Raw genomic sequence first — 140,964 nt, 5'->3', positions numbered from 1 at the left:
TCTCCGCCCCTCTCTCTCTCTCTCTCTGTCCCTTCTCTGTCCCTCCGTCCCTTTATTTCCATGTCTTGGCCTCTCTTGTCACTTTCTCTGCCTCCATCCCTCTGTCTCTGCATCCTCCTCCTCTCTCTCCCTGTCTCTGCCTCCTGCCCGTGTCTCCGACTCTCTGTCTCTCTTTCTCTCTCTGTTTCCAGGAACACCGAACAGTCTCTGTCTCTTGCAGACGGGCAACACACATCAGCATAGTTCAGACGCTGAGAATTTACAAACTTGTGGTATCTTTGCTCAGTCCAGCGTTTTCGCTTTAAGACTCCTCCTCCGAGGAAAAGAGCTGGGGATACTCCTCCTCCTTCTCCTCCCAGGGTCATGCAGGGCTGTCACTGGTGGGCTCCCCGTGCCTGTTCCTCCTTCTATAAGCCAGGTCTAGTAAGCAGTCTGGGCATACTTTACCTGGAGATGAAGATCCCTGTGAAGAGGTAATGAAATACAGCCCTGGCAGCTGGCAGCTGGGCTGTGATGTTCTTAGCAGAACATAAACAACAGGTCTCAGAATATAAACAGTCATCACACAAGGCCGCTCTGTGACCGCGTCTGAGCTGAGATAGACACAAGGACACTGCAACCTCAAAAATGAATACATACCCTGTGCCTCCTACTAACAGAGATGACTGCCGCTTCCTCCCAATGACCACCCCACATCCATCCTCCTACATGTAAGAATCACCAAAAGACACAGTCACCAATCTGCTCCCTCACAGTGCCAGGCTAGAATTGCTCTACTCTCCTCAACTCTACTTAAAACTCTCCAGCACAAGCCTGAATCCTATAAGAAGCCTTTCTGTCCTCCACCTCTCTCCTCTGGAGATACCCTGCTAAGGGGTCTTCCTTGCTGCACAAGCTAAAAAAAACCAAACTTTTTTTGACTACCGGTGTGCTTCTGATGGGGCTTTTCTGGGGGCTCAGGGGTAAAAAACCCACCTGCCAGTGCACGAGACGTGGGTTCGATTCCTGGGTCATGAAGACCCCCTGGAAAAGAGAATGGCAACCCACTCCAGTATTCTTGTCTGGAGAATCCCATGGACAGAGGAGCCTGGAGGGCTACAGTCCATGCGGTCGCAAAGAGTCGGACACGACTGAGCGACTAAACAATGACAACAAAAACAAGTGCTTCTGAGGATCCTTGGCTGGTGAATTTTGACACCACCTACCCTTGCATGTAGGTCAGGCCTCCAGGAGACTTTGCTCTTCCTTCTGGAATCTTCTAGATCTGGGCTGGACTTTTGGCCTGAGACCTGCTTTCTATCCCTTTGTGGAGAAGCCCACAGCAGATCTGAGACACTTGAGTCTGCAATTGGATTATGTTCCTGGATCCTTATCCTGCTGGATGATCCCATTACAGTAATACTTGTAAAGACAGCTGTTGTTTCTGTCTGCCTAGTCTCAACCTCTCTCTTGTTTTCCCTTTTTGTGTAGCCCCTACCACTACTCCAGACAGACCTGTGTCTAACACAGCCCCCAGGATCTTGTAATTGAAACTTATCAACCCGAGAACCTCCCCACTTGGCCACAAGGATGAGGTCTGGGATGAAGCCACGTAGCTGGAGGATCTCTTTCTTCCTCTGGAATCATGAACTGTTCACGGGACCTCATTCTACCTGCACCCACCTTCCTCAGTTGTGTGGAAGAACAGTCTGCAGACTGAAGTCAGTCTGTACCAGGATGTAGAGGTGAGAGTCAGAGAGACAGCCGTAGTTATATTGGTTGAGCTCCTCAGTTCAGTTCAGTTCAGTCACTCAGGCGTGTCCGACTCTTTGCAACCCCATGGACTGCAGCACGCCAGGCGTCCCTATCCATCACCAACTCCCGGAGCTTGCTCAAACTCATGTCCATTGAGTTGGTGATGCCATCCAACCTTCTCATCCTTTGTTGTCCCCTTCTCCTCTCACCTTCAGTCTTTCCCAGCATCAGAGTCCTTTCCAATAAGTCAGTTCTTCGCGTCAGGTGGCCAAAGTATTAGAGTTTCAGCTTCAGCATCAGTCCTTCCAATGAATATTCAGGACTGATTTCCTTTAGGATGGACAAGTTTGATCTCCTAGCAGTCCAAGGGACTCTCAAGAGTCTTTTCCAACACCACAGTTCAAAAGCATCATTTTTTTGGCACTCAGGTTTCTTTACAGCCCAACTCTCACATCCTTACATGGCTACTGGAAAAACCATAGCTTTGACTAGACAGACCTTTGGTGGCAAAGTAATGTCTCTGCTTTTTAATATGCTGTCTAGGTTGGTCATGGATATAGCCAGGTTGAGCTCCTGGATATAGCCATACCTGAAGCCCTCAGTCTTGTCAGTGTCACAAGCCAACCAATTTCTTGGGTATTTAAGCTAGTTTAGTGGGTTTCTGTTCCTTGCAGTCATGACAGTCTTGACTAATTTATAAATTAGTTTCGGGAAAGGGAAGGGTATTGAAGGAAATAACTTAAACTGTGAAATTGGCTGAACAAAGGTAAAATAGAGGGCCAGGGCCACCACAGACACACACACACACACACACACACACACATATATATATATATACACATTATGAATAGGACTTCAGGCATTGTGCTCTGCACAACCTCTCCAGATGTATGTCACACCCCGTAGAAGAGCCTTTTTCTGGAGACCAGACATCTATTATGTAGAAAAATAGCTAATTAAATTGTTGCCTGTTTTATCTTGGCACTCTAACAGTGTGTCACCTGAGACTGTGGCTAAGTGCCTTTGGAGGAAAACATCAGGATGTTGGAATACCTGGGAGCTTCCATGAAGTCTTCAGCAAGGTCTTATAAGATAGATATAAACTCCCTCTATCTGCTCTTTCTTAAAGCAAAGTTAGCACTTCTTTGATTTTGTGAGATTGCCAGAGCTCAATTCTCTGCCCCAGGTTAAAAAAACTAGGAATGAGATAGGGAGATAAGGCTGGGATTATCAGAAATCTGGTGGGTACTTTCAAACACTGAACACTGCCTGTCTCTAAAGGCACAATTACCCTCATTGGGACAAGCCTATTCGCTGAGTCTGTCTGCTCTCTAGATTGTAACCTGGGGCAAGATAGATGCTATGGGGATGGGCAGGCACAGGTCTGTTACTAGGAGACAGGATCTACCAAGGTTGGCCTCCAGACTCCAAGATCCTGGTGAGGTTTGGAGAACCAAATCATCTGGGCATCCAACCACAGCATCCCATCCCTCTGGACACAGTGATTGGTTCGTGGCTGGACATGTGACATAAATGGGTCAATCAGAGTGTTCCTTACTTTCTAATGTGAGACAGCTCTTCCTTTAGGGCCTAACTATTAGGATTTGGATTTTGTTTTGGTTTTGTTTTTTGCTACTGCTTGGACTGAGAGGCAGCAAGGCAGAAAGCATGCCTGATAAGGAATTGGCAGTCTTGCTAATTACAGACTTTCTTAAGTCAATAAAATCCCTGTCTGCTTGAGCACATAGAGCTAGGTTTCTGATACTTGAAATAGAAATACCCTAAGACCTTCCTTAACAAAATTTAGGCACTGTTCATTGGGCTGCAGCCAAGTGTGAGGCCCTGTTTTAAGATGGTACATGCACATTGTATTGATTCTTTGTAACCCTCCATGAAGGAGGAACTGTTGCTTTCCCCAATTTTTCACATAATGAAAGTGAGGGTGAAAGTATGAAATCATTTGCTGAAGGACAGAAAGAGATAAGTCTGATGCTTAGTGATGAGTACCATTGACAAGAATGTTTTCCTTTAAAAATTCATCTGTTTTGGGACTTCCCTGGTGATCCAGTGGTTAAGAATCTGCCTTGCAATGCAGGAGATGAGGGTTCAATCCCTGGCCGAGGAACTAAGATCCCCACATGCAGGGGCAGCTAGGCCCGAGAGCAGCAGCTACTGAGGATGTGCACTCTAGAGCCTGTGCTCCACAACAAGAGAAACCCCTGCACACTGCAACTAGATAAAAGCCCGAGTCACAACAAAGACCAAGCATAGCCTAAATACAAAAAGAGTCATCTGTTTTCCCATATTCAAGACTATTTCATCTGGGCTTCCCTGGTAGCTCAGTAGTTAAAAAGAAAGCTGCCTGCCTATGCAGGAGACAAGGGTTTGATCCCTCGTCTAGGAAGATCCCACAGGCCATGGAGCAACTAAGCCCGTGCATCACATCTATTGAGCCTTTGCTCTAGAGCCTGGGAACTGCAACTATTGAGCCCTCATGACACAACTACTGAAGCCCAGGAGCTCTAGAGCCTGTGCTCACAAGAGAAGTCACCGAAATGAGAAGCTCATGCGCTGCAACTAGAGAGTAGCCTCCACTCACTACAACTAGAGAAAAGCCCAAGTAGCAGTAAGGACTGAGCATAGTAAAAAAAAGTAAATACATAAATTTAAAAAAAAGATTATTTTATTCATCTAGCTTTATAAGCCCGTTTGGTTTTTATAGTTCATATGACATGCGTTTTTTGGAAAGTAAGTGGAATATAGGAGGGATAGACATAAATCCATAACATAAAATCAGAATCATCATAATGTAATTTCTTCTTATACTGAAGACATTTCGAGTAAAGTTTCTCTTCTTTCCTGGCAACCCATACTGGGACTTGTCAGTTCCTTGGTTAGAAAATGCAAAAATCTGCCTCCTTGTAACTCTTACCTCTTATTTCTCATCTGGTGTCTCAGCAGTTTAAACCATTCTTAGAACCAGGCAGGAGCACGCATAATCCTGCAACTGGAGCTACACAGAACCAAAGCAAAATTTCTGAGCTTCCTGGTAGGCAAGGCAAAGAGGATGAGTCCCTTTGTACATACAGTCTGGCCAAGCAGCAGACTGGCTTTACCAGGAGCACCTGATTTTGTCGTGGGAATCACTGGAGAATGGGTTTATTGCAGTGGTCCTCAACCAGGGGCAACTTTCCCCCTCAAGGGACACTTGGCAATGCATGGAGACATCTTTGGTTGTCACAACTGGGTGGGGGAGGAGGAATGTACTACTGGCGTGTGGTGGGTAGAGGTCAAGGATGATGCTGGCCAGCCTGCAATGCATGAGACGGCCTCCAACCACCAGGAATGATCCTATCCAGAATGCTAATAATGCTGACATTGAGAAAGCCTGTTATTATCATGGAGTAATTCACAAGAGTGTCATCTGCATCATTAGTGGAAGCAAACAGAAGAACTGTCTGGCCTCTAGCAGACATTCTCATGGTCAGTGCGGATACCATGATTGCAGCCAAAAGGGCCATCTTGTCCCAGTAGGACCTCAAACTGGACTCCTCTCCTTCCTGTGGAAATGACAGGCTGGTCTCACAGGATTATTGCCCATGGGGAAAGGACTGCTGGCGAGGCTTGAGGCTGACCTTTAGTGGCCCATTGGATTGGGGGTCTTGTGAAGGTCTGTCTACAGGGTCAGGAAACTACATTCATTCACTGAAACCAGATTCTCAACAGCCTGTCGAGGCAGGGCCCAAGCACAGCCACCAAGACCCATCTGATCATTCCAGACAGAGCCAACTTCTTGGTGTTGATTGCACCAGACTGCCAAGATTGTCATGGTGGGTTGCTGTCCAAGGTACTGGTCCTTGACATGTTTGCTAAGCCCTATCACCCACTGGCTCCAAGGGCCCACCCCAACCTCCTCCTTTCTACCCCTTTCATTCTGTCTCTGGCCTAACACCTGCCCCCCTTGGACCTGATTATATCCTGATGACTTTTGTTGTTTTTCCCTTTTCACCTGGGGGCCAGTTTCCCAGCCAGCTAGTGCACCAACCATTCAGCTTCCAGCCTCTGCCCACAACAGGGTAAATTGCTGGGCCATTCTCATGTCCACCCCTTCATGCCCCCTCTGAGCCCCAGCCAGCATCTCAAGGATTGAAAGCTCCTTCCTCCCCCTCCTCTCCTTCATCCTTGTAAGGAAAGCTCTCCTTTCTTAACTCCCAGCCACAACCTGACTAGTGTGTACATTTCTCAGTTATAACAATCTAATGAGAGAGATTGTGTCCAAGTGGTGCTAGTGGTAAAGAACCCATCTGGCAATACAGGAGACATAAGAGACGCAGGTTCAATCCCTGGGTTGGGAAGATCCCCTGGAGGAGGGCATGGCAACCCACTCCAGTATTTTTGCTTGGTGAATCCCATGGACAGAGGAGCCTGGCAGGCTATAGTCTATGGGGTCTCAAAAGGTCATACATGACTGAAGCAACTTACCTCGTGGCACACACGCAATGAGAGAGAGCTATTATTTATCTCCATTTTATAGATAAGCAACTAGAGGCTCAAGGGGTCAAATGACCTGCCCAAGAATACTTTTCAGACATGGTGGAGTCAGGATTTGGACTCTCCATTCAGTTCCAGGAGTCTGTGATCTCAGTCTCATGACACTGCCTCATTCACTCACATCATTCAGAGCTTGTGACAGCAAACTCCTTACATGAGTCCAACCACCAAGCCTTTGCACAAACTGGGATGGCCTCCCTGCCCAGAATGGGACAACACCCAGGGTCTGCAAAAGGGCTTCTCCCTGGAGTCATTCTCTCCTGTACATTCTCCCCGACCTCCACCCTTCATCCCGCAAGCCCCCTATCTCCTGGAGGAGGGCAGAGCAACCCACTCCAGTATTCTTGCCTGGAAAATTCCACGGACAGAGGAGCCTGATGGGCTACGTCCATGGGGTTGCACAGAGTCAGACTGAGCACACACGCATGGGTTGCCAGAGCACTGTTTATTGCTGGCTAGGGCATGGGTAGATAGGGGTCTGGGGGGCCCGAGGGTCCACTTTCTGAGCCCCACAGCCCCACTGATGAAGAGAGCCCAGGGGCAAGTGACTCTCCTGGAAGTCATCCCATCTTAGCACTGCTGGGCCCTGGTACTTGAAGGTAAATTCATCCTTGTTTAGGGTTGAGAAGAAGCGCTGTTGACCCAGCGGGGGCTCCAAGTGGCTATACTTGCACTGTGGAGTCAGGGTGGGGGAGCCTGGCAGGGCAGCCTGGAGGGCGGCTGACCCACCCAGGCCACCCTGGGAACATAAAAGTGTGGGGAGAGACTCAGCCGCTTTGGCCCATGACTGGGTCCTGGAGAGGTGAGCCAAAGGTTGGAGTGACACAGGAGCTGGATGAGAAGCTGAAGTGCAGGCCCCAGGAGAGACCCCGTGGCCTTGTTGACTTTAGGTGATTCTGAGCTCACCCTCAGCTTGGAATGTAACTGTGGCTCACCACCGTTGCCCCTGAACTGACCGTGATGGGCCCCTGAGCCTTGGGTGACCCTAGAGTGACCCTGAGCTGTGAAGTGAAAGTGTTAGTCACTCATGCGTGTCAAAGTGAAAGTGTTAGTCACTCATTCGTTTCTGACTCTTTGTGACCCCATGGACTGTAACCCACCAGGCTCCTCTGTCCATGGAATTCTCCAGGCAAGAATACTGGAGTGGGTTGCCATGCCCTCCTTCAGGGGATCTTCCTGGCCCAGGAATCCGACCCATGTCTCCTGCCTTGCAGGCAGATTCTTTACCGTCTGAGTCACCAGGGAATCCCAACCCTGAGCAGATGTGAGACTAATTCTGATCTGAGAGGTTACCTGGTTAAGGAGATACCCTCTCCTCCTCCCTCACCCGCTGTAGCAGCTCCTCCGTCACAGAGGCTGGAGCTATTCCGTGTGGCTTCAGCATCTTCCGGTTCGTGGTTAAAAAATCTACGTCTGGAGATTTGGGTGGGGTGGCTGAGCTGAGGGGTTGAGTGAGGAAAAGCAGAGCCCAGGGGGAAAGGACGTGGGAGACTAAGGATGCAACAAGGGTTCAAGGGCGACGCCTGGGTTTCCGCTGAAGTTGTCAGGGGAGGAGGATGCGTTAGGAGGCAGGGAGGGTAAGGGAGTCAGGGGGGCACTGAGGTGGCCAGGGGCGGGGCAAGGGCAGAAGATCCGGGGTGAGGGGCTGGTGGGGGGCCAGGAAGAGTGGACTAGCTGGTCAAAGGGCGGAGCCAGAGGAGGAAGAGAGCTGAGAGTCTTGAGAGGGTGGATATGGAGAGGAGAGGAGCCATACCAGAGGGGCGGAGTCATGCAGGGATGGAGGGGGTTGTTGAGAGTCACGATGACGAGGGCATGGGGTTGTTCAGGGTCAGAGCTAGCAATCTTGGCCCAGGGCGTGAGATCTAACCCTTCAGGAGGCGGAGCCAGAGGCAGGCAGTGGGCGAGGTGGGATTGGCTGGGGGCGGGACCGGCTGGGGGCGGGACCACAGAGGTAGCAGGGGTAGGGCGGGGCTTCCTAAGGTGGGCGGGGCCTCGCTCACCACCGGTGCCCTCTGGCAGGTTGCTGCGCTGCAGGTGGAGGTTGGGCGCTTTCGGCGGCTTTGGCATCCCAGGGGGTAAATAGTCCGTGCCCATGGAGGTCTGGAAGAACTGTCCGAGCAGCGACGGCTCCCCTAGGGTTATGTGACTCTGCAGTGTCTCATGAGGCACGTGGCGGCTGGCTAGCTCGCTCGTTTGCAGGGGCTGTAAGGACCACAGGGCATCTGGGAAGCTCCTCTCGTCACGGAAGTCCCAAGGCCGGGGATGAAGTTCAGAAGCGGGAGCTGTGTGACCTTGAACGGCTCACACTCTCTCCGGGTCCCACGTGATGGCGCTGGGAATTGGTACTGTTATTTCAGTTTACAACCACTGAGGTATGAAATGGTTAAGTGGCTCGCCCTACATCCCGCAAATAGATCCAGGAGATCCCTGTACACATGTCCAGCTCCCTCCCACATCAGGGCCTTTGCACTTGCTATTATTCACTCTGGGAAACAGAGAAAAGCCCGTTTCCCTGACTCGCCCTGCAGCCTTTCGCCTTCCTGCTGACCTGACGGTAGAAGAAGTGTGTGGAGGTGGTGAGGCTCCTGGGACCGGGACACCCGTTTCCTTCCAGGATGTGTGACTCCGGAGTCTGGTCATGGTGAAGAAAGAAAGGTTCTGCCAGTGGCAGAGTAGGTCCTGAGCAACGCTGGGTGGCTGTTGTGGGAGTGAGGGGGCAGGGCAGGCAGCCGGATCTCACCTGGCTCCCGGGCATAGAAGTGTTCCCTCTTGGTGGTCCTGTCGTGGAAGAGGCCATCCCCAGGACGGATGCTCACACAGTGGACGTGGGCTGAGGCCTGGGCCTTGTCATACCTGCAGGTAAGGGGATGGGAAGCAGGAAGTGGATCCATCTGATCTGGGCCCTTACAACTCCCAGGAAAAGGGAGGGAGGGACAGGCTCCCCAATGGCCAAGCTGTGTGGTGCTAATTGTGAGTGATCCGGCACAATAGTGGGCCTTGCCTGTGGGTGATGGAGACTTCAAGGGCACAGTGCTGGCCCAAGAGACTTAGGTGACCCACCCCACGTATCACTGAAAGCCCTTTCACCCTGTCTTGGTAGAAAAGGCCATGGTTCCTTTGTACCTGTCCGGGGGCAGATCTGGAGGCCCATAGGCTTGTTTCTGCTCTGTGCACATGGGCCTGTAGCCAATCTTGAAGTCTCCCAGTCCTATGCTGGAGGAGGCCTGTGGGTGGACAGGAGTGGGGAGGGCAAGACCACCCAGTCCCCATTGCTGCTCCTCCCCCTGACCCCGCACCCTCAGCACCAGCCTGGTCTCAATTTACCCTCTTACACGGCAAGACAGGTGGGCCTGGCAGGGCCTGGAACTGTCGCTGGTAGGAGGTGCTGTCATCCTGTCTTTTGTGCTCCCACTGGAGGGGATTGGGCCCACCTGAGGATGAGCAAGAGGAGAGAGAACGGGATCAATTCTTGGCAGCTTCAGGACCACTGGGATTCTATTCCTCGCCTGGGAAGGGCAGGTGGGCAGTCCAAACTAGCTTAGTCAAAGGCCTATCTAGAAAACATCAAAAATAATAAGAAGTAGGGACTTCCACGGGGTTCCCTGGTAGTTCAGTGGTAGAGAGTCCACCTGCAATGTAGGAGCCGCAGGCAAAGCAGGTTGGATCTCTGGGTTGATCCCCTGAAGACCCACTCCAGTCTTCTTGCTTGGAGAATCCCATGGGCAGAGGAGCCTGGCGGGCTACAGTGCATGGGGTGACTCCCAGTACAGGGGGCCTGGGCTCATTTGATTTCTGGTCAGGGAACTAGACCCCACATGCCACAACGAAGATGAAAGATCCCATGAGCCAAAACTAAGACCCGGTACAGCTAATATATATATATATATATATATATATATATATATATATATATATATATATATGTATGTATTTTTAATGACAATAAGGGAGTTCCCTGATGGCCTAGTGGTTAGGATTCCAGGTTGTCACTCCTGTGACCCAGGGTCAGTCTCTGGTTGGGAGCTGAGTTCGCACAAGCTATATGTTCCTCTGAGTCACAGAATTGGAAAAATCATACAAATGACAGCGACCCTTTGTTGCTATCTGGCAGACACCTCCTGCACTCGGGGTTCTTTTGGCTTCACCAGTAACTATAAAACTGGTTGTTGCACCCACTTTGCAGATGGGTAAACTGAGGCTGGAAGAGGTTGTCTTCCTCAGAGTCACACAACTACTGAGGTGGCAGGGCTGGGTGGTAGAGGTGGAGGACACTTAGCAGATTTGTTTAACCCCAAACCAGCTTCATGACTCTGCCCACAGCAAAGCACCCTGGAGAGCTTTGGGAGATGTGCCCATTCTATGGATGCAGAAACTGAGGCTCAAGGAGGTTCCAGGGTTTCTCAGCCTCTGTGCTGTTGACATTTAACATGAAAGTGAAACTGTTAATCGCTTGGTTGTGTCCCACTCTTTGCGACTCCATGGACAGTAGCCCGCCAGGCTCCTCTGTCCATAGGGTTTTCCAGGCAAGAATGCTAGAGTGGGTTGCAATTCCCTTCTCTAGGGTATCTTTCTGACCCAGGGATTGAACCCGGGTCTCCTGGATTGGCAGGCAGATTCTTAACCAACTGAGCCACCAGGGAAGCCAACATCTGGATAATTCTTTACTGTGGGGAGCTCCCCTATGCGAGGTAAGATGTTTAGTAGCATCCTTGGCTTCCATCAACTCCCTGACAGTAGTATTCTCTCCTTCCTGTCGTAAAGACAAAAAGACGATCATCAGGCACTGCCATGAGTCCACTGGGGGCGAGGAGCAGAATCCCTGTTTGCCGCGAGAATAAGTGTGTCGGTGAAATTGCCTAGGGTGCCTGGGCGCGCACTCACAGAGGCGGCAGGCAGGCTCTCGGGGCTTCAGGCAAAGGTCGTGGAGCGGGAAGAACTCCCGGTACGTGGTGGGCGGGATGCGCAGCTTGGCTCGGTCGCCGGACGGCAGCGAGTCGCGGTCGAAGATGAGGCGCGCTCCGCGGGTGTGCTCGCGAGCGCGCTCCGACGGCTCTGGCCAGCTGTAGTCGCCGCGCGCGGTGGAGAGGCCGGTGCGGGCGCGCGCTTCCGCCTGCAAGTGCAGGTGACTGGCTTGCGTGGCAAGCGTGCGCTCCCGCGCCAGTTCCCGCTCCTGCTCCCTCCACAGCACGGGCGGCGGGGGCTCATAGGCGCAGCGCGTCTCCGACAGGCGCTCCTGGCCCGCCCAGCGCGCATCCTTTTGGAAGAGGGATGAGCAGGGCGGCGGCGGGCACAGTGGCCCACGGATAGAGCCCGAGTAGGCGGGAAAGTCCCGGTGCGATGTGGGCTGCTTGGCATCCGCGTGCAGCCGCGCGTCCGGCCCCAGCGCGAAGTGCGAGGCCTTGAGGAAGTCCAGCCGGGACACTGGGCACGGCAGGAGGGCGCCCGCGGCCATAGCGGGGGGAGATGCCACCTGCGAGGAGGCGGAGACAGGAATGAGCGGGTCGCACGGTGGGCTCGGGGTTGGAGACATCGTAACAGGTTTAAGGATTCTGCTGGCGGTCCAGTGGTCAGGACTCCTAGCTTTCACTTCCAGGGACCAGGGTTCAACCCTGATCCGGGAACTGAGATCCCGCAAGCCCTGTGGTGTGGCCCTCACCCCCGCCCAAAAGAAACAGGTGTAGCCCCTTTGCCTGCCCGCAGGGAAAGTAGAGTTAGAAATAACCACTTGTTTGGCATTTAGAGTGTGCCAGGCACGGTTCTCGGAGAAGGCAATGGCAAGCCACTCCAGTACTCTTCCCTAGAAAGTCTCACGAACGGAAGAGCTTGGTAGGCTGCAGTCCATGGGGTCGCTACTAGTTAGACACGACTGAGCGACTTCACTTTCACTTTTCACTTTCACGCATTGGAGAAGGAAATGGCATCCCACTCCAGTGTTCTTGCCTGGAGAATCCCAGGGACCGCGGAGCCTGGTGGGCTGCCGTCTATGGGATCGCACAGAGTCAAACACGACTGAAGCCACTTAGCAGCAGCAGCAGCAGCAGCAGCAGCAGCAGGCACGGTTCTAGGCGCCCGGAGAGGGTTCATCAACATACCTAGAGCCCTATCTTTGTGGAGATGGTAACGGGAACATACAATAATGAATAAATGTAATCACATCAACTGCAGAGTAAGTTACAAGGTGGTAAGTGCCTTGGGGGGAAAGTCACATGGCATCAAGGATAGGGTTTGGCTAGAAGCCTTGTTTTAAGTAGTCAGGAAAGGCATTCCTTGGTGGTGCAGTGGGTAAGAATCCACCTGCCATTGCAGGAAACATGGGTTCGATCCCTGGTCTGGGAAGATTCCATACGCTGCAAATCAGTTAAGCCTGTGGGAGCCACAGCTACCAAAGCCCACGCTCTAGGAGCCCATGTATCACAAGAGAGGCCACGGCATCGAGAAACACACACAGTGAAGAGTACCTCCCCGGCGGCCACAATTAGAGAAAGCCCACATGCAGCAATGAGGAACCAGTGCAGTCATAAATAAATGAATACATGCATTTTAAAATTAGTCAGGGAAGGCATCACTAAGATGATAGTTCAGCAAAGACCTGGAAAGAGGGGCAGTGGGGCATTTGGGTATTGGGGAGGGTAATAACATTCTGGGCAGAAGAAACAGCAGGTACAAAGGCCCTGTGGCTGCTGCAGAGACATAGGAATAGCTGCAGAATTAACCACTGCATTTGACAGTTTGCTACTGGGACCCATTCTCTTCACTATCAGTCCGTTGTGAAGACCATGGCCCTCCCCTCCTTCATGCCTGGGAAACCGCTTCTGTCTCTTCCAAGCTCTGGCCGCTGTCCCATCTCTGCCATACCCCTCTCCTCACTGGTCTTCCTGCCCTCAACAATTTTCCTAGGCTCTGACTGTTCTTTCTGTCTTCTAGCTGTCTGCATTTTACACACCTCTTACTCATTTCTCTGACCTTTAGCTTTGGCCTCTCAGCACCCCACTTAGACTTTTTGGCTTTTGCTCAGAGCTGAGATGTCTCCCTCACCCGTCTCTGCTCCTCAGAGACCAGATCCTTGGATACCACCAACACCTCTGGCTCATTCAGCATCACCTCCTTCAGGAAGCCCTCCCAGACTGCTTCAGCCCACAACTATTGGTTCACATCAATCTCTTCAGAAAACACACATCAAGGGATTTTTTTTTTTTAACGAAACCACAGTGGGTTTTTTTTTTTTTTTCCTGATCATTTTACCACCTAAAATAGTTGAAGATCGAGAAGCTTTCAAATAGTTTGTGGGAAAGTCTGATGACTGAAATGACTAGCTGGGTCACCTTGGAATAATTAACTGGGCTCCTGTGAGCTTCATTTTGCTTCCTGATCAGGGTTGAAGAGAGTGCACCTACCTTGAGGGGGGGCATGGGAGCTAGTGAGTCTTAGAAGATGCACTAGGCGTGGGCATGACCCTCGAGACTCCCTCAGTCCATGGTCTCCCAGAGGATGCTCAGATGTTCCATCTGGGGATTCATCCAAGTGTGGTTTGGCCCTGCCCATTGTGACCCAATAAGCTGCCTGGGATGATGCTGTCACAAGGGTCCCCCAGCAACTCTGGGGGCAACCAGGAGGAAAATCAGGAGCAAGGACAGAGGATCCTGCCCCCTGAGAGCTCGAGGGAGCCTGGCCTGTGACTTGACTTCTCAAAGACTCAGTTTTGTCATCTGGAAAATGGGGCTGGAGATGGCAGCCACTTCAGTGGGGGAGGATTTGATGCCAGAGGCCACCTGAATGCATTATCACCATTTCCCCAGGTTTTATTTCTCATCAGCTTTCTAATGCTTGTCTGCACAGGATGGGCCAAACTCTCTGAGTCACCATACCTCTTAATGCCACTCCAGGGCTCACAGATCTCCAGGGTAGCCTTAAAGACATCTGTGCTTCCCACCTTCAGCCCCAAGACCACCAGGAACCCACGTGTATTTGAACACGCAGGGCTTGTTATTTGCAGCAGTGGGTACAATGCATGTCATGGATCTGGGCTTTGTCTTCAGTGCTTCCAGGGAAGTTTCAATATGTGGGACTTTGCTGTGTATTGGATGCTCTGTAAAGAGCAATACTGCGTAGGAACCTGGGATGTTAGGTCTATGAATCAAGTCAAATTGGAAGTAGTCAAATAGGAGATGGCAAGAGTGAATGTCAACATTCTAGGAATCAGAGAACTAAAATGGACTGGAGTGGGTGAATTTAACTCAGATGACCATTATATCTACTACTGCGGGCAGGAATTCCTTAGAAGAAATGGAGTAGCTATCATGGTCAACAAAAGAGTCCAAATGCAGTACTTGGATGCAGTTTGAAAAAGACAGAATGATCTCTGTTCATCTCCAAGGCAAATCATTCAATATCGCAGTAATCCAAGTCTATGCCCCAACCAGTAACACTGAAGAAGCTGAAGTTGAATGGTTCTATGACGACCTCCAAGACCTTTTAGGACTAACACCCCCCAAAAGATGTCCTTTTCATTATAGGGGACTGGAATGCAAAAGTAGCAAGTCAAGAAACACCTGGGGTAACAGGCAAATTTGGCCTTGGAATATGGAATGAAGCAGGGCAAAGGCTAATAGAGTTTTGCCAAGAGAATGCACTGGTTATAGCAAACACCCTCTTCCAACAAGACAAGAGAAGACTCTACACGTGGACATCACCAGATGGTCAACACTGAAATCAGATTGATTATATTCTTTGCAGCCAAAGATGGAGAAGCTCTATACAGTCAGCAAAAACAAGACTGGGAGCCGACTGTGGCTCAGATCATGAACTCCTTATTGCCAAATTCAGACTTAAATTGAAGAAGGTAGGGAAAACCAGACCATTCGGGTATGACCTAAATCAAATTCCTTATGATTATACAGTGGAAGTGAGAAATAGATTTAAGGGACTAGATCTGATAGATAGAGTGCCTGATGAACTATGGACGGAGGTTCGTGGCATTGTACAGGAGACAGGCATCAAGACCATACCCATGGAAAAGACATGCAAGAAAGCAAAATGACTGTTTGGGGAGGGCTTACAAATACCTGTGAAAAGAAGAGAAGCGAAAAGCAAAGGAGAAAAGGAAAGATATTCCCATTTCAATGCAGAGTTCCAAAGAATAGCAAAGAGAGATAAGAAAGCCTTCCTCAGTGATCAATGCAAAGAAATAGAGGCAAACAACAGAATGGGAAAGACTAGAGATCTCTTCAAGAAAATTAGAGACACCAAGGGAACATTTCATGCAAAGATGAGCTCGATAAAGGACAGAAATGGTATGGACCTAACAGAAGCAGAAGATATTAAGAAGAGATGGCAAGAATACATGGAAGAATTGCACAAAAAAGATCTTCACGACCCAGAGAATCACGATGGTGTGATCACTCATCTAGAGCCAAACATCCTGGAATGTGAAGTCAAGTGGGCCTTAGAAAGCATCACTATGAACAAAGCTAGTGGAGGTGATGGAATTCCAGTGGAGTTATTTCGAATCCTGAAAGACGATGCTGTGAAATTGCTGCACTCAATATGCTAGAAAATTTGGAAAACTCAGCAGTGGCCACAGGACTGGAAAAGGTCGGTTTTCATTCCAATCCCAAAGAAAGGCAATGCCAAAGACTGCTCAAACTACCACACAATTGCACTCATCTCAGACGCTAGCAAAGTAATGCTCAAAATTCTCCAAGCCAGGCTTCAGCAATACGTGAACCGTGAACTCCCTGATGTTCAAGCTGGTTTTAGAAAAGGCAGAGGAACCAGAGATCAAATTGCCAACATCTGCTGGATCATGGAAAAAGCAAGAGAGTTCCAGAAAAACATCTGTTTCTGCTTTCTTGACTATGCCAAAGCCTTTGACTGTGTGGATCACAATAAACTGGAAAATTCTGAAAGAGATGGGAATACCAGACCACCTGATCTGCTTCTTGAGAAACCTATATGCAGGTCAGGAAGCAACAGTTAGAACTGGACATGGAACAACAGACTGATTCCAAATAGGAAAAGGAGTACATCAAGGCTATATATTGTCACCTTGCTTATTTAACTTCTATGCAGAGTACATCATGAGAAACACTGGGCTGGATGAAGCACAAGCTGCAATCAAGATTGTGGGGAGAAATATCAATAACCTTAGATATGCAGATGACACCACCATTATGGCAGAAAGTGAAGAGAAACTAAAGAGCCTCTTGATGAAAGTGAAGGAGGAGAATGAAAAAGTTGGCTTAAAGCTCAACATTCAGAAAATGAAGATCATGGCATCTGATCCCATCACTTCATGGCAAATAGATGGGGAAACTGGAAACAGTGTCAGACTTAATTTTTTTGGGCTCCAAAATCACTGCAGATGGTGACTGCAGCCATGAAATCAAAAGACGCTTACTCCTTGGAAGGAAAGTTATGACCAACCTAGATAGCATATTCAAAAGCAGAGACATTTCTTTGCCAATAAAGGTCCGTCTAGTCAAGGCTATGGTTTTTCCAATGGTCATGTATGGATGTGAGAGTTGGACTGTGAAGAAAGCTGAGCAGTGAAGAATTGATGCTTTTGAACTGTGGTGTTGGAGAAGACTCTTGAGAGTCCCTTGGACTGCAAGGACATCCAACCAGTCCATTCTAAAGGAGATCAGTCCTGGGTGTTCTTTGGAAGGACTGATGTTGAAGCTGAAACTCCAGTACTTTGGCCACCTCATGCAAAGAGTGGACTCATTGGAAAAGACTCTGATGCTGGGAGGGATTGGGGCCAGGAGGAGAAGGGGACGACCGAGGATGAGATGGCTGAACGGCATCACGGACTTGATGGACATGAGTTTGGGTGAACTCCGGGAGATGGTGATGGACAGGGAGGCCTGGCATGCTGCGATTCATGGGGTCGCAAAGAGTCGAACACGACTGAGCGACTGAGCTGAACTGGATGCTTGTACTGGTTGGAAATTGGACTTTCTTTTTGTTTATGTGTTAACTGGCTGCGCAGCATGGCATATGGAATCTTAGTTCCGTTTGTTGTTCAGTCACTCAGTCATGTCTGACTCTTTGCGACCCCATGGACTGCAGCACACCAAGCTTCCCTGTCCTTTACCATCTCCCAGAATTTGTTCAAACTCATGTCCATTTAGTCGATGGTGCCATCCAACCATCTCATCCTCTGTCACCCCCTTTTTCCTCCTGCCCTCAATCTTTTCCAGCATCAGACCAGCAAGTGAACCCACGCTCCCTACCTTGGGAGCACAAAGTCTTAACCACTGGATTGCCAGGGAAGTCCTATTGACTTCTTTTTCTTTTTTTTTTTTTAATGTCCTGACAAATATAAATAATACTTTCAAAAAACCCCTTGGAATGGGGTGGGGAATGGGAAATTGATGTTTCATGTGGACAGAGTTTCAGTTTGGGGAGAAGAAAAAGTTCTGGAGGCGGACGGTGAGGATGGTTGTACAACAGTCTGAGTGCACTTAATACCACTGAACACGTGAAGATGATTAAAATGGTGAGTTTTAAGTATATTTTACCACAATACAAGAAAAAATTAAAGGGAAAAGCAATTTCTTAAAAGAAAAACACAGATGAAATAAAAATGTAAGGGTGGTGACTCTTTCACGCTGCCCCAGATCACCTACTGAATGACAGCTTCCTTCCTTTCTCTTTTTCTCTTTCTTCCTCCCTCCCTCTCTCTTTCTCTCTTCCAGTATAGTTGACATATAGCATTGTGTGAGTTGAAGGTGTAAAACATAGCAGTTTTTGATGCATTTCTTTTGCAATATGGTTTTCCCTGTAGCCTTAGCCCACACCTGTTTGGCATCACCTCACTGTCATTTCTTCTAGGGTCTGCAACAACTAACATCTGGTGTAGTGTTGGGTTTTATGTTTATAATACAGTTTTGTGTGCGTGTGTGTGTGTGTGGTCTGTCATCCCTATACTTTGAATTCAAGCTCCAGGACTTATAGGACTTATATACTGAATGAATTCCTTTTCACTAAATTTAAGCAAAGTGTTGTTTTGCCCACCGGGTTGAGGTTCCATCACTTGGTCCCCATCCCAGGGTCCTGCTGAGGGCTTTGCTCCAGCCGTGTGTGCATGCTCAGTCGCTCAGTTGTGTCTGACTCTTTGCGACCCCATGGACTGTAGCCCACCTAGCTCCTCTGTCCATGGAATTTCCCAGGCAAGAACACTGGAGTGGGTTGCCATTTTCCTCCTTCAGTTTATCTTCCTGACTCAGGATCCAACCTGCATCTCTTGCATTGGCAGACGGATTCTTTACAGCTGAGCCACTGGGGAATCCCATGTTGCTGCAAAAATACATTTTCTCTGCCTGCCTGGAAAAGGAGGATGAAGGAGTGGGTAGGTGCTGCATGCTGTCTTAAAGCAAGGGGGTGATGTAACGCTGTTATGGAGGAACTGAATAATCTTGATCACAAAGTCTAAGGAATGAAGCAGCTTGGAAGCGGTGATTGGGGACTTCCCCGGTAGTCCAGTGGTTAAGAGTCTGCCTTCCAAAGCAGGGGACACAGTTTCGATCCCTGGTCAGGGAACTAAGATCCCACATTCTGCAAGGCACCTAAGCCTGCGTTCCACAATGAAAGATCCTGAATGCAGGATCTAAAACCCAAGGCAACCAAATAAATAATAAAATAGTTTTTTAAGGAAAGAAAAGTGGCAGTTGGCAAAGACTCAGAGTCATTCCGATTAGCCAGGACACAGCTGGTTGCTGTAATGACTTAGACAGTGTTCGTGTTTCGTCTGTGTTCGGACAGCATGATGGAGCGGGCTTGTTTTGTCTCATTTCACCATGGTCACAGAGTGGCCTTGTCTGATGTAGGCATCCTGTGAAATTATCTGTGGCGAGCAGGAGGACACCAGCGCCCGGCTGCGAGTGAGCTCCAGGCCAGCTCCTAGCAACCACAAGGCCAGCCGTGAATGCCAGGCCAGCTCCTGTCGCTTTCCCAAAGGTCAAGCTGAGCCCTAACCAGATAGTGATGGACGCTGGGAGGGCTGGGCTGCCTGCCAGGCTCACTGCTGTCTCTTTGGTGCCTAGAACAGGGCTCGGCACACAGTAGGCATCAAAGAACTGTGGTGTGCTGTTACAAGGACCATGGGGAGAGTAGAGGCTCAGGAGAAGGGATCCAGCCACTCTGCAGCCCAAGGTCTCTTTCCCTTTGTAGGCCTTGGGCTTCGCTTTGATTTTTCCTGCAGTGTGTATGTATGTGTGTGTGTTTAAATGTTTATATATTTGGCTGCTCTGGGTTTTAGTTGTAGGATCTTTGATCTTCGCTGAGGCATGTGGGATTTTTTTTTTTAAGTTGCAGCATGTCAGGGGCTTCCCAGGTGGTGCTAGTGGTAAAGAACCCTCCTGCCAATGCAGGAGAAATAAGAGATGAGGGTTCGATCCCTGAGTCAGGAAGATCCCCCGGAGGAGGGCATGGCAAGCCACTCCAGTATGCTTGCCTGGAGAATCCCATGGACAGAGGAGCCTGGTGGGCTCCAGTCCATGGAATCTCAAAGAACTGTGCATGACTGAGTGACTGAGCGCGCACACACAGGTTAAGAAGCAACATAGGGACTTCTCTGTTGGTCCAGTAGCTAAAACTCCATGCTGTCAATGAAGGGGGCCCGGGTTCAATTCCTGGTCAGAGAACTAGGTCCCACCTGCTACAGCTAAAAATCCCACATCCCGCAGTGAAGATTGAAGATCCCACGTGTTGCAACTGACACCTGGCGCAGCCATATTACAGAAAGAAAAATAAGAAGTAACATACACAGTCATGTTTAGTGTTACAAGCTAAAAAGAAAGATAAGGTAGCAAGAAAAGTGGGCAGGAAGTGCCTAGGGGTATGTGTGTGTGGTCCCAGAGGAGAATGACATTTGAGTATATCTGAAAAGGAAGTGTGAGAGGGAGCCAGATGAGTATCTGGAAGGGGAGCCTTCCGGGCAGAGCCAACAGCAAGTGCAAAAGTCCTTGAGGCAGGTGTGGGCTGCAACTTCAAGGAACAGGAGAAAGGCAACATGGTTGGATATGAGTGAATCAGGCTGGATGAGTACTATGTGTCTAAATCAAGAGGAAATGTATTTGTTTCTTAAAAAAAGGAAACCAGTCAGCATCATTAGTGATGCAAAACAAAACCACAATGAGATACCACTCCAGAGTCAGCAGGAGATATGCTCTTGGGTGTCTCCTTACTGGTAAGCCAGCTTATCTTTCCTTGACCCTTATTTATTATTTTAGCCTTGGGAAAAATAGGAGAGCAGATGCAATCTTGCAAAGGAGGAATGTATGTAGAGGAATTTCCTGAGTTGACTAAGAAGAGGACAAAGAAAGCTGATGAACTATGAGAAGAGAATGGAGGTGAGAGGATTAGGTGGTATAATGTGTGTACATTAGTCTGGACGGATCCCAAGCTGGCATGACAATATTTTTGCACATTGGGTTAAATAAAATGTATTATTAAAATGAATAGTCCAAGTGTTGGCAAGAATGTGGAGAAATCGGAACCCTTGTGCATTGTGGGTGGGAATGTAAAATGGTGCAGCCATTGTGAAAAATGGATTCGTGGTTCCTCATCAAGTCAGGGCTCCCCTGGTGGCTCAGATGGTAAAGCGTCTGCCTGCAATGCGGGAGACCTGGGTTCGATTCCCGGGTCAGGAAGATCCCCTGGAGAAGGAAATGGCAACCCACTCCAGCACTCTTGCCTGGAAAATCCCATGGACGGAGGAGCCTGATAGGCTACAGTCCATGGGGTTGCAAAGAGTCGGACACGACTGAGCGACTTCACTTTCACTTTCATTTTCATCAAGTCAAACATGGGGACTTCCCTGGTGGTCCAGTGGCTAAGACTGCGTTCCCAATGCAGGGGCCCAAGTTCGATCCTTGGTCAGGGAACTATATCTCACATGCTGCAACTAAGAGTTTGCGTGCGCAACCAAGACCCGGCACAGCCAAATAAACATATAAAAAATTTTTAAAAAGTCAAACATAGTAGAATGGCCTGGCAATTCTACTTGTAGGTAGGAACTGAAAGCAGGGACTAGAAAAAGTACATGTACGCCATGTTCACAGCAGCACTGTTCACAAGAGTCAAAAGGCAGAAACGAGGCTTCCCTGGAGGTCCAGTGTTTAGGAAACCACCTGCCAATGCAAAGGACACAAGTTCAATCCCTGGTCCAGGAAGGTTCTGAAGGGCAACACGCTCAGGGGCAACAAAGCCCGTGAGCCACAACTACTGAGCGGCGTGCTGCAGTTACTAAAGCTCGCCCGCGCTAGAACCGGTGCTCTGAAATGAGAAGCCACTCCAGTGAGGAGCCCTCGCACTGCAGCTAGAGAGTAGCCCCTGCCTGTTGCATCTAGAGAAAGGCCTCCAGCAGCAACAAAGACCCAGTGTAGCAAAAAAGCAAACAAAAAAAGAGGTAGAAACAATCCAAGTGTCCATCAACCAATGAGCAGCTAAAAATATGATAGAGCCAGAGCATGGGATATTATTCACCCATGAAAGGAATTAAGTACTATTGAGACGTGCACAATGCGGAGAACTTAAAAAACAGGGTCAGTGAAAGAAGCCAGACACAAATGTTCACATATTACATGATTCTATTTATAGGAAATGTCCAGAATAGGAAAATCAGTAGACACAGACAGCGAAGGGTGGTTGCTAGAGACTGGCGGAGGAGGAATAGTGTGACTGCAGGAGAGAGTGACAGGGTTTCTTTTGAGGGTGGTGAAAACTATCAAGGTGGGATGTCTGTATGACACGTGAATGTACTAAAGGCCACAGAATTGTACATCTTAAAAGGGTGGACTTTTTGCTATGTGAGTGAGGGTGAAAGTCGCTTAGTCGTGTCTGACTCTTTGTGACCCCACAGACTATACAGTCCATGGAATTCTCCAGGCAAGAATACTGGAGAGGGTAGCTGTTCCCTTCCCCAGGGGATCTTTCCAACCCAGGGATCGAACCCAGGTCTCCCGCATTGCAGGTGGATTCTTCACCGGTTGAGCCACAAGGGAAGCCCAAGAATACTGGAGTGGGTAGCTTATCCCTTCTCCAGCTGATCCTCCCAACCCAGAAATTAAACCTGGGTCTCCTGAATTGCAGGCAGATTCTTTACCAGCTGAGCTCTCAGTTATGTGAATTTCACCTCAATTAAAAAAGAAACAAAGGGGGCTTCAGTGGTGGTCCAGCGGTTAAGAATCTACCTTGCAAAGCAAGGGATGCAGGTTTGATCCCAGGTTCAGGAAGATCCACATGACAACGGAGCAACCAAGCCCACATGACACGACTACTGAGCTTGTGCCCTAGAGCCCGCTCTGAGAATTCACAGCAATAAGAAGCCCTCCCACAGCAACTCTCCACAACCCCAGACAGCCTGTGCAAAGCAACAAAGACCTAGCCAAAAAATAAAATAAATAAACCTTAAACAATGAAAGGAAACAGGCTATGTTACCTCTTTGAAAGAATGTCTTTTTTTTTCTCTTTCTTTTTTTATATTTTAGATTATGAAAGTATGGTAATACATTTATGGGAGATTTGGAAAATATAGAACATGGTTATTAATACATATAGTTTCACTATATCTTACAATTATTTTTTAAAGTAGATAAATTAAGATTTTTAGTTGGAGTTCCAATATCAAACTCTCAAAATCAATAGAATGAATATATACAGAAGTAGAAGGGTATAGTGGGCTTCCCTTTGGCTCAGCTGGTAAAGAATCTGCCTGCAATGCAGGAGACTTGGGTTCGATCCCTGGGTTGGGAAGATCCCCTGGAGAGGGAACGGCTATCCACTCCAGTACTCTGGCCTGGAGAATTCCAGGGACTGTATAGTCCATGGGGTTGCAGAGAGAAGGATATAGTAGATCTAAAAAGGACTATGAGCCAATTCAACATAATTAAGATTTATGCAATCTTCAAACAATAGTAGGATACAAATTCTGTTCAAGTTCCCCTAGAGTATAACCTAGGAGACCCTGGAACATATCGAGGGACATAAAACAAGGTGCAAAAATTTCACGATCTAAAGGTATTGAAATTATACAGAATCTGTTTGTTCTCTTATCGCTGTGGAATTATGTGAGAAAATCAATATCAAAAGATATTTGAAAATAAATCACATATTTTTAACTGCAATGTGACATTGACCGAGAGAGATCTTTGACTTAGCCATTGAAAGCCTCAGTAAAGTTACAAGACTGAAAAAACACAGGGTGATTGCAGAGAAGAAAGCATTTAACTGAGAAATTAATATCAAAGTGAGAAATTAATATCAAAGATACTTTAGAAACTCCATGTATTTGGAAATTAAATGTCCAATTTTAAATGATGGGTGAATCTAAGAAGCCATAACAAGGAAAATTAGAAAATATTTGTGATAGAATAAAAATGAAAAGAGAATTTACCAGAATTTGTTGCATGCAGCTGAAGCTGCTCAATGTAACTAAATACAATGTGGAATCTTGAATAAGGTATGAAACCAAATGCACACTAACACAAAATTTTGTGAAATTTGAACAAAATCTGTGTATTAGTCAATAATAGTGTATCACAGGTTAATTCTCTGTGCTTTGATTTTTTACAACATAGTATTTCTTTATATTCTCAGAATTGGATTAGAAGTTTCAAGCCTCTTTCAAAAAATTTTTTTAAATCGCTAAGATAAACTTTCTAGACTTTTAGCAGTAATGGTAGATGCCAAAATACATGGAACTCTATCAAAGTTTTGAGTGAATATAAAATAGAAATCTGGCATTCTATTCATACTAAGTCAAACAAAAATTAGTGTCTTTGATTTTTTTTCCAGCTAGTGCATGCAGATGGCACAAAATTCAAAGACTACAGAACAGTACAAAGGTGAACATTTAATCTCTTCCCAGTGATGACTAATGGCTGGCCATCTGGCTCCACAAGGATTGAGTCATTGGCCACTGCAGTCACTGACCTTTAACACCCCCTGAAAAGAGTTCCAGGTGGAGGATCAGAAACAGCTGCTCTCTGCTCTGGGAAAATTGACAGGACAGGTCTTTAGATAGTGAAGATGTTTTCAGAAAAAAAATTTGAGTGGATTCTTGTCGATCTTCCCACACTTAGAAAAGCACTAAAATCATTAACTGCAGTATTTGCTCTTTGTAACCAGAAACAACTTTCCACTGGGATGCGTGATTACACATAATCTCCAAAATCACACACGTGCAGACCTTCCGCTCAACTCTTCCCGAGACCTCTTGGGTTATAGTCCTCAGTAAACCCCCCAATAAAACTGAAAAACACAGCTCTCATGGTGTGCGTTTTTATTTCAGTCAACATCAGCCACCCAGTTATCCTCCGGGGATATTCCAGTTATCAGATTTCTGTCTATTCTAGACCGGTTCCATGCATTTCTCTTTTTGTTTTTTTAAAGGGACTAGTTTACTTATGCACGAACGCAGGAACTTGGGCTTCCCAGGTAGCTCAGTGGTAAAGAATCCGCCTCCCAATGCAAGAGATGCAGGAGATGCGGGTTTGACCCCTGGGTTGGCAAGATCCCCTGGAAGAGGCCATGGCAACCCACTCCAGTATTCTTGCCCGGAAAATCCCACGGAGAGAGGAGCCTGGCGGGCTGGAGTCCATATGGGGTCCGCAGAGTCGGACGACTGAGCACTCAGGCACGCGGAAACACAGATGGAACCTGCGCCCCCTGTAGTCCAAGCAGAGCGTCCCAACCCACTAGGCTACCAGAGAATTCCCCAAAGTTCCCTTTTTAAAACTGCCTTACAGGACATAACAGCAAACCATGCTCTCTAAAGACAAGCCGACAACGCAGAAAGGGTGAAGCAGAAAAATTAGAAAACTTTCTTCTTGGACCACAGCAAACAGGTTGGTGCTTTTGCTTGGAATCTTTATGTGTGCGTGTGTGTAACTGGTTAATTTTGAAAACATGGTTAGCGACCTCAGACCGTCCACCTAGGTGCACAGGGCCAGGAGAAACCACAAGTAGAGGTCCCAAAGCCGCAAACCTCACCGCTCCCAGAAGCAGACAAAGGGCAGAGTCCCGGACAAAGGGTCGCGCCAGCGCCTGCGCAGAAAGCTCCCAGGAACGCACCCCGCCTGGACTGCGCCGGGCCCGCCCCCTGCCGCGGCGAACCGGCGTCACGGTGTCGTCACGGCGGAGTCGCTATGGTGGCCCTGAGCGATCTGGCGTCGGCGCTGGAGTCCTATAGGGGTCGCGATCGCCTGGTGAGGCTGGGAAGGAGCGAGGCCAGAGGTCCTGGAGTCCGGCCAAAACCCAGAGACCGGGACGTTGAGGCCAGAGAGGGAGCGGGGTCACTCAGGATCCCTCCAGGGCAGATGCTCTGTCCCCTAGCGGTGGACATGTAGGTTCTTCCCGCCACCCCAAACGACTGGACATTCACAGTACCAGCCAGATCCTCACGTTTGTGCATTGGAATCCAGCCGGACCACTGGAGCTGGTCCCAAACAATGTCCTATGAGAACTGGGGATGTGGCAGGGCTCCCTTTAGGGCTGGACATTTGGGTTCTGACTAAATCCCCTGAAGTTGGGCACTTAGGTTGCTCTGGCAAGTTCGGCCTGGCCAGACATTCCCATGCCAAACAAACCCATGTTTGGACATTTAGGATCAGACTAAGCCACTATAGTTAGTTCCTCGGTTGTCGAAAACTAATATGGGAACATAAGATTTTGCACTGCTTTCCCCGTGGCTGGATGTTTAGGTTCTGACCTTCCGCTCAACTCAGATTGGGCATGTAGATTGTTCCTTCCAGGCCGCTGAGGTCAGACTCTGAGCTTGTCCCAATCAATCTCTTACAGGTAGGCATTCCAGTTGTACCAGGGAATGTACCAGTGGCTGGGCATTTAGGTTCTAGGCAAATCCTCTCTGATTGAGTATTCAGGTTCTAAATTCCCTGGAGAAGGAAATGGTACCCCACCCCAGGATTGTTGCCTGGGAAATCCCATGGACAGAGGAGTCTGGTGGGCTACAGTCCATGGGTTTGCAAGAGTCAGAGGCGACTTGGTGACTAAACAACAAGAAAGCTGGACTTAAAATGCAGTGTTTTTGCCCTTACAAAGGTGCAGAAAGGAATTCCAAGTAAAAATAATATATAAAACAACAGGAAAAAGCAACTTCTGAAAAGCAGATGAAATAAAGATGTAAGGGTGGGGAAGCAGACCCTGTTCACCATGCTCCAGATCACCCACTGATTCCGGAATCACCACTGGGTTCCTTCTCACTAAAGTAAGGCAAACAAATTAGCCTTTTGTTCACTGGGTTGAGGCCTGCTCACCTTCCTAAGTCACAACCCAGCCACGGACTTTGGTCCAGCCAGGTAGATGCAAATAGCCTTCCTGCCTGCTGGGGAAAAGGATCTAGGAGGTAAGATATGGGTTTTTTTTTCTGATCCCCATCACGTGTCTCCAAAGACTGTGCCACTCAGTGACATGAGCCAGCACGCCCTGAGTCTCCACAGTGCCTTTTCTTTTAAAACTTGATTTTTATTGGAGTATATAGTTGCTTTACAATGTTGTATTAGTTTCTACCATACAGCAGAATGAATCAGCCATCCATATACATATATCTCCTCCATCCGGGACTTCCTTCTCATTCAGGTCACCACAGAGAACTGACTCGAGTTCCCTGAGCTATGCAGTAGGTTCTCATTAGTTATCTGTTTTGGGCTTCCCTAGTGGCTCAGATGGTAAAGAATCCGTCTGTAATGTGGGAGATCAAGATTCAGTCCCTAGGTTGGGAAGATCCTGTGCAGAAGGGAATGGCATCTCACTCCAGTATTCTTGCCTGGAGAATCCTCATGGACAGAGGAGCCTGGCAGGCTGCAGTCCATGGGGTCTCGAAGAGTTGGACATGACTGAGCGACTAACACAACCAGTTATCTGTTCTACACATAGTATCAATAGTGTATACCTGTAAATCCAATCTCACAGAGCCTTTTGCACAATGATGTCATGTGTCTCCATGTATCCCACCTACAAATATCTTTCAACTTTCTGTTGGGAGTTTGATTGAGAGTTCCTCCTGTTTGATCCCCCGAGGCCCGAGGCCAGGTCAAGGGTGATCGGCTCAATCCTACTGACTGCTTCTGGTTTCCCACAGATCCGAACGCTGGGTTACTGCTGCCAGCTGGTGGGCGGGGTCCTGGTGGAACAATGTCCTGCCAGGTCAGAAGTGGGGACGCGCCTGTTGGCACTGTCCTCCCAGCTCAGCCACTGCAGGATGGTCCTGCGACTCTTTGATGATGCGGCCATGTTTGTCTACACTAAGCAGTACGGCCTGGGGGCAGAGGTAACGGGGTTGCGTGGGGCTCCAGGGAGGGGATGCGGACCCTGGGAAGTTGGCATCTTATGGATTGGCCTTTACAAAGGCAACAATATGGGCAGTTTATTATTTTTTCAATTTTACTTTTTTCTTTTGAGACAATCAGACATTCTCGTTTCAATTTCAGTTAAACAAATTAGCTCATTCCCAAAGACTGTGTAATTAAGAAGTCTTCTTCCTGGCCCTTCGGTCACCAGCTTTCCTCCTCGGAGGCAGCCACTGCTATCAGCCTCTTGTGTTTCCTTCATGAGATTTCCTGCACCTGTGTTTTGCTTATGTTAATAGTTACATGACATTTACATTCTTCTGCCACTTGTTTTTTCATGGAATGGTGCAACTTGGAGGTCATTCCCTATCAGTCCAAAATAAGCTCCTTCTGGGAATTCCCTGGTGGTCCAGCAGTTAGGACTCAGCACTTTCACTGCCGCAGGAGAGTGCATCCTCAGGCTTCTCTGTAGCCCGCCAGGCTTCTCTGTCCATGGGATTCTCCAGGCAAGAATACTGGAGTGGGTTGCCATTTCCTCCTGCAGGGAATCTTCCCAGCCCAGGGATCTACTCCGAATCTTTTGCATCTCTTGCACTGGCAGGCAGATTCTTTACCACTGCGCTGCCTGAGAGGCCCCTTCACTGCAGAGGGCCTGAGTATAATCCCCATTTGGGGAACTAACATCCCCTCAAGCCATGTGCCTTGGCAAAAAAACAAAAACCAAAAGAAGCTCCTTCCTTCTTTAGGGCCTCAGGGTACACATGTATAGCCGGATGGTGACTTACTGAACGAGCCCCCTTGGACACGTAGATTATTTATAAGATCTTGCAGATACAACAGAACCTCATCATGTCACCAGTGGGTCTAGAGTGACCCTCCTCACCTGGGGAGGGGACAGCAGGGAATGTGATCTTGCTCTCCCAGGGGATGGGCTGAGTTATGCCCCCTTCCTGGGCTGCCCTGCCCTTCCCCCAACCCTCCGGGGGCTCTCCTTCCAGACTCACCTGCTCAGATGCACCCCCATCCTGCCCCAGTGCCCACAGCCTGATTATCCCCAATCTCAAGGGTTTGCCTGGGCCTTCCTCCTGTGTTGACACCCATCTCTCCAGCTTCTTTGATGAGGGCATGGTTCCCTGCACTGTCCCCCTAACCATCTCCTCTGTGAAGACTCCCCTGAGTCCCTACGTGGCGGGGGGGCTCTCTGCATCTCGTATATCCCTTAGCCAGAACAAGAACCCTCTTTGGTTGAGTGCTCTCTGCTCCTGCCTCTTCCCCAGCATAGGGCCCCAGGTCTTGAAACTTCTCAGAAAACACCGGTGCAATGAGCCCCATCCTCACAGAGGGATGAAGTGTGCCGGGACACCCCAGAAGGTCCCAGATGGGATGAGGGAGCTGGAGTGGGGTTCAGCACCCAGAGGGAGGCAGGACCACAGCCGGCTAACAGGAAGGAGAGGGCTAGACAGGGAAGACAGAGAGGAGGGGAAGGGTACGGCAGGCAGCGAGGATGACACGGTTACAGGCAGGGAAGTGAAGGACTTGGCTAGGGACCGGGCCAACTTGGAGGCCTGGAGGGGGCCTCTGGGGCCCAGGGAAAGGCTCTTACAGCCTCAACCGGCCTTGCCTTGCTAGGTGCTCGCCCCTGTCTGATCTGGGGGGGAGGTGACCCAAGCCTTGCAGTGAGCGTTGTGGCTGCTTCAAGCTGGCACTGGGTGTGTGGCAACCCAGCAGGCCAGCCAGCTGCTCTGCCTGGTCAGGGTTCTCTGCAGGGCTCCCTCCCCTGCCCCACTCAGGGTCCTGAGCCTGAGACCCATACACAGGAACTAGGAATGCCCTGATGCAGGGCATCCCAGGTTGTCCTCCACAGGAATCATCCGGGAACTTAAAAAAAAAAAAAATCCTGGTGCCAGGGCCCACCTCAGCCTTGGTGAGGCAGAACCCCTGGGACTGGGGGCTGAGTGGGGGTTTGTGAAGCTCCCCAGGCATCCCTTGAGGTGTCCCAGGTGGTGCAGTGGTAAAGAATCTTCCTGCCAATGCAGGAGACGCAGGAGACATCTGTTTGATCCCTGGGTCAGGAGGGGCCCCTTGAGAAGGAAAGGGCAGCCCACTTGCAGTATTCTTGCCCGGGAAATCCCATAGACTGAGGAGCCTGGTGGGCTACAGTCCATGGGGTCGCAAAGAGGACACGACTGAAGCAGCTTAGCACACACATGCAGGGATCCCACAGCGCGGTGGAGTTGAGACCAGCTGCTCTACTGGGCAGAGGTGACCACACTGAGAAATCAGGCTTTTCTTCTCCCACAGTGCCAGCCACAACCTGCCTGGCTGGACCTTGCCCTGTGACTGCCTCCTGGTACGGCCCAAGCCCCCACTCTCTTCCATTCCTGCAGGAGGAGGATGTGTTTGTCCGCTGCGTGTCCATCCTGAGCAACCTGGCCGACCAGCTCTACTACCCCTGTGAGCATGTCGCCTGGGCCGCCGACGCCAAGATCCTCCACGTGGACTCTGCCCGGTGGTGGACACTGAGCACCACCCTCTGGGGCCTCTCCCTGCTCCTGGGGGTTGCTAGGTAAGCAGCGTTGTTGCCCATCAGGAGACTGGAAGGGAGCCCCTGACATCGCCTGGGCGGGTGGGCAGGTGGGCTAGGGGGCGGGGGTGGGGCTGTCTTGGCATCTCCTGCCTTTCTGCCTCTTGTCATCCCTCATTGTGTCCATCCCCTGCAGCTGCTGAAATAGATTCCCACAGACTTGGCAGCTCTCAGTTCAGTCGCTCAGTCGTGTCTGACTCTGGCAACACAAATCGATCATCTTAACAGTTTCGGAGGTTAGAAGTCCAAAATGGCTCTCAGTGGGCTAACATCCAGGCGTGGGCAGGCCTGTGTTCCTCCTAGGGGCTCTGAGGGAGTCTGTTCTCGGCCTTCCCAGCTTCTAGTGTGCGTGTGTGTGTGCTAAGTCGCTTCAGTTGTGTCCAACTCTGTGCGACTCTAAGGACTGTAGCCCGCCGGGCTCCTCTGTCCATGGCACTCTCCAGGCAAGAATCCTGGAGTGGGTTGCTGTGCCCTGCTTCCTCCAGAGGATCTTCCCGACCCAGGGATCAAACCTGCCTCTCTTACATCTGCACTGGCAGGCAGGTTCTTTACCACTGGCACCGCCTGGGAAGCCCCCCAGCTGCCAGAGGCGCCCGCCTTCCTCGGCTCGCAGCCCCTCCCTCCATCTTTGAAACGCGTCCGTCACTGCAGCCTCTGCGTCTCTTGTCACAACTCCTTTTCTGACTCTGAGCCGCCTCCTCCCTCCTTCGAGGACCCCTGTGACGACACCGCCCACCCCAGATCATCTCTGGTGTCCACACCCTTAACTCAATTCCATCTGCAAATTCCTTTTTGAAAAAATTTATGCGCTGATTTTTGGCTGTGCTGGGTCTTTGTTGTTGTGCTCGGGCTTCCTCTAGTTGTGGAGAGCGGAGGCCCCTCTTTGTTGTGGTGTGCAGGCTTCTCTTCTGAGGTGTGGTGGCTTCTCTTGTTGCAGAGCCGGGGTTCTAGGTATGAGAGCTTGTGTAGCTGTGGTGCACGGGCTTAGTTGCTCTGAGGCATGTGGGATCGTCCCAGACCAGGGATCGAACCTGTGTCTCATGCATTGCCAGGTGGACTTTTATCCACTGCACCACCAGGGAAGGCCTGCAGAGTCGTTTTTGCTGTGGAAGGGAAGACACTCACATCATAAGCCTGGGGATTAGGATGTGGGAATCTCTGGGGGCGGGGGCCCGTGACTGTGCCTACCAGACCCAGGAAGAAGAAAATAACTTGGGGGCATGGACAGAAGTGGCTGGTGTGGCTGCCTTTCCCCGGGTCCCCAGATCCTGCTGGCATTGCCATCAGCAAACCTCAGGCGAAGTAGCCGGGAGTTTCCGGACTGGCTCCGTGCTTCCACAAACCACAAGGTCTCTAAAACTTTAATGGTTTCTTCCCCTCTGCCAATTTGCTGAGTGGGTTTGTTCAGAGACCCCTGGCCCAGACAGCATGGGCGAAGCAGGACCTCCAGTGCCCCTGTTTCCTGGGGGCAAAGGCCTCTTAGATCCCTGAAGAGATGTGGGGCAGCCCCTGACCTCGAGGTTGGGGGGCCAGTGCCCTCATCTGCTGTCCCTTGTCCCTGGGCGTACACTGATGTCCAGTAGCCCTTGTCTCTCCCTCACCCTAGTGATATGTTTACTGTAGATGGTCTGGAAAATGAGCAGACCCCAAAGTAGAGGATTCCAGGTACCCTCTATCCAACCCAGAGCCCCTCTCTCTTTATACTTTGGCAATTTTCCCCAGTGTTTGATTTAAAAAACAAAACTTTTTTTTTTTCTTGAGTTTAGTTGCTTTAAAATGTTGTATTAGTGTCTGCTGTATCACAGAGTGAGTCAGCCGTGTCTATACATGGACCCCCTGTTCTGGATTTCCTTCCCATTTACCACAGAGCACTGCGTTCCTTAGCTGTACAGCACGTTCTCAATGGACGTGAGTCGGAGTGAACTCCGGGAGATGGTGATGGACAGGCAGGCCTGGCGTGCTGCGATTCATGGGGTCACAAAGAGTCGGACACGACTGAGTGACTGAACTGAACTGAACTGAGGTTCTCATTAGTTATCTACTTCATATATAGTAGTGGGCTTCCCAGGTGGCTCAGTGGTAAAGAATCCACCTGCCAAGAAGGAGATGCGGGTTTGATCCCTGGGTCGGGAAGATCCCCTGGAGGAGAGCATGGCAGCCCACTCCAGTATTCTTGCCTGGAGAATCCCGTGGACAGAGGAGCCTGGCGGGCTGCCGTCCATGGGTCGCAGAGTCGGACACGACTGAGCGGCAGCGGCAGCGCGCACGTGTCAGTCCCGGCGGCCTTTGTTTTGGACACCGTGCTGACATGTTTTCACTTGTTTCTGCTCTCCTGGTCCAGGGACACGGCTCCGTTTCGACGTCGGCTCCCCTCACAGCCTCGGCGGCTGTTATGGAGCTGGCCCTGTCTTTCCATCAGCACTGCCCCCACCCCGTGGGCTCCGGGTGCTCTGAGGCCACAGCCTCTTCTGAGGCCGCCCTGTGACCTGCGGCCCCAAGAGACTTCCCGTTTCTGCTTTCAGGGCTGCTTTGGTTCCCTTAATTTTTTTTTTCTTTTAAATAGACTATTTTTTAGAGCAGTTTTAGGTTCACAGCAAAACTGAACCGGAAGCAGAGTTTTTGCAGGTACCCACCACACACACACAGACTTCCCCACCATCCACATGGCACCACGGCCCGATGTGTCAGTCGATGAACCAACGCTAACATGGCATACACACCCCATGTCCGTGGTTTACATCAGGGGTCACGCTCTGTGTTGCACTTTGAGTTTGCACAAACATATGATAACGTGTATCCACCACTGAAGTATTTCCGCTGCCCTAAAAATCCTATTTTTAGGGTGAATATACTCTGCCTGTTCCATTCATGTTATTTTGTATTAAATACCTTTTTGGGTGCTGTTTATCTATGTAAAATTTCCCTTATTTATGGCTGCACTGGGTCTTCGTTGCTGTGTGGGGGCTACTCTAGCTGCAGTGGTCGGCCTCTCACTGCAGCGGCTTCTCTTGTGGAGAAAGGGCTTTAGGTGCTATAAAGGCTTCAGTAGTTGCAGCGCGTGGGCTCAGTAGTTGGCTTACGGGCTGGGCTGCCCCTCAGCATGTGGAATCTTCCCGGAACAGGGATTGAACCCGAGTCCCAAGCACTGGCAGGCAGGGAAGTCCTCCATTCATTTTAGAGCAGCTAGTTTTCCCATGTGTCTCTGTATTTGGTGTGAGCAAGGGTATGGGGGCTGGGGAGCTTTTGGGGTGTGCTCATCATGACTCAATGGACACAGGTTTGAGCAAACTCCAGGAGCTGTTGAAGGACAGAAAAGCCTGGTGTGCTGCAGTCCATGGGGTCACAGAGTTGGACACAACTGAGCAACTGAACAACATCATGACCAGGGGCTCCTAAGGCCCCAGGGTGCTGGAGAGTCACCTGCCCAGGCTGCAGGGAGCAAAGGCTGGAGGGAGCACTGGAGGATGCCCATCGGGTGGCTGCTTCCCCAGCCTGCAGATCCAGCCCTGGGGAGCCAGAAGGTTGTCTAGACTGCCTTCAGACAGGCCCAGCCAGTGTCCAGGGTGTATCTGTGTAGGGAGGGAGTGGACAGGCTTTGCACCCATCCGGACCCCATTTACCTGGTGACCCCCTACCCAGCTGCTCCCACCCCATCCTGTGTGGTGTTGCAGGTCTCTGTGGATGGTCCTGAAGCTGAGACACAGGCTGAGGAAACCCCCGGAAGCCTTCACCAGGTACGTCGTCCACGGTTCCTCTAGAAGACTTCTTCCGGCAAGCCAGGGTCCCCGGCGGGTCTGCCCAGTCAAGGAAGTGCTGTCACTGCCCTGCTCCATGCGTGCAGGCTCTGCTGGGTGGGGGTGGGGGGCTGATGTGTGCTAGGTACTGGGGCATTGCTGCGGCCCCCCGGGGGATGGGAGCTCTTTTACAGATGGGGAAACTGAGGCTAGCTGGGGGACCCTAGGCAGGAAGTGGCAGAGCTGGGGACTCCAGGGCTGAGCCTTCACGGCTGGGCCTGGGTCTGGGAGGATGATCCGAGGTAGAGTCAGTGTCCTGAGGACAAAGGTCAGTCACTGTCTCATCCTGGGAAAGAATGCAGGGTAAAGCAGGTGCCCAGCACAGGCCCGGAAGCTGCTCACCCCTCCTTTCCCCCTCCCCCCGCCCGTGGACCTGAGACTCTGGTTCCCACTGTGGGCTCCCTCTGGTGGATGTGATGGTCGCAGCCTGCCGGTCCTCCGCCCTCCCCAGCACTCCTTGCCCTTTGTTCCCACAGCCGGCTGACCCGGGGCAAGCGGAGGACCGTGGAGACCCAGATCTGCTCGGAGGTACTGACCCTCCTGAGCAACCTGGCGGACCTGGCCAACGCAGTGCACTGGCTGCCCCCGGGTGTCCTGTGGGCCGGCCGCTTCCCCCAGTGGCTGGTGGGCCTCCTGGGCACCCTCTCGTCGCTCCTCAGCGTGTACCAGGCAGTCCAGGCGGGTGGCCAGGCCAATGCCACCCCCTGACGGATAGGGGCGCCAGAACCCCAACAGGGGCCCTTCCCGTGGAGCGTGATTGCCCGGGAGGGGCGGGTCTCTAATCCAGCAGATCACGGCCAGGTGCCGGGAGGAAGGTGTGGCTAGAGGACACACCAGAGCAGTCTGGGGTACCAGCCCCCAGAGGGGTGGGCTTGGGGGGCTGAGGTCCCCCAGGTGCCGCCTCAGTAGGGGTGGAACAGGAAGACCCCGAAGACTCACTTGCAGAGGAACTGGCCCCTGGCAGGCCAGAGTCCTGTGTGCAATAAAGGCGAGCAGGGCAGCCAGGTTGGGCCTGAGGAATGTGAAGTGAGGACCAATTAAATGAGGTGGTGATGGTAGCAGGTCAGATGTGAGCTGATTCCTAAGCCCTGTGTCTCTGTCTGCTTATTCTCACGCCCTCTCTCTCCAGCGGTCGGGGGCACCCCCGGGTCTTATTTAGGGTTCAGCCTGTGGGCTGGAGCTGCAGCGGGAAGCACCACCTCCCATCACCTTCCCCTCCGATGCTGCAAACGCAGCCTGTTGACCCCGAGGCTTAGCCACAGAGAGCGGTCCCTCCTTCCCAACCCGCGGGCTTGGGCACCCTTGGCTGGCTGTGGATGCTGCCTCCTCTGCCAGGCCCTGCCTGGGTCTCAAGCTCCCAGGCGTCACGGGGTGCCTGTTGTGGCCGAAGCATCTCACAGCCACGGCGTGGACTCAGGGCTGCCGTGGTCCATTCAGGGCATTTCGAGGGCTCTGAGCATCATCACTGGAGATGCCTGAGGCTCCCAGCTTGTGAAAGCGCAGCGGGCAAGAAGGGACCAGTTTGTTTCCAGTCTGGGGTTTGAGAGGCCATGTGCATGTGTGGCCTCAGGTGATACTGGCAGGTGGTGGGCGGCCCGGGCCTGCCCCTCACTCACTGGCCCCTGGAAGAGCCAATGAAGGGTCCTGTTTATAGGCCCTGAAGCCTGTGGTTTCAACCATGTTTTGTTCTTTTACAAAGAAGGTACGTGGTGGGCAACAGCTGGGGTGTGGGGCTGCTCAGGATCTCACAGGACACAAGGACCCCACCTGGCCTCCAGCTGAGCCCCTGCCCCGTCCATCTGGGGGGCTCCCTCTGGGTTAGGAGGCTGGGCCAGGTCACCCTCCCCCTTCCCTCTGCCTTCCAGGCACCCAGGGGACCTGTGAGATTAGGGTGGGGGTCAGAGTGGCACCTGCCTGTCTGAAGACTCTGAGTTAACACCTGCAAGGCAGCGTGCTTGCCAGGGAACCACGTGAACACCTGCATGTGTGATACGGCAGGTCACAGGTACCCCAGGGGCTGGCATCCCCGAGGGCCTGGGTGGCAGGGCTGGGATACAGCTGCTGGCACTGCCAGTCATGTGGCTGTGTCCCCTGCCTGGTGCCCTTCCCTGGGCTGGCAGCTCAGTTATAGGTTGGGGTGAAGCAAGATGATGATTCCAGGGGACCAAGCCCAGGGGCATCAACAGCTTTTTCGTGGGATGTGGGGGAGCACGTGTATGGCAAATTAGGCTCGTTTGAGGAAGGAGACTGACAGGTCTGGAAGCCAGTACAGTCCCCCTTGTCGAGGAGGCTGACATCCCGGGACCATGGTGGGGGGGGCAGCCTAAATGGGTGGGGACCCAGCCAGCGCAGGAGACAGGGGGCCCCCACAGCCACCTCAGCACTGCTACTGCCTCCAGCCTTGACTGTCCAGGTGGAATCACGGTCTGGGGCTTCCTCACTGGGACCAGAGCAGGCTGCCTGGCCTGGGTTGTCTGTGGTTTCCATCCTGTCACTAGTCTGAGCTGATGCCAAGTAGGGGTGGGGGTGAGGGCTGTTACTGGCCTGGGACATGTCCCTGCCTCCCTACACTCTCCCCCCCAGGAGAGGTGGAGAATCACAGCCTGGTCATCAAGCAGGCCTTGGGCCTGGTGTCCAGGGCTCCCCAAGGTCCTAGCAAAACAGAGGGTCTGAATGCCCCTGCCCCCCGCCATGCAGACTGCAGCACTGAAGTTCGGGCAGGTTATCCTAAAACAAAACCCCAAAGAAAGTGACTCTGGTCAGCTCCCCTTAGACACGTTTATTGCTAGAGTCAGGTCTTAAGTTCTAGAGCGGTTCAGACATCACCCCCAGTGAGGAAATGCTGCTATCACTGTAAAAAAGGATCGTCGGGTTGACTAAGGTCATGGTCACAATAACGAAGATGTGCACAGACCCCACGGAAGGAGGAATGTTTGCTCAACTCCTAACTTTACAAACGAGACTGGGCTGTACCTGGGGGTGGCCTCGGGGTCCTGGTGGGACGGGCCCATGGTGCTGCCCCACTGCAGGCACCACCTGGAAGCCTCCTTGGCCGAGTCCCACCATGTGGCGTCGAACTTAGCCCTGCAGGAATCCCCTGGGTGGGTGAGAGAGGATCCCATGGGTGGGGGCACGGGGCCCAGGAATGTCCTCTCCACGACAGGACAGGAATGTGAAGTCAGCTTTTCTAAAGTGCTCCGATGCGTCTCAGGACCAAACACAGTGGTGGCAGGTGCGGCATGGGTGGCCGGAGTGTCCCGGGGCGGGCGGGGCGCTGCTCCTCTGGAGCACTCCAGGACTGCTGTCAGCTCCCTGTCACTGCTGGCCGTGGTGCCCAGGCTCCTGCTCCACCCCAGACTCTGTCTTCCCACCAATGCTTGGTGGGACACGGGGTTCTGCAGGGGAGTCTGGGCTGCAGGAAAAGCCTGGAATGCTCCCTGGCCCCAAGCCTGCACTTGGCCAGAGCTGGAATGTGGTGTGCCCACTGTCACTCGCGGCACCACCCCAACACCTGCGGCTGCACCATGAGGCTGGACTGGTGGTCCTCACCCTCCTCTGGGGGACTGATGACAACCTGCGACAGCTCACTGGACGTGAGGTGCCTGTGAGGCAGCTGTCTGTGCACTTGCTGCCAACAGTGACTGCCCAGGCCACACTGGTCCCTTCCAAGCTCTGCTCCCACCGCTCTGTCACCCCAGTATCTGCCCATCCACTGGGGATGCCAGCTGGGGGCCACCTCACGGGGAAGGAGGACTCTCCATCCGGGGCTGGGACCCTCAGGCATGCACCAGCCCTGGTGGAAGGCCTGGGCTTGGCTTCCCAGGCGTTGAGTCTGAGAGGCGCTTTGGGAAAGCACCAACTTCAACAAGAGTAGGCTTTAAAAACCTCCACCAGATTAAAATGAGCGGTGGTCTGTCCCCTCCCGGTCAGCCCCTTTCAGGACGAACTTCCGAACCTGCAGGACATACCAGGCATGCCATTGGCCAACCCCTTCAGCCACCCTGCCTGCCCTGTGGCCCTCTGTCCTGGGTGAACTGTGTGCCAGCCCTGGGTGGGCTCACATCCTGGCCTAGAAGTTCACCACGAACCCACTCGGATCTCTGCTTTAGAAGTCAATTCGGCCGGATTCTGTGGACAGAGCCAACCCCACTGGGCCCCTTCTGGTGCCATCGTGGCTCGCTCCAGGGTCTCCTGGTGGCCCTGGTCACTACCTTGGAAAGACAGCCCGGAGTGGAACTCTCCTCTACTGGAATGGGGCGCTATGATGGCAGATGGCAGCTCCGTGGGTTAGCTTTGCTTCAACCTTCCATTACAAACTTTCCTTTTCATGTTAAAGAAAAAAGGTTTACAAAGTTGCCCAGGCACCACTGCTAATCCTTCAGAGTGAGCAGCCTCAAGACAGCAGGCTAGCCCTGCCTGCCCCGTCCTGGCAGATGTCAGAGGAGGCCTGCTTGGGAAGCGGAGAGGGTGGGCTGGGGGTGGGGAGGGGCCACAGAGCATGAAGAGGGGGCGGTGCAGGGAGGGGTCTGCACCCCGAGCCATGCCCCCTAGAAGAAGATGACGTCTTCCTTGCCGGTTTCTTCCTTGTTGACTGGTGTGGAGGATGGGGCCCCGGGTGGGAAGGATGACCCCCAGGCCTTGAGGTGGAGGGACTCGGTGGGGACGTCGGCTGGGCCTGGGGTCGGGGCCGGGAGGTTTGGGTCTGGAAGAGAGATGGAGTGGTGGGTGTCAGCATCAGCCAGGCACCGTGGGTGCCAGGGGGTAGGAGGCTGGGCGGGCTGGCTCACCTTGGGGGGGCGTGGAGCTGGGCAGGACGGGACTCAGTGAGCGGCGGTTCCGAGAGGTGTTCTCTTCTTTGCCCATGAGCTTGTTGAGAAGCAGCGGCTGCCTCAGGTCAAACGAGGCTGAAAGAGGGTGGAAAATACTGAGGTCTGCAGTCTCACTGCCAGTGCCGGAGCACTCGGACCTCGGCCCAGGGCCTCACCCCACTCCTCGTCCACACGTCCTCCAGTGCCGGTTCCCAGGGAGGGACGCTGCTCAGACAACAGGCCCCGAATTCACTGACAAAACCCAGAGCAGACACCCGTGGCGAACCAGAGGGGCCCCTGGACTCATTCAATCTTCGGACAAGAGGCTCTGTGATGCTGCAGCCCAGGGGTCCTGGGACCCGGGCCCTGTTCCCCAGGAGGGCCCCAGAGCCTTCCTACTGGGGAACACTGACTCTGGGGCAAGGACTCAGTGGGCAGTAAGCAGCGTCAGTCACTGGCACACTTCCCGCCTCTGCACCAGGGTTTCCGAGGCCCGTTTCTGAATCACCAAGGTGCTCCCTTGTGTCTGATCCCAGTTCTGGGAGCCAAGGTGGGAACAGGAACTGAGTTGTGAAGTCTCCGGGGGCAGGTAGGTGGTTGTATGTGTGGCTGTGTGTGTGGCGCAGGCCTCAGCTCCATCACCAGCTGGGGTTTCCTGCCGGTGTCTGGTCCGGAGGTAAGGGGCCAGAAGGGCACCAGGTGAGGGGAGGGAAGGGGGGTGCCAGGAAGCCCAAACTCACCCGAGCTGTCCCAGCGCTGGGAGCCCCGGTTCTTGCCTCCCTTGTCCTTTCCGCCCTTGGTGGAGGCTGCCAACTTGGTGGGAATCTGCTGCTGCACAGCTGCCTGCCTCTGGATCTGGTTGGTGGCACTCAGCAGCTGGATGGGCACGTCGCTCTTGGCCGGGGCGCTGTCCCTGCGGGCTACCTCGGGGCGCTCGGCGTACTCGGACCCCGCACTGGACACCAGCGAGTTGGGTCGGGGCCCTGGTGCTTTGGTCAGGGTCATGGATCCATCCAGCCCGTTCCCATTGAAGCTGGGAGTGTGGCTTAGAGGCTGGGTCTGAAAAAGCCACAGAGGACAGGTCCCAGCACTGTTGTTTCCTGCTGGAAGCCCTTCTTGGGGTGCCGAGGAGGGCCTGCGCCCTGCGGATCAGCAGGGTGCCATGCACCAGCCCCGCCCACACTTTGCAGGCTCCAGCGTAGGGGTGGGGTTTTGGAGGCTGGATGGACCTGGCATACTTGCCCACCTCCCAGGCCAGGTGCAACTTAACTGAAGCCTCTTAGCTCGGAGGGTCCCATCTGGGCATAGAGCCTGGTGTAGGCCTGATGCAGTCAACATTCCTCCCTTGTCCGGAAAACGCAGGCACGCACCCACCTACGCACGTGCACACTCAGGCTCTCAGGCACAGGCACCCTGAGGCCGGCACTCACCTCCGCCAGTGCCTCCGGCGGCAGCGCCCCGGGCGCTGTGTTCTGCTTCTTGAGCCGGCGCAGCACCTCCAGGCGCTCGCGCTCCCGCTCCACGGCGCGCTGGGCCTCGCGCAGCCGCTCCAGGTCGTGCTGGTAGGCCTGGCGCTGGCGCTCCAGCTCCTCGCGCTCCTGGTTCAGCCGCTCCTGCAGCCGCAGCAACTCACTCTCACGCTGCTGTAGCCGCGCGGAGGCCTGGTCCAGCTCCCGGCGCTGCTGCTCCCGCTCGCGCTCCCAGCGTTGCTGCTCCAGCCGCAGCTGGCCCTGCAGCTTCTGCACGCCCGCCAGCTCCTCCCGCTGCTTCTCAAAGTTGCGCTGCCGCTCCTGCTCCAGCAGCAGGTTCCCGCGTGTCGACTGCAGCCGGAACTGCTTCTCGCGCTCCTGGATGGCTGCTTTCTGAATCTCCACGTAGCTGTCCTGTTGGGCGATGACCACCTGGGGGAGGGGAGGGGAAGGCCAGCTTTAGGAAGACCCTGGCTGTCCCCTAGCCCCCAGGCTCAACCTGAAGGAGGAGGGCACATGTGGCCCGCGGCTCCCCAAAGGCCCGGTACCTGGAGGCTGAGGAGCAGCTGGGACAGCGTCTGGATCCGCTGGACGAGCTGTGGAGAGAGGGACAGGGCCACTGGGCGCTGCAGGAAGCCCCGCCAGGTCCCAGGGAGTGGGTGTGGGGACGCGGACACACAAGCCTTCACTTACCTCCAACTCCAGGACCGCGGGTGGGTGGGGGCCAGGGTCTGCACCTGGTGACTCTGCCTGGGGAGACAGCATCAACAGAGAGAGCTTTTAAAGACCAATCCGACCTGAGTGGGACCCACTTATTATTGATGAGACATCCCCTTAGCATGCGACCGGCTCCCCCCACTGCTCATCTGACTTGTGCCAGCCTTGGTGTCTGGAGAATTGAGGCCGAAGGGTGGTTCCTGGGAGGTAGAAGGGTGTGGGGATGTGGGCCCATCATGTCTGAGGGTCTGAGGAGCCCAGAGCTGGTACTCTGAGACCAGTGCTTGGCAAGGGTGGGCCTCGGGAGCCAAAGAGAGGAACAGCCAGTGACGTCACATCCATGGAAGGTGGATACCTGTGTAGACTGACAGCTGGTGGTCCCCACCTAGTACCTCTCACCTACTGATGAGGCCACTGCCCTGAGCGGGTCCCCTCCCCTGCCTCCCTCCTGTGCGGCCTCCCACCTCACCCTTCCTGGGGAGTGCAGGAGGAACCCACACGTCCATTTGCACATTAACTATTCGTCACTGCCGAGCAGGGTAGCACTGGCTGCTATTTGCCCCAAGAGGGAAAAACCAGACAAACCAAGCACAGGCTGTTTGGCCTCAGAGGATAATTATAAGGACAGGGGCTGACTCTGTACTGAGCTTAGGCACATCCCAAGGAGGCAACGTACCACCTTGGAGGCTTCCTCGGGGGCCCCCTGGGTGTCTCCAGGCCTCAGGTCCAGGCTGCTCACCAGGCCCTGCCGGTCTCGGGGGCTGAGGTCACTGCTGCACACGTTCTTCTGAAGACTGCCGTCTGAAACACCAAGCCAGGCGTGCGAGCTGCCTCGGGTCCCACCTGCCCTGCTCCCGGCCCCACCTCATCCCCTGGCTGGGTAGGGAACCTGGGCCTGGGTACTGCTGTCAGAACATGACTGACAAGCCCTGGGAAGTTCCAGAAATCTGACCCTGCTGTTTACAGAAGGTCGAGGGAGGCAGCAGAGAGATGTTGAAGAGCAAACACCGAGAGGCCGGGGAAAGGCACGCCCTCCCGTGGTCGCCGAGCTCCGGGGTCCCCAGAAGGCGGCAGCATCATTTACCCTTGCCTGGGCTCCCTGCACTGCCCCCGTCTTCTCCCTGGCCGTAGGCGTTGCCCAGCCGCCTGCAGATGAAACTCTGGATGTCTTCGACTGCGGAAGGAAGGGGACGGAGGGGAGCCGAGTCACCCTATGGCTCCGCCCTGGGCATTCAGAGCCACATTCAGGGACCCAGGCAGAGGCCTCACGGGGTGTCGGTTACCCCCTACCCTGGGCACCCCCCGCACAGGTGCTGTGCCTAGGACGTGCCAATCTATAGGAGATGTGGGATCTCAGGGGACCGTGGGGTGGGAGGTGGGGGGTCTGGGAGGGAACTCAGCATGGCCACTACCTGTGGGCTGACGGTCACAGAGACAGGCAGGAGACACAGGAGGTGGCCTTGGTGGGGGCAGGGGTGGTCACACAAGGTGCTTGAGGACACACAAACTTTGGCCAGGTGAGGAGGTGGGGAGGGTATTCTAGGCTGAGGCACCAGACACGAGGGCTTTCAGGGCCCAGAACAGTGGTGACTAGAGACATGGGAGATGGCAGCTTGGCTGGAGGGAGCAAGACTGAGAGTCCACGTGGGACCCTTCCCGCCTGTTCTCTTCACTCTGATGGAAAGTTCTGGAGGGCAGAGCCGTGTCTATCTTGCCGACCGATGGAAGAGCAGCCCTGGCTGTGCTGTCAGACTGGACAAGCGCCATCATGCCCGGCAAAGCCCCTGGCCTGGCACAGGACTCAGCAGCCGCGTGGAAGATGCTAGGGGCTCCATAAGGACTCTGATGGCTCTGGGAAGCAGGCCGCTTATCGGCCAGCACCCCTCAGCTCCGGGGACCAGGAGCCCCTAAAATGACCCACCAAACTTGTATGTGTGTCTTTTTCTGGGGAGAGCATCAGTGATCCACTTATCAGAAAGAAGAGGAACCATCTCAGTCAATTTGAGATCCCCCCTGCCCAGCATGGGGCCTGGAGCTCGGCAGGCACTGGGAGTGTTTATTGAGTGAATGTGAGATAGTGCTTTGAGTCTGCAGCGAGGGGCTGGCACCCGACTGGTCCAGGGACCTTCCAGCTCTAACAGAACGGAAGCGGGCAGAAGCACGTGGGGATGGGGTGGCTTGTAGGCCACACAGGGCTGTGCGCCAGCCTGGGGTCCCCTGGGAGGCCCCAGGAAGGATGAGGGTGGGCTGCAGGGGTGGGCTGATGGCTACTCACTCTCACTCATGGCTGACTTGAGAATCAGCTCGCCCTGCAGGTTCTCGGGGGGGTCCCCTCCCCGGAAGAGGAGCCGAGACAGGGCGAGGTCCTCGAGCCCGCTCATCTCGGCCATCTCCAGGTAGATCTGCTGCTTCTCGCTCAGGCTCTGGGCGATCTGCTGGTCTTTCCTGTTCAGTCGCTCTGCAAAGCGGCCGTGAGGTGGTGGTCAGCCTCCTCTGGGGTGGTTTCCCCCAGGAACGGGCTGTCATGATGCCTTGCTGGGCCAGGAGGGCCTCCAGTGTTCCCGTTGTCCCTCATCCTGTCCTGGACCACTCCCTTCATCCAGAATTCCCGAGAGACAGGCAAGGGTGTGGCCCTGCCTCCTGCTTGCTTCCCTCAATTATAAAAAGATCAAACATGGTGGGAGTGTGTGGGGGGGGGCATAGCAGACTAAATTGATTAGTTTGGGACAAACCGAGAGCCTTTAAAGACTTAGTTTTCTAATCTTGAAAGCCTTCTTACAAGTCTCTGGGTTTCATACTTTTTAAATTTTTATTTCTGGCCACATTTCACAGCATGGGGGATCTTAGTTCCCTGACCAGGGATATCAACCCGAGTCCCCTGCAAACGAAGTGTGGAGTCTTAACCACTGAACCACCAGGGAAGTCCCTATAGCTTTTTTTGCTGCTGTGACTACGATTTATTCCACTAGACTTTCTCACGTGACTGCTAGTATAAATATATATATATATACACATCCCATTTAGCTAAATTATTTAGTTATCTTACCATTTCCAATAGTTTTCCAGTTGATTCTATCGGATTTCCTAGGCAGATAATCCTGTCACCTGCAAAAAATAATTCTGCCCCCTCCCTTCCAATTGTGATTTTTTCTTTTCTATTTTCTTTTTTGGCTGTGCAGAATGGCTTGTGGAAGCTTAGTTCCCCGACCAGGGATTGAACCTGTGCTTTTGGCAGTGAAAGTGTGCAGTCCTAACCACTGGACCACAAGGGAATTTCCGCAACTGTGATCTCTTACTTCTGTGTCTTCCCATTATTACCCTGGTCGGAAAGTCCAGGGTGGAGATACTAACGGTGGTGATGGTGGTGGGGGGGGCCCTGTCTCGATCCTAGCTTTGATGGGAGGGTCCCTGACCTTCCAGTGTGAAAGATGAGATTGGCTTTCGGTCCAAGATGGGAAAGAAGAGTTCAGTGAAGAAGATACCGATTTCTAATTCACCACGACTCGTCAGGAATGGGTGACGAGACATTCCTGGATGTCTGTGGAGATGTGTCTGGGCAAGGCCTGTACTTTATTACCCTTCGGCAGGAATACAAGAGTGAGGAGGCGGTGAAATAAACACTATGTTAGCATGATACTTAGCAAGGGGTCATGGGGATTTCCCCTTTCTTTTGAATAATTTTATTCCTGAATACCCTCAAACGTGCACCTCTCCCCACACAGAGAAATAAAATACGCACTACCTAATTTTAGGTGCTTGCTGCTTCCCTGTTATCTAAGTTGAATATAAAGATCATGATAAGAAAGGGAGAAGAGGGGAGTTGACTGAGATCACAAAGTACTTGGACTTATTCTTGGCAATGACCTCGCTGAAACTGCACAGGAAGCTGTGAAAACTGGGGAGGAGAATAAGCACGATGTGGCCCAGCTCTAAGATGGAATGTTATTCAGCTTTAAAAAAGGAAAGAGTCTGTTGCACGGATGAACCTTGAAAACATCATGCAGTGAGATAAACCCGTCACAAAGGGACAAATGTCCCCGTTGATAAGAGATGTCTGGAATAGCTAAATTCACAGACAGTAGGACAGAGGTTCCCAGGGTCTAGGGGTGGAGAAAGAATGGGAATGATGGCTAATGGGGATGGGGTTTCTTTTTGGGGTGATGAAAACAGCCTGAAACTGTCCGGACAGTTGCACCACCTTTTGTTATAGACTAAAAGCCACTGCATGGCACATTAGGAATGGGTGACCTGTGTGGTATGTGAAATAGAGTTTGGTAACATAGTTAACAAAATATCCAGATGGAAGAGGAAGCCGGTGTGGCTGGTTGCAAAACCAGGATGGCCTGAATCCACCTGACTTCAGGAGGAGGCCACGGGGGTCCCAGCTCTTACAGGGACCCGGAGGGTACGACACACTTGACGTGGGATACACGTCGAGTCCCTTCCTGAGCAAGGACCCCAGGAGGAACCCCAGAGCCCCCCATCCCTTTCCCACACGCTCCCTGGAAGATCACTGCCCCAGGGCACGGGCCACCCCACAGTTCAAGCCCTGGATGTGTGGGCAGTGACCCGCTCCATGGCCAGCCCTCATGGGACAGGAGGGAAGGGCCACCACTGGGCCCCGGAGGGCTCCCAGGGCCGTGTCACCAGGTGAGGGCTGGGCCATGGGTGTGGAGGCCGGACTGACTCCCTCCCCCCTCACCTTGGAAGTCCCTCAGCCTCACAGCACGCGTCTCGACCACCTTCTTTTCCTCTTCGGCCTCGCTGAAGGGCCCTTCCTCCTCGTCTGGGCAGCTGTAGGGAGAGGGGACGGATGGGTGAGCGCACCCCAGGGACTGGCTGCCTCTGAGCTGGCAGAGGGCCACCTGGAGAAGCCACTGGAAAAAGCATCTCTGATGTGCTGAGAGAGTAGCTGGTTAACGGCCAGCCTTGAGGGGGAGACACAGCCATCAGCACGCATCCAGTCTCCAAGTGCTGGGAAACAACCGGCCACAGGTTTTAAACCCCTGGACACTATTTGGGGCAATTCATTCCCTGGGGCCTCCCAGGCACGGGAGGCTGCCAGCCCAGCAGAGCTGAAGCTGAGCACTGAGGGGAGGCTGAGCAGACGAAGGGAAGCTCCTGGGTATAAAGAGAGGCAGCAGGCTGGGCATGGGGGCCAGACCCCGGGCCCCATCTGAGGACCATGAGCCAGGCATCACATGGAGCCACACGGCTGGGGTCTGGGGTTGGCGGGGGAAGAACAGCCTGCTTCGTGGGAGGGGGCCAGCCCACCGATGCGGAAGACTAGGGCTGCCAGCCCTCCTTCCCTGTCCCAGGGACACGCACCGTCAGTCACGTCGGAAGGAGCCCAGCGGGGCGGGCTGTCTGCCCTCAGAGGAAGGGACGGACAGAGCACCGAGGTGGAATGAGGGGGAGGGGAGAAGCACAGGGGTCTCCTGCCTGCCTGCGACCCCGGCGCCCCCACGGCCACTTCTAGGCCTCTGCCAATTTGCCAGCTGCCAAAGCCAAGGGCTTCCCTGGTGGCTCAGTGGTAAAGAACCCGCCTGCTAATGCAGGAGATGCAGGTTCAGTCCCTGGGTCAGGAGGATGCCCTGGAGGAGGAAATGGCAGCCCACTCCAGTATGCTTGCCTGGGAAGTCCCACGGACAGAGGAGCCTGGTGGGCTGTAGTCCAGGGGGTCGTTAAGAGTCGTACAGGACTGAGTGGCTGAGAAATGACAACACAGCTGAGGGTGCAGCCGTGGGGTGGGAAGGCCCACCCGGCCCACCCGGCCCCTCACCTCTCCACGGCCCTCCGGATGTGGGCCATCCAGGTGTTCCTGTCTTCCTTGGAGCTGGTGTAGATCTCGTACATCTCGGGCCCGCGCAGGGAGGCGCTGATCAGAAACATGGCTTTCTCCTCGTTGGCTACCTCCCTCACGATGAGCTTTTGCAGCGAGATGACGGGGCGCTTGGAGTCCTGCACGAGTGGGAGGGGAACAGGGAGGGTGACCCTGTACCTTCTGCTGCCCCATGGCTGTGGAACCGCGAGCTGGAGGGGAAGGGGACGGGGTGGGGGCGTGCACCCCACTTATCCTCCAATTCAAGGCAGGAAGGTTTTGCCATCTAGGGGGAAAAAGGCACTATGCTGATGATATCCTCACATCATTTTTCATGTGTCTGTTCAATGTGCTTAAAAGATGTTTTATGATCGCTAATGCATGTATGCTATACAAAACTCAGCAATATAACAGCTGGTGGTCGATGGTAACAAACACATCTTCCTCCCAAACCTGTGCCCCAAACAATCAGAGCCAAGCAGTATTCCTAATCTCTGGGCATCCCCCAAGAGGCAGTGCTCTGACTGACCAGTAAAAGGCACGCTTGTAACTGGTTGTTATGGGCTGAATTGGTCTCCAGCCGCCACTGACCCTAGTGAAATCCATATGCCGAGGTCCTAATCTCAGAAAACACGATGGTACATGGAGACAGTGTCGTTAAAGGGGTGATTAAGTTGAAGTGAGGGCCGAGGGGGGTGGCCCTGACCCAACAGGACTGGGGTCTTTCTGAGCAGAGGTGATGATCAGGATCCAGGCACACACAGAGGGTGGCCAGGTGGGGGACTTGGGGAGCAGCAGACGTGGTGTCGCCCTCGTGGGAATGAACACACGGTACGGATGGTGCTTGCTGGGGTCAAGGGCGTGACAGCGCTACCCACTTCTGGAAACTTCTTGAGAAGCCAGTTTAAGTCTCTGGGAAAGGGATGAGACTCCAGAGTTGAGTGACAAAGTCCCTCTTCCTCTCCAGGGGGACTCAGCAGTGGGTATTCACAGGTAACCCAGGCGAGAGGGGGAGGAGGCCGACTCTGGTAGATGAGAGCCAGGTGGGGTGGATGGACCCCAGACTGACTCCACGTCCTCCCCAGCGGGGAGCTCCTGCAGTGTGGCTGTTCTAGGACCAGTGGGCCATGCGGCCAATGCAGCCACAGCTCACAGGATGGCGGCTGCCTGAGCCACGTCCTCGGGGTGACCGGGCAGCCTTGGTATGACCCTGAGGCCCCCTCAGGCCACTGCATGGGACTTGGTTTTGGCAAAGTCTACTCCTGCCTTGCTGGCACCTCCCGGCCTTGGGAGGGCCTGGGATGACAGGGTACCAATGGGTGTGCTTCCCTAGCCACCGTGCTCTTGGGCCACCCCCTGCCCCAGCACTGAGGCAGCCCCCTGGCTGCTCCTGCCACTCGGCTGCCTCCGCATGGGCAGGTTTCGAGCAGTGAAGGGACAGGACACGTACCACGGATGCAAAGACGTATTTCTGATCCTTTTCTTGGAGCAGCAGCAGCACGTCTGTCAACAGGACTGCGAGGACGTCTAAAGGGAGAGCATGAAAGGATATGTCTTTCAGGGTCCCTGTGGCCGTGTGGATTCCGCCAGGCAGACAGAAGCCCACGTGGCTTCAGCCCTGTGGCGCTAAGTAGGTGCTATGATGCTTCTGCAGGAGCCCGGTGTTGGGGGGTGTCTCAGCTTCAACTTGACCCCTCCCCTCCCCTCTCCTGGTTTCAACATTTAACAGCGAACCCCCTGGACCCTTGCATCCTGCCTCCTGTCACGGATATACTCTCGTCCCCAGGCGCCCGAGCTTCCTGGTGGTGGCAGGCTTGGAGCCCTGTCCCTCTGGGGACATCGTGAGGTGACCGCCCGGCAGAGCTGGTACACGGGGTTGTGAATCCCAAGCTGTGTCTCTAACCGCGGCACTAGCGCTGTGGGAAATGAAGACACCGCCTCCTCAGGGAGCTTGCTCAGGACACCACACCCAAGTTAGATACCCTCCCCTTACGGAATTCTCCTGCACTGAAGCCTGCGGGGTTCCTCTGAAGCACGTACTGAGCTTTTCACTGTTTTCCAGTTTACTTCTGTCTGTCCACTGACTGGAGCCCCAAGGGGGTAGGGCCTCGGCCACCTGCCTTGGTGCTGGGCACATAGGGGGTCTCAGCTGTAAACCGTATCTTCTCGCTGCTCACCCACTCACGTGGAGAACAGACACTTCCTGTCGTCTGGCCACCTGTGACACTTCCCCAGAGATCTTTAAAGATGCTGAGGCCAAAGGCGATGGGTGTTTGCAGAGGCTCATGGAATGGACAGGACACTCAGGGATGAGCCCTGAGCGAGCTCTGGTTTGGAACTGCACAGCAGATCTCGAAAGGAGGGCTTGGAGCTTGCCCCAAGCAGCAGGGGGGACACCCAGGTGGCATCCTCTACCCCCACTGGGGCCTGTTACTGTTGTTTAGAACCCTGACTCCCTGCTGAATCAGGGGGCCATGATATGCTGGGTTTCTGCTCAGGAGTCGGTGACTTGCTGTGCCCTCTTTACCTGGTGGCCCTTGCTGTGTGCACCATACCACCTCCATCACTGGAGACGGGGGCACCCCTGCAGCCACCTCCAGCTCGCTCCTGCTCTGATTCTGCACTCCTCCCAACTCAGTATATAGCCTTTCTTTAGCCGTAAAGTGGTGGCTCTGTGTCAGCTGGCACCCACCAGTCCAAAATGGTGCCACTGATCCAAGACAGCATCCACCACTCGAACATTACACCCACCACTCCAAGGCGGTAACCTTGATCCAAGATGGCAGCCATCACTCCAAGATGGTGTCACCAATCCAAGGTGGCGCCACTGATCCAAGATGGCACCCACCACTCCAAGATGGCGCCACCAATCCAAGATGGCACCCACCACTTGAAGACAACATCCACCACTCCAAGGTAGTAACACTGATCCAAGATGGCACCCACCACTCCAAGATGGCGCCACCAATCCAAGATGGCACCCACCAGTTGAAGATGACATCCACCACTCCAAGGTGGTAACACTGATCCAAGATGGCACCCGTCACTCCAAGATGGTGCCATTGATCCAAGATGGCACCCACCACTCCAAGATGGTGCCACTGATCCAAGACAGCGTCCACCACTCAAACATTACACCCACCACTCCAAGGTGGTAACACTGATACAAGATGGCACCCACTACTCTAATATGGTACCACCAACCCAGGATGATATCCACCAAGCCAAGATGGTGCCATTGATCCAGGATGGCACTGACCGCTCCGTGGCGGCGCTCAGCAGAGGCGGCTGGGGCAGGGCTTTACCTTTCAGGCGCCCGGAGGTGGTCTTCCAGCAGAGGGTGCCCTCCAGGTGGAGCTGCCTCTGCAGCATGTCCTCCTTGCGGAAGGTCAGCCCATTTTTGAGCTTGCTGGAGGACTTGAGGTCCATCTTCCCCGCGATCTCCCTGAGGCGCTGGCCCTTCTCACACTCGCTGACCCTGGCGTCCACTTGTGAGATGATGTCTTTGATGAGGTTCAGGGCCTGGGTCAGGTCTCTGTGGTCCTCGGAGCCAGCTACCACACATAGCAGAGTTAGCGCTTTCCTTGGTCTGCATCCACAAACGTGACAGAGGCAGGCGGGCTATGGGGTCAAGGAGGTGTCTCCCAAGGCCACGGCTCAGAGAGGCCTCAAGAGTCACCTTCCAGCTCAAGTTTCCTGAGAGGTAAACGCTTCTTCTAAGTAAAGGTAACAGCCCAGTGCCTGGCTGACACCAAGACAGAGCGTTTGTTGAATGTAGAGGCTGAGGCGCAAGTCAAGTGATTAAAACGGCCCTGCCCAGCCCTGCTGGCCACTCCTTGGTAACCAGCCTCCCCCTGCCCTCCAGCTCTCCATAAAAGACTCCCACCACCGTCCCCCAACCATCACCAAGGGCTGGCTCTGCCCACTCTGAGGGCAGCGGGACTCCTGCATCCTCCCACTGCCCAAATCCCCTGGAGAAAACAAGGGAGGTGTGGTCAGGACTGCCCTGGCCTCTGAGAACCCTGGGCTGGGCTACATGCTCATCTTCTCTGCCCTCCATGGCACCAGGCATGTGACACAGAGGTCCCCCAAGAGTGACCTTAGCCAGAACACAGCTTGCACCCTTCCACTGACTCTCCAATACTGACTGGGGACTGTTCTAGCTGAGACTGTGCAGGAACTGAAGTGGGGGGTGGTGCAGGCAGGGGAGACCAAACACCCTGTGTTTCTCAAGCTGGAAATCCCAGCCACTGGGAGGGTAGAGTCTACAAGGTGGGAGCTCAATTAATGATCGCTGAGCCCGGCTGAATCCAGGACAGATTGCAGAGTAGATTGTCTAATCCACCATTAGGATAGGGGGTGGGGAGACCGAGACCCTCCTCCCCACCCAGCATGGACAGGCAAGGCAGGAGGGCTGGCATACCTTCTGTATTCTGGATAATTCGCTCCACCAGCACGGGGTACTTGGTGATGCGTTGGGTGACCAGGAGGATACATTCCTGCACACCGAGCCGCCTCACGATGGAGAAGTTGCCGATTCTCTGTGAAACGGAGAAGACAAAGCCATGCCGTGCGGACATGTTTCCTGCCAAATTGTTCATGGTAGGACATGGGGGGCTGGGGACCCTTTCCTTTATCAGTTCATGGGGACCTTTTCTTTGTTATTTCACCAGACACTCGAAAGCAGGAACCGGCGTTCCCTGGTGGTCCAGTGGTTGAGAGTCCATCTTGCAATGCAGGGGACACCAATTTGAACCCTAGTCCGGGAAGATTCCACATGCCGTGGAGCAACTGAGCCCATATGCTGTGACTACTAAAGCCCGGGTGCCCTAGAGCCTGTGCTTCTCAAAAAGCAGCTACTGCGGTGAGAAGCGTGTGCCCTGCAGTGAAGAGCAGCTCCCGCCTGCCACCTGAGAAGGCCAGCACGCAGCAACGAAGACCCAGCACAGCCAAAAGTAACTAACCAAATAACAAATTTAAAAAAGCAAGCAAGGACTGCCTGCTGTATACAGAAAGGCAAAGGAGCCAGAGGCTGACTCACTTGCTGTAAAATGCAGGGCTCTGCAAAAGCCATGAGGAAGAAACCAGCTGGTGTGGATTTTGGGACTCACCGGAGAGCTGTCTACACACACACGGGCACATGTGCAGAGCCTAACACTGCGGATGGCTGATGAGGCCTTCTGATGCAGCTGGGCCTGTGGTCCCTGCAGCAGCTCCCTGGTGGCTGCTGGTGCGTGCCTCTGGCTAGGAGCCCAAAGAGGCAATCATCTGAAGCCATCCTTTCTTTTTTTTGGCTGACTTGTGCAGCCTGCGGAATCTTAGTTCCTCAATCAGGGATTGAATCCAGGTCCACAGCAGTGAAAGTGGCAAGTCCTAACCACTGGAGCCGCTTCTTGGTGGGGGCTGAGGGCAGCTTCCCGTGCTTCCTTCTGCTTGTCTGTCCCCACTGCTCTGGTTTGTGTTTTAGGAAGGCCAGGAACCACTGTATTTTTAACTGTGCCATGGTGGCATGTGGGATCTTAATTCCCCTGACTAGAATCAAACCCGCGCCCCCTGCATCGAAAGTGTGGAGTCTTAACCACTGGATCGCCAGGGAGGTCCCGGGAGCCAGTTCGTAAGAGGATGGGAGGGGATGGGACAGAGACCTGAGACTTGGCTCATGCAAAACCCCCACCTGCAAGGGGCTTCTGGTTCAGGATGTCAGGCGGCCTGGCCCCGTGCTCATCACCAGATGAATTCAGACCGCTAGACGACCCTCTCCCTGTCCCATCGGTCTGCTGCCGGGATCATGGAGTGAAATTTAATGACTCTCCGCCCTTCACTCTAGACCGTTATTTACTGGGTGTCCCTTTGGGGCACAGGCTGCAGGCAGGGAGCTGTTCTGGGGCCCTGTACTGCTGCAGGGCACACCCTGACAGCAGCCCATGGCCTTGGCCCGGGAGCACCTCTCCCGACGCGGCAGGCAGGGGTCTTGGCTCCTGGGCCCTGAGCACCCACATGCTGTCAGGCAGAAGACAGGTGTGGGTCATTCCATGGGCTGATGGGGATGAGCGGGGAGCAGATGGGTGGAGGACAGAGAGGGGCAAAGGCTTGGAGGCCTTGTATCTGCTAGAACACCTGAGGCAGGGGAGGTGGCTCCGGAGGGGCAGGGAGGCCCCGTGTGATGACACTCATGTCCCCTCGACAGTCTGAGGGACGGTGTTGCATCTCAGGGGCCACCCTGCTGTGGTGGAAACAAAAACCACGCCTGCTGTGCTTCACACCCGGGGATTTTCCAGAGCTTTCATGGCCCTATTCTGAATGACTCTGTGATTAAAAATGAGGCAGAACCTGGAAAATCACTGGTTGTAACAAGTCCTTTATAAAGCTCTCCAAATGCCTACAGTTTTGTGGGAAAAACAAACAAAAAAAACCGCTCCCCATGAACAAACCAAAAAACCCACCTACTGCAAAAAGAATACGTTTTTAATATAAAGAGATAATTTTTTTTTTTTACCTTGATCAAGTTTTGAAATTTCTTGTTTTGCTGCAGCAGCAACTTGTAGTGACTGACGGCGTCGTTGTGGCCGCTACAAAAGACGCTGTATTTTTCTTTCATCCTCTCTCCATTTTCACCTGAAAACTGAGGAGAGGTGTGGACCTGTTACTAGGGGAAACATGGAAACTGCTGAGGAACGTCTTCGCCTCGTTTGCCTGAGTCTGCTAAACCACAGATTGACCTGACTTGGGGTTTCACTCTTGTCTGGCTTGCTGGCCCCAAACAAAATGCTTCAGCACATGGCGTCTCATTGACAGGGCACCGAAAGGGCCAAGGAGAAAACTTCTGCATGTCACAGGCGCTTGTAAAACACCCCGAAATCCGACCAGGAGGAATACATTTAAGCGAGAGAATGTCAGAAAAAATTCAGAGGTGAAAAGGGTCTTCTTTTCATGGAAGGGTCGTCTTCTCCTTAGTTAGGTGACTTGCATGCTCCGGGTGCTTCGAGGGCAGATGAGGGGTCCTGGGTCCCCTCTGTCAATCTCGGGCTCGGCCCAGAAGTCCACTCAAAAGTCAGTTTGGGGTCAATGGCCCTGCCATCCATGGCAGTGGTCCAAACACCACGTAGGTGTCAAGACCAAAAAAAAAGTAAAAACTGGCCAACCAACCAACCAACCAACCAAACAAAAGCACAGCATATACAATGGACGGTGTCTTGACGAGCACGTTTGCTGTTCAGGCCTCTGTGTTTCTGAGCTCCCCTGCCTCAGATGGGCAGCTGTGAGAGGCCAGGACCACTGTCCTCGGGGGCTGGGCTCTCAGCAAACAGAAGGACAGAGTGGGGTGGGGGTGGGCTTGGCCATACCCACCTGCTGAACCAGGAGGTCCCCGATCTTCCGGATGACGTAGTTGCGAGCACTGCCCTCCTCTAGCGACTCCAGGCGGCGCTCCTTCAGCCGACACAGGAAGTGGCCGTGCACCTCCAGCAGGTCTTCGGCTCCTGGGAACAGGCGGCTGACGGCCTTGGGGCTGAATTGCAGCTCCTCCCGCAGGGCCCGGGAATAGACCTTGAGCATGATCTTGAGCGTCCGCACATGGTGGGCCTCCGTCTGCATCAGCTCTGAGGGGACGGGGATGCGGGAATTAGCGGTGCAGGTCGACACCCCGGCTGGGCCGTCCCTCGTCTCACTATGGGCCAGTCTGGCCTCTCAGCTTTCCTTGAAGCCCTCATCATGGTGGTCTGACCTGCCAGGGGCCATGCCTCCCGTCCTCCCTGGCCCGGCACTGCCCAGGGCCCAGCTTAAGGAGGTGGACAGACACCAGAAAAGGGAGGACTGGATGTGTACCGAGACCTCAACTTCACAGGAGGGTTTTCTGTCTAACGTCAACTGAAGACGTTTTCAGGCTGTTTGAAACAAGGCCGTTCTGATGGACATCCCTTCCTGGGATGTGAAACTCGCATGCTAGTGCTGTGTCAGAGACCCGCCCCAGACTGTAACTGATGGGAAAAGCGAAGCTCAAGGGAGGATTTTTAATTCACGTTAAAAGCAAAGAAAGGTTAGATTTTGTGATGAAGTTTTCCTGTTGTTTAACTCAAGGTCTTGAAGCTGTCAGAGATGAAACAGAAGTCAACAGGATACATGTATACGGATGGCTGACTCCCGATGCTGTCCACCTGAAACTATCACCATGTTGCTCACTGGCTGTTGCTGTTGCCACTAAGTTGCGTCTCTTTTGTGACCCCCATGGACTGTAGCCCGCCAGGCTCTGCTCCTCTGTCCATGGGATTTACCAGGCAAGAATACTTGGAGTGGGTAGCCAGCCATTTCCTTCTCCAGGGGATCTTGCCAACCCAGGGATCAAACCCACGTCTCCTGCTTGGCAGGCAGATTCTTAACCAATGAGCCATCAGAAAAGTCTGTCAATCAGTTATAGTCCAATATAAAATAAAAAGTTTAAGGAAACGCTTAACAGCATTGGCCCATTCCAGGGCTGCCAGCCACGGGGCTGGAAGGACTCTGTGCTTGTCCAGAAGTGGAGACAGCAAGGCAAAGGGCTGTCCAGATGGAAGTGGTGGGCTGCCCACCCCCCACCGGCCCTGTCTGCAGGACCACTGGCTGACCCAGGCTCTCCTCTTTGCCCACACCCCTACTTGTTCTGGCCCTGGCAGGGAGCTAAGTGTGTAAAACGTGGAAGGAGATGAGTGGACACCACTGAGATGCAGGGAGGGGGGCCTGGAGGGACCCGCCGGGAGCACCAGCCCAGGTTTGGGCAGTGTCTGGGAGCTGTGGTTTCCATGGTGACCATGACATCCGGTCTCAGGAGAGTGGCTGCTCACGGCCAGCTTCTCCGATGGTTACTGTGAAGGGGTGCCCACCTGAGAGCCAGTGTTACGGTCACATTCAGATGGACAGACCCGCCTTCACAGCCCCCACTGCGGCCCTGTCCAGGCCTGCCTGCAGTCATCTGACTGGGGATGGCTGGGATAGGCCCGGGTGGTCTTCTCCCTCGGGGTCACCAGCAAGGTGGGGATGACTCAGGACTGGGCATTGGGCCATTTCCCTCCCTGGGGACTGATTCTCACAAAGTCTTGCCCAGCCACCCCATCCCTGGCCTGGAAGGCCCAGCTGCCCTGGGACGAGGGGAGCAAGTGGAGGGGGCCACGTGGTCTCAGGGAGGGTCGACAGTGGAGCCCCGGCTCCCCAGTGGAATCAATTAAAAAAAAAAAATGAGAAAAGAAGAAGAAAGAGAAGGCACACAGGCCTCCTTACCATAAAGCACATCCTGCCTTTTCACCACCTCCCTCTTCTGTTTCTTCACATACTCGGGGTCCACAGAGAGGCTCCAGGACTCAGCCTCAAACTCATGGGCGTCCGCGTCGACCTCGCCTCTCAGCGAGGCAGTGTAGGGGTCTGAGGGAAGGACAGGAGGCTGCTGCTCGGCGGCTGGCGCCTGGCTGGCTCGGGGGCTACCCCCCACCCTCGTCCCCTGGATGCCTGCATGTGGGTCTCTATGCCTCCCAGGGACTGGAGCCCACGCGACACCCGGGGAAGGATCGCGGTGACGGTACCTTCTATAAAGATGGGCTCAGTGCTGGAAGATGTAAGAAAAAGAGAGTCATCGGCCACCTGCTTGAGCTTCGGAAATAGTGCATCAGTTTCATCCATCTCTCCTGTGAGTGGTCTAAAGAGACATAAAAACAACTTAAAAAAACTTGAATTAAGCGCGCACGCGCGCGCACACACACACACACACACACACACATACAAACACAGTCTATAAGAGCAAACCAGGTTGTTACTTGATTTGATTAGATACTATTTGAGAACTTTCTGGATGTCAATATAAGGCTTAACTCTGTCATAAATCTTTATTTTTCTTCCTTTTTCTGGCTGTGCTGCATGGTTTGTGGGATCTTAGTTCCCTGAGCAGGACTGAACCTGTACTCCCTGCCACGGAAGCGCCCAGTCTTAACCACTGGACCGCCAGGGAAGTCCTTGTCACAGATCATTTTTTAAAATTAGGGGACTACCTGTGAATGTGACATGATGAGCTCTTCCATCAAACTAACTGTTTTTTGAGGGGGCGGGGGTATGGTTGATGTACAATATTATGTACGTTATGGGTGCATAACACAGTGAATCACAATTTTTTTGACTCAACTTTTAAAGGTTGTATTCCATTTACAGTTATTATGAAATATTGGCTGTATCTCCTGTGCTGTACAATACCTCCCTGTAGCTTATCTATTTTGTATGTAGTAGTTTGTGCCTCTTAATTCCTTGCCCCTATCTTGCCTCTCCCCACTGGCAACCATTAGTTTGTTCTCTGTATCTGCCACCAAAACTAATTTAATGTTCAAGTACATTCTATGAAAAAGTGAGTGAAAGTGTTAGTCACTTAGCCGTGTCTGACTCTTTGCGACCCCCTGGACTGTAGCCACCAGGCTCCTCTGTCCATGGGATTCTCCAGGCAAGAATACTGGAGTGGGTGGCCATTCCCCTCTCCAGGGGATCTTCCCGATCCAGGGATCAAACCCCAGTCTCCTGCATTACAGGCAGATTCTCTACCATCTGAGCATCAGGGAAGCCACCCAAGTACACTCTACAGGTGTAGTAAATGCTTCCTTTCCTAGCCACTGGTGCCCTCTGGAATCCCCAGAATTCTTTCCAGCCAGAGCAGGGTGGACACAGCTTCATTCCCAGTCCAGACTAGAGGGAGAATCCTTTCTAGGGGGAAAGAAGATCAGCTTCTAGTCCCACCGACTCATGCAGCGACATTTTTTTTACATGAGGTTTTCTACTTGAACGCTGCTGAACGCAACACTTCGAGAACCACCTCGAAGCCCTAGGAAAACCAGTCTAAAGCATAAATAATAGGATGCAGACTCCGCAGCGACCTCAGCAGACTTCCTGCCTGGTCTGCAGGACAGAGAGGAGCCCTGTCCAAGGGTTCTTCAAGAGCAGGAAGCAAACTGGCTCCAAATGGCTGGGGACCCCAGAACACACCTTTTTTCCCCCTTCCCTTTTGAACTTTTTATTTTGTACTGGGATACAGCCGATTAACAATGTTGTGATAGTTTCAGGTGAACAGTGAAGGGACTCAGTCATACATATACATGTATCCATTCTACCCCAGACCCCTCTCTTATCCAGGCTGCCACGTAACACTGAGCAGAGTTCCCTGTGCTATAGTGTAGGTCTTTGCTGGTTATCCATTTAAAATATAACAGTGCAGAACACACCAGTTTTGAAAAAGAAGAGGAGTGAATCTCCCAGGCAGGTGTTAATGGGAATCTTGCCTTTTGGTGGTGTGGTCCTGCCGAGGGTCTCCTTCTAGAGAGGCTGTCTGAGGGGTCCCTGAGGAAGCCTCCCCACCTACCCGCTCCCTCCTTTCACCAGCCCCTGGTGGCAAAGGGGGTACCCCACTCACCCAAGTCTCGTCCCGGTTCCCGCTGGGCTGGGTGCTGGCTGTGGACCCCCCTTCTGCGAGACCGTCATGCCGACATTCCTGGTCGGGCGCGGGCTGCCATCGGACAGGAGGGTGGCCCTCGGGTGCTCCTTCAGGGATGCTGCGACGGAGGCAAAGACAGAGTGGGTGCTGAGGAAGTGGGCGGGGTAGCGCAGGTGGCCCGTCGGGAGGCCCTGCTCCGACTGGGGCCGCAGCGCTGACAGGATCTTGGAGGTCAGCAGCTCGTTGTCCAGGAAGATGCTCTCGCTCCACTTCCTGGGGAGAGAGCCGTAGAAGGAGAGCTCAGGGCGGCTGCGGGGTGCGCCCTCCCTGTCACCGCTCTTGGAATGCCCGTTCCCCATGGTCACGCTCTGGGCGCTGAGACCCGGCTGCTCTGTGCTGTTTTTATACCCTGGAGGAGGAGGGGGGGATCCTTCTAGAAATGGCAAGCTGGTTCTCTTACTGTATTGGCTGAAGCCGTGGGTCTGGAGGGCAGGAAGTGTGTCCCCACTGTGACCGTTCAGTGTGGAAATCTCACACGATTTTCTCCTTGGGTGAAACACCAACAAAATGGCAACTCCCCCACTCCAGACCCTTTCTGTCTTGGTGGGGAGAGGGGGCAGGTAGTAAGGACCAGCTTATATCCGCCACAGAGAATCTTAGCATCACGGACTAGGGAGCTTGTACCGACATCACACACGCGATTGTAATTAATCTGAAACCAGCTGTCAGGGTGATTCTGAGACGTGGAGACCACGGGGTCTCTGATGCTCGTAATTGCTAACAGAATCTGAGACTCTGATCCTATAGTAGAAGGTGATCGGAAACCAACCGAACACACGCCAGGGGCCCAGCAGGGCTGTCTGTGCTCATCAGCTTGTTAATTTCAGAGCTGGGATATTACTGTGGATAGCAACGTATCCCCCCAACCCTGCCACAGATCATAAACTTGAATGTGTTTTACTCATATGTGAATTCATTCAATCCTCTCAGTAAGTGTGAAAGTAGGCAATCTTATCTTCATCTTGATAAATAAGGACACTGACAATTAAGAAGTCCAATGTCCAATGCCAGTTATATTTGATAAATGAAAGCCCATGATATACTCACAAGACAACCCGATTCAAACCCATAATTTTTTCACACTTGTTACTAGCAGTGCCTTGTATGTTACTTAAAGGTCACAATCTATGGGTGAGTACTGATCTATTAAAACTATGCTTGAAGTCATGATTATACCGGATTTTGGACACATACCCCCTAAACACAATACATATGTACACATAATAAAAAACAAAAAAACAACAACAAAACCAGAAATCTAGCAGCAGACTGGATGTCGAGTGGAAAGGATGTTGAACACAAGAGACCAAGAGAAATTCGAAATTAAAATAATTTCAAATTAATGTTTAAAAAGTGCAAATGTAATTTTTGCCTTCTTTAATTTAAAAATATGTATTGAAGGACTTCTCTGGTGGTCCGGGGGTTAAGAATCCACCTGCCAATGCAGGGGACAGGGGTTCGATCCCTGGTCTGGAAGATCCCACATGCGATGGGGCAACTAACCCTGTGCAACACAACTGCTGAGCCACTGCTCTAGGGCCTGCAAGCCACAGCTACTGAGCCCACGCGCTGTAACTACCAAAGCGTGCGTGCCTAGAACCTGTGCTCCGGGACAAGAGAAGCCACCACAGTGAGAAGCTGGAGCACCGAGACTGGAGAGCAGCCCTCTCGCTGCAACGAGATAAAAGCCTGAGCAGCGGCAAAGACCCAGCACAGCCAAAAAAAAAAAAAAAGGACGGGGAAAAAAAAAAAGTGTTGAACATTTGGACGCACGGTACCCACTGATCTCTCCCCCACGGATGGAAAGATGCAGCTCTTAGAAAGCCAGGCTGTCATTGATTAGGCTGATTTTCTGCTGCCTCTTTTTTGACAAATCTACCATGTAAGCCAAGCCTACCTGGGATGGGCTGCTTGGCTAATTTACTTATTCTTAGGGTGAAAGCCACATTTAAAAGCTTTGCTCTAAGACAAACAGCAGCCTTTAAAAGAAAGCTGACCATTGGCATTCCAGGTCTGGCTCCTGGGTCCCCACTGCACCCCCTCCCCATCCCCCAGTTTCTCTATGTCACTCGAGGAAAGTAGCTGGGATTCTGGTTCTGAGCAGCACAGAGACTGGGTGGTGCCATGTGCTCGGTGATCTCAGACGTCCTGACGTGGAGATGGTAAATGGCTGACGGTACCTGTTATCATGGCAGACACAGGTGACCAAGCTGTCGCTCATATACCAACACCTGTCTGGCAAAGGTGAAAATCGTAAACTGAGGCCTCCACGGTCCCTGGCAAGTGCTTCCCGGCATGTCTACACCCAGTGAACTCCACCTCAGCAATTATGATCTATCTGGACATACAAACAGGGGATTACGCAGAGACAAAGCCTTTGTCCAGTGTCCTGGTGTGGCTGGTAGGCTGTTCCTGTGACCCAAGGTCCTGCCTGAAGTCGGATGGATTCTGCTGTAATTGAACAGCCCACAGAAGAAAAGGTAACCAGCAACACCCTTGAAGAATCACCGCTTCCAGAGAATTTTTAGAAAATGATGGATAACACTAAATCTACAGTAAGTGGAATCAGAGCCTCCTTGGGCTGTTGGGAAGACACTTTGAGGTTCCTGCATCTTAGGGTCTTGCTTCGGGATGCCAGGTACCCCTGGACTCTCAGAAGGGGAGAAGGGACAAAAATTCCAGGTAACACAATGCTGAGTTGGTCCCGTCAACGTATGCCATGATTTACTCATTTACTCTCATTTCTGTCTGTCTCCTTGGTAGGAGGGAGGAAGGGTCTCTCACAAAATAGACACTGAGAAATCACTGTTTCACAGGATTTTACTCAGCTAGAAAAAGGAATGAAATTCCGACACTTGCTGCAACGTGGACAAAATGTGAGGACACGATGCTCAGTGAAGTAAGTCAGACATGAAAGGACAAAGATGGTTGGATTCCTCTTCTAGGAGGTCCCAAGAGGAGTCAGCCTCCCAGAGACAGAATGCAGGATGGGGTTGGGTGGGCTCCTGGGGTGGGGGAGGGGAATGAGGAGTTTTGCTCAATTGGACAGAGTTTCAATTGGGGAAAATGAAGAGAGTTTTGGAGATGGATGGTGGTGATGATTGCCTGACACCGTGAATGTACTTAATGCTGCTGGATTGTACTCTTCGAAATGGTTAGGCTGGAGCCTTAGTCACCGGACCACCAGGGAACTCCTAAGTGACTCACATTTTTCACCTCAACTATCTCTGCACGTGACTGTGAACACCGCTCAAGTACTGATTCGAGGGTTACAGATACATTTTAGCCGGCTGGTGAATCTGCAAACATGGAATCCGAGAATAATGTCGTCCGTCCATACAGTGGAGTGCGAGGTACTCAGCCGAAGAAGGAACGAGAGGTGGAAACATGCTCCTATGTGGATGGACCTGGGAAGAACCCTGCTGAGTGAAAGAGGTCAGGCACACAAGATCTCTCAGTGCAGGATCCCGCCTCTAGGATAAGTTAAGGAAACATGCAGGATAAGTCCATCCACAAAGGTAGAAAGCAGATTAACAGGTGCCTAGGGCTGGGGGCTTCCCTGGTGGCTCAGATGCTAAAGAATCCGGCTGCAATGTGGGAGACCTGGGTTCAATCCCTGAGTTGGGAAGATCCCCTGGAGGAGGGCATGACAACCCACTCCAGTATTCTTGCCTGGAAAATCCCACAGACAGAGGAGCCTGGTGGGCTAAAGTCCACAGGATTAAAAAGAGTTGGACATGACTGAGCGCCTAAGCACAACAGGACTGGGGGAGATTAGAGGGTGACAGCTCCTGAGTATGGGTTTCTTCTGGGGGTTCTAAACTTGACTGCACGAAAAAAAAAAATGAGAAGGGGGAAATTCCCTGATGGTCCAGTGGTTAGGAACTGGCGCTTTCACTGTCGTGGGCCTGGGGTTCGATCTCTGGTTGGGGAACTAAGATCCTGAAAGCCACGTGGTGCAGCCAAAGAAACAGTTTTTAATTAAAACATTTCTTAAATCAATAAAATTGATTGTGGTGACTCTGAGAAGATTAAAAGCCACTGCACTGCACACTGAAATTGGTGGATTGTATGATATGTGCATCGCATCTTGGTTAACAGGTAAACTGAGAGGAAGGGTCATCTTTCTGCAGGAGGAGAGGGAGCCGAGGGATCTGTAGGCTTGACACCCACTGTGAGTGAATCTTGCTGTCCCTGACTCTGAGACTGCCAGGAATCTGTATGTATCCTGCCATCGTGTTCTGCACCAGCACAGCTACAGTGGGGCAGGTGAGCAGTGGCCGGGTGCTGGGATCTGGGCAGTGCTGTCTGCACTGCCACGGGAGCCACCCGGGGGCTTAATTAGCACCCTCTGCCCACCGCTGAGAGGTGCCATTGACCGGTGTGCTCCTGGCCCACTGTGGCGACGCATCCACCACGGAGGGGACCCAGAGGAGAGGGAGGGACAACAAAGAGAAGTGAACAGTGAAAATGGAAAAAGTTCTCGGCCTGGAGGAAAAAACACGCCCTGTTCTCAGCCGCAAACACAGACAGCAGTCCATTCTCAGGAATTTTTTTTTTTCCTTCAAACCTGGAATCTAGAAAAATAGTGTAGATGATCTTATTTGCAAAGCAGAAATAGGCACAGACATAGAGAACAAATGGATGGACATCAAAGGGGGAAGGGGTGAGGCGGGATGAACTGGAAGCCCTGGATTAACATATATACACTACTGACAGCAGGTATAAAATCGCTAACTGAGGAGAACCTACTACATATAGCACAGGGACCTCCACGCAATGCTCTGTGGTTACTAAATGGGGAGGAAATCCCAAGAAGAGGGGATATATGCAAACATACAGCTGAGTCACTGTGCAGTACAGCAGAAACTGACACAACATCGTAAAGCAACTACACTCCAAAGAAAATTAATAATAATAATGAAAAAAGATGCTACCCTGGGTTGGGCTTCCGGGAGGGAGAGCCTCAGACAGACTGGTCATATAATACAGGTATATATCCTAAGCCTGGTGGCTCAGACGGTAAAGATTCTGCCTGCAAATGCAGGAGACACAACAGACAAAGGTTCGATCCCTGGGTCGGGAAGCTCCCTTGGAGGAGGGCATGGCAATCCACTCCAGTATTCTTGCCTGGATGGCTACACAGTCCACGGGGTTGCAGAAGCGACTTAGCACCCACACACCCTGGGTTATGAATCATAACCCTCCTAATGTTCTTCAATGAATAAAAGCAAATAACATAATCACTTTTAAAAATGTCCTCGCTGCTAAAACCACCACAACAAAACCCCGTTTTGTCTTGGTTTCTCAAAGAGTGGTCTCTGAGCAAATCAGGTGATGAAGCTGGTGTGAGAGCTGTAGTGATCCCATCTTGAGATGTTACTTGGATGACAGACCCCACGCTGTGCAGTTCAGGTGAACAGGGGCTAATTTCTATCGCACTTAGGCTCCCAAGTGAGCTGCCGTCTATAAATCCCCCGATACACCAGCAGGACCCCATCAGCCCATGGGAGAATCGTAAGGACCCACAAGGAAAGTCTATGAATATGACTTAATAGTTACAGACCTGCTGAAAGTAATTTTTCAAGGAAATCCATCAAGTGACCACCTTAATTGGACTTAAACTGTCCTTATATAATCTAGAGCCATACTGGCTTCCAGAAACACTGACTTCCAAATAAGAATTTTAAATTCTAACCAACAAGGATATCCTCCCTGTTGTTATACCAACGACAATATACCCCCCTGCTGTATATCATGGGGACCTATAGTCAATATCTTATAATAACCAATAATGGAAACGATCTCTGAAAAAGAATAAGATATACATGTATTGTTGTTTGGTTGCTAAGTCATGTCCGACTCTTTTGCAACCCCATGACATGACTGTAGCCCACCAGGCTTCTCTGTCCATGGGATTTCCCAGGCAAGCATACTGGAGTGGGTGGCCATTTCCTTCTCCAGGGGATCTATCCGACCCAGAGATCGAACCCAAGTCTCCTGCACTGGCGGATGGATTCTCTATCACTGATCCACCTGGTATTACTGAATCATTTGTCAGTACACCTGAAACTAACACAACTCTGCAAATCAACTGCACTTTAAAAAATTTTTACTATTCTAAATGGCAGACCCCTCCTGTCACTCTATGGGAAACCAACTGGAAACATCTCTGGGAGGCAGCTGGGCCAGGGCACCATGTGCCTGGAGTTTTCTGCTATAGGCCATGCAGGTGGATCAGACTGGTGGCACCTTTAGGCAGGACCAGACTTCTCCAGCCGCCCAGTAGTTTTGGAGGCTTGGCTTCAGAACAGCTCCCCATTTCTCCCAGGTGGGTGAGATCCTGGGTCCTCCTCCACCACCTCCATTCTTTGTGTCTGCGAGAACTTCTCTCCCAGGCTGTGAGTGCCGCCTGTCTCTAGAGGGTTCTAGCAAGCACAGGCTGCAGGGAGAGTGTTCCAGAGACAATTAAGAAAATCTGATGCCAAGTGGAGTTTTCAGTTCACAGCTCCAGGCTTGGCGGCTGCCTGAGAACAGACTGAATCGATGCTGAGACAACTCATTGATTTCTCTGCCTTGCTTCACTGTATGTTATACAACTGAGGTGGCATAAAAAAGAAAAAGAAAAAATACAGGAGGCAAAAAAAAAACCAACCCCAAAAAACAAAACCAACAGCCAAACCCCAAATCTTAACTCCCTGCCTCAAAGGACAAAGAAAACAACTAAAAAAAAAAAGGCATACTGTGGTTTAGAAGTGTAAGCCAGAAAGAATATTCTTTGTGGATCTGAAATTACCCAATTAACAAAATACACAGCCCCCTTACTCCCAATTACGTCAAACCAGCAAACACCACTATAAAAAAAAAAAGTGGTATTTTCTTGACTGTGTGTGCAGAAGACTTAAGCATCACAAAACAGTATAAAAGTAGAAATAACCCATAACCCCACCGTCCAGTTAACTGGTACTGCAATGAAGATTTGCAAGTTGAGAATTAATGTTTAATACTGAGTGATTTAGAGAGCCATGTTGAAAGCTCCCTCATGTATAGCAAAAGGATAATATGGTAGCAAATACATATATATATATATATATTTTGCATATTGTACAGGACATGTGGGTTATACAATCATGTCAATGTATGGCAAAACCAATACAGTATTGTAAAGTAAAATAAAGTAAAAATAAAAATTTTAAAAATTAAAAAAAATCACAATCATACAAAATATTCCATATTCTCTATGGATAATTCTGGAAGTTAAACATAGAAAGGACAAATGGCCATGTCTGTGGGCATGAACGTGAACTTCAACCTAAAAACTTCATGTTTTTCACAAACAAAAACTCAAAATGGACCGCAGATTTAGAACCATAGAACTATTCAGAGCTAACATAGGAGAAAATCTTTAGGAACTGGGGCTGAAATGGTGAAGAGTTCTTTGCTGTGACACCAGCAGCCTGATCCACAAAAGAAAAAAAAATTTTTTTACCTGTCTTCATCATAATTAAAAATGTTTGCTTGTGGAAGATCTCTTTAAAGGATGGAAAGACAGGCTACAGAGTGGGAAGAAATATTTGCAAACTGCCTGATGAAGGACTAGCATCTAGAATATATAACGGACTCTCAAAATCCAATCGTAAAAATAAAAACAACCCATTCAGAAAAATGAGCAGAAGAGATGAAGACTGCATTTCAGGGAAGAAGATATTGAATGATGGTGTAAAAAAAGCACATGGAATGATGTTCAACATCAACCAACCATCAGAGAAATGCAAACTAAAACCACCAGGGACCTTCACTACCAGGATGGTTAAAATAAAAAAACAGTGACGATGCTAATTGCTTGTGAGGATGTGGAGAAACTGGATTGCTCATACATGGCTGGTGAGAGTGTAAGAGAGTGCAGTCGCTCTGGAAGACAATTGGGCGGTTTGTAAAGAAAACGAAACAACTGCACTCCTGGGTATTTATCTCAGAGAATGCAAAACTTCAGTCCAGACAAAAACCTATGCACCACTGTTCACCGCTTCTCTGAGGCCCAAACTAGAAACAATACAGAGGCCCCTCACTGAGTAAAAGGTTGGATGAACGTCGGTCTACCCACAGGACAGAATGCAGCACACAACAGTCAGGGTGGATCTCACGGGCACTGTCCTGAGATAAAAGAGCCAACCTCGGACGTCCCTGCAGCGGACTGGAATCCACCTGCCAATGCAGGGGACATGGACTCGATCCCTGCTCTGGGAAGATCCCACGTGTCTTGGAGCAACTAAGTCTGGGTGCCACAGTTCACGAGCCTGTCTTCTGGAGTGTGTGCGAGCTGCAACTACTGAAGCCTGTGCTCCACAAAAAGAGAAGCCACCACAATGAGAAGCCTCTGCACACAACTAGAGAGTAACCCCCGCTTGCCACAACTTGAGAAAGCTCGAGTGCAGCAATAAAGACCCAGCACAGCCATGAATAAGTAAATATTAGAAATATTTATATTTCTAGAGATATAAATAAAGGCATTACAGTAAACATGCAAATAAAGAAAGACAAAAAAAGAAAGAAGAATAATTCCCGCAGGAATGTGAGCATTGGGAAACTGAGTGGGAATATATGGAAACTCTGTACTCTCTTTGTAACTTCTTTCTTATAAATTGAAGACTATTCCCAAACAAATGGTTAATTTTTTTTTTTTAAGTTAAGTTCGGGAAGAACTGAGCCTTGTTAAAAACAAAAGAATAATTTTTGAAAAGGTATGTGTGTGGGCACTCCGAGTCACGTTTAAAAAGGACCAGAATGGGCCAGGCCCTTCTTGGCAGAGGGAGGAGACAAACAATTGAAAATATTTATTTAGGGATACCTATGTTCAGCAGTGGCGTTATTCACAGTGATGCTGAGGTGGGAGCAACCCAAGTGTCTATGGGTGGAGGAATAGATAAATAGATGCGGTCCATCCATAGCACTGGGATTTTATTTTAGTCTTAAAAAAAAAGGAAGGAGAGGCTGAGCCCTGCCACACTGTGGATAAACCCTGGGGAAATGATGCTCAGTGAGAGAAACTAGACACAGAAGGACACACTGTCTGATCCCACTCACAGGTGGTCCCTGGAGGAGTCAGAGCCACAGAGACAGGAAGTGGACGGTGGGGCTGGGGGTGGGCGGAGGGGCCAGGGAGTGAGTGTTTCATGGGGACGGAGTTTCAGTATTTCGAGACACGAGTTCTGGAAATGAATGGTGGGAATGGTTGCACTGTGGTGTGAAAGTACTTACAGCCACTGAATTGTGCCCTTAAGATGGTTAAGGTGACAAGGTTTTAGTATATTTTATGACTATTAACATCCCATTAAGGGACTCAGAGTGTGTCTGCCCAATACCACATGATGGAGAAGAAATGAGACTCCTTCACTGTGGTTTCCGTCTTCCCTCTGTGCAGGTGAGAGGCCCCTGGACTGAGAGGAACAGAAAAAACACACTTCAAAGATCACCAAGGCTCAAGGCGGGACTAGGCATGCGCACCTGCCTCAGCTGCTCAGGGCCCGGCGCAGCGCAGCCCAGGGGCACAGACGGCACCAGGTGAAGCCTCTAGACTGAACGATGCTCGAGTGGGACATGGAGACGGCTGGCTGAGCCTGTGCAGAGCACCTCTGGGGGAGCCGCGGAGGACAGAGATGACAGAAGGACAAAGCCATCCTGACTGGCAAAGAGGAAGGAAGTTAACCTTACAAACTCAGTGTTAATCTGCGGTAAAAAAAAAAGCCTTCTGGGCTGTGAGCACGGGAAATAATGGGCTGAGAATCTTGGGTTTCCCGTTTCTTGGAACAAATCAAGACCAAACTCCGAGAGCTGTGCTCTGCAGCCCTAGAGGAGAGTAGACTGAGAGAAGGTGTTCATGGTCACTACAGCAAATGGCCTGCTAGTCCCTGGGCGGTTCTGTGCATAGTGGGGAGACAGAGTGGATACCTGCCCCTGGGGTATTAGCTAGGTGCTGGCTGAGTCCCTTGTGACATCCTTGTAAATTCACAGGGGGATTAAGAACCCATGAGCACAGCTTGAGCAACTTTAAAATTTACTGGGGCCAGACTTTCCTGCTGGTCCTGTGACTAAGACTCTGCACTTCCAATGCAGGGGACCACCCGGGTTCAATTCCGGGCCACGGAACTAAGATCTCACATGCCACAAGAGCCCGCATGCCGCAACTAAAAAGATTCCGCAAGCTGCAATGAAGATCCTGCATGCTGCAACTAAGACTCGGCACGGCCAAATAAATAAACATGTTAAAAAATTTACTGGGTGTCCACAAACACTCAAGCTTGGCAGTGGACCGATCTTACATAGAAGGAGGGTCTCCAGTAGAATGCCAAAGGGCTCTGTCCTTGGCCTTGACTGAGATGAGACCATAGGAGCCTTGCTTAAATTCACAGATGACAGGCAGCAGGGAAGTTGCCCCAGATTTTGTTTGTAAATAAAGACAGAGAGATGAATTAACACAAAACTGTCTTGGAGAAATTACTATAGAGGAAATACCAAGAGATCCAGCAAAGATGGCGGGTATGGGGCAGTTCCCACCTGTAGCAGCAGCACAGGTGAAAAACCAGGGGGGCGTTCCAGGTGCCTGCCAGCAGCTCAGCAAACCAACAGCGTGGTGCACACAGGGCTGGGTCACCTTAGGTCATGGCAATGTCAGTGTGATAACCAGAGCCAGGAGGGCTCAGCTGCTGGCCGGCCAGGCCTGCCTGGGCATTTACCTTGGGCCATGGCCAAGTCCAGTGAGTTCACTGCCCCAAAGTGGCACCCAGGAAGCCACACGGTTTTCTAAAAAGTACCAGAGAGGGTGGCACACAGGGGGCCCCAAGCCCCCATGAGGGCCCGGTGGGGCATGCCTGGAAGGTTGACAGACCCACCAAGGGGTCCCAGCTGTGACCGTAAAGGAAGGGGTGGAAGGTTGGGAACGATGCCTGGAGGAAAGAAATCGCAGGATGGTGCCCATGCAGGACAGGGTGGGTATGGAAGCGGGTTCTCCTGGGGGGCTGCCCTACGCAACAGGTGACGGTAACAGGTGAGGAATTGCCGCTTTCCCGTAATTATTAAACACTTAATAGCAACCGCCCAGGATTTCACAAACCACACGGAACCACTGCTCCTGTTTCAGCACATTCTTTTCCATCTTTATTTCTGTTCATTTCAATGAGGAGGTCATGCTGTCGCCCACCATCAACCATGTCTGATCTGCAAAAACAACCTTTTCCCACAGTTGGACCTCATGTGGGGGTGAGCTCTTGCCAAACTCAACTTTGCATCCAGCCTTTCTGCTCAAGATGCGTCATAAACATTCTGCCAGCCTGTGAAACACACTGCGGAAAGCTCGTACTGTGGCTTTTGTACGGAAATCTTCTGCAATGGCTGTAAAGTCACTTACTAGAGACGACCACTCCTCTAACAGGTTGCCCAGGCGGTGCGGTGGTAAAGAATCCACCTGCCAGTACATGAGACGTAATGAGAGAGGTGGGTTTGATCCCTGGGTGAGGAAGATCCCTTGGAGGAGGAAACAGCAACCCACTCCAGTATTCTCCTGGAGAATTGTCCTGGAGAATTGTCCAGTATTGTCCTGGAGAATCCCATGGACAGAGGAGCCTGGTGGGCTATAGTCCATGGGGGTCATAAGAAGCCAGACTTGACTGAGAGATTGAGCATGCTCCTCTCATGTCGTGTTATAATTTCCTGTGGTTATAAATTAAGCCGTGATGGTCATCTGCGTGACACACTTCCATCTGCAATGGATATTCTCCTGGGATAGATCCTTATTAGCAGCTGGGTACCCCCCGTGGCCCATTTCCACAGTCTGTTCCCCCCATCACAAAGCAGACTGTCTGCAAGCTTCCTGATAGTGGGGGAAAAAGGGAGCTCCCTGGCAGTACAGGGGTTAAGACCCTGTGTTTTCAATGCAGGGGTTGCAGGCTCGATCCCTGGTGGGGGAGCTAAGATCCCACAAGACTTGCAGCCAAAAGAAAAACAGCTCAAAGAGCTCTACTGAGCCAAGAGCACCCTGGTGAGCTGGGGGTAGGTGGCCTCCCTCAACCAGGGAACTTGGACTTGACACACTTCTCAGAAGAGGTGGGGTCCCCTCTGCACACACCCATTCTTTCCCCCATTGTCCCTGGGGCCCCTCCCTGGGCTCTTTGGCAGCCCCCGCCCCTCAGTGTAGGGCCCTCCCTCTGTACCGGTGAGACCTGCCCTGGCCGTTTGGCCAAGGCTGTGACCTCCTTGAGAGGCTGCCCGCCCAGACTTGCCAGCCCCATCCCTCCCCACCTGCTGCCTGCGTGGCTTCCCACGCACCTGGCTAGTGTCCCCGTGGCTTCAGGATGCAGTCCTGAGTCCTTGGCCTGCTTGGGACAGACTCTCTGGGATGTCGGCCCTTCCTAGGCCTCACCTTTTGCCACCATGTCCACCCTCAGAGGCCTTGGGGACCCTGGCCCAGGTGCCCCTTTGCTTCGCCAGCTTTGAGGCCAGACCAGAGTCCCTCTGGGTTGCCCTGCCCTGCTCCCTACCTTTCAGGTCTAGGCCTTTTGGTGGTTTCTTTACCCTCCCCCGCTTCCACTGCATCACTCAGGCCTCATTGAACCTTGACCCCCATGAGGTTAAGGGGTGGGTGTCCCTCATCTCTGTGTGACATCACTGGCCATCTTTGGGCTCAGGGCACAGGTACACAGGCAGATCTCAGCCCTGCTGGGAAGGTCAAAGGCAGACATCCAAGGGTGAGGCCTGCAGTAGTCAGGTACAAGCCTGTCCAGCCTGTTCTTGGTTATTTCACTTTAAAGACACGTGGTCACCTTTGCACACTTCTCCTGGGGTCTCTGTGGCTCTTTTGTTACCCTAGCTGACTTCATGAGGACAGCCTCACCCCCTCACACAGCCCAGCCTCACCCCCTCCCACCCTTGGGAACTGGGCAGACACGTCTGCCCTTGCCCTGGGCCCACCTGGCTTTCCTGGCAGGTTTGATTGATTTTTGTTGTTGTTTGGTCAGTTGCTGAGTCGTGTCTGACTCCTTGCAAGCCCAAGGACTGCAGCACGCCAGGCTTCCCTGTCCTCCACTATCTCCTGGAGTTTGCTCAAATTCATGTTCATTGAGTTAGTGATGCTATCTAACCATCTCATCCTCTCTTGCCCACTTCTCCTCCTGCCCTCAATCTTTCCCAGCATCAGGGTCTTTTCCAATGAGTCAGCTCTTCCAATCAGGTGGCCAGAGTATTGGAGCTTCAGCTTCAGCATCAGTCCTTCCAATGAATATTCAGGGTTGATTTCTTTTAGGATTGACTGGTTTCCTTTAGGATTGATCTCCTTGCTGTCCAAGGAATTCTCAAGAGTTTTCTCCAGCTCCACCATTCAAAAGCATCAGTTCTTTGGCGCCTCAGCCTTTGTTATGGGTTTATTTATTTACTTATCTAGCTGTCTATCTAGGCCATGCTGTGCAGCTTGTGGCACGTGGGATCTTAGTTTCCAGATCATGGTTTGAACTCTGGCCCTCAGCACTGAAAGCTCGGAGTCCTAACCACTGGATCACCAGGGAAATTCCTCCTGGCAGGTTTTAAAGCTCTGTGTCTGAAAGCAGACCAGATGGAATCCTACTACCCATTTGGAATCGGGGTGGTGGGCCAGGCCGCCTCTATTTGTCGGGGGAAAGATGAGGGAGGGGCTGTGGGTAGGCTTGTCTCTAGCCTTCCAAGATCAGAACCTGGTTTCCCTCAGGCTCCACCAGCCCCAGAATTCTGAGAGATGGAGGAGGCTCTTTCCACATTGTGAGGTGATCTCTGATTAGGAAATTTTGATGGCACACTAAGGAAAAACTTGGGTGCCTGGGGAGAAACCACACTCTTCCACAAAAACTGTTCAAAGCTCCTTTTCCTTCTAGGACATCTGAGAGTTAGGGATGCTTTGTGGCTTAAAACATACGCTAACTGGAACCATTCATGTGAGACCTTTATTCTGGCAGAAGTGGGCCAGTCTGTCCCCATTATCCCTCAAGTAGTTTAGCATCATTTCCTCATAGGGACATGATGTGTAGAAAAATATTACTCTGACATTGCAGGGAAAAAAAGAGGCTGGGGTAGGGCAGTCAGGCACAGCTAGATTTTAGTACCCAGTCAGTAGATGTTAATTAAGCAGCTGGTGTACTGCCTACGAGTCAGTTCTTAACATTCTTTTTTTTTTTTTTCTGTTCATCTGTTCTTTTTTTTTTTTTAACTTTATTTTACTTTACAATACTGTATTGGTTTTGCCGTACATCAACATGAATCCACCACGGGTGTACACGTGTTCCCAATCCTGAATCCCCCTCCCACCTTGCTCCCCATACCATCTCTCTGTGTCATCCCAGTGCACCAGCCCCAAGCATCCTGTATCCTGCATCGAACCTAGACTGGCGATTCATTTCTTATATGATATTATACATGTTTCAATGCCATTCTACCAAATCATCCCACCCTCTCCCTCTCTCAGAGTCCAAAAGACTGTTCTATACGTCTGTGTCTCTTTTGCTGTCTTGCATACAGGGTTATTGTTACCATCTTCCTAAATTCCATATATATGTGTTAGTATACTGTATTGGTGCTTTTCTTTCTGGCTTACTTCACTCTGGCTCCAGTTTCATCCACCTCATTAGAACTGATTCAAATGTATCTTTTTAATGGCTGAGTAATACTCCATTGTGTATATGCACCACAGCTTTCTTATCCATTCATCTGCTGATGGACATCTAGGTTGCTTCCATGTCCCGGCTATTGTAAACAGTGCTGCGATGAACATTGGGGTACACGTGTCTCTTTCAATTCTGGTTTCCTCAGTGTGCATGCCCAGCAGTGGGATTGCTGGGTCATAATGCAGTTCTATTTCCAGTTTTTAAGGAATCTCCACACTGTTCTCCATAGTGGCTGTACTAGTTTGCATTCCCATCAACAGTGTAAGAGGGTTCCCTTTTCTCCACACCCTCTCCAGCATTTATTGCTTGTAGACTTTTGGATCGCAGCCATTCTGACTGGTGTGAAATGGTACCTCATTGTGGTTTTGATTTGCATTTCTCTGATAATGAGTGATGCTGAGCATCTTTTCATGTGTTTGTTAGCCATCTGTATGTCTTCTTTGGAGAAATGTCTATTTAGTTCTTTGGCCCATTTTTTGATTGGGTCATTTATTTTTCTGGAATTGAGCTGGAGGATTTGCTTGTATATTTTTGAGATTAGTTGTTTGTCACTTGCTTCATTTGCTATTATTTTCTCCCATTCCAAAGGCTGTCTTTTCACCTTGCTTATAGTTTCCTTTGTTGTGCAGAAGCTTTTAGTTTTAATTAGATCCCATTCTTAATAAACCTTAACTTGAAAGTTTTTTTTTGGAAGGGGGGAACACTGACTTAATTATTACATCAACAAATAAGTTACTTCTCTAAATTAATATCTAATGTCTAAATTAAAATCTAATGTCAAGATGGAATTTCTCTAAATTATTCTTGTTTTGTAAAGATAAGAGCTAACTGAGGCAAACTGCTATTGGTGAGTCATCTTAAAGAAAAAAAAAAAAAGAACAAAGCAGAACATTCTTGGGCTTAAATCCAGGCAGCTGCATATTATGCTCCTGGAGAAAAATGCAGTCCAAACTCCTTACCTGCACAGATTGCTGGCTGAAAAGAAATGGTCCTCATGAAACTCGGGTAAGGGCTCATGAAAAAATGTCACCTTTGTCACTGTTACCTGGATTTGATCCCTCAATTATAGTAGAGGAATGAATTTTAAATATTTTTTTTAAAAAGAAAATTAAGATAAAATTAAAAACCAGCCAATACTCTTGTCATCATTTACAAATGACTCTGCCCCAGTATCTGTTTGCCTGGGTGGTACGCTGACAGCTGTCATCACAGTGAATATACCCCAGAAGGTAAAGAATCAGCCTGCCAATGCAGGAGCCACAGGCTCAATCCCTGGGTCGGGAAGATCCCCTGGAGAGGGGAATGGCAACCCATTCCAGTGTTCTTGCCTGGAGAATCCCATGGACAGAGGAGCCTGCTGGGCTATAGTCCATGGGGTCGCAAGAGTCGGACAAGACTGAGCATAGCACAGGGCGTGGTCTTTGTATCATTTCAATCATTTCCCTGTTGTCAGATGTCAGATCCACGTATTCCAATAACATACACAAGCCTCAAGGGGACAGAATTGTAGAGGCAGAGGTTAGAAAATGCTTTATGATTTCCGATCTGCATCAGTAAACTGCTTTTCCAAATAAATGTACCGACGAGAACAACACTGTAGGAAAACAAGAGTAAGGAAAGGTAATCCTGGGAGGGGACACAACAGAATGACAGCTAGCTGCAGTTGCAAGGGATTGTGGGTATTTCCCCTCATTTTTCTGTTTCCCAAATTCCCTGTGATGGTCATATGACCTTTATAGTTAAAAAAAAAAAAAAAAAAGAAAAGGTTAATATTAGGAGGAAGCTGGGTGCAGGGTGTGTGGGAACTTTCTGCACAATCTTATTTTTTTTGCTGGAGCTGTGTGGTTTATGGGATCCTAGTTCCACGACCAAGGATTGAACCCATGAACTGGCGGTGAAAGCACTGAGTCCCAGCTACTGCACCGCCAGGGAATTTCTACATGATCTTTTTTTTTGTTTGTTTATTATATTTTCTTCAAAAATCTAAAATTATTTCAAACGATTTAGCATTTGGATGGCTGGAGGCGTCTTTAAATTTCTGATTAAAAGGAAATTAGAGAGAAGTCTCTCTACCGTAGGTTTGGTTTCAAGCAGGAAACCTGACAAGTTTCCATTAATGGAAAGGCTGTTGGATCTATACCAAATGGCAGGCAAATAAAAGCACATTTATCTACTTCAAATACTGAAGGTCTATGACTTTTAAAAAGAAGTGCTGGGGGCTTCCCTGGTGGACCAGTGGTTAAGACTCCATGCTTCAACTGCAGGGGGCTCGGGGTTTGAAGAAGAGAAACAAGGAAAAACAAAGTGGGCAGAGGGGGGAGGGGGATACTGTCATGGGCCTTTAGAGGCCCCTCGGGTTTATACTTTATCCTTGAAACTGAAGCTACAGAAAAGTTTATGCACGAGGGTCTTAGATCAGATTTGCCTCTTGAAGCGGCTGATGCAACCAGGGAGCAGTAATGGAAGGAGCCAAGGGTGGAGAGTGCCAGGACTGCTGAGACGAGGACTGGGCAGGGGCAGACTCAGGGCAGGGAGAGGTGGTGACTCTGACCTTGGATGGGAGTCGCCCATGCTGCTTGGGAGGTCTCAGGTGACAGCCAGATGCAGGAGTGGGGGCCTCAAGAGACAATCCAGAAGAGGGATGGAGACTTGGGCAGAGAACAGTACCTGAAGCCAAGGAGTGGATGAGACTCCAGGGCTGGAGAGACTGCTTTGCAGAGCTGCCTGGGGACGGGATGGGACAAGACATGGCAACGGCGGCCCTTAGTGTTCCTGGTTTGCTGCATGTAGTGCAGAACAGGGGGCAGAGGGAGTTCATCTCAGAAGCACTGCTTCATCAGTTGAAATCTGTAGGCTGTTTCCTCACAGGCTGTCATTCAGTCCTCTTTCTCCATCCTGTACTTCCCTAGTTGCTAATTTAGACCAACGGTTCTCATCCTGGGTAATTTTGGCATTTGGGGGACATTTGGCAGCATCTGAAAACAGCTGAGATCATCATCGGGGGTCGGGGGTGCTCCTGACATCCAGTGGGTCATCACTAAGGATATCCCAACCACAGAGAACCATCCGGCCCCAAATGTCCACAGAGCCCAGGGTGGGAAAGGCCAAGTGAGACCCAGACATGGAAACTGAAACATTCTTTGCCCTGAAGCCCACCTTGCTGGCTTCAGTCACTGAGACTTGGGGGCTCTGATGACACAGAGATGGGGGCCACCCTAAAGCTTTGATAAGCAAACCTTCCACATCCGCGTCTTTCTAAATTACACGGCAAATGACTGCTCAGGACAGAGCAGAGGATGGAGCCCAGGAGCGTCTCCCTCTGATCAACTCACCGTATGTGAGCGCGTGTGCTCAGTCACTCAGTCGTGTCCGACTCTGTGACCCCACGGACTGTAGCCACCAGGCTCCTCTATGCATGGGATTCTCCAGACAAGAATAATGCAGCGGGTTGCCATTTCCTTCTCCAGGGGAATTAACTTGCTAATTAATGCCCTTTGGGGACTTTCACCCAACTTATTATAAGCCTGGCTAAAGGGTAATTAGCTCAGAATCATCTTAACGTCTCCGTGCACTTCTCTCTTCTGCCGCAAGAACTCTGTCTAGGACCAGATCTGACCTTCCCATCTCCCGGTGTTCCACCCCACTTTCTTGGTCGACTGACCAGACCGTCACTTGCCAGAGGAGGAAATAGTGCTGCTGTGACACCATTTCTTCCAGGGATGCATGCTGGCTTTAGGGCTCACAACCGCAGCTTTGATGACCCACTCCTCTGGGTGACGGGGGCATGACGGCAGGTCGGCTGGTCTCTAGTTCGGGGATGGCCCTGGCCAATCCTTCTGCTTCCTCCCCAGGCCTGAGACCACACTTGCCAGATGCCAGACGCTTCTGCTGGGATGCCCAGAGATCTCAGAGGTCATGGGTATCTGAGACTTGCTTTTAAGTTCTTACAACTTTCTGGTGTCAGGCCCAACTAGCGTAGAGAGGCCTTACAATCCAACGATGAAATACCAAACGACTGATTCAGAAATGGGCAAAGGGTGTGAATACATATTTCTCCAAAGAACATACAGAAATGGTGCAACTAAAAGACTCCGCATGCTATGACTAAAATCCTGCATGCCACAGGTAAAAGAGCCTGCATGCTGCAACCGAGACCCAGCGCAGCCAAATAAATACACGCTTTTTAAAAAAAGATAGTGAGGAGTAGCCAATAAGCATGCGAAAAGCAGTTCAACACCCCTATTGTTAGGAAAATGCAAATCAGAACCGCGATGAAATGCCCTTCACACCCACTAACCTGGGACGATGTAGAATGACAAGGGCAGGCGAGGATGCAGAGAAACTGGAACCCTCCTACGCTGCTGGCGGAAATGTAAAACGGTGCAGCTGCTTCGGGAAAGTTTGGCAGTTCCTCAAAAAGTTAAACGAATTACCATGCAGTCCAACAATTCCACTTCTGGGTATGGACCCAAGAGAACTGAGAGCAGGGACTCAAACAGGTATCTGTACACCCATGTGCATAGCATCGTGTTTCACAACAGCCAAGAGGTGGAAGCAACCCAAGGGTCCGTGAACAGATAAATGGATAAACAAAATGCGATACAGCCTTAAGATGGAATAGTACCCAGCCTTTAAAAGGAAGGAAATTCTCATGCCTGTTACAACCTGGATGAGTCCCGAGGACATCACGCTCTGTGAAACAAGCCAGTCACAAAAGGACAAATACTGCATGATTTTCCATGTACGAGGGACCGAGTGTAGTCAGATTCTCAGGATAGAAAGTAGAATGGTGGGTAACACAGGCTGGGGAGCCAGTGTTTCATGGGGACAGGGTCTGGGAAGATGAGAAAGTCCAGGAGACGGATGGTGGGGATGGCGGTGTAGCAATGTGAATCTACACTTAAAACCAGTTAGAATGTTTCCTTAAAAAAAAAAAAAAAAGGCACGACCAGTGCTAGAGGGACTTTGCAGTTCAGAGTGAGGCTGCAGCTCAGCCATCGTGGATTTCAGCTTCCTCACAAACCTGACATCCTGAGTGTCTTTCCTCTCTATTGACAGCTCTCTTGCATGATGGACAGGGCCCCGAGAGCTTCCTCAAGAAACTGGTTCCGACACCCAGGGAGTTGCTCAGGGCTCTAAAAGTGGCCCGGAAACTCCTTGCTGCCCACTTTGAATGGTTGCTCTTCAGAGCTCCCTTAGCATTTGACAAGGGTGGTTCAGGGAAATAAAGAAACAAAACTGCTGTGTTTCGTCTTTTTGACTCATTCTGATGAACAAGTTTAACCACTGCATGGAGGGGAAGGGGAGGCAGCGGGTAGGGAGGGGGAGGGAGGGTGTCTCTGGAACTTTTTACCAAGAGTAAACTAGTAACTACCATGTGATCCAGCAATCCCACTCCTGGGCATATATCCGGAGAAAAGTTTAATTTGAAAAGACACAACGCAGCCCTATGTTCACAGCAGCACTATTTATAATAGCCAAGGCATGGAAGCAGCCCAAGTACCCACCAACAGATGACTGGCTTAAGAAGATGTACACATCCACCCACCCACACAATGAAATATGACTCAGCTATAAAAAAGAATGAAATAATGCCATTTAGAGCAACATGGATGGCCCCAGAGATGATCATACTAAGTGAAGTGAGTCAGACAGCGAGAAACAAACATCATGGGACATCACTTATACCTGGAATCTTAAAAAATGATGCAAATGACCTTATTCACAGAACAGAAACAGACTCACAGACATAGAAAACAAACTTATGGTAACCAAAAGGGAGAGTGCCGGGTAGGAGAGATGAATTAGGAGTTTGGGATTAACATATACACACTACTATATATAAACCAGGTAAACAATAAGGATCTACTATACAGCACAGGGAACTATACTCAGTGTCTTGTAATAGAAAAGAATCTGAAAAAGAACACGCATACACACATATAACTGAATCACTTTGCTCTAAACTAACATGATATTGTAAATGAACTATTGAAAATGAACACTTCAACTAAAAAATATTCTATAGTGCTAAAAAATAAAAAAGTAAACTAATAAGAATCACTCCTAAATGATAACACCGACCACCAGGGAAAACGGCCTTCCGACATGAGGATGAAAAGGGCAAATCGGGCCGGGAGGACAAAGGCGTGATCGCGATGCTTCGATATGAACACAGCTGAGAAGGACATGAGGAGGACGCCCCTGCACAGCCCAGGCTTGTCCCAGAGCTTATCTGCTTCCCTTCGCTCCATTTCCCACCACTTTCTGGTATCAGACAAAGAGGCACCTTCAGCCTCATTCACAAGGAATTCAGACCGTAAAAAAAGCATGCGCTTTGTGGATAAGTTATTTCATCCCTCTGAGGGCAAGGCCAGAGGCTGGACTGTAGGGGCCCCAGCAAAACCATTCCACCCACTGAGGCCCTGCTAGCAAGTCAGCAGGCTTTCCTCATTGGCATGTTTTAAACAATTACGCTAATTCAACTGACTGTCCAGAAATCAAAATGACGTGATAAAAACATTTTAATGAAAACAAAGTGATTTTGAAAAGATTAATTCAGGTGTAGCTACGTCGCATCTGAAATCTTGCAGAAAACCCCAACTGGCCTGATTATATAATAGTATTATTTTTAAAACCTTTAATGCAGGAAATAAAGAGCAAACATCAGCAGAGGTGGCTGTGAGGAGGGCAGGGGAAATCAAACACTTGACGCAGGTCAGTGGGTTTCTCTTTCAGTAGATAAAAACCATTCTGTTCAAGGAGGAAGGCAGGAAAGAAAAACACAAACCTACAATGCTAAAAGGAAAAACAAAACTGAACCTTGCTTGCAACGGCCTGGGAAATCATTCAAGGGCACTGCATGTCTGTGAAGACAACTGAAATGGTGTGAGAGGTTGGGGAGGCTTAGCAAGAAGACCTTTCATGGAGTTCCCAGTGCACACTCACACCTGCCAGGAACTCCTGTCCCCTCACCATATTTACAGGATCAGAATCATGGGCCTAGAAAGAGAACAGGAAAAAGCAGGAGTCTGTTGTAAAATCAGGTGGTGGCAGACTCTGGCCCTTGGGCCAGTGACCGGTTTTAGTCAATAAAGTTTTATCGGCACCCAGGCCACGCCCACTTGTTGTCTGGGGCTACTTTAGCAGGTAGGGCAGCTGTGAAGCAGGCTCTGTGGCCTGCAGAGGCTGTATTTACTCCTGGGCTTTTTATAGAAAAAGAATGCTGAGCCCTGGTCTACCGTATCTAATTGGTTTGTTTTGGAGAGGGCCTATTCCCTGCAATCAACACGCACCCAGAAGGGCTCATGTGATGCTCCCCTTTTTAATTCCTGACACACACAGGGAATGGCATAAAGGAAGCAGGGAAGTGGTTTAGCTGTGTGGAGTCATTACTGAATTCCAGAGCCCTGAAACAGCTCATGTTGGTAGCAAACAGGTATGAGGGGTGGGTTTCTGACCATCTCAAGATCCCCACTGTCCTGAGAATGCTGGTTCTAACTGGCTCCTACATTTGGAAAATTCCAGAACCTTGCAAAACCTTCATTAGTATTCCTTTTAGTACTGCAACGCTGTGAGCTTGAATACATTTTAATATATCTCATGTCTCAAGGTTAGGAAGAAAACACTTTTCATGTGCTTATGTAAGCTAGGTGGAGGGCTAGGCAGACAGAAATTTTTTTCCCTCTCTAAGGCAACAAGACTTTTGTATTTAAGAGGGTGGTATCTGAACACATGGAGAAGGAGCAGATTATATAGAGGACAGGCAAACAGCCAAACATTTTGACCCACTGTAATTATTAGGCACCAATTTTTACTTTACAGCAAATCATACCCACAGATGATTCAGATTTAGACACTTCCCAAGCGAGGAACTAGTTCTCCTTAAGGTCAATCTCTTTCCTCTCCTCACTTAAACTGGGTTCCTCAGAGCGAGCTTGAGTCCAACCCTTAATTTTAAAAAAACCCGAAAGTTACGATGTGTTCTAAAGAATGTACGGATTAAGTACTAACAGCTCCTGTAAGCCTGTTCTCATTTACAAGTCACTGGAAATAGAGAGCTCCTGCGGTGGGTGGCATAAAATCCCCCCCAGTTTCATGTCCACCCGGAACCCCAGAAGGTGGCCTTATTTGGACATGGGGTCTCTGCAGATGTAATCAAGTCAAGGATCTCAAGATGAGATCATCCTGGATTTAGGGTGGGCCCGAGATCCAAATGATGGTGTCTTTATAAGGGAAAGAAGAGGGAGATTTGGACGCGGAGAGACACACAGATACGGAGACAGGAACAGACGAGGAGGCCACGTGAAGATGGAGGCAGAAGGAAGGACTAACAAGGCCCTACTGCACAGCACGGGGAACTACATTCAGTAGCTGGGGACAGACCACCAGGGAAAAGAAAGTGGAAAAGAATGCACAGGGGCTTCCCTGGGGGTCCAGTGGCTCAGACTCCACACTCCCAATGCAGGAGGCCTGGGTGTGGTCCCTGGTTGGGGAACTAGATCCTGCATGCTGCAACTAACAGTTCGCATGCCTCAACTAAGACCCAGTGCAGCCAAAATAAATAAATATTTAAAACAAAACGAAACACAGCTAGCTCCAGGTGACAACGTAGATGAAGCCTGAAAATGTTACGTTAAGTAAAAGAAATCAGACGCAAAAGGCTGCCTGTTGTGATTTCATTGATAGGAAATGTCCAGAATAGGCAAATACATAGAGATGGGAAGCTGATTTGTGCCTGGGGATGGGGAAAGGGGAGTGATGGCTAATGGGTACGAGATTACCTTTGCGGATGATGAAAATGTTCTGGAATTAAGACAATGGGGATGATTGCACAACACTGTGACTATATTACAAACCACTGACTCATATGTTTTAAAAGGGTGAATATTATGGTATATGAATTTTCCGGGCAAGAATACTGGAGGAGGTAGCCATTCCCTTCTCCAGGGGATCTTCCCAACCCAAGGATCGAACCTAGGTTTCCCTCACTGCAGGCAGATTCTTTACCGTCTGAGCCACTAGGGAAGCCCCGTGAATTACAATATCCCAACTTAAAAAAGCAGCAGCAGAATGGTTGAGCCTGTGGATGGCAGAGCTCACCCCAGCAGGTGGGGAAGCTGGGGGCTTTCCCCTTTGATTGAAGCTCTGGGAACATTCTAGAAGCTCTGGGAACATTCTAGAAGGAAAAACACCACAAGGAAAGTTTTAGCTTCCTGATCATCAGCGGGGTTAGGGTGGGAGGGGGAACCTGGTGACAGATTTGGAAGCACTGATTTACCAGGTGGGACTTACAATAACTGTTCCTTGGATTTCTGGAGGAGACCACTGTGGCTGCACTTCATTAAAGGAAAAAACTATCCATTTACTTATTCATTTTGAAAGAAGTGATTCTTTAAAAACAAAAAGAGCCAAGTTGTATTTGCCGCTGCAATTCTAGGACGTGGTTCACAGCGGGTACCGGGTAATAAATAATCTGCTGAATGAATGAATGACCGAGTGAGCGAGGGAACGCACACACCCAGACGCTGTGGGAGCGCTCCCCCAGCAATGACAGCCCTAGGGAACAAGGAGTGGTATGTTTGTGATTCGACGGACAGGAAACCAGGGATTAGAGAGTTTAGCTGGCATCTCCAGCAGGACAGAGGCAGACCCGAGGGCCCTGCTGTCATCTCTGGGCTCAGCTGCTCATGGCCCCGTGTTCAGAGAAGCGGCCTCGGGCAGGTCAGAGAAGGAGGAGTGGCAGTGGCCTCCTGACAAGGCCTGGTGTGAGAAGGGAAAGCGAGGGAGGGCAGGGCCGTGAGCCGGGGGCTCCCGAGTCAAACGAGAAGGAAAACCAGGCGTGTCGTGTGCTCAGTCACTTTCGTTTTGTCCGGCTCTCTGTGACCCCATGGACTGTAGCCCGCCAGGCTCCTCTGCCCATGGGACTCCCCAGGCAACAATACTGGAGTGGGTTGTCCTGTCCTCCTCCAAGGGACCTTCCTGACTCAGGGATCGAACCCGCGTCTCCTGCATTGGCAGGTGGATTCTTTATTGCTGAGCCGCATGGAAACCAAGTGTGCGATTTTCCTATTTTGTCTGTGTCAACCTACCACAAACACTGGCTGAGAACAACACAAATATATTCTCTTTTGGTTCTGGAGGTCTGAAGTCTAAAACAGCAGGGTTGCAATCCTTCCAGAGGCTCCAGGGTAGACTGTTTCCTGACCTCTTTCAGCTTCTAGAGGCTGCCTGCTTCCCGTGGTTCGTGGCCCCTTCCTCCATCTTCAAAGCCAGCAAATCTTCTTTTGAAAGTTTTTTTATGCACGTTTATTTTTATTTATTTATTTTTGGCTGCACGGGTGTTCACTGCTGTGCACAGGCTTTCTCCAGCTGCAGTGAGCTGGGGCTACTCTCTAGCTGCGGTGTGCGGGCTTCTCACGGTGGTGGTTCCTTTTGCTGCAGAGCATAGGCTCTAGGGCTCTCAGGCTTAGCTGCACTGAAGCATGTGGAATCTTCCTGGACCCATGATCCTTGATTCAGTAATGAAGTTGCTCAGTCGTGTCCAACTCTTTGCAACCCCATGGACTGTAGCCTACCAGGTTCCACCATCCATGGGATTTTCCAGGCAAGAATACTGGAGTGGGTTGCCTGATTTCTTAACTACTGGACCACAGGGAAGTCCAAAAGCTGGCATCTTCTAACCTGTCTCTGACCTCTGCTTTGGTCATAGCATCACCTTCTCTGACCCGGACCCTCCCGCCTCCCTTGCATAAGGACCCTAGTGTCGACACTGAAGCCATCCAGATAACCAAGGATTATCTCCCCACCTCCAGATCCTTAACTAACTCACACCTGCAAAATTCCTTTTGGCCACGGTAGGTCATCTATTCAAAGTTCTTGGGGGTTAGGACGTGGGCATCTTTGGGCCATATTTCCACAGGATCAATGGGGTGGGAGGGGCCCGCGATAGTTCCAGAACAGAGAAGAGATGTAGATGTCTCCTTGATCTCCAGAACCACAACTCCCCATGAATAACACCTTGGTGTGTATGTGTGTTAGCTGATGTCTGCCGGGAATGGCCAGAAAAGCAAGGATGGGAAACCACCCGGCTGACGGGCATCAGACTCTTGAAGCTGGTTACATAAGCACACGAGTCAGGCTGCTGTTCTGCTGTCAGATTTCATTTCTGAAGGTTTTCACATCACTTTGCTGCTGGATTCTCCACCTCTCCCCTCCCTCCCTCTCCCCCAAACCCCTAGCAGGCAGTGCCTGCTTTCTAAATAGACACCGTGGGACTTTCCTGAGGGTCCAGCTGGCTAAGACTCCTCGCTCCCCATGCAGAGGGCGGGGTTCCATCCCTGGTTGGGGAACTTGATTCCACGTGCCCCAAATAAAGATTGCGAGTGCCATGAGTTACCCTTCTGCCCCGCTCCCCTTCCATCCCACAGAGCTACAACTTCAGCGTCCCTGGTGGTCTACAGATGTTCTACAATGTTCTTGAACTCTGAAAGACACTGGGATGGGGTGGAGGTGGGGAGGCGAGAAGACACCCTTGATCTGAGGGGAGGGCACCGCCTTCCCCAATCACCAAAGCAAGACAAACTTGGAGAGAGCTCCAACTGGCCAGACCAGTGAGGGTCTGGGAGGGTCCTGGGAGCTGCAGGCTGCGTAGGGAAGCGTTCTCCTAGCTGATGACGTTGGGGCCCAGCATCCATCTGGTCACCTCCATCACCCTCTCTCCCATACCACCACCGACAAAGCCCCCACTCATCTGCCTGTGAAGCGACCTGAACTCTGTCCTATTTCTACAGTCCTTGTTTGTTTGGGTTCAACCGATCATCACTGCTCAGGCCACCCTGTCTCCAGCCTCCCTCCTTTCCTGTTCCTCCACCCGAGGATGGAGGCAGCCATTGGGTCCACCCTGGCCTATAAGATATGACGGATGGCACATCATTTCCTGACTCTGAGCCTCTGTACACCATTCTCCCTCTGCTCACAGCCGCCGAGGCAGGCCCGGCCACCACCCCGCCACAGAGGACTCTCCCGCCTGGGACAGAGCCAGGGTGACACTGTGACCCCAAGTCTCTGCCTCAACTGGCCTGTCCTGACGGACAGCACTGAGAACTCTGTCTCCCACGTGGCAGGGACCTGAGTCTATAATCAACTTTCTTGTTTAGTTGCTAAATCACGTCCAACTGTTTGTGACCCTATGGGCTGTAGCCCACCAGGCTCTTCTCTCCATGGGATTTCCCAGGCAAGAATACTGGAGCAGGTTGCCATTTCCATCTGCAGGGGATCTTCTTGACCCAGGGATCAAACCCGGGTCTCCTGCACTGTGGGTGGATTCTTTACCACTGAGCCACCAGGGAAGCCCCTCAACAGCTTTCTTGAAATGGAATTAAAATACTAGGCAATTCATCCTTTTCAAGTGTACACTCTGATGGCTTTCAGTTTATTCAGAGTTGTGTGTCAGTTTCAGAGCATTTTCCTTACCCTCAAAAGGAACCCGGGACCCCTTAGCTGTCACTCTCCATTTCCCCCTCTCCCCACCCCAGGCAAGCACTAATCTACTTTTTTGGTGTCTCCTTGGATTTGCCTGCTCTGAATCTACTGCGTAAATGGAATCAGACACCATGTGGCCTTTGGGGACTGGCTTCTTTCACATAGTTTTGAGACTCAGCCAAGTTGTAGAGTGTGTCAATGCTTCATTCCCTTGCCCTGCTGAAGAATAGTCCACCGCATGGATGGCCCACATTTTCTTTCTCCCATTCTTCCTTTTTTTTTTTGGCCACACTGCATGGCTTGCGAGGTCTCAGCTCCCTGACCAGGGACTGAACTGGGGTCACAACAGTGAAAGCCTGGAATCCTGAAACTAGGCCACAGGGAACTTCCTGGCCCACGTTTCCTTTATCCATTCATCAGCTGATGGACTTTGAGATTGTTTCTACTCTTTGCCTGTTGTGAACAATGCTCCTGTGAGGTTTCTGTGCCAATTTTTGTGCAGACCTAGGCTTTCTTTTCTCTTTGGCACATACCTAGGGGTGGAACTCCTGGATCTTATGGGAAAGCTACGTCTGACCTTTAGAGGCACTGCCAGACTGTTTTCACAGTTGCTGCCCTGCTCTACAGTCCCACCAGGAGCGTCTGAGGGTCTCCATCTTTCCGTCTTCCTATTTCTCTTTCAATTCTTAGACTGAGAGCCCCTGAGGGGACGATGCAAAGGGTCACAAGGATCTGCCATAAGTCCCATGTCCTGGCATGATGAGAACTGACTGCCAGATGACCCAGAGCTGACTCCCTTACTGCCATGATGCCCAGGGATGCTCCACATTGTATCTGGTCAGTTACTGTCCATTTCACTCTTACGAGGGGATGGAGGAGTACACTGACTCTACTGCAGATGACTTCGCAATTTATTCTTCTAAATTCAATTTCCCTCTGAAAATTAGTCTCAGCAAATCAGAGTTATCCATAAACACTGTAACCGTCCTGGCGTGCTGCAGCCTTTGGGGTTACAAAGAGTCAGACACGACTGAGTGACTGAACAACAAATTGCCCTCATGGGATCACAATGGATTCCAGCCAAGCAGTCTGATGGGGTCCTGTCCTCCCTCCACCCCACATTGTGATGGAGGGGGCACCCACTTATACCCTCTTACTATGGCCTTTCTCTCCTCCTGAAATCCATCTGTAGGAATGACCAGCTGATATAATGTCCCGGGGGTTGACGGTGGTGACAGTTGCACGAGCTTGTGAATGTCCTAAAACCCACAGAAAGGCACACTTTAAAAGGGTGAATTTTATGGAATGTGAATTATGTCTTAATGAAGCTTTTTTTTCTTTTAAAGTGACATGCGTTTACAGATGTAGAGAAGAGACTTGTGGACATGAGGTGGTGGTGGTGGTGGTGGTAAGGAGAGGGTGGGACAAACAGAGAGACTTGCATTGACGTCTACACCATCTCCTCCTCCAGAGGATCTTCCTAATTCAGGGGTCGAGCTTGCATCTCCTGCACTGGCAGGTGGATTCTTTATTGCTGAACCACCAGGGAAGCCACATATGCACTACCATGTGTAAGACAGCTAGCTAGTGGGAACTGCTTATAGCTCAGGGCGCTCAGCTCCATGCTCTGTGGGATGGGGGCGTGGGAGGGAGGCTCAAGAGGGAGGAGGTATATGTATCACTTCAGTTAGTCAGTCAGTTCAGTCGCTCAGTCGTGTCTGACTCTTTGCGACCCCATGAATCGCAGCACGCCAGGCCTCCCTGTCCATCACCAACTCCCGGAGTCCACCCAAACCCAAGTCCATCGAGTCGGTGATGCCATCCAGCCATCTCAATCTCTGTCGTCCCCTTCTCCTCCTGCCCCCAATCCCTCCCAGCATCAGGGTCTTTTCCAATGAGTCAACTCTTCATGTGAGGTGGCCAAAGTATTGGAGTTTCAGCCTTAGCATCAGTCCTTCCAATGAACACCCAGGGCTGATCTCCTTTAGAATGGACTGGTTGGATCTCCTTGCAGGCCAAGGGACTCTCATGTGTCTTCTCCAACACCACAGTTCAAAAGCATCAATTCTTCGGTGCTCAGCTTCCTTCACAGTCCAACTCTCACATCCATACATGACCACAGGAAAAACCATAGCCTTGACTAGATGGACCTTTGTTGGCAAAGTAATGTCTCTGCTTTTGAATATGCTATCTAGGTTGGTCATAACTTTATATGGCTGATTCACCATTGTTGTGCAGCAGAAATGAACACAACATTGTAAAGCAATCATATGCCAGTTTAAAAAAATTGACATGCATTTAAAATGTAACCACGTGCAATATGTTAAATATATACCCCCTCTGTTAAAATCTTTAGAATAATTTTCTCAAGATATGGTGATACCTTGAACAAAACCAACTGCAACTTTAATCTCAATGGCAACTATAAATCTACTTAAGAACCAAAGCAGAGAACCAGCATATCAGTTGAATTTAGTTAGCTTGCTTGCCTCTGTGCTTAGCCTCTCACTCTTTGCAACCCTATGGACTGTAGCCCGCCAGGCTCCTCTGTCCATGGGATATTCCAGGCAAGAATATTGGAGTGAGTTGTCATTTCCTTCTCCAGGGACTGAACCTGAGTCTCCTGCGTCTCTGGCATTGCAGGTGGATTCTTTACTGCTTACACCCAAGGCAATTTTAATCACACACACACAAAAGGAGCATAGCTGCAGGGGTCCTTTCACTGAGGCCTCCCGGAGGACATTATTTGAATCAGATAATTGATTGTGGCTGCCCCTCCCCCGTCAGCCACATTCCTCCTCCAGAAAAATTCTTAGTGGCCGCTCAGGAGCTGTGCAGGGAATTGCTTTGTACCTGGAGAGAGGGTTTACAAACCAAGAGCAGCTCTTCACCACTTTCAGGGGAAAAGTAAAGTTTAACTCACAAATAATGAAGAAACAGTGACTAGCTGGACCTAACAAAGCCTCTGGGCTTAAGATGACTTAAGAGAGCCTAGGGGAAAATGTTTAAAAAGTCATGGGTGGAATTTGCAGAAATGGAAACAGGACCCAGGAAGAGTGAAGAAAAATGAAGGAGACCTTGACATGAGGATCAGAAATATGCTAAGCATGTGGAAGGTAAACAGCGAGGGAGGCACAGCTGGTGACCACAGCCCTAGTCCCCGTGGGGGCGGGGCTGCGCTGGTGACAAGGGCAACTGGCTGTAATCGCTACTGTGTGACAAGAATGAGAAGTACACCCAGGTTTCCACCAGGAACAATGTGCACGCTACCACAGCTTTCAACATGGGGGCATTCCTCTGTCGACTGGAGAAAAAAAAAGAGAAAGAAAAGACATTCAAAGAATCTCCTTTCTCTCCTACATGCCATTGAAAAGGGAAGTATGCCATACACAATGCAAACAAGTTACACTGACAAGAATTTTAAAAACGACCCCACTCCCTTTATTTGGGGGCTGAGCTGTGCCGCATGCAAGATTTCAGTTCCCTGACCAGGGACCAAACCTTTGCCCCCTGCAGTGGAAGCACAGAGCCCTGAACACCGCACTGCCAGGGAAGCCCCTCTTACTCGCTTTAGCACAGCTTCTTCCACCCCCTCAGAAGGGCCTGACCCACAGAACGAGCAAACTATTGATAAAACACAAACTGCAACCCAGTCCAAACAACAACTGAGCTGCTCACACTTTCCAGACTATTACTTGGAATGTTGACTGAAAAATACGGGCCTGCCTGAGATTTAAAAAAAAAAAGAAAATGATGCCATTTGCAGCAACATGGATGGACCTAGAGTATTAAATGAAGTAAGTCAGAGAAAGACAAATATCATATGATATCATTCACAGGTGGAATCTAAAAAAATGATACAAATGAACGTCACTACAAAACAGAAACAGACTCACAGACATAGAAAACAAACTGATGGGTACCAAAGGGGATGGCAGGAAGATAAATTAAGAACTTGGGATTAACATACACACACCTGTTGTTTACCTGTTTATATATAAAACAGGTAAACAGCAAGGATCTACTGTATAGCACAGGGAACTATCTCGTAATAAACTGTAACAGAAGAGAGTATGAAAAAGAATGTGTATATATGTGTGTGTGTGTGTGTATAGAGAGAGGAATATACATACATGGGAATATATTTATATATATGGAATCCCAGGTAGCTCAACAGTGAAGAATCTGCCTGAAATGCAGGAGATGCACATTTGATCCCTGGGTTGAGAAGATCCCCTTGAGAAGGAAACGGCAACCCACTCTAGTATTCTTGCCTGGGAAATCCCATGGACAGAGGAGCCTGATAGGCTACAGTCCATGGGGTCACAGAGTCGGACACAACTTAGTGACTAACCAACAACAAATATATATATGTATAATTGAATCACTCTGCTGTACACTTGAAACTAAAACAGCATTGTAATCAACTATATTTCAATAAAAAGTAAAACACAGACCTGGGGGCATACCACATGCAAAGAATATGTAACACTTATTGAGCGTTCACCACACGCCAGGGGCTGTACTTCCCACCCTACATGCATTACCTCATCAAATCCACAACCGATCCTCATTCTGGGTTTAAAGATGGGGAGACTGTGACTTAAGTGGTGGAAACTGGGACCAGAAGAACCCAGATGTGATTTGACACTTAAGCCTGTGCTCTTGACACTTCTCCATACAACTCCAGAATTATTCACCGGGATACCTGCAAAACCATCCCCACATCTCCCTTGGCCATAGGGCTGTTCACCTGTGCTGAACTTTCTCTAGTCAACAAGAAGAGACCTGCCCTTCTACGATCCTGGCTGGAGTTCCACTCTCCCCCAAACGGAGACAAAAGGAAGAAAAGTTGTGTTCTTCATTTCCGAGGTAAAACTTCGCCAATGCTTTTGATCCCCTGGGCCAGCCATCTCTTCTACCACTTCAATCTCAACAGAGAACCAGGTAGAAGAGAGGAGAAGATAGTTACAATAAACCGTGCAAGGACCAAGGGCCTCTGATTCCTGCACCGCACCATCTAAATTCTTCCACAAGAAAGAAACTGGCGGAAGAGCTAAAGACCCAAAGCACACACACCTCCTATGATTTTGTGACCCTAACAATCAACTGGAAGGAGGACGTGGGCTCCACGGAGTGAGCGATGCTCAGAGGCTTCAAGTCCCCCGGTGCTGAGTTATCACCACATCTCCGTCCTGCCCCGGGAGCTCCAGATCCCGGACGCCGAATGCCCTCCCTGTTGAACCAGAGAGGTTGCACTGCCCAAGGGCTGGGGTTCGGCCGGAGCCGGCGGGCATCGTCTGAACTGTGCATTCTGCAAACAGAACCTGCATGCACGGAAGGGACAGCCTGCACTGCAGGATCCGCCCGCCAGTTTGGACGAGCCCACGGGGGCCGGCCCCGAAGCAGAGGCAGCCTCGGGGGGTCCTGCGCCCGAGGCCACCCCCGGGAACCGATGGCGCCTTCGTTGGGCCCGAGGCCGCCTCCCGAGCCTCGTTCTCCTCAGACCTGCCCCGCCGCCCTCACCTTAGTTGGCCGCAGGTCACTCGCCACCCGCAGCTCCGTTAGCTTTCCTGCAGCCGCTGCCGCCCGGCCTCCCGGGGTCCACGGCTGCCCTCGGCTCGGAGCCGGAAGCGGGAAGCCGCGGGGGTGAGGTGCGCACGCGCGGCCCCGCCCCCAAGGGCGGGTCAGAGGGTGTGGGCCCGGAAGGGGGCGTGGCTCGAGGATCGGTGGGCCTCGCGAACCTAGGTCTTTGAGGCTCAACCTGGTGATGCAGGCAGGGGTCTTTAGCTCGAGCTTAGGCAAGGTGAGGGGACTGAAAGGTACTTTCGAGGAGGGTGAGGGCTATCCTTGAGGGGCGGGTCAGTCGGGCAGAGGGGCGTCTAGGGGAGGCCTGAGAGGAAATCAGCGGAGTTGGGAGCCGTTTTGGGGGAGGGGGTCAGTGGGGCCCCGAGGTATTCGCGGGACTGAGAGGCGCTTAGAAGGAATCTTTAGGAGAGATCATTGGGGTTGAGGGGTGTTTTGTGGAGTCATCGGGGACCTGGGTGATTAGCAGGTCTGGGAGGGGTTTCTTGGTAGAAGATAGCAGGGCTGGGGGGGGGCGACTTGGGGAGTTGGGGCAGAAAGTAGGGTACAATGAAAGCCTGGGGACATCAAAGGGGGATTAACCCCGGGGGAGAGAAGTTTGAGAGGGGAGGATGCAAGAAATGGAGAGAACAGGCCTGTCTCCTGCGAAGAAGTGGCACCCTAGATTATAGGAAGTGAAAATTTACAAGTCTTGAAAACATGAGTCATTTATCTCTCAGGTGATCCCAGACACTGCAACATAGATACCACCAGATACTCCACACACATTTCAGACACCCAGGCAGATATCATCGGATACTCAAAACTCATACCCCCCAACTATTCAGAATCTGAAAAACATGCCAAATATCTCAAAAGTACTGGATGCCTTCATCTAGTAGCCATCAACTACCCGCAAACAGGCTTTCAGACACTCTGGAATATATCAAAGCCCCACATGGAAACTTCTAGATTCCCTCCAACACAGATGCTATTAGAAACCCCCAAAGGGGTGTTCAGAGGATGGAACACATGCTGGACACCCCCACAGAGGTGTTTTCAGACACCTATAGACATGCCAGATGCCCCTCCACGTGCCAGCATGCCCTCAGATACCATCAGCCACCCCAGTCCTGAGACTTGTCTAATCCAGGCCCTCTATAGGTGAAGAGGGTGGGTAGGAATCAGGAGAGGAGCCAAAGAGCTTTCACCTCAGGTCCAAGCTAGTCAACCAGGTCAAGATCGCCCCCAAATAAGCTTACTTCAAAACACACACAATCAGGATGTCTCTAGTGATCCAGTGGCTAAGATTCCATGCTCCCAATGCGAGGGGTCTGGGTTTAATCCCTGGGTAGGGAACTAGATCCCATATGCCACAACTAAGAGTTTGAATGCCAAACTAAAAGTTCTGCATGCTGCAACTGAAAGATCCCATGTGCCTCAACCAAGACCTGGTGCAGCCAAATAAATAAATAATAATAATAAACCCACACACAGTCTGTATTTGAGAGCTCTCAGTTAAGGACCTGGGTGGCAGAGTCCCCAAGTGAACTGTCTTCAGTTTAAGTCCAGACTTTATGATCAGGAGAGGGAACATGTCTAGGGAGTTGGAGGGTCCAGAAATGCAAGAATCCCACCCCAGTGGAGGTCATCAGATACCCACCCCAACTGAGGTCAGAAGCGCAGACACAGGTACTTTTGAGGTCTCGGTGGATCTGTAAATGATCACTCTCCGAATGTCCATAACTTTTGGACTTTATCCCAAAGGCAGTGGGGAGTCACTGAAAGATTTTAAGCAGGAAGAGTGGCATGATCCTTAAATCTATAGCTCCCTTAGTTACAGGCACCTTCAGGTTGACAAAGTTCTCTCCTAAACCCTTTCAAGGGGCTTGTCAGAAAGAAGAGCCATCTCTTGTCTTCCTTTTATCCATCTAACCATTTTCTGCTTTTACCGAGTCCTTATCATGGGCCGGGGACTCTGCCAAGAGCTGAGGATCTGTGTTTCTCAGTCTTGCTACTAATGACAGTTCTTGCTTGTGCTCAGTCACTTAGTGGTGTCTGACTCTTTGTGACCCCATGGACTGTAGCCCCACCAGGCTCCTCTGTCCATGGGATTCTCCAGGCAAGAATACTAGAGTGGGTTGCCATGCCCTTCTGCAGGGAATCTTCCCGACCCAGGGATCGAACCCAGGTCTCCTGAGTTGCAGGCAGATTCTTTACTGTCTGAGCCACCTGGTAAGCCCATAATGTCTGCAGACATTGCTAAATATTCTTCAGGGGGGGACACAGTGACCCTTGGCTGACAGCCATTGGAACTTAAAGTCACCTCATGCAGGCTTTAAAGTCACCTCATGCAGGCTTCCTGGGGGAGGTGGCCTTGCTCTTTGTCTTAGAGAATGAGTAAGAGTTAGGTGGCGGAAGGAGTTCCAGGAAGAGCACTGAATGAGCAAGGCACATGTGACCGGCACGAGCAGCCACGAGACTTCATGGTGGCAGGGCGAGGGGATCTTGTGGTTCAGTAGTGGCAGAGAAGGGTGGAGGGCTAGGTGGGGTCAGACCACGGAGGAGCCTCAAAGGTCAAGGCTAGGAACAGGACTATCAGGAATGGCGCTCCATCAGCGGGGTTGGTGGCTGGGAAAGTATCTCAGCTTTACCCTGGAGACACTAATTACCTGGAACATGATTCACTTCCTGTTCTGTTCAACTTACAGTGGGGCTGTTTCCTTAAGGGGACAGTCAGTCACATCTAGCTTTGAATACCTGTGATGGGAGGTAGGCTTGTGGCGACTTACACCCGGGTGGTGCCTGCTCTCAGCCCGCTGGAGTGAGACACAGGTGTTCTGGCCTCATGTTGCTCCCTTAGACAGGTGTGGGGCTGTGGTCAGAGCCTAGGGTTAGGGTCTGTGACTAAAGTGTTAGCTTTGCCTCCATAACAAGAGCTATCACCAGGATTTCCTGGTGGTCCAGTGCTCTGAGAATCCTCCTGTCAATGCAGGGGACACAGATTCAATCCCTGGTCCAGGAAGATCCCACACGCCATGGAGCAAATAAACCTGTGTGCCACAACTACTGAAGCCCACCTGCCTTAGAGCCCGTGCTCCGCAACAAGAGAAGCTACCGCAGTGAGAAGCCCATGCACAACAACTAGAGAGTAGCCCCTGTTTGCCACAACTGGAGAAAGTCCACTCAAAGCGACGAAGACAGCAGAGCCAATAAATAAACACTAACATTTAAAAAGAGAGATATTGCCAAATGTTGATGACAATAGGTGCTACCATTGCCTGTAAGTACCCAGCACCATGTTGAGCGCTCATCATTTCTGTGACATGAACTCCAATCTCCCTTGATCTCAAAGAGTTGTCCTGAAAGTCAAATGTTGTCTCCAGAACATGGAACTTGACTCCTGCCATCCTGAGAGTAGGCTGGATTGAGTGACCTGCTTCTAGGGAATAGAGAAGAGAAACGGGAAGAATAGCAACCTGGCAGTTGTTACCTTACCCCGGTGATACAGATTAACATTCTCAAGGATGTCATGTCGATAGCACTTACCCTCTGATCTGATGAGACAGAAAGGTTCCCCAAACCCATAGCCCCTCTATAATTTTAAGAAAACACCAGGACTTCCTTGATGGTGCCGTGAGAAAGAATTCACCTGCCAGTGCAGGGGACGCAGGTTTAATCCCTGGCCTGGGAAGATCCCACATACTGCGGGACAGCTAGGCCTATGTGACACAACTGTGCCCTGAGCTGCAACTACTGAAGCCTGAGAACCCGGAGCCGGGGCTCTGCAACGAGAGGAGCCACCGCAATGAGAGGCCCGTGCACTGCAGCAAAGCCCCAGTGTAGCCCAAAACAAATGATCAATAAACTTTCTAAAAGGGCTTCCCTGGTGGCTCAGATGGTGAAAAAAAAAAAAAAAAACACCCACCTGCAATGCGGGAGACCTAGGTTTGATCTCTGGGTTGAGAAGATCCCCTGGAGGAGGACAGGGCAATCCACTATAATAGTCTTATCTAGAGAATTCCCATGGACAGGGGAGCCTGGCAGGCTACAGTCCATGGAGTTGCAAAGAGTCAGACATGACCGAGTGACTAAGTGTAATTAAAAAAGAAAACATAAGACATGGGAATTCTCTGGGCGTCCAGTGGTTAAGAATCCGTACTTTCCTTACTGAGGACATGGGTTTGATCCCTGATTGGGGAGCTAAGATCCCACAAGCTGAGAGGCATGGAAAAAACAAACCCATCAAAACCCCAAAACCAATAATGATAACAACCTCCCCCCAAACATCAGGCAAGCTCAGATTAATGGACATCGTACAAGACACCTGGCTAGCATTTCTCTGGATTGTCAAAGTTATGAATAGTAAGAAGAGACAGAGAAACCCTCACAGACCGGAGAGACTAGGAAGACAGGATGATTGAAGTGAATGTGGTATCTGAATTGGATCCTGAAACAAGGAGAACACTCATGAAAGAACCAAACCAAACCTGGTGAAATCTGAATAGAATCCAGAATTGGGTTAATAGTACTGTACCAATGTTAGTTCCTAAGTTGTGACAAACGTATCGAGGTCCTATTGAGAGTCCCTTGGACTGCAAAGAGATCAAATCAGTCAATCCTAAAGGAAATCAACCCTGAATATTCATTGGAAGGACCGATGCTGAAGCTGAAGCTCCAATACTTTGGCCACGTGATGCCAAGAGCCGACTCACTGGAAAAGACCCTGATGCTGGGAAAGATTGAGGGCAGGAGGAGAAGGGGACGACAGAGGATGAGATGGTTGGATGGCATCACTGACTCAGTGGACATGAGTCTGAGGGGACTCTGGGAGATGGTGGACAGGGAAGCCTCGCGTGGTGCAGTCCGTGGGGTGGTAAAGAGTCAGACATGACTTAGGGGTAGGAGAGTTCTCAAATAGATAGTTGTATACTCTAAGTTGCTCCCCCAGGTGGCTCAGTAGTAAAGAATCTGTCTGCAATGTGGGAGACTCAAGTTCGATCCCTGGGTTGGGAAGATCCTCTGGAGGAGGAAATGGCAACCTGCTCCAGTGTTCTTGCCTGGAAAATTTCATGGACAGAGGAGCTGGGGTTCAGTCACAGGGTCGCAAAGAGACATGACTGAAGCGACTGAGCATACTCCAAGTTAAAGTCTATTGCCAAAATGCAGCAAAAGACTTCACTTCCAAGTTACTGATCTGGTCTCTTTGAAGTCTTATCTTTTGTCTTACTTTAATGATAAAATCTCTAAGTAAGCATTAGTTTCACCATAGTATTAGCATGGATTCTTTTTTTCCCGCAACAACAACAACAAAAAACATTAAGCTAGCCCTTCTGCCTGTCTTGCATTTTATTCTATACGTGGTTATTCGCTGGTTTATATGTCCTTCGCTAGCCAAGGACAGCAGTCCACAAAAGTTCCATCCTTACATCAAGGAATGGAATCTGATCCTGAGTGTCCAGTATTTTGCCTGTGAGTCTACTGATAAAAGATTGTTGGAAACCAGTCATAGAATCTGAAAATAAACTCTAATCTCTCCTTTGCTATTTTGGGATTTTCACAGAAGCCAAGAACTCATTGCAAAACATTTTTGCGAGTATGACTACTTATATTCCATCCAGGAACAATGCATTTTTGCTTGGTTTAGAATTACTGGTAGCTCATTTTAAAGCAAAGGAAAACCCACTGAGTGCGTGTTTGCTGTCTTTAGAACTGTTTGCCAAAATATGGTATGAAAATGTTTCCATCTTCCTTCTATTTTAAATATTATTGTACAGAGCCATTATCAATGCCATTTTTTTTTTTTGTAGAAAAAAAGCTTTAAAAAGTGCTCCAATTATTGACACTAAGTGCATCAAACAAAGTGTCTTTGGCATGTTAGACTTTTGCTTTTCTGTAATTTAATTTTCTTTTAAAATATAAAATTTTGCCTTTGTTGTTGTTCAGTCGCTCATTCATGTCCACCTCTTTGCCACCCCATGGACTGTACCATGCCAGGCTTCCCTGTCCTTCACCATCTCCCTGAGTCTGCTCAAACTCATGTCCATTGAGTCAGTGATGCCATCCAACCATCTCATCCTCTATCATCCCCTTCTCCTGCCTTCAATCTTTCCCAGCATCAGGGTGTTTTTTCTTGGCATCAGGCATTGGGGCTTCAGCTTCAGCTTTAGTCCTTCCAATTAATATTCAGGACTTCCTTTAGAATTGACTGGTTTGATCTCCTTGCTGTCCAAGGGACCTCAGTTTGAAGGCATCAGTTCTTTAGCACTCAGCCTTTTTATTGTCCAACTCTTACATCTGTACATGACTACTGGAAAAACCATAGCTTTGACTATATGGACCTTTGTAGGCAAAGTAATCTCTGCTTTTTAATACACTGTCTACGTTTGTCATTGCTTTTCTTCCAAGGAGCAATTTTAATTTCATGGCTGCAGTCACTGTCCACAGTGATTTTGGAGCCCAAGAGAATAAAGTCTGTCCCTGTTTCCATTGTTTCCCCATCTATTTGCCATGAAGTGATGGGACCAGATGCCATGATCTTCGTTTTTTGAATGTTGAGTGTTAAGCCAGCTTTCACTGTCCTCTTTCACCTTCATCAACAGGCTCTTTAATTCCTCTTCACTTTCTTCCATAAGGATGGTGTCATCTGAATATCTGAGGTTATTGATATTTCTCCTGGCAATCTTGATTCCAGCTTGTGTTTCATCCAGCCCAGCATTTCACATGATGTACTCTACATTTAAGTTAAATAAGCAATATGACAATATACAGCCTTAATGTACTCCTTTCCCAATTTTGAACCAGTCCTTTGTTCCATGTCCAGTTCTAACTATTGCTTGTTTACTTGTATAAAGGTTTCGCAGTAGGCAGGTAAGGTGGTCTGGTATTCCCATCTCTTGAAGAATTTTCCAGTTTGTTGTGATCTACACAGTCAAAGGCTTTAGCATAGTCAATGAAGCAGAAGTAGATATTTTGGGGGGAATTTTCTAGCTTTTCCTGCGATCCAACAGATGTTGGCAATTTGATCTCTGGTTCCTCTGCCTTTTCTAAATCCAGCTTGAATATCTGGAAGTTCATGGTTCACATACTGTTGAAGCTTGGCTTGGAGAATTTTGAGCATTACTTAGCTAATGTATGAGATGACTGCAATTGTGCAGTAGTTTGAGTATATCTATATATTTATTTAAAAATACTCAACTCTGCATCAACATGGATGTATTTCTCTACTGGATCAGTACTGGCTCGGTTCTGGATCTCTGCCCTCACCCTTCCTTCTGCCAACTTCCCACCTGCTCCTTGAATTTGATGCCAGAGATAGAGCCCCTCAGGGCTTGATCCTGGCCTTCCAGGGAGGTTCTAGTATCCAGCAGACCTCACCCCCACCCCACCCAGATGAAGAGATGAGGAAGTCAGCAGAAACAGGAAGTCACTTGCTGGTCAGGAAGATTCCCTGGAGGAGGGCATGGCAACCCACTCCAGTATTCTTGCCTGGAGAATCCCACTGACAGAGGAGCCTGGCGGGCTACAGTCTGTGGGGTCACAAAGAGTCAGACACTACTAAAATGAATGTAGCACACACCTGCTGCTTAAAAGGACTTTAAGATGCTGAAGACTTTGCAAAGCCTGGGTGGCTTCCGCTGGAGAGCGTTCACAGGGTCAGAAAGCAGGTTGGAGATCTTTGGAGAGAAAGCTCCAAATGGGTCCACTCCTGACTGCAGCAGCCACAGGCCCACCGCCAGCAAAGACTACTCCAGAAAATGGGAGGAATGAGGAAGAAGGAAAATGCCCACGTGTGGGGCCAGGCAAGGCAGAAATGCAAAACCTGTGGCTCAGGTCTTGAGGAGGCACCTGCCCCCAGGGTGGAGGGACCGCTGTCACTGCATGGCCCACCCTGGGGCCAATTCTCTATTGCACTCGCCTACGGAGTCTCACCTGGGCAATCCTAGTCCCCAGGGGACATTTGGCCACATCTAGAGACATTTTTGGCTGACATAACTCCTGGGGCAGGTGTTAACAGCATCTAGTGGGTGGAGGCAAGGGATGCTGCTCAACATCCTGCAATGCGCAAAACAGCCCTCCCCTCCCTCAACAAAGAATGACCAGGCCTCAAAGAGCAATAGGGCCAAGGTGGAGGAACCCTGCAGCAGCCTGAATTTGCAACCAGCATGCAGTTGCCAGTGCCTCCTCTCTTCCCCTTGTCAAAAAAGCAAAGTTCTAAATCTCATAGAAGACCAGAGTCATCTCCCTCCAAGGCCTTTGGAACCCAATACTTTTTCCTGATTTCTGTGTTGGGTTTCCCAGGTGGCTCAGTGGTAAAAAAAAAAAAAAAAATGCCTGCCAATGTGGGAGACACAGGTTCAATCCCTGGGTTGGGAAGATCGCCTGGAGAAGGAAATGGCAACCTACTCCAGTATTCTGGCCTGGGAAATCCCATGGATGAGGAGCCCGGCAGGCTGTAGTCATGGGGTCACTAAAGAGTCCATACATAGCTTAGTGACTAAACAAAACAAATTAAATGTTTTCCTGAGCAGAGACTGTTATTTCTGAGACAGTGCTGGGAGGCAGGAAATTGCCTGTTAATGGGCTGATCCTGCCTCCTCCGCTCTCTCTCTCCCTCCAATTCATATATTACAGACCTAACCCCTTTCACTACATCATGCCTGCATGCATGCTAAGTTGCTATATCATGTCTGACTCTTTGCGACCCTATAGACTGTAGCCCTCGGGGCTCCACTGTCCCTGGAATTCTCCAGGCAAATATACTGGAGTGGGTTACCATTTCCTCCTCCAGGGGATCTTCCTGACCCAGGGATTGAACCCAGTTCTCCTGCCTTGGCAGGCGATTCTTTACCACTGAGCCACCAGGGAAGCCCCATCAGGGCATCATAAGGTGGCCTTATTTGGAAATAGGGTCATTGCTAATGTATTTAGTTCAGTGAGGGCATACTGAGTTAGGGTTGGCCCCTAATCCTCAGGCAAAGGGGAATTTGAGGCATGAACATGAGTATGGGGACAATGCCACGTGAAGACCATAGTTCTGCTGGCACAAGCCGCTGGACTTCCAGAAGCCAGGAAAGACACTTGGGATGGACCCTTTCCCAGCACCTGTAGAGGGAGCTGAAACCTCGATCTTGAACTTCTCCAGAACTCTGAGACGATGCATTTCTGTGGTTTAAGCCAGCCGGATTGCAGCTAACTAATACACTGCCTGAGTCTGGATTTTGCCAACAACGAAAGCTAAAATTTAAAGGGAATTTGGGGGTCCCAAACTTCCCTGGGGGTCCAGTGACTAACACTCTGCACTCCCATGGCAGGGGGCCTGGGTTCCGCCCCGGTCAGGCAACTAGATCCCACATGTTGCAACGGAGAGTTCACATGCCGCAACTCAAGATCCTGCACGCTGAAACAAAGACTGAAGATCCTGCATGCTGGAACCAAGATCTGGTGCAGCCCAACAGATGAATTAATAAGCATTTTTTAAAAAAGGAACTTGTGTGAGGGAGTCCAAGCTAACCAAATACCCACTGCTCTTAGGGATGGATTCCTGGTGACCTCCAGGAAGCCATGGTTGGCCTGACCTGGAAAGGGAGGACGCAAAGATGGAAGGAGGCCATGGGAGCGATTTAGAGGAAGTGAGGCAGAGAAAGTGGCTGCCATCCAGGGCGACGGGCTGGGCCACCGGACTCACCAGAGCTCAGAAAAGGTTTGCCACACAGAGGGCAGCTGGAGTGGCCAGAGAAGGTTCCTCGAGCCAGCTGGTGCCCGTTGATACATTCTTTCCTCTCTCGTGCATCCTGACCTTTGTCCTTCTGATGCACCAGGGTCTTCCCCTGTTGGGAACAGGGGTGGACCTTAGAATGTCCTGTGTGTCCCTTCCCACTTGGAATCACAGGGCTCTGGGACTGGGGACATCCTGGCAAGCTGGAGAAGGCAGAGAGGGTCCCCCCAACCCCTGGCCCAGCCCTCTGACCTTCTCCTTCTGCCTGGTGACTCGATTGCGCAGGGAGCTCAGGCTGCGTTTCACCCTGGTGCCCCTGTCACTTCTCTCCGTCTTCCCCATGCTGTCCTCGCTCCTAAGGGGTGGAGAGTTTGGTGAAGAGGGTTACAGCAGACCCAAAAGGCCCTTCTGGCCAGTTCTGCAGGTCATTCCTGGGATCCATCTAGAATCTGTCTACCTGAGGCCCCTCTATCCTGTTCCACCCTCACTGTGGTCCTGAACTCTCTCTCTCCTCTCGCTCACTTATTCACTCAAGACACATTTACCGGGCTTCCCTGGTGGCACAGTGGATAAGAATCTGCTTGCCAGTGCGAGAGACACAGGTTCGATTCCTGGTCCAGCAAGACCCCACATGCTGTAGGGCAATGAAGCTGGGGTGCCACAACTACTGAACCTGTGCCATAGAGCCTGGGAGCCACAGGGACTGAAGCTCAAGCACCTAGAGCCCACGCTCCACGACAAGAGAAGCCACCGCAGTGAGAGGCCTGAGCACCTCAACCAGAGAAAAGCCTGTGCAGCAACAAGCAACGAGTGCAACTGTGTATATACATACATATATATGGGTATAGTATGTATATACTATAGTTTGCATACAGATATAGTATATATATAGATATATAGGTGTATATATAGAGAGATCTATCTATCTATCTATCTATCTATCTATAGAGAGAGAGAGCTTCCCTGGTGGCTCAGATGGTAAAGAATCTGCTGCAATTTGGGAGATCCAGGTTTAACCCCTGGGAAGATCTCCTGGAGAAGGGCATGGCAACCCACTCCAGTATTCTTGCCTAGAGAATTCCATGGACAGAGGAGCCTGGTGGGCTACAGTCCATGGGGTCGCAAAGAGTCAGACACGACTGAGCAACTAACACTTTCACTTTCATATACATATATAGGGCTTCGAGGTGGCTCAGTGGTAAAGAATCCGCCCGCCAAGCAGGAGACCCGGATTTGATCCCTGGATCAGAGAGATCCCCTGGAGAAGGGAATGGCAAACCACTCTAGTGTTCTTGCCTGGAAAAATCTCCATGGACAGAGGAGCCTGGCAGGCTACAGTCTACAGGGTATCAAAGAGTCAGACCCGACTGAGCAACTGAGCACACACACGCACACATATAAAACATTTATGGAGGTTTGCAAAGTTCCAGCCGACTTGGGGACCGGGTTTGGCTAGGGGAAAGTGACATGGTCTCAAGCTTGAGGTGCCTTGATGGACCTTGTCCATCTCTGCCTCCTTCCTCTGATTCACACCCGCTTCCTATCTTATCAGCCTGAAACCCTGTCCATTCTTCCCATGGGATGTCTCTCAAATCCCCCTGCCCTCTTCCCACTCAACACTTGAGCCCTAGATCTTACCTCTTCTGGATGACCAGCACACTCTCATTTAATAAATAACATATTAAGTCATTGCATGTATTTATTATAATACATATAATACAAAGAACCCCAGCCCCTGCAGAATCGAGTCCCTGGAGGGAGATTCCATGCCTCTGGTCTGCACCCTTGATGGTGCTCACCATCACTGGTCACCACAGAGCTGTGGACTTCTGCTTCCCAGCAGCAATCTGGCCTTTGCTGACTCCCCTCCCCTCCTTCCAGCCCCACCCCGACACCATTCCTGTGGAAGGCACCCAATTCTTTTCCCCATCTCATCTCAGCATACTGGCAAACTCCTACTTTTCCACTGGAACCCAGCTCAAGCTGTCACCTCCTCCAAGAAGTCTTCCCCTGCCCTCCCAGGGTGTATGAGGAGCCCCCTGCCATCCCCACTGTTGCTCTGGTGATTCCAGTAAGAGGATGGTGGCCCCAACCCCTCATCCCATCTCAGGCCCCTGCCCTCTCAATTCAGTGCTGGCCCCGCCCACAGCTCGGTACTCACTCAGATAAGAACTCAAACCAGGTGAGGTTTGAAGCTGCTCCTCCGGGGCAGACTGACAATCGAGCCCTCTGCCGGGCCCTGCAAGGTCAGAGGGGACAGACACCAGGGTTGGCAGCCCTTCTCCCCACCCCTAGCGGCGCCCTCATCTGTCCCTCTCTTCTGGGGCTCCCGTGGACAGGCACGCAGCCCATGACCAGGGATCCCGTCATCCCTTCACATGTGGGCTTGGATACATGGTCACTGTGATGGGTTTTCCAGCAGAGGGTAGTAACAGGTCTTGGTCAAACAAAATCAACATGTTGGGAAGATTTTTCCAACAGACAGCAGCATTTTGGGAGAGGGCCTCCTTTTCCCATTTGTGCAAAGGCACAGCATGGCTGGCGGCAGCTTGCTCCTGTGTCTCATCCTTCCCCCCACCTGTGCCTCCTCCCACCTCTCCAGTCCTCGTTTTCCTCCCATTCCACCCCGTCTTCACACATGTCCCCTCTACCTGTCCACTCTTCCACCTGTCCCCACACCTGTCTTCCCATATCCGTTCCCTGCTTGCATCCCCCATCCCTGTCCACCCCTGTCCCCCTACACCTGTGTTCTACATCTGTCTCACACACCTGTTCCCCCACACCTAGCCCACCCCCCCCATCCACTCACCCATGGTACTGTCGGAGTTCTTCAAGCACCTGCTGGACAATCAACCTGAGTGGGGGATCAGATAAAAACAGTCCACAGTTGCCCCCAGTGACAGATGTTCCCCCAAACGAGCTGTGAATGCCTGACCTGGCCCTGGTCCTGATGTGACCCCTAACTGGGAGGCCCAAACCCTCTCCTGATGCTGTCGAGAACCTTCAGAGGTGCCTGGGAGAAAGTTGGTGTGGGAGAGGAGGCCGAGGTTATTAGAGGGGCACTGTGGCTGGCCCTACTCACTTTCACGGGCAACGATGCTACATCCCTGCCTTCCTCTTCCCCAAACCTTGACCCCCTTGGCTGTCCCAGGGGTCCTTCCCCCACCTAAGGGTCAGATACTCACACGTGATTCGGCTCCACATGATCCTTTTCCATGCACTCCAGCACTGGGGGGTCCAGGCCTGGAAGCAGCCCCCACCCCAGGAGACATAGGTGTGAAAGGTGCCCTGGGGCAGGACCAGCCTAGCATACAACCCCTGAATGCACCCCTGCAGACCTGGAGCTTGTCCAGATGGGGCTTGCCATTCTCGGGGCGAGGGAGAGTGGTAGAGAGGACAAAGAGGCAGGACGGAAGCATCCCGGGTGTGTCATGAGCTTACAAAGGGCAAAACGCTTTACACATATTAGGTCAGTGAACTCTCAAAGTGACGCTGAAGGAGATACTCTGATTGTTTTTCTTAGCGACAAAGCGGAGGAGGTTCAGAGACTTGCTGCTGCTGCTGCTAAGTCGCTTCAGTCGTGTCCGACTCTGTGCGACCCCATAGACGTCAGAGACTTGCTAGAAAGTGGTAAATTCCTGGACTTCCCTGGTGGTTAAGAATCTGCCTGCCAATGCAGGGGAGATGGGTTTGACCCCTGGTCTGGGAAGATTTCCACATGTCTCGGAACGCCTCGTGTGCCACATCTACTGAGGCTGTGTTCTAGAACCCTGAGCCACGTGCCAGAACTGCTAAAGCCTGTGCACCCTAGAGCCTGGGCTCCACAACAGGAGAAGCCACTGCAATGAGAAGCCTATGCACCGCACTGAGGAGTAGCCCCTGCTTGCTGCAACTAGAGAAATCCTGCACACAGCAGTGAAGACCCAGTGCAGCCAGAAATAAATTAATACATAAAAATTTAAAAAAAAGAAAAAGAAAGTGGTAGCTTCTGGTTTGGCCTGTAGGTCTTTCTGATACCAGAGGAACACAAGCTCTTCAGATAGAGATTCAGAGAAAAAGAAGGAGATAAAGAGACAGAGGAGGAAGAGCATCCTGGCAGTCATTCCAATATTGTGCCCACCTTGGCTTGAGAGTCCCCTCGGAGGGTGAGGGGGAAGGGCAGATGATGGAGGAGCCATGTCACCTCTCCCCCAGCATTCTGCCCAATTTCTGCCGAGGGGACCCTAAGCCTCTTCCACCAGCCCCAACCAGGGAACCCTCCAGCAGAAGCCCCCTACCCCACTTGTTTGAATGAAGGAAACCCCCAGGCTGGGCTACCTTGAACAGCTGGAGGCGGCACTTCCAAAGCTGGAAAGATTTCCAGGGAGCTGATCTCATCGAAGGACACAGGAACAGACCGTGACCTCACTCTTTTCTCGGGGCTGTCACATTCCTGCAGGGAATAAGCATCTCGCTAAGCCCGGAGGCAGCCTGGGCTGCAGGCAGTTTCCCTGGGTCAAGGGTCCCCAGCCTCCAGCTGCAGACAGCGGCTACCCTCAGCCTTGGGGCACGGGAGCAGGAATGGGGGTCCATAGCAGCCGAGGGCTGGAGCCAAGGACCATACCAGCCAAGGACCACCCCCCAGTTGTGGGCTGGAGTTCTGGAATTCTGAACCACAAATTCCACCCATGGCCAGAAACTGCCCCCAGTCATGGTCAGGGGCAGAGATGCCCCAGGTGGAAGCCTCAGCTCCAAGTGTGCATTCTCCAGCTTTGGGCTTAAATCCCAGACCTGAGATGAGCTCTTCTCCTTTGCAAAGTTCAGTCACAGACAGGGCTTCTACCCAGCTGCAAAGATTCAGAAACAAGCCTGAGCTCCCTAGCCCGGGGATGATGCTTACAGCCAAGGATCTCAGGCCAGCAAAGGACCTTCGGGCTTGGCCTGGAGTCTTAGGACCCAGCGACTCCTCTGTCATGGAGGAGGAGTCGGTCCTCCTGCCATGATGGGTTGGTCCCCCCGCCATGATGGGTCAGTCCCCCCAGCTATGTGTAAGGCACCCCTGGGTCCCACAGAGCCAGCAGCTGGGCACATAGCTGTGTTATTAACCCGGGTGGTTGGGGGTTACACCAACCTTGCTTGGTTGATCTGCGGAGGTTCCACCCCCAGGCAGACACCCTTGGGTCCAGGCCTGCAGGCCCTCTCCTGGCAGGTTCAGAGCGAGGCTGGCCAGTGTCCGAGGCAGACAAGGCCCCTCATTCACAGCTGAGGATTCGATGCTGAGCCTGGTGGAGAACAAGAGGGAGTCAGGTCTCTTCCACTGGGCTGTCGCCCCAGCTCCAGCATTCGAGGCACAGGGGCCTGGGGGAACCCTTGGGGGGGCCTGGGGGAACCCTTGGGTGGTCCTGTGATGGGGGCAGGGCACAGAGAGTGTTCCAGATCTCCCAGCGCCAGGGGGTGGGCAGGGAACCTGGCTAGAGGATCTGATGCTGAGGTTCCATTTGCATCACAGGCTCACTGCTTTTTTACACAGACTAGATTAATATTTGCGGAGAACTATGAGGGGCGGGGGCTTCCCAGGTGGTGCAACAGTAAAGGATTTGCCCACTAATGCAAGAGACGTAAAAGACTAGGGTTCAATCCCTGGGTCGGGAAGATCCCCTGGAGGAGGGCATGGCAGCCCACTCCAACAGTCTCGCCCGGAGAATCCCACGGACAGAGGAGACTGGTGGTCTACAGTCCGTGGGGTTGCAGAAGAGCCGGACACAACTGAAGTGACTGAGCACACAAGCATGGGAGGGGTGGGGGGAGAGTTGGGGGGCCCACAACTAAAGCACTCCACCGTTTTGGGCTGCCGCTGTACTGTGTGGGTGGTGCCAAGCACCTGTCTGTGTTAGAAGTGCATCTGTGCTTCTGTGCTCGCGTAGGCAAGGGACACATTTAGGCATCTCTGGGTTTGAGCAGGAGGAGGGTGCCTGCCTGTGCGTTGAGTGTGGGCATGTACCGCCCCCCCCCACCAATGTGCAAGGGCAGGTGTGCTCATCTGGGTCCAAGCGTGCCTGCCGGCTTCACGCAGCCTCCAGGTTGGGCTGGTGCACGCTCCTTCAGCGTGTGCTTGCTCACCCGTGCACACGGATGTGTGTGCCCACACACATGTGCGCACCTCCGGAGGGGGTCTCTGGGGCTGCCTCTGATAGCACAGACACCTCTGGTGGCCCTTGAGCTAGGTGACCCAGAGGTGGTGGTGGGGGAGAGGAGCAGCGTCTGGCTGCCCTGGAAAGTGTGTCCCGGAAGGCGGCGGAGTGGTGGGTGGCTGACCTCTGCCAGCTCTCGGAGCAGCTCCTCGACCTCTCCCAGCTGCGTCTCCGAGCGAGGCCCTGGGACGTCGCAGTGCTGGAGAGGGGCGTTTCTCCTCTGGCTTCTTCGCTAGGGGGGCCACTGCCTCCGGCTCCCCCAGGCTGGCTGTGTGAAAGGACTCCGAGGCCCAGGTCCTGGAGATACTCACTGCCCTGAAGGGCCCCCAAGTCCAGGCTGAGGTCCTCTGAACTCTCGCTACCGCCAAACAGCCCTGGGATTCCATCCTCCTGGAGACAGATGGGGAAAAGGCCTTGACCCACAGGCAGCGAAGACCCCCACATCCAGACCCTCCCTGCCATCCCCCACTTGTCCAACCTGGGCTCTGGGCCTAGCTCTTGGCAGGTGGGGTAGAATGGGGGTGGTCCCCTCAGTGCAGGCCTACAAGGCCTTAGTCCTCTGAAAAGGGGCTGGAAATTAGGGATACTGGCCCCAACTCGACCTCCATTGCCGAGTTTCTGGCTGGTCATCTTATGAAACAGGCCACGTAAATTCTGTCCTCTGTCCTCTGTCTGCCGGCTCACCAAGCTTGTTTTAAGCCTCTTATAAGATCATGTGTGTGAATGCAATTTGTACAAGTGCTGTACTCCAATAATTCGGCCACCTGATGCAAAGAACTGACTCATTGGAAAAGACCCTGATGCTGGGAAAGATTGAAGGCAGGAGGAGAGGGGGACAGCAGAGGATGAGATGGTTGGATGGCTTCACCAACTTGATGGATGTGAATTTGAGCAAACTCTGGGAGTTGGTGATGGACAGGGAAGCCTGGAGTGCTGCAGTCCTTGGGGTGACAAAGAGTCAGACATGACTGAGCAACTGAACTGAACTGCACACAATATCCTTGATGCTACTGGCTGAATTTCAGGCAGTATTGTGACTCCTAGGCTTTCCCCAGGGCTGCCCTTAGGGGTTTCCTAGACCTTAAGTCTCCCTTCCAAGCCAGGATGAGGGTGGAGCAAGTGAGGAAGCCACCTTGGGCATAAAATTGTAGGGGGTGCCCCCAAACCCAGAGATCAAGAAAAGCATATTTTAATATATATTTTTTAAGTTTGTAATTTTCATTTTTCTTTCTTTTTTCGTTTGGCCACCCCTCATGGCATGGGAAACTTCCCCCACCAGGGATTGAACTCGTGCCACTGTAGTGGAATTGCAGTCTTGACCACTGGACCAACACTAAGTGTAAGTAACCCAGTCGTGTCCAACTCTCTGCAATCCCATGGACTGTAGCCTACCAGGCTCCTCTGTCCATGGGATTCTCCAGGCAAGAATGTTGGAGTGGTAGCCATTCCCTTCTCCAGGGGATCTTCCCAATCCAGGGATCAAACCAGGGTCTCCCGCACTGTGGGCAGATTCTTTACTGTCTGAGCCTCAGGGAAGCCCTAAGGACTACCTAACACAACAGTAACAAACAATCCAACAAACTTCAATACAGTGCGAAGAGTTCCACGATGAACAAATTATCAAGGTGTTCCAGCATGACAGGGACTTCCCTGGTGGTCCAGTGGTTAGGACTTGGCACTTTCCCCGCTGGTCTAGGAACTAAGATCCCACATGCTGTGTGCTGGGGCCAGAATTTTTTTAAAAGGCAGGGCTTCCATGGTGGCTCAGAGGTAAAGAATCCGCATGCCAATGCAGGAGACACAGGTTCAATCCCTGATCCGGGAGGATCTCACATGCCTCAGAGCAACTAAGCCAGTGCTCCACAACTACCGAGGCTGTGCTCTAGAGCCCTTGAGCCGCAGTTAGTGAGCCAACGTGCTGCAATTACTGAAGCCTGTGCGCCCTAGAGCCTGTGCTCTGCAATGACAGGCCGCCGCCATGAGAAGCCTGTCTGCAGCTAGAGAGTATCCCCTGTCGCCACAACTAGAGAAAACCCGTGGGCAGCAAACAAGACCCAGCATAGCTAAAAATAAACACATAACTAAATGATTCAAAACTTTAAGACATGACAGTATTGGACCCTGCACTTCGCTCACCTCACCCTATTTCCAGCCCCCCACTCCATTGTACCAGAGAGTAGCTTGGAACCTGTGAGCTCCTAGATCCCTTCCAATACCTTCCTCTGCCTCCTCAGCACGATATTTACAAAGGGCTCCAGGGTCCACCGCCTCCTGCTTCCAGCCCCTCTGCAGCCTCACGTTCCCACCCACCCAGGAGGCAGCTGTTAGACTCCAAGAATACATAGAGGCGGATGATGATGCCACATCCACCAAAGCACCAACCAGTTGCCTCCCCAACAGTTATTCAAGGGCCTTGTTCTTAACCCCATTGCAGCTCTACCATGGGGTAGTGTTGTCCCACTTTCCAGATCAGGAGACTGAGGCTCCTGGAGGAGAAAGGACTGTGTAGCCTTGGGTCACACAGTTGGTAAATGGCAGAGCCAGACTCAAACTCTGTGGGTTCTGTCTGGGCCCAGGCTCTAGGCTCTTTCTTGCTCTACTTCCTCCTCTATTGCTTTTCCTGGCCTTATCTTTGCCCTCTCCTCTGGCTGTCATTCATCCTTTTTTTTTTTTCTTCCCAGCCAGGGCACCTGTTTTTTCCTTTCCCTGGAGAATCTCTTCTCCTAGGCCATCCAGAAGCAGTCTAGTGAACTCCTATTCATCCTTCAAAACCCACCTTGGGCATGCCCTCCAGGCTGCCTTCCTGACTCCTCCAGTCTAAATAAGGTGTCCCTCCTCTGGGCTGTCAGGGTCTGCAGGGTAAGGACTGTTCTTTTCCAGGCCGTTGTTGACGCTGTGGTCAGACAGGGTTTGGTGGGTGGGTGGGTGGTCCGCCCCCCCATGCTACAGGCAAAACCGACCCTGAGATGTGGCCTTAGGCATCTATGTGAGTTCAGGCAGTCCCTGATGGGCTGTCCCGATTGGTGGCCTAAAGGGCCCACTGAGCAGACCTGCCACCCTTGATGGTTTCTACAAGAGGCTTCCAGGATAGAATTGCCAGATAAAATACTGGACGCCCAGTGAAATTCAAATTTCAGATTAACAACTATTTTTTTTTTCTAGTGTAAATAGATTACAAACATTGCAATATTTGGCATTCAATTCTAACTGGGCATCCTGTAATTTTATTTGCTCAATTTTGCAAGTCTACCTATCCATGGGCCATTTGCTGGTCATGGCCAGTCTTTACTAGGAAAGAGGGAACAGCGAGGTCCCTACTAATGTTTGGTGAGGGGAATTTTCAGAGAAGCAGCCAACTGAAAGTGGAAAATACCTGGACTTCCCTGGTGGTCCATTGGATAAGAATCTACCTACCAATGCAGGGGACACGGGTTCAATCCCTGGTCTGAGAAGACCCCACATGGTGTGGGCCACCTAAGCCTGAGTGTCACCACTACTGAGCCCACGCACTCTAGAGCCCACACTCTGCAACAAGAGAAGCCACCGTAATGAGAAGCCCGTGCACGCAACTAGTGAATAGCCTCTGCTCGCTGCAACTAGAGAAAGCTGTGTGCAGCAATGAAGACTCAGCATAGCCCAAAACAAGCAATAAATATATAAACAACATGTTTAAAAGAGAAAGAGGAAAATACTTGCCAGCCGGGAGCCAGGCACTTGGTTGGCTGGGGGTCTTGGCTGGTGGGTGGCAGGTGGCAGTGTCCATACCTGTCTTGAATGAGGTTGGAAGAACTCTACAGGGTCTGGCTTTTTCTCTGACCTTCCCCACTTGGAACTCTACAGTTTTGATGCCTTATAGTAAAATACATATGGAGCTTCCCTGGCAGTTCAGTGGTAAAGAATCCACCTGCCAGTGCAGGAGACTGGGGTTTGATCTCTGGGTCAGGAAGATCCCCTGGAGGAAGAAAGGCAACCTAGTCCAGCATTCTTGTCTGGGAAATCCCATGGCCAGGGAAGCCTGGCAGGTTACAGGCCATGGCGTTGCAAAGAGTCAGACACAACTTAATGACTGAACAACAGCAACAAAAATATAACAGAATTCACCACTGTAACAATTTTGTGTACAACTCTGTGGCATTAAGTACATTTAGTCAATATGTAATCGTCATCACTGTCCATCTCCAGAACTTTCTTTCATCTCCCCCTAAGGAGGGTTTGTCAGAGAAGGCAATGGCAACCCACTCCAGTACTCTTGCCTGAAGAATCCCATGGATGGAGGAGCTTGGTAGCCTACAGTCCATGGGGTCGCTAAGAGTCAGACATGACTGAGCGACTTCACTTTCCCTTTTCACTTTCATGCACTGGAGAAGGAAATGGCAACCCACTCCAGTGTTCTTGTCTGGAGAATCCCAGGGACGGGGGAGCCTGGTGGGCTGCCGTCTATGGGGTTGCAGAGTCGGACATGACTGAAGCAACCTAGCAGCAGCAGCAGCAGCAAGGAGGGTTTGTACCCAGTAAACAGCAACGGCTTGCTGTTATCTCCTCCAGCTTCTAGTCACCTCGACTCTACCGTGTCTCATTGAATTTGCCTATTCTTTGTTGTTGTTTAGTCGCTAAGTTGTGTCTGACTCTCTGTGACCCCATGGACTGCAGCATGCCAGGCTTCCCTGTCCTTCACTATCTCCCTGGGTTTGCTCAGACTCATGTCCTTTGAGTCAATGATGCCATCCAATCATCTCACCCTCTGTCGTCCCCTCCTCTTCCTGCCCTCAATCTTTCCCAGCATCAGGATTTTTCCCGATGAGTTGGCTCTTTGCATAAGGCTTTGGCCGCCTGCCTATTCTAGGCACCTTGTTTAAGTGGAATCGTACAATGTTTGTCCTCTTGTGTCTAGTTTATTTCACTTAGCTTAATGTTCTCCAGTTCATCCGTGTTCTAGCACAGGTCACAGTTTCCTTTCTTTTTAAGGAAGGATAACATTTCATTATATGGATGGACCACACTGTATGGATATAAGCAAAACTGCATTTTGTTTATCTGTTAGGTCTTTGATGGACAATTGAGTGGCTTCCACCTGTTAGCTCTTGTGGATTCTGCTGCTGTGAATCAGTTCAGTTCAGTTGCTCAGTCGTGTCCGAGGTGTATAACTGTCTGAGTCTCCATTTTCACCTCTTTTGGGTAGATCTGTAGAAGCAGGTTGCTAGATCATACAACAATTCCCTGATGGCTTTTGGAGCCCTGGCCATATTTTCCACGGTCTCCCCTCTTGAATCTCTCCTTTGCACCCACTAATCTGTTTTCTTTCTGTTTCTTTTTGGCTGCTCTGTGTGGGATGTGGGATCTTAGCTCCCTGACCAGGGATCGAACCCACGCCCCCTGCAGTGGAAGCGTGGCATCTCAACCACTGGACCTTCAGGGAAGTTCCTGCACCCACTGCTCTGGTTCCCCCCACCTGCCTGGCTGCTCCTTCTCTGTCTGCCGCTTCCTCCCCGTGTCTTTCACACACCAGGGTACCTCTCCTCCAGTCTCTATCCAAAACACCCACCCCTCTGGCCCGGCTGGTCCGGGTTCTCCTGATTCTCCTCTGACTTCCCCAGCCGCCTCCCTGAAGTCACTCCCATCCCATCCCTTCCCGGGTGTCTGGACAACCTCTACCAACTCCGTCTTCCTCTGCCACAGCCCCTAAAGTTTCCTTGCATCTCTGGTTTTCATCTTCCTGTGAATATAAACACGTCAGGACAGCCTCTTGGCCTGGACTGGGTCCCCCCTCCTCTGTCTCCTGCATCTGGCCTCCCTCAAAGGAGGCAGAAGTGGGAAGCTGGCCAGGTCTCTGGGTGGAGGGGAGGGTGGACGGCTGTGGCAGGTACAGTGAGGGAGGGGGAGGGAGAGGGAGGGAGAGGGAGGCAGGGGGCTTCGTCCTTTGCTGGGGAACTTGTATCTTTCCTCCAGCATTTCCTGGGTGAGATAGGGAGCCAGCCTATAGGAGCCTCCCCGGGCATCTGCCCAAACATAGGTATGCTGGCCCTGAAACCCCAGAGGGTGTGCCATCAACTCAGACTCCTGCTCCCTGGACCCTGGGGAGCCCTGGGGGGTGGGTGCCTCCCCGCCCCCGCAGACCCAGAAGCGAGACGCCCCAGGAATTTCCACTCTATAAAAACGGCTAGCTGCGTGCAGATTTAAATAGTACACAGATCAACGCTTTTTTAAAAATGTAAATGGCTATTTATCTCCTGGTAGTTTAGGAAAAAAATAGCACACCCGAGCAAGTTCGCGTCTCTGGTTCTGTGTCATCAATGTAAAACCGGGAACGAGTTTCAAACAAGAGAGGAAAACAGAGACAGAGGGTTTTCTGATGGCTGGAAGGGTAGAAAGGCCTTCGTCAGGGTTCACATCCTTGATGTAGCTTTTGTTAGCTCAGTGTGACCTAAGGCGAGTTTCTAACCCTCTCTGGGCCTCAGTCTTGTCGTCTCTAAAATGGGTGCCATGTTGCCTTCTTTTGAATGTATTTTCATCTGCTCATGTAGTTATTTTTGGCTATGCCGGCTCTTCATTGCTGTGTGGGCTTTTCCTTAGTTGCAGCGCTGGGGCCTCTCACTGCAGTGGCTTCTCTTGCTGCAGAGCACAGGCTCTCGGGGGCTTGGACTTCAGCAGTCACCGCTTGTGGGCTCTACAGCACAGGCTCAGTGGTTGTAGCGCACGGGCCGAGTTGCTCCACAGCCTGTGGGATCCTCCCGGACCAGGGATCAAACCCTTGTCTCCTGCACTGGCGGGTGGATTCTTCACCACTGAGCCACCAGGGGAAGCCCTATGTTGCCTTTTTGTGGGATTGCTGGGCAGGTGAAATGAGATGATGTTTACATCTTGTAAGCCCTTGATCAGTGGAAGCAGATATGGGGTTGGCCAAAAAGTTCATTTGGGTTTTCCTATAGCATCTTACGGAAAAACCTGAGCAAACTTTTTGGCCAAGCCCATATTATGGTGGTTGTTTTTAATACTTCAGGAATCAGGGATCTTCCTCTGGGGCCCTGCCAGATGGAGCCAATTGGAGTAGACCGATGATTAAGCCTTGCAATGACAGTCAAGTATGAGTGAATGTTCTAGAAAGCAGAAAGTGGGCTAGAAAGAACAGGAAGCGGCAGTTGACTCTGGAGGGACAAGAATTCTGGACTGGAGTTCTACTTAGGAAATCCCTTTTTTGTTATTATTTTTTAAAACTTTATTGTTTTAAGTTTGAAAAATTTGATGTATTCTAAGCCAGATCATACAGAAAATCCCTCTTTTAAGACAGACAAACCCCTGGGGGTAATCACTGGTGTGCAAAATCTACTAAGGATAACTCAATTAGGACAGGTTAGACCATCTTTAGACAGCTTCCATAACCAAAAGTAAACCCCCAAACTGTATTTCCAATCACATAGTGTCTATGTGACAAGTGAGTGATTTCTTGAACTGGCTATATAGGTCAATGTATATAGCCAATTGCATATACTTTAAAATAATCTATATCTTACCTGCATATATATATACACACACACACATACTTTCATTAAAATGCATGTATATTTCAATGAAAAGTCCTACTAAATGTAAAAAAAGAGAGGAAGGAAGGAAGAAATCAGGGAGGGCTTCCTGGAGGAAGTGACAGTGAGGGACACCCTGAGCAATGAGCAGGAGTTAACTAGGTGGAGGATCTGGGTGAGGGCATTCCAGGCATTAAGAGAACAGGATGTTCAGAAGCCTGCAGGCTTCAGAGTTCAGGATGCCTTCCTTCAAATTGGCAAGATTTCCTTTTGGCTGGAGGTGTGTGTGTGTGTGTGTGTGTGTGTGTGTGTGTGTGTGTGTGTGTGTGTGTGTGTGTTGGGGTGGGGGGGATGGGGCTGGGTCAGCAGGCCTGGGAGCCCAAGGAAGGATTTAATCTCTAAGTCCCCAACAGTAGTGGTAGGGAGGCTGGGGGAGAGGAGGTGGTGATTCCCCTTCAGAAATATGGCGCAAGATGAAAGAGCCCACATGGGCCTGGAGCAGCGAAGACGCCTGTGCAGATCACCTGGGTGAGCAACTGTGGTGGCCTCCACCAGGGCAGTGGAAAGGCAGGGACAGACGTGGACAGAACTGAGAGCTGTACAGGTCTGATGCTCACAGGGCTTTTGGACAGAAGGGGCAGGGACATCACCATCTGCTGCCTCCAGCTCTGGTGGCCAACGAGATGAGGACGAGGATGTGGGTGGCAGGGCTTCTTTGGAGGTGGTAGGTGCTCACCAAGCACACGCAGGGTGCCCTGCTTTCCCAGATGCGTGGTCTCTCCATCACCATGCTAGCTGCCCAACTGCCTGCTGCCCACGGTCCCTATTCCAATATATGCAGAGCCCTGGAAGGCTCTAGGGCTAAGCCTGAGTCGCAGTTCTCTTCATTTACTCTAGACTCTTCCCAACACCGAGGCAAATTCTCTCCCTGCTTGGACCCCAGTATGCTCTTCTACAGAATAAGGGGTGGACTCCCCTGGTGGTCCAGTGGTTAAGAGTCTGCCTGCCAAAGCAGGGGACACAGGTTCCACTCCTGGTCCAGGGAAGATTCCACCTGCTGTGGGGAAACTAAGGCTGTGAGCCACAACTACTGAAGCTAGAGCACTCTAGGGCTTGTGTTCTGCAACAGGGAAGCGATGAGAAGTCTGTGCATCACAACTCGAGGGCAGCCCCCAATCGCCACAACTAGAGAAAGCCCACACGCAGCAATGAAAATTAGCACCACCTTGATCAATCAATAAATAAAATTTAAAAAACAACAAGGGCAGATACACAGAATTCCCTGTATATGGTTTGACTATAATGAAGCCTCTTTCCTTAGTGTGGTAGGTGGTCCAAAATGCCGCCCAGATTCCCCCTTCAGTGAGGATGTGTTGCCCCAGATGCTGAGGGGTGGGTGGCTATCAGCAGATGGCTGTCAGTTGTCAGCCTCCTCCCAGGAAGTCATATCCCTTCCTGGGCAGTCCACAGGCCATGACTTATTGGTGTGGGGACGCAACGGCTTGGTCATCTCAGCCTAATTTGGGATGACTCTGCAAGGATGTTCTAGCTCAGAGCTCCTCATGGGAGCTTTTCCTTCCTTCTTCATTGATCCATCTACCCACCCATGCACCCATTTAGCCACCCTTCCCCCCTCCCTCTCTTCCTTTCTCCCCTCAATTCTTTCTTCTATCCACCCATCCATCTCTTCTGTCCGTCCTTCCATCCATCCCCATCCACCCATCTATCCATCTGTCCATCCATCCATCTCTTCTGTCAAAATGTCCTTCCAGCCAGCCATCCATCATCCATGTCTTCTGCCAATCCTTCCCTCCTTTCCTCCTTCCAGCCACCATCCCTCCACTCTACTCATCCCATGTTCCCTTTTCTTGTTCCATAAAGGATTTATTTCCTCACCTGTGGAATGGTATAATAACTACTCTGCTATGTTTTAATAATTCCCTGAAATATTGCACACAAAGTGCCTGGTAAAACGCAGGTGCTAAACAAAGTGTACTTGCTCCGCTGGAGTCATCAACTCCTGCCCATCTTGGCAGTCGGACACCTGCCTGCTCATCCTCCATGGCGGAGAAGTCTGGGTCCTCAGGCCTCCAGGGTCCACCGCTGCTCTTGGTGGCTGAATCTGCAACTCCAGAGTCAAAGGGCTGGACACATGGCTTGGGCTCAGAGCCTGTGGGAAAGGAGGGACAAGGTGTTAGAGCTGAGCTGTGAGGCCTGAAGAGTTGGGCCCCAATTTCTGCATCTGGGCCTCAGTTTTCTCATCCTTAAAATGGGGTGGCAGGGGAGGATGGTACTGATGATCTGTAAGCCAACATATATGCCACCACTCCCCATCACTCATCCTGAGCCTGGGGCAGACATTTCTGTTCAGGCACAGGGCTCTTTCCCCCTGAGCCATGGCCCCCTCGGAATTCTTCCCAGTGCATTATTTAAAATTTTTTTATTTATTATTATTTTTGGTTGCACTGAGTCTTTGTTGCCATATGTAGGCTTTCTCTAGTTGCAGTGAGCAGGGGCTTCTCTTTGTTGTAGTGCTTAGGAAGCCTAAGAGAAGCAGTAGCTTCTCTTGTTGCGGGCAACAGGCTTCAGGCACGTGGGCTTCAGCCAGCTGCAGCCTGAGGGCTCACTAGTTGCGGTGTGAGGCTCTAGGGCATATGGGCTTCAGTAGTTGCAGGACACAAGCTCAGCAGCTGTGGCTCGAGGGCCTTACAGCTCGGGCTTTAGTAGTTGTGGCACATGGGCTTAGCTACCCCACAGCATGTGGGGTCTTCCCAAACCAGGGATCGAACCCACGTCCCCTGCATTGGCAGACAGATTCTTAACCATTGGACCACCAGGGAAGTCCTGGACTGAGCCTTTCGCTGAGGGAGACACAGCGTCCCGTCTCTCTCCCTCTGCCCCTTGCACGCTTCTAGAGCGTATCGTGCCTCCCTATTCGAATCCCCATGGAGGTGCCCCACCACCTGGAGGAAGAAGGTCGAATGTCTTAGCTCAGCCACTGATGTCCACCAGGATCCTCCTCTGTGCCTGTCCCTGCCCCTTAGGCAGGACCCACTGCCTAAGAGAACCCCGCTCCTGTTCCAGGGCCACCTGCCTGAAGACCTCATCCTACTCACTCCAGAAATGTCCATCCACCCTCCTCCCACGGTGCCTCTGTCCTGGTCATTGCCCTGCACTTCATTGCATTGTGTTATCTTGACCCCTGAACTCCTTTCACTCCTCCACGAGCCCTGCCATGACATCCCAGGTCCTGTTGAAACTGGGGAGCTGGAAGAAGTGTGTGTGGAGGTGACAGCGGAGGAGCTGGGTGGAGGTGGAGGCAAGGAGAGACCAGTGGAGGTGGTACCTGGAGAGATGGACCAGCACGTTTGCGGTAAGAGCCAGTCAGAGCCCCGAGGGGCTGGGCTGGGGGTGGGGAGTGGGATGGCGGGGCCCTTGGGCAGTGCCAGTTAGGGCCTCCTTCACGCCTTAGCTCAGGTCCTCTGTGACTGGGTGAGCCCGTCTCCTGGCTTGCTGGGGACAGTCCTGGTTTATGCTGCTGAGTCAAGTAATGATGAACTTCCCTGGTGGTCCAGCGGCTAAGACTCCATGCTCTCAGGGCAGGGAACCTGGGTTTGATCCCTCTCTGGTCGGGAACTAGATCCCACATGCCACAGTGAAAAGATTCTGTGTGCCTCAACTGAGACCCAGCACAGCCAAAGAAATAAACAAACAAATAAATAAAACAAAACCTCCCACAGTACCATGGTTTTGCCCTCCAAAGGGTACCAGTGGGGTGTCCACTTTATGGCCACTCCGCCTACAACCCTGTGGCCAGCAGATGGGCAGAGATGATGCTGTCTTTTTCTATCCCAAAGTAGGATGAGCTGTCTGTACCCACTTACCTTTCTTCTCCTCCCAGCCGTGTATGTACAAACACTGCCCTACATTTTGGGGGGCATGACACTTGTATACTTTGGAGGGCTTTTTTTAAGAAAAAGTGTGTGAGATTATGAATGCAAAATTACTGGGAAGTAGCAAGAACAGCAGAAAGCAGCCAAGACAAGAATAAATGCATTCCATAAATAGATGAATGAAAAGCTATTACATGGGTGTGAAAAACTTCAGGAGTTTGGAAAACATTTCGGCAGTTCTTCAAAAACTTAAGCGTGGTATGACTCAGGAAGATCAAACAGGGGCTCTGTATCAACCTAGAGGGGTGGGATGGGGAGGGAGATGGGAGGGAGGTTCAAAAGGGAGGGGATCCATGTATACCTGTGGCTGACTCATGTTGAGGTTTGATGGAAAATAGCAAAATTCTGTAAAGCAATTATCCTTCAAAAAAAAATAAAAATAAAAACTTAAGGACCTCCTAGGTGGTCCAGTGGTTAAGAATCTGCCTGCCAATGCAGGGGACACAGGCTTGATCCCTGGTCTGGGAAGATCCCACACGCTGCAGAGAAACTAAGCCCATGAGATGCAGAACCACTGAAGCCCTCACACCCTACAGCCTGTGATCCACAGCAACAGAGGCCACTGCAATGAGAAACCCGTGCACCTCAGCTAGAGAATAGCCCCCACTTGCTGCAACTGGAGAAAGCCTTGGAGCAGCAACAAAAATCCAGGGTGACCAAAAAAAAATTGGTGAAAACAATCCAAATGTTCATAAACAGATGAATAGATACACAAAATGTGGTCCATCCATACAACGGAATGTTTTTCAGTCATAATAAGGAATGGGGGTAGTTCTGGGAATTCCCTGGAGGTCCAATGGTTAGAACTCAGTGCTTTAACTGCCAAGGAACTGGGTTCAGTCCCTGGTCAAGGAACTGCTGCTTCTGCTGCTGCTGCTAAGTCACTTCAGTCGTGTCCGACTCTGTGCGACCCCACAGACGGCAGCCCACCAGGCTCCTCTGTCCCTGGGATTCTCCAGGCAAGAATACTGGAGTGGGTTGCCAGTGGTCAGGGAACTAAGATCCCACAAACAAACAAATAAATAAAAGAAGAATAAAAAAGGGAATGGAGTTTTGAAACCTATTATACCATGAATGAACCTTGTGACGTCGCAGAAGTCAGTTTACAAAATATCCCGTGTTAATGGATTTCATTTATATGAAACGTCCAGAACAGGTGAATCTATAGGGGCAGAAAGATTAGTGGTTGTCTAAGGCTGGGGAGAGGCTTCCCAGGCGGTGCTAGTGGTAAAGAACCCACCTGCCAATGCAGGAGACACGGGTTTGGTCCCTGGGTCAGGAAGATGCCCTGGAGAAGGGGATGGCAACCCACTCCAGCATTCTTGCCTGGGAAATCCCATGCACAGAGGAGCCTGGCGGACTACAGTCCATGGGATTGCAGAGTCAGACACGACTGCAGTGACTTAGCATGCAAGGCTGGGGAGAAACAGGGAACTTTGGGGTGATGAATACAGGATTCAGATTTCTTTTGGGGGTGATGAAAACCTTCTAAAATTGACTGTGGTAATCGTTCATAACACTCCTATTTTTTTTTTTTTTTGACCACACCACATGGCTTGTGGGATCGTGATTTGCCAACCAGGGAATGAACCTGGGCCCCAGCAGTGAAAGTGAAAGCAAGGTGTCCTAACCACTGGGCCGCTGGGGATTCCCATCACGGTATCTTCTAGAAACCACCGCTGCTCCCCCAGCTACTCTCCCAGGTTGGTTTAGGGCCTCTGTTCAGCTGCCCTCATTCAGCCCTGCATCTCCCATGAGGCAGCTTCTATGACTCAGGGAGATGTTGGAACAAAACAAGCAGGCTGTGAAGGACGAGAAAAGCCAGATGTGGGGTGAGTCCTGGAGGCTGATGGCAGCTTGGAAAAGGAGGGAAAGACTCCCCGAGAGGCAGTTCCATCCCTTGGCCAAGATCCCAGGGGGCCTCAGGACAGGCTGCTGGGTGCCTGCTTTCCTGGATGGGGGCTTCACGGAGGCTTGAACCTCATCCTTGCATCTGCGACCCTGCAGGGCTGGGACCCAAAGGCTGAAGGTAAAAGTTGATTCTTTGGATAGATGCTTCTGACCCTGGAGGGTGTGGCTTCCCTGGTGGCTCAGATGGTAAAGAATCTGCCTGCCAGTGCAGAAGATGTAAGCGAGGTGGGTTCGATCCCTGGAGGAGGGCACAGCAGCCCACCTCAGTAACTGTTCTTGCCTGGAGAATCCCACGGACAGAGGAGCCTGGCGGGCTATATTTCATGGGGCCACAAAGAGTTGGACACGACTGAAGCAACTGTCACTTCACATCATTTCTGATCCAGGAACAGGCTGAGCCCGACCCTGATGACAGAGTCCATTCTGATCTCCGCGTAACACGCTGAGCCTCAGTCTTTGGGTCACAGACTGAATCCCTGTCCCAGCGTCATCGACTGAACCTCAGTCCTGGTGCCATACACCAAGCCCTGATTGTGGCGTCATAGACTGAGTCCCAGTACTGGACTCATGGACTGAGCTCCCATCCTAGAGCTTCAACCTATTCCCCAGTCCTCATCACACACTAAACATTGACCCCAGGCACACTGAGCCCGGACTCTGAAGTCATACTCTGAGCCTTGGTTCTGGTGACAGATTCTCTCAAGCTCCAGAATCTGTCTTCAGTGGCCTCCGGTCACCACTGCCTGATATTCCCACCTGCACTCCAACCTCAAGCTGTCAAGACCAAACTCCTTGTCTTCCTTTCTCCTTCGGGGTCTTTGTATCAGTGTGACTGTAGTGTCTCCCCAGTGACCCCCACCAGAAACCCAAACTCGAGCCTTGCCTCCTCCCAACCCCTCAGGACACCAAGCCTTGTTAATTTCACCCCCAACAATGTTTCTCCACTCAGTCCTCTTTTTAAAAAAATTTCCATTTATTTAGCTTTATTTATTTATTTGGCTGTGCCAGGTCTTAGTTGTGGCATGCAAACTCTCAGGTGCAGCGAGTAGGATCTAGTTTCCTGACCAGGGATCGAACCCAGAGCCCCTTCACTGGGAGCACAGTCTTAACCTCTAGACCACCAGGGCAGTCCCTCCGTCCTTCTTTTGTTTTGCCTCTGACATGATCTTAATATCAGCTTCCATTATGCTCTATCTGGGTTTCCCAGATGGCTCAGCATTAAAGAATCTACCTGCCAATTCAGGAGACCTGGGTTCAATCCCTGGGTCAGGAAGATCCCCTGGAGGAGGACATGGCAACCCACTCCAGTATTCTTGCCTGGAGAATCCCATGGACAGAGGAGCCTTGTGGGCTACAGTTCACGAAGTTGCAAAGAGTCAGACACGACTGAACGACCGAGCACGCACGCACACACGAACCCCTTTTCTACTTCTGGATGTACTTTAACTGGACCACGTGTTCACTTCTAGACCAGGAGTTTCACAGGCCAATTCTGGCTCAACACCTGCTTTTGTAAATAAGATTTTAGTAGCACACAGCCACACCCATTCGTGCACCTTGCTGTCTATGGGTGCCATCGGGCTACAATGCCAGTGTCCAGCAGGTGCATCAGAGACCACATGGCCTGCAAAGCTGAAGGCATTTACTCCCTGGCCCTTTACAGAAAGGGTTTTCTGACTCCCACTCTGCAGTCCATGGGGGCAAGTTCTGTATCCAACCCACTTTTACATCCCCCAAGTCTCTTGATCAGTTCCAATATGTCTTGCTTCACGCTGAGCCTGTCACGTTCTTTCCATTCTTCTATCTTAACAACAACCCTCTGAGTCCCCACATTATGGAAGGAGAAACTGAGGCTCAGAGAGGTGTACTGTCTTGTCCAAGGTCATACCAGGCTGTCAAGAGGCAGAGTTGACGGGAAGCCAGGTATTTCTTACTCCAAAGCAAGGGCTCCTAGTTAGCCACTCAGTCGTGCCCAGCTCTCTGCGACCCCATGGACTGCAGCCCACCAGGCTCCTCTGTCCACGGGATTTTCCGGGCAAGAATGCTGGAGTGGGTTGCCATTTCCCTCTCCAGGGGATCTTCCCGACCCAGGGATTGAACCCAGGTCTCCTGCACTGCAGGCAGATTCTTTACTGACTGAGCTACAAGAGAAGGTGTGGTGAGCAGATGAATGGATAGATGGGTGGATAAATGATTGGATGGAAGGGTGGATGGATGAATTGGATGAATTGTTGGATAGATGGTTGTTGGCTAGTTGGCTAGTTGCTTGGCTGTCTGGCTGAAGGGAAAGTTGTCTGGCTATATGGTTGGATGAATGGATGTTTAGATGGGTGGATGGTTACCCACATGGATGAATGGGTGGTTAGAGGGAGGGAGGGATGTGTAGACGCATGGATGGATGGTGACTGGCTGGCTGGTTGGATGGATGAATGAGTAGATGTTTAGATGGATAACTAGTTGGATGGTTCTTTGGATGGATAGGTGGATGGATGCATAGATACAAGGACGCATGGATAGATAGTTGGCTGTCTCTCTGGTTGAGTAGATGAATGGGTAGATGGTTAGATGGATGGATGGATGAAAACATGGATACATGGAGGCACGAATGGATAGTTGGTTACCTGACTGGTTGGACGGATAAAAAAGTGGATGGTTAGATGGATGCATGGATGGATGAATGGATGGATAGTTGGGATAAGTCGTGTGGCAGTGTCCAGCGGCAGTGATTGCTCTGCATTCTGGAGATGGTATTCCTAGGGGATGAGGGTGGGGAGAGCTCTAGATGGAAGGAGGCAGGACTGTGGCAGAGAAGCCAGGCAAGAAGGAAGCCAAGTCGAGATACAGAATGCACGCATGATAAACATGCTTATCATATACTAGGGGAAGAGTGGAAAGTGTGGCCAAAATGAGTAACTGAGCAACCGAGGGAAAGGGCCAGCGGGACTCTGCCCTGCTGCAAATCCCAACCCCTCTTCCCTAGCCTTGTCTGGCTCCCCACATCTACTCCGTTATTTTCCCAGGAGGCCCCATCTGGTGCCCAGACAGCCAGTTACAGAGCGTAAGAGGAGGGCGCAGAAAGGCTAGAGATGGGAAGGACACGGTTAGGGAGCCCCTTTCTGCGCTGCACCCCCAAACTTCTCTCTAAGGAGCCGCCTAGCAGCTTGGATTCAGGTTCTAGGCAGCCTCTTACACCAGCAACCCCTGCAGCCCTGGCCATAAAAGGGTTTAAGAGTTGCCACTGGTTCCCACAGCTCACTCCCCAACCTGCCAGCCTATAAATCATAGCTTCAACCTGCCCAGGGTGGGCTGGGCGGCCAGGAGTGGCTAGACTTTCATAAGGATATGGGCATCTTTGTGATCTGTGGCTGATACCCTAATTCTTTAGCATAGCCATCCACTGGTGGATTTTAAAACTCTCTGCAAGCCCCCCACACACTCACACTGGTAGCTTCCTTCACTGCCCAGAACACACCCCAGAGGTGGCCTTGGAACAGAATGGGTTTCAAAGCGTGTCTCTTTCAGCATATACTTGCTGTGTGACCTTGAGTTCATCACGCCTTCTTTCTGAGTGTGGCTTCACAAGGGCTCAACAACCGGCAGCAATTTCTACCACTATGACTGTTCTCCTATTGCATCCCAGTCCCCAGGCCACCCTCTCCCTCCCCAGCCCCAGCCTCCAGGTCCCCTGGTAGCCCTATCTCCGCCAGCAGAGTGCCTGACACACTACAGGTCCTCAACCAGAGTGTATGTCATGAAGAAGCAAATAGGTCTTCTCCATGGCTCGTCTCCTGCACGGAAACTCACTCACCAACAAGTACCCGGCTTAGGCAAGGGGTAGGGGGAGTTCCTATCACACAATCCCCCTGTGCCCCGTGGCCTTGGACACTATCTGGCTATCTTCCAGGACTAAACTCCTGCTGAGATTTAAGAAGTGCCTTTTTGCAAAAGCAATTCACCCAGACCTTGGGGGGATATGATACAAGAGTCTCTCTCCAGCTCCCAGAGGTAAACTGAGGTCCTGGGACCCAGTGGGGGGTGCTACCAGCCAATGTGTATGTGTGTGTGTATTCCAGGGCGTGTCTACTCGAATCTCTGGATGTCTCAGACCTTCCTCTTGCTGCCTCCCTGAACCTCTGTCCTGCACCCACCCGGGGAACAAGTAGCATCAGGAACCCCCAGGAAGCCACCAGGCTGCCCCAGGTCTAGAGTGAATTGTCCGTCCACAAATTTACCTTCTAAGACAACCTCCTGGCAGAGCTTGGGGAGACGTCTCCTTCGAGACAAGAGGGACCCCACAAGTCTGTGAGGTTCCATGGGGGCCCTGGGGAAGCAGAGATCATCTGGGGCTGGCTCAGGCAGTGTCTGTACCCTGGGCTGAGAAAAGGCTTGGAGTGGGATGGTGGGCAGCAGGCTGTCCAGGGAGCCTGGGTGGCCAGCGCCCACTACTCACTGCACGCCCCCTTACCTCTCTTAAAGGCCCACCGCTTCAGCCAGAACTTGGAGAGAGCCGGCCAGGAGTGGTTGAGCGCCGAGCTGGCCATGGGGGCCGTGCGTGCGAGCGTGTGAGTGAACGGCAGGATGAAGAAGGCGCTCGGCTGGGAAGCCCTGCCAGGACAGGGCTGCCAGTAAGAGGGGCGGAGACTGTCTGCAGGGGCTGCCAGACACATCAGCTGATGGCAGCTTGGGGCTGGGGCGGGGGGCGGGGGAGGCAGGACTGCAGCCTTGGGGGAGGCCGAGTACTTAGCACTACCCCACACCTCCCTTGCCCTCTAGGCCTCTCAGCCTGGCTGTATTAATACGAGACATTCCCAGGAGGAGCAGAAGAGAGCAGCGAGGGAGTCCTTAGGACACAGGCTGGGTGGGCCTGGGCATGTGTGGATGTCTGAGTGTTTGTGTATGAGTGTTTGTCATTGTCTCTGCTTTTGAGGGCTTCCCTCGCGGCTCAGATGTTAAAGAATCTGCTTGCCATGCAGGAGACCTAGGTTTGATCCCTGGGTCAGGAGGATCCCCTGGAGAATGGGATACCACGCCAGTATTCTTGCCTGGAGAATTCCATAGACAGAGGAGCCTGGCAGGCTACAGTTCAGGAGGTCACAAAGAGCCGGACATGACTGAATTGACTTAGCAGGCACACACTGTGCTTTTGACAGTGCATTTGTGTGTCAGCTTCCCAGGTGATGCAATGGTGAAGAATCTGCCTGCAACGCAGGGGGTGCAGCGATCTGGGTTTGATCCCTGGGTCCAGAAGATTCCCCCGGAGGAGGATATAGCAACCCAATCTGGTATTCTTCCTGCCTGGGAAATCCCATGAACAGAGGAGCCTAGTGTGCTGCAGTCCCTGGGATTACCAAGAGTTGGACACAACTGAGTGAGCGTGAACATAAAGTCCTTTTGTGTGTCAGCGCATAGTGTGTTTTTAAATCTTAAGTGTCAACTTGTCTATGGGGGTGTGTGTATATAGGGGAGTTTATATAAATGTTTCCCCCTAGTTTCATTGAGGTGTAATTGACTGACATCACTGTATAAGTTTAAGGTTTACATCATAATGACTTAATATATTGTGAAATGATTAGTGCAGTAAATTTAGTTAGCATCCACCAACTCATAAAAAGTGAAGTCGCTCAGTCGTGTCATCAACCCATATAGATACCAAGAGAAGTCATCAACCCATATAGATACCAAGAAAAGAAAAAATATGTTTTTGTTGTTGTTGTTGTTGTTCTGATGAGAACTTGTAGGATTCACTCTCCTGGTTGGTGGTTGGTTTAGTTGCTAAGTTGTTCCATCACTTGGAACCCCATAGACTGTAGCACACTAGGCTCCTCTGTCCATGGGATTTCCCAGGCAAGAATGCAGGAGTCGATAGCCATTTCCTTTTCCTGGGGGTCCTGCCAACCCAGGGATCAAAGCCACATCTCTTACCTCTCCCGCATTGCGGGTGGGTTCTTAACTGACTTAGCCACCAGGGGAGCATATACACCATGTAGCAGTGTTAACTGTAGCCATCATGTTGTGCGTTACATCAAAGATCTACTTATCTTACAGCTGGAAGTTGGAACCTTTTGACCAACTTCATCCAGTTTCCCCACCCCACCCCCTGTCTCTGGTAACCACAAATCTGATCTCTTTTTCTATGAGATTGGCTGTCACCGTTTTTTTTTTTTTTTAAGTTCCACATATGAGTGAGATCACATAGCATTTGCGTTGAGAACTTATTTATTTCATTAGCATAATGCCTTTAAAGTCTATCCATGTTGTTGTAACAGGCAAAATATCCTTTTCTTAAAAAATGGCTGAATAATATTATCTACATGGTTTTTAAAATCTCTGTGATCCTCTGTATGTGTTTGTGTGGGATGGGTTCTACATGACTCACCTGGGACTTGGGGAGATCTGCTTCCAGTATTTGGGGGAGAGCTTGGTATTGGCCTGGGGTTTCCTTGTGTCTACAAGTCTGTGGCTTTATCTGTTTGTGCATCTGTGCGGATGACAGCCAGCGCCTGTTCATACAAGTGCTGCCCCCTGGTGGTGGAATCTTCCTCACTTCAGTTCATTTCAGTTAGTCGCTCAGTCGTGTCCGACTCTTTGCAGCCCCATGAATAGCAGCATGCCAGGCCTCCCTGTCCATCATCAACTCCCGGAGTTCACTCAGACTCACGTCCATCGAGTCAGTGATGCCATCCAGCCATCTCATCCACTGTCGTCCCCTTCTCCTCCTGCCCCCAATCCCTCCCAGCATCAGGGTCTTTTCCAAAGAGTCAACTCTTCCCATCAGGTGGCCAAAGCACCAGAGTTTCAGCTTTAGCATTAGTCCTTCCAAAGAACACCCAGGACTGATCTCCTTTAGAATGGACTGGTTGGATCTCCTCACGGTCCAAGGGACTCTCAAGAGTCTTCTCCAACACCACAGTCCAAAAGCATCAGTTCTTCGGCACTCAGCTTCCTTCACAGTCCAACTCTCACATCCATACATGACCACAGGAAAAAACATAGCCTTGACTAGACAGACCTTTGTTAGCAAAGTAATGTCTCTGCTTTTGAATATGCTATCTAGGTTGGTCATAACTTTCCTTCCAAGAAGTAAGCGTCTTTTAATTTCATGGCTGCAGTCACCATCTGCAGTGATTTTGGAGCCCCCAGAAATAAAGTCTGCCACTGTTCCCACTGTTTCCCCATCTATTTCCCATGAAGTGATGGGACAAGATGCCATGATCTTCGTTTTCTGAATGTTGAGCTTTAAGCCAACTTTTTCACTCTCCTCTTTCACTTTCATCAAGAGGCTTTTTAGTTCCTTTTCACTTTCTGCCATAAGGGTGGTGTCATCTGCATATCTGAGGTTATTGATATTTCTCCCGGCAATCTTGATTCCAGCTCGTGCTTCATCCACCCCAGTGTTTCTCATGATGTACTCTGCATATAAGTTAAATAAGCAGGGTGACAATATACAGCCTTGACGTATTCCTTTTCCTATTTGGAACAAGTCTGTTGTTCCATGCCCAGTTTGAACTGTTGCTTCCTGACCTGCATATAGGTTTCTCAAGAGGCAGGTCAGGTGGTCTGGTATTCCCATCTCTTTCAGAATTTTCCACAGTTTCTTGTTATCCACACAGTCAAAGGCTTTGGCATAGTCAATAAAGCAGAAATAGATGTTTTTCTGGAACTCTCTTGCTTTTTCGATGATCCAGAGGATGTTGGCAATTTGATCTCTGGTTCCTCTGCCTTTTCTAAAACCAGCTTGAACATCTGGAAGTTCATGGTTCATGTACTGCTGAAACCTGGCTTGGAGAATTTTGAGCATTACTTTACTAGCGGGTGAGATGAATGCAATTGTGCGGTAGTTTGAGTATTCTTTGGCATTGCCTTTCTTTGGGATTGGAACGAAAACTGACCTTCTCCAGTCCTGTGGCCACTACTGAGTTTTCCAAATTTGCTGGCATATTGAGTGCAGCACTTTCACAGCATTGTCTTTCAGGATTTGAAATAGGTCAACTGGAATTCCATCACCTCCACTAGCTTTGTTTATAGTGATGCTTTCTAAGGCCCACTTGACTTCACATTCCAGGATGTCTGGCTCTAGGTGAGTGATCACACCATCGTGATTATCTGGGTCATGAAGCTCTTTTTTGTATAGTTCTTCTGTGTAGTCTTGCCACCTCTTCTGAAAAATTCCTGGCTGTCCCTTCGCTCTTCAGTGACCTCTCAGCCTCCACCCTCCCTTCTCAAAGGGTCATCCACACTTCTGTCTTTACCGACACACACCTACTTGACCGCACCACCCCCTGAAGTCTTGCTTCCATCGCTTTCAGTCTTCCAGCTCTCTCTGGGGCTAAATCTATAACAGGCACTTTTCAGTCTCACACTCATGGGGCAGATCTGACCACTGTCTTCCTGAAATCCACCCCTCACAGGCCTCTTGTTTCTCTGTCTGTTCCTTCTCAGTCTCCCTTCTTGACTTGGCTCCTCTTCCTGTTTCTGCCTGACCTTTGAACTCTGTATATGCAGGGCTCTGTCCTTGGCCTCTTGTTGCTCTCCCCTCTGGCCTTGGTGACCCTCATCTGCACCTCCCTCATCACTTCCACTATGCTATTGGGTAGGTGTCACCTGAATCTTCAACCACAAAAATACATAAACATACACTCTACAGACGTAACACACTGGCAGTCCAGTGGTTAAGACTTTGCTTTCCAGTGTAGGGGGTGAGATTTCGATTCCTGGCTGGGAAACTAAGATCCCACATGCCTTATAGCTAAAAAACCAAAACATAAAGCAGGCAGTATCATATTAACAGCAAACTCAATAAAAACTGTATAAATCCACATTAAAAAAAAAAAGTGAAAGATACGCCACCATACTCGATACACCACTTCCCAACACACTCTCCAGCGCTTGCAGACAATGGCAAGCACACGCACACAAGCAGTCAGACATATGTTAACAGATGGCTCAGTGGTAAAGAATCCACCTGCTATTGTGGGAGGTGCAAGAGACACAAGTTTGATCCCAGGGTTGGAAAGATCATCCCCTGGAGGAGGGCATGGCAACCCACTCCAGTATTCTTGCCTGGAGAATCCCATGGACAGGGAAGCCTGGCACGCTACAGTCCATGGGGTCGCAGAGTCAAACACAACTGAGTGACTGAGGACAGTTATACACAAGCATCGAGATGCATACACAGAAATCCAGAGGAAAGCCCAAGGAGATTTTAAAAATTACCTCCTCTGCTGGGCTCCAGGTCTTAATTCCTCATCTCCCATCACTTTCCCTGGACAGACTGCAGATGCCTCTTGGATCTTTCAGACCTTTGGGTAGAGAGCAGATATGAGAACTTCAGGGAAATCAAAGGCAGTAAGAAGTTAGGAGGGGCCTTCATCAAACTGGTGGCAACAAAGGCAGGAGCCCAGAAACAGAGAAACATGGTGAGTCGAGCAGAATTAGAAATGGAGGCTTGATAAAAATCTTATGTTAAAAATAAAACAGGAAGAACTTCCTTGGTGGGTTAGTGGTTAAGAATCCGCCTGCCAATGCAAGAGACACAGGTTCAATCCCTGGTCTACGAAGATCCCACCTGTCATGGAGCAACTAAGCCTGTGAACCACAACCACTGAACCTGTGCTCTGGAGCCCAGGAGCCACAAGCACTGAGGCCTGCATGCTCTGCAGTGAGAGAAGCTGCTGCGGTGAGAAGCCCGTGTACCACAACAAAGAGTAGCCCCCGCTAGCTGCAACTAGAGAAAAGCTTGCACGCAGCAGCAAAGACCCAGCACAGCCAAAAACAAATGAATACGTAATTTAAAATACTTAGAAAAAATACAACAGGGATAACTATTTCTAGTGATGGCAGGCTACCTTATTGCAGATTTACCCTTCCACCAGAAACAGCTTTAAAAAAAAAAAAAGCTGGATAAAATCAGAAGGAAAAAAACAGCCTCGGTTTGAAGGTGTTGTCAAACCAGGATTTGAGAGGTCAGAATCCTAGAAAGGTGAGGAGGCATGATGCGGTGTTGTTGTTTATTTTCCCCCCTCGCAAGCAAGTTGTTGATTTGAATGCAATTCTTCAGTGCAAAGCAGACCAGAGAGAGGGTCTGAATGTAGCTTCTGGCAATCTTCTGGGGCTGGAGAAATAGACCCTGGAAGTCAAGGATCACAAAGATGGAGTCATCAAAAACTTCATTCTAGGAGCAGGGAGCGACGAGAAACAGATCAACCTTCACCCAGAATAAAATCCAGCTTCAACTCAGCTTAATTTCTGATTAGACTGATGTCACCTGCCTTTGGGGGCTTCTCAGGTGGCATAGTGGTAAAGAATCCACCTGCCAGTGAAGGAGACGCAAGAGACACAGGTTCGATCCCTGGGTCAGGAAGATCCCCTGGAGGAGGAAATGGCAACACACTCCAGTATTCTTACCTGGGAAATCCCACGGACAGAGGAGCCTGGCGGGCTACAGTCCATTGGGTTGCAAAGAGTGGGATACGACTGAGCAACTGAACATGCACACAACACCCGCCTTTACTTTCACTATCTGCCAGAAGCAAAAGCAAAACCTCTCTGGAAGGAAATAGCACCATGAAGAACTCGCCAATCAAAAGTTGAGGCACGTCAGAGAATAGGATCTCATGAACTACAAGTAGAAGAAAGACAATAGCAACAAACCCACAGAAGATACAGACACTGCAAAGGAAAGCAAGGTGGAATACGGCACAGGGATGGCTTGGTCTGGTGTCATATGTCACAGGAAAGGGATATTTTCAGCAATCCCCTCCACAGACAGGATCAGGTACACCTACTTAGTAGAAAGTTATGATGTACGGCCATCCCTCTATATCTGCATAGGGTTGGTTCCAAGACAAAGCCATGAATACCGAAATCCTCCAGTGTTCAAGCCCCACAGTTGGCTCTCTGCATCTGTGGATTCAACCAACCCCAGCTCATAAACATAGCAGTCCACAGTTAAATATCAGCTGTTGGGCTGATTGTGATGCAGTCAGGGAGGAGGAAAGCTGGGTTGATTTGCGTGGTGGGGGCTAGTCATTGGAGGCAGAGGGCCAATGACCTTGAATGTCTCAAGTTAAAGTTGTAAATAGCCCTTTGGCCTGCCAAAGGGTGGTCTTCTGGTTCCAGGTGTTAAAAGATAATAGACAGATCTGGAGGAGAGTCTGGATGGGGGTGAAGGGTATGGAGTGTGTTCCATCTTGATGGACGTAGCCGCCATATTGGTGGGGATAGCCTCCATGTTGGTGAGGGCATCTACTGTCTTGGTGAGGATCTCTGCCATCTTAGTGAGGTCTTTTACCATGTTATTGATGGTGACTGCCATCTTGTTGATGATACCCTCTCTTGACACAATGGTGCCCTGACTCCTAGAAAGGACAGATTCCAGAGATACCTCCATGGCAGTGTATCCCATGAATCCATTAGTGAGCCCAGCAGAGATTGGCTGAAGCTGGAAGAACCAGCCAGCTGGTGTATGGTTAGGTTAGGCTGATGGGCCTTGAGAGGGAGTGCCAACTAGAAGGCCATGTGTGTGGGTCACGCCAGCCCAAAGGCCAGGGATGAAGTAATAGCAACACAAGCTAACATTCAACAAGCGCTTATGTCATGCCAGCCACCACTCCAAAGGTTTTACATCAATAATTCTTTTATGTTCACAATCATCCTATGGTGGCATGATGCTACTGATGCTTCCAGCATTCCCGTTGTTCAGATGAGGAAACTAAGATGCAAAGAGGGTAAGGAACAAACATCTTAAACACAGCTTCTTCCCAAGTCATATCCATCCCCTCATTAAAGCTGAAATCAGCATGTTGTCCCGGATTCCCCAGGGGCTTGAGCCACGTCTAGAGTCACCAAATGGTCCCCAAGTCCTGACCCCAGTCCTCTTCCATATGCACATGAGGGGATGCATATATCCCCTCACTCCTGAGCCTCCCTCCAGCCCCTCATCGCACCCCTCTAGGACATCACAGGGCACTGAGCTGAGCTTCCGGAGCTCTACAGCAGCTTTCCACTAGCCAGCTACTTTACGCCTGGTTCTGTATATTTGCTGGGCTTCCCTGGTGGCTCCATGGTAAAGAATCCGCCCGCCAATGTCGATTCCTGGATCAGGAAGACCCCGTGGAGAAGGAAATGGCAACCCACTCCAGTATTCTTGCCTGGGAAATCCCGTGGACAGAGGAGCCTTGGAGGCTACAGTCCCTGGAGGCACAAAAGAGCTGGACACAACTTAGCAACTTAACAACAGCAACTGTGTGCATGCCAGTGCCGCTCTCTAAATTTGTCCCAACTTCTCCTTCTCCCCCTGTGTCCACAAGTCTGCTGTCTCTGTCTGTGTCTCTATTACTGTCCTGCAAATGGGTTCATCGGCACCATTTTCTAGAATCCATATATATATATATACATGCATTAATATGTTGCTGTTCAGTCAATAAGTAGTGTCTACTCTCTGAGACCCCATGGACTGCAGCACACCAGGTTCCCTGTCCTTCACCCACTCCCGGAGCTTACTCAAACCCATGTCCATTGAGTCAGTGATGCCATCCAGCCATCTCATCATCTGTTGCCCCCTTCTCCTCCTGCCCTCAATCTTTCCCAGCATCAGCGTCTTTTCCAATGAGTCGGCTTTTCGCATCAAGTGGCTAAAGTATTGGAGCTTTAGCTTCATAATCAGTCCTTCTAGTGAATATTCAGGGTTGATTTCCTTTAGGATTGACTGGTTTGATTGCCTTAATTGGCTGCCTTAATATGTGATATTTGTTTTCCTCTTTCTGACTTACTTCACTCTGTATAACAGACTACTCCCTGCACTCTTGATGGAGATTGACACTCATGACTAGTCCCTCTTTCTAGATGTGACTCACAGAGTTTCTACAGATGCACACGTGTGGCATGGGTGGAGAGTGCTCAGGATAGCCAGGCTGTGGGACAGGGACAAAATATGAGACAATGGGCAAGGTGGACAGTGTTTCAGAGTGCGTACTGTATACTGGGCACTGAGCCATGCCCTCACATGCAAGATCCACAGCAACCCTTCTATGGAGGAGCACAGACAAAGCCAGAGCGGCGAGGACACATGCCTACAGCCATGCAGACACAGGGGAGTGCGGCTCTGAACCCACAACTGGCCGACATAGCCCATCCTTCCATCCACAGCAGTGCTGAGCACCGGCAGGTGTCTGGCCCTGTGCCGGGGCTTGGGAGGTGGGGTGGGGGCAGTGTCCCAGATCAGATATACTGATGGGTTTGTGGTTGATATTCCACTGGTGCTTCAAGGTCCAGTGAGAAGCCTACCTTTGCCAGGAAGTCCTCCCAGACGGACTCACTCACACCAGTGGCCAGGGGGCTCAAGGTGCTTGGCAGTGGGGGAAGCGCTACCTTGGCTACCAGTGGTTGTTAAGCTTTTCCTTAGAACCGCGGGTGACCTGGCTAGTGGAACTCTCTGAGGAGCCTCCGCTCTCTGAGTACGGCATTCGAGGCCTTTTCCAATGTGCCCCTAGCCTAACCTCCTCCCTGGCTCCAGCCTTCCACTCTAAATCCACCCCACTCCTGGTTGCTTCTGGGCCACCTTCCCAGACCCTGATGGCCCTGTTGGCCCTGGGGCCGGGAGGAAGCAGCAGGCCTGGGTGTGCCCTTTCAGAAACCACATCCTTTCTACCCAACCTCACCCCACCCCAGGCAGCTGGGTGTGAAGGCTCCTGGTGGAGGGCCAAGGTGGGACTCGGGGCGCCTCCCCAAGTGGGGGGCTCCAACCAGGAGGACTGCCTGGGTGGTGGGACCTCCTTTGATGACCTTGGAAGACTAGGATAAGGATGTCCTCAGCACTGGCGCTCGGACATCAGTCATCAGTGGGAGTTTGTTCTGAAAGTCAGACACCCTCAATGCCAGTCTCTGGATTATGTCTCAGGGAGGTCCGAGACCTCTCGGGGGCTTCGAGGGTGGCTCAGTGGTAAAGCAATCCATCTGTCAATGCAGGAGGTATGGATTTGATCCCTGGGTCAGGAAGATCTTCTGGAGGAGGAAATGGCAACCCACTCCACTGTTCTTGACTGGAGAAGCCTATGGACAGAGGAGCCTGGCGGGCTGCAGTCCGTGGGGTTGCAAAGAGTCGGATACGACTGAGAGACGAAGCAGAGCACACATGTACGTCTCTTCTCACCCCGCATCCCTAGTTTAAGAGCAAAAGCATCTCTGACTGACTTTGCCTCAGGGAGCCTAATCCCATCTCCCAATTTATCCCCTGTTCCTTGTCCCCTGAGCAGACTTTGGCTACAAGGGGGCCATCCTTCTGTCTTGCTCTATTACTGCTCATGGACCCCAGCCCACTGAGTTGACTTTTTAAAATCACAGACATTTGCAGAGCAAAGACTCGTCAAACAGCCTGCTCAGCCCACTCAGGAAGCAGGCTGACTAGACGGTGGAGAGAAACTGTAGCTGGGCTGTCTGCTGCCCCTGAGGCCCCCTCCCACCGCTGGCCGCACGGCTGCTCTGTCCCTGTTCATCCATCTGTCCCGCACTCCCCAGGGATGGTCACTCACCAGATGGAGCCTCGTCCTTGCTGCTGTGGGTGCCCCAGCTCTGCGTACTAGCTCCCGCAGCCCCCACGACCCTTGGCTAGGGCTCTGAGCTGGCCCCGGGAGAGCATCTGCGGGCCAGAGCCCGGGGTAAGCCACAGGGTGACCCAACTTTGCCCTAACTTCCTCTTCCTCAATTGCCTGCCTGCCTGGCTGGTGCCTCCACACACACACCCCCCCCCCCCCCCCCGTCAAGGGCTGAGGCACTGATGTGAGTGCAGCGAGGTACAGGGGTTTAGAAGAGGGAGCTCTCCCCCCTCCACTCAGCAACACCCCGCCCCATGCATGCAGGCATCCTGAGGGGGGGAGTAGACTAGCGATGTGGAGGGGGGCCTCAGCACTCTCCCCACCCCTCACTTCCTGTGGAACCCGCTGCCAGAGATATAGAGGGCTGGGGCCTCACCCCAGCACGTGGGACACGCCAGTCATGTGCATCCATAGAGACACAGGCACTCACGCACACACATGGCAACATGAGCATACACACGGTTACCTGGGGCATACGGAGGCACCTGCGCCCCCAGGGTGCACTGGTAGAGGGTTAGCAACCGCCTCTTTTGACCACACACACACACAGACACACACACTCAAAGCTGTGATGCACAGCGTTTGTTGATTTTGTAGGGGCTTCCCTGGTAGCTCAGTGGAAAAGAATCTGCCTGCCAACTCAGGAGACAAGGGTTCGATCCCTGGGTTGGAAAGATACTCTGAAGGAGGGCATGACAACCCACTCCAGTATTCTTGCTTGGGAAATCCCATGGACAGAGGAGCCTAGCAGGCTACAGTCCATGGGATCACAGAGTCGGACATGACTGAGCGATGGGCATGCATGCATGCGTGTGGTGTAAATACTCCCATCATGACTGATTTCAACTGCCAACCTGATGTCATTCCGCGTGGGGTGAGGAAGAGATGCTCAGGCTTGCCTCCAGCATGCCACTAGAGTGGATACCCAGGCACTTGGATTCTTACAGAGAGACACGAGCCCCCAGGTCTGCAGGTGTGTAGGTATCTGTGGGTCCCCAAGATGTGGGCGTGTGTGGACAGAGCGGTCTGCCCACAGACACACCTGGGTGCATGCGAGGTACACGTGGGCTCCTTGGTGCTCAGAGACAGGTGGTGTGTAGACACAGACAATGTACTCGTGGAGACTCAGGTGAACTGAAGCGTGGGACAGGCACCTGGAGGCCAAGGTTAGCAGGAGCCCATAGCAGCACAGAGACAGGCAGAGCCAGCTGCCCTGGCTCACGGAAGCCCATTCTTTTTAAAACACATTAAAAAGTCATTATTTATTTATTTATATTTGGCTATACTGGGTCTTTCGGAGAAGGCAATGGCATCCCACTCCAGTACTCTTGCCTGGAAAATCTCATGGACGGAGGAGCCTGGTAGGCTGTAGTCCATGGGGTCACAAAGAGTCGGACACGACTGAGCAACTTCACTTTCACTTTTCACTTTCATGCACTGAAGAAGGAAATGGCAACCCACTCCAGTGTTCTTGCCTGGAGAATCCCGGGGACGGGGGAGCCTGGTGGGCTGCTGTCTCTGGGGTCGCACAGAGTCGGACACGACTGAAGCGACTTAGCAGCATACTGGGTCTTTGCTGCGGCACTTGGACTGTCTCTAGCTGAGGCTTGGGCTTCTCACTGTGGGGGCTTCTCTTATTGCGGAGCACAGGCTCTAGGGCGTGCGGGCTGCAGCAGTTGCAACACATGGGCTCCGTGGTCGTGGCACGCAGACTTAGTTGCCCTGTGGCATGTGGGATATTCCCAGACCAGGGATAGAACGCATGTCCCCTCCATTGGCAGGCAGATTCTTAACCACGGGACCACCAGGGGAGCCCCATATTCTAAAACGTGTAGGAATTTCGTGAGCTGGTTGTTAAATGCAGCTATCATAAAAATTTGATGATATGAATTGACGAAAGTAATAACCACTTAAATCTGTCATCATGTACTTAATGCTCCTCAACTGCATGCTTAAAAATGGTTTAAGTGGTACACTTTGTGTCACGATGTTTTACCGTAATAAAACAGAAAAGAAACTCATCACTTCCTAATTATTTTGCTTCATTTTTTTCTTACTCATGCTTTTGCGGTTATTTATGGCTTCTGAAACTGCTCGATGGGAACAGTGTATAAAGGCATCATATACTAGTCCATATCTATGTATCTGCATGGAGCTATCTCTCTATTAAGGTATATATTTGTATACTGGACTACCTCTTTGTAATTCTGTGTTTGGTGACATCACATTGGTACTTTGAAATTGAGGGTATTTATACCATGCAAATGGGCAAATCAACACTTTCCACCCAAGAGCTGGCTGTTAACTATTTTCCAGCGCACCACTGCACAGGGTGTGCACACCTGCCCGTGTGACACGGCAACATGAGTGCAGGAGCCGACAGGGGCACACGCAGCACAGCAGAGACACACACAAGCATGACAGGCTCCTGGACGCCTGGAAACGGGAGCCTGCAGAGACGCACTCAGAGAGGGGCGTGCAAGGAGACACTAACACAGACCCCTGCGTTCATGCACACAGGGCCACACTTGAGCAAGTGCCATCACGATGGGATACGATGGACACACACACAGTGAACACCCCAGACATACAGGGGGCCATGCTGCGCTTAGCTGCTCAGTGGTGTCCGATTCTCTGTGACCCCACGGATTGTAGCCCTCCAGGCTCCTCTGTCCATGGGGATTCTCCAGGCAGGCATACTGGAGTGGGTTGCCATGCCCTCCTCCAGGGGCTCTTCCAAACCCAGGGATTGAACCCAGGTTTCCCACATTACAGGCAGATTCTTCACCATCTGAGCCACCAGGGAAGCCCAAGAATACTGGAGTGGGTAGCCTATCCCTTCTCCATGGGGATCTTCCCGACCCAGGAATTGAACTGGGGTCTCCTGCAGTGCAGGCTGACTCTTTAGCAGCTGCACACACACGTGCACGCACACACACAAGAGGTAGGCACTGGGTACCCATGAGAACACATGGAGACACAGACACTCTGGTTATCCTGTGACATCTTCCCCAAAGCCACAAACACGCAGGCCCAGGGGCCCTTCAACACAAACCCTCACTGACTCAGAACTTCACTCCTGTCCTCAGGGACACACGTGGGGCCGTCCACAGAAGACTGCAACCACAAGAAACGCCCGGGACACGAGCAGACAGGGAAGCACGCAGATCCACGTGCACCACCCATTCATTCTGTAACCGGTCGATTATTTGTTTAATGCAACACACATTGATTGAGCACCTACTGTATGCCGGGCACTTTTGTGGGTGTGCGGTTACCGTAAATAATGCAGACACAGTTCCCTGTTGGGGTGGGGGTAGGCTCACAGTTCAGTGGGGAAGGCAAACTGTGAATCAGGAAACAGACCCGCGAGGTAACTTCAGATGGTGTTCATTGCTGTGACAGGAAGTAAACCTTGTTATGTGACAGAGACTGGGTGGGGTGATGGCCGCTTCAGTTGAGGGTGGGATGGGGGAGGGGAGGTCAGGGAAGGCTCTTGGAGCTGAGACCTGATTGCCCAGTGCCCAGGCATGGAAATGAAGAGCTGTGGGGAAAGGGCATTCCCGGTGGCGGGAACTGCAGGGACAAAGGCTCGGAGGCAGGTCTGAGCTTTGGCTTGTTTGAGCAGTAGGAGGAGGCCTGTGTGACTGGGGGGAGGCTGGTGGTGACAGAGGCTGTGAGGCTGCTGGAGTTTGGGAGAGCCTTGGGGGGCCAGGTTGTAGGTGCGATTACTGGGCACCACGATGGGGGTTCAAGCAGGGGATAAATTGGAAGGGGTGGGGACAAGGTGACTCAGGATGGAGAAGCCCAGAGAGTCCCAGAGGCGGTTACAGTGTGGCGCTGGGAGGGAAAGTGGGTTCAGGATCCTACAGCAGGGAGGGAACGCTGCTCTCTGCCTCTGTCCATCTTTCTCTCATTTCATCTTTATCACAGTCTTTCCTCCTCTCTTTCTCTCCGTGCTTCTCTGTTCTTGGGCTTCCCAGGTGGCGCTAGTGGTAAAGAACCTGCCTGCCAATGCAGGAGATATAAGAGATACAGGTTCGATCCCTGGGTTGGGAAGATCCCCTGGAGGAGGGCATGGCAACCCACTCCAGTATTCTTGCCTGGAGACTCCAATGGACAGAGAAGCCTGGCAGGCTACGGTACATGGGGTCACAAAGAATCAGACCAAAGCAACTTAGCACACCACACATTCTTTCTTTTTAGTCTTCCCTTCCCAGGCTCTCCCTCCCCGAGAATTTAAACTCTCTCAAGCTTCTCCGCTGACTCCACTGCCAACCCCCACCCGCCACTGCTGGGTCCTGCTCTTCCCTCTTATGGCCAAAATGTGTGAGAGTGCTATTGAGACTCTTAACCTGGGCTTCCTCACCAGATGCACCCTGGTCTCCACCCCCACAGACCCATCACCTCCCTGCCGAGGTCCCCACCTACTCCTGGAGGCTCAGCCAGGTGCGCCTGGCTCCTCTCTCCACACCCAAAACGCTGGCTCACCTCCACAAGGCTCCCCCCGGCCCCTGCCTGCACTACCCTTTCCCACTTTCCTTGTTGGTGAAATATACATGACGTAAAATTCACCATTCTAACCACTTCTAAGTGCACAGCTCAGTGGTATCAAGTTCCTTCCCACTGTTGCTCAACCATCCCCACCATCCATCATCAGAACTTTGTCAACTCCCCAAACTGAAACTCTGTCTCCAGGAAACACTGACTCTCCATCCCCTCCTCCTGCCCCTGGCCCCACCGTCTACTTCCTGTCTCTGTGGATCTGACTCCTCCAGGGACCTCCTGAGGGTGGGATCACACAGGATTTTGTGGCTTATACTTTTGTGCCGTGTTTGTTTTGCTGAGCGTCATGTCCTCAAGTTTCATCTTGTTGCAGCACATGCTGGCATTTCCTTCCTTGTAAGTCTGAATAATATTCCACCATGTGGATGGATCACGTTTTGTTTGTCCATTTATCTGCCGATGGACACTTGAATTGTTTCTACCTTCTGGTTATTGTGATGATGCTTCTGTGAACACAGGTGTACAAATATCAGTTTGACTTCTAATTTTCAATCCTTTATCTTCTGCTGGTGAGTTTTAAACCCAGACATGGGAAAGGATCCTGCTTTTAGCTTTGCTGTTTTTGTTTAGTTGCAAAGTCGTGCCCTACTCCTTTGCAACCCCTGGACTGTAGCTCATCAGGCTCCTTCATTCCATGGGATTTCCCCAGGCAAGAATGCTGGAGTGGGTTTCCATTTCTTTCTCCAGGGGAATCTTCCTGACCCAGGGATCGAACCTGCATCTCCTGCATTGGTAGGCGTGTTCTTTACCGCTAAGCCACCTGGGAAGCTTTTATTAATGGCTTTCTGTTCAGTTCGGTTGCTCAGTCATGTCCCATTCTTAGTGACCCCATGGACTGCAGCACGCCAGGCCCCTCTGTCCACCACCAACTTCCAGAACCTGCTCAAACTCACGTCCATTGAGTTGATGATGCCATCCAACTGTCTCATCCTCTGTTGTCCCCTTCTTCTCCCTCCTTTAATCTTTTCCAGCATCAAGGTCTTTTCCAATGAGTCAGCCCTTTGCATCAGGTGGCCAAAGTATTGGAGTTTCAGCTTTAGCATCAGTCCTTCCAATGAATATTCAGGACTGATTTCCTTTAGGATTGACTGGTTGGATCTCTTTGCAGTCCACGGGACTCTCAAGAGTCTTCTCCAACACCACAGTTCAAAAGCATCAGTTCTTCAGCGCTCAGCCTTCTTCACAGTCCAACTCTCACATCCATACATGACTACTGGAAAAACCATAGCCGTGACTAGATGGACCTTTGTTGGTAATGTCTCTGCTTTTTAATATGCTATCTAGGGTTTGTCATAGCTTTTCTTCCAAAGAGTGTCTCTGAATTTCATGGCTGCAGTCATCATCTGCAGTGATTTTGGAGCCCCCCAAAATAGAGCCTCTTGCTGTTTCCACTGTTTCTTCATCTATTTGCCATGAAGTGATGGGACCAGATGCCATGATCTTATTTTTCTGAATTATGAGTTTTAAGCAAACTTTTTCACATTCCTCTTTCACCTTCATCAAGAGCTTCTTTAGTTTTTCTTCACTTTCTG

The 140,964-nt window shown here is 51.0% G+C and overlaps 3 protein-coding genes across 18 annotated transcripts; 1 reads left to right on the top strand and 2 right to left on the bottom strand.

Moving 5' to 3' along the window:
• Nucleotides 1–6,730: 6,730 nt before the first annotated feature.
• On the bottom strand, nucleotides 6,731–11,737 carry SAXO5 (stabilizer of axonemal microtubules 5). Its single transcript, XM_069591198.1, has 8 exons — nucleotides 11,167–11,737; nucleotides 9,610–9,716; nucleotides 9,409–9,509; nucleotides 9,026–9,138; nucleotides 8,834–8,943; nucleotides 8,286–8,487; nucleotides 7,613–7,698; nucleotides 6,731–6,958 (listed from the first exon to the last, which is right to left on the bottom strand). The coding sequence occupies exons 1-8, from the start codon at nucleotides 11,735–11,737 to the stop codon at nucleotides 6,731–6,733; spliced, it is 1,518 nt and encodes a 505-aa protein (XP_069447299.1).
• Nucleotides 11,738–24,821: 13,084 nt separating this feature from the next.
• On the top strand, nucleotides 24,822–35,029 carry PEX11G (peroxisomal biogenesis factor 11 gamma). Of its 3 annotated transcripts, none has more exons than XM_069591206.1 (5): nucleotides 24,822–25,133; nucleotides 27,386–27,574; nucleotides 29,981–30,159; nucleotides 33,849–33,911; nucleotides 34,448–35,029. In XM_069591206.1, the coding sequence occupies exons 2-5, from the start codon at nucleotides 27,506–27,508 to the stop codon at nucleotides 34,677–34,679; spliced, it is 543 nt and encodes a 180-aa protein (XP_069447307.1). In that variant the 5' UTR covers nucleotides 24,822–25,133; nucleotides 27,386–27,505; the 3' UTR covers nucleotides 34,680–35,029. The 3 variants fall into 3 exon arrangements, with proteins under 3 accessions (XP_069447307.1, XP_069447309.1, XP_069447308.1); XM_069591208.1 differs by lacking the exon at nucleotides 24,822–25,133 and adding an exon at nucleotides 25,372–25,493; XM_069591207.1 differs by lacking the exon at nucleotides 24,822–25,133 and adding an exon at nucleotides 25,406–26,650.
• Nucleotides 35,030–36,735: 1,706 nt separating this feature from the next.
• Nucleotides 36,736–135,126, bottom strand: ARHGEF18 (Rho/Rac guanine nucleotide exchange factor 18). Of its 14 annotated transcripts, none has more exons than XM_069591176.1 (30): nucleotides 134,804–135,126; nucleotides 129,489–129,574; nucleotides 116,460–116,581; nucleotides 107,019–107,284; nucleotides 105,835–105,985; nucleotides 105,042–105,156; nucleotides 103,910–103,967; nucleotides 103,534–103,578; nucleotides 102,886–102,963; nucleotides 100,977–101,079; nucleotides 100,695–100,836; nucleotides 58,197–58,335; nucleotides 56,335–56,447; nucleotides 56,036–56,176; nucleotides 54,134–54,384; nucleotides 53,283–53,408; nucleotides 51,210–51,327; nucleotides 50,092–50,340; nucleotides 48,237–48,313; nucleotides 46,748–46,926; nucleotides 45,668–45,759; nucleotides 43,241–43,423; nucleotides 42,050–42,139; nucleotides 41,642–41,766; nucleotides 40,942–40,998; nucleotides 40,797–40,844; nucleotides 40,210–40,680; nucleotides 39,520–39,838; nucleotides 38,759–38,875; nucleotides 36,736–38,673 (listed from the first exon to the last, which is right to left on the bottom strand). In XM_069591176.1, the coding sequence occupies exons 3-30, from the start codon at nucleotides 116,472–116,474 to the stop codon at nucleotides 38,519–38,521; spliced, it is 4,023 nt and encodes a 1,340-aa protein (XP_069447277.1). In that variant the 5' UTR covers nucleotides 116,475–116,581; nucleotides 129,489–129,574; nucleotides 134,804–135,126; the 3' UTR covers nucleotides 36,736–38,518. The 14 variants fall into 14 exon arrangements, with proteins under 14 accessions (XP_069447277.1, XP_069447286.1, XP_069447281.1 ...); XM_069591185.1 differs by having other exon boundaries at nucleotides 58,197–58,490; nucleotides 107,019–107,281; nucleotides 134,804–135,056; XM_069591180.1 differs by having other exon boundaries at nucleotides 107,019–107,281; nucleotides 134,804–135,056.
• Between the last annotated feature and the right edge of the window lie 5,838 nt (nucleotides 135,127–140,964).

The sequence above is a fragment of the Ovis canadensis genome, chromosome 5 (genome assembly GCF_042477335.2).
Source record: "Ovis canadensis isolate MfBH-ARS-UI-01 breed Bighorn chromosome 5, ARS-UI_OviCan_v2, whole genome shotgun sequence".
Taxonomy (NCBI): Eukaryota; Metazoa; Chordata; class Mammalia; order Artiodactyla; family Bovidae; genus Ovis; species Ovis canadensis.
This window is presented reverse-complemented; position numbering and strand designations above follow the sequence as displayed.

Bases quoted from the DNA above. Each gene is read 5' to 3' on its own strand.
- SAXO5 (XM_069591198.1), bottom strand. From the start codon at position 11,737: ATGGCCGCGGGCGCCCTCCTGCCGTGCCCAGTGTCCCGGCTGGACTTC. The intron at 9,717-11,166 runs GTGAGTGCGCGC...GCTCATCCTCAG, and splicing joins AGAGCCTGCCTGCCGCCTCT to GTGGGCCCAATCCCCTCCAG. The intron at 8,488-8,833 runs GTCAGCAGGAAG...TGGTCCTTACAG, and splicing joins CACACTTCTTCTACCGTCAG to CCCCTGCAAACGAGCGAGCT.
- PEX11G (XM_069591208.1), top strand. From the start codon at position 25,434: ATGGTGGCCCTGAGCGATCTGGCGTCGGCGCTGGAGTCCTATAGGGGT. The intron at 25,494-27,385 runs GTGAGGCTGGGA...GGTTTCCCACAG, and splicing joins ATAGGGGTCGCGATCGCCTG to ATCCGAACGCTGGGTTACTG. The intron at 27,575-29,980 runs GTAACGGGGTTG...CCATTCCTGCAG, and splicing joins AGTACGGCCTGGGGGCAGAG to GAGGAGGATGTGTTTGTCCG.
- ARHGEF18 (XM_069591176.1), bottom strand. The intron at 56,177-56,334 runs GTACCGTCACCG...TCCTTCCCTCAG, and splicing joins TGAGCCCATCTTTATAGAAG to ACCCCTACACTGCCTCGCTG. The intron at 54,385-56,035 runs GTAAGGAGGCCT...CCGTCCCCTCAG, and splicing joins AAGGCAGGATGTGCTTTATG to AGCTGATGCAGACGGAGGCC.